This window comes from Lepisosteus oculatus, chromosome 1 (genome assembly GCF_040954835.1).
Source record: "Lepisosteus oculatus isolate fLepOcu1 chromosome 1, fLepOcu1.hap2, whole genome shotgun sequence".
In the NCBI taxonomy this organism is placed as follows: Eukaryota; Metazoa; Chordata; class Actinopteri; order Semionotiformes; family Lepisosteidae; genus Lepisosteus; species Lepisosteus oculatus.
In genome coordinates, this window is record NC_090696.1 from 24,257,989 (window position 1) to 24,402,167 (window position 144,179).

The 144,179-nt window shown below is 36.0% G+C and overlaps 4 protein-coding genes across 5 annotated transcripts; 1 reads left to right on the forward strand and 3 right to left on the reverse strand.

The window, feature by feature from the left end:
- The first annotated feature begins 22,728 nt into the window (after positions 1-22,728).
- ctso (cathepsin O) lies at positions 22,729-33,906 on the forward strand. The gene is made up of 8 exons (XM_006629480.3): positions 22,729-23,076; positions 23,560-23,668; positions 23,818-23,954; positions 26,235-26,402; positions 26,864-26,985; positions 29,123-29,286; positions 31,361-31,453; positions 32,183-33,906. Exons 1-8 carry the CDS (start codon positions 22,837-22,839, stop codon positions 32,215-32,217), a joined length of 1,068 nt encoding a protein of 355 aa, XP_006629543.3. The 5' UTR covers positions 22,729-22,836; the 3' UTR covers positions 32,218-33,906.
- Positions 33,907-35,564: 1,658 nt separating this feature from the next.
- Positions 35,565-43,004, reverse strand: tdo2a (tryptophan 2,3-dioxygenase a). The gene is made up of 12 exons (XM_006629481.3): positions 42,885-43,004; positions 42,471-42,573; positions 42,028-42,118; positions 41,726-41,796; positions 40,165-40,292; positions 39,762-39,948; positions 38,275-38,382; positions 38,062-38,173; positions 37,230-37,287; positions 36,758-36,837; positions 36,561-36,651; positions 35,565-36,274 (listed from the first exon to the last, which is right to left on the reverse strand). The coding sequence occupies exons 1-12, from the start codon at positions 42,917-42,919 to the stop codon at positions 36,121-36,123; spliced, it is 1,218 nt and encodes a 405-aa protein (XP_006629544.1). The 5' UTR covers positions 42,920-43,004; the 3' UTR covers positions 35,565-36,120.
- A 9,969-nt stretch (positions 43,005-52,973) lies between these two features.
- gucy1b1 (guanylate cyclase 1 soluble subunit beta 1) lies at positions 52,974-86,927 on the reverse strand. Its single transcript, XM_015344742.2, has 13 exons — positions 86,790-86,927; positions 86,336-86,409; positions 84,871-84,971; positions 82,568-82,686; positions 77,533-77,730; positions 69,961-70,191; positions 67,697-67,813; positions 66,277-66,410; positions 64,621-64,818; positions 61,671-61,908; positions 59,534-59,674; positions 55,134-55,288; positions 52,974-54,137 (listed from the first exon to the last, which is right to left on the reverse strand). The coding sequence occupies exons 1-13, from the start codon at positions 86,790-86,792 to the stop codon at positions 54,008-54,010; spliced, it is 1,839 nt and encodes a 612-aa protein (XP_015200228.1). The 5' UTR covers positions 86,793-86,927; the 3' UTR covers positions 52,974-54,007.
- Positions 86,928-97,758: 10,831 nt separating this feature from the next.
- Positions 97,759-110,799, reverse strand: gucy1a1 (guanylate cyclase 1 soluble subunit alpha 1). 2 transcript variants are annotated; one of them, XM_015344525.2, is made up of 8 exons: positions 110,352-110,799; positions 109,789-109,850; positions 108,652-108,752; positions 107,843-108,540; positions 104,839-105,330; positions 102,434-102,577; positions 100,439-100,593; positions 97,759-99,669 (listed from the first exon to the last, which is right to left on the reverse strand). In XM_015344525.2, exons 1-8 carry the CDS (start codon positions 110,595-110,597, stop codon positions 99,477-99,479), a joined length of 2,091 nt encoding a protein of 696 aa, XP_015200011.1. In that variant the 5' UTR covers positions 110,598-110,799; the 3' UTR covers positions 97,759-99,476. The 2 variants fall into 2 exon arrangements, with proteins under 2 accessions (XP_015200011.1, XP_015200012.1); XM_015344526.2 differs by having other exon boundaries at positions 110,384-110,469.
- Positions 110,800-144,179: the final 33,380 nt, after the last annotated feature.

The following is a 144,179-nucleotide window of genomic DNA, read 5'->3' on the forward strand; positions in this document are numbered from 1 at the left end:
AAAACATTTAAAGTACTTTTTTTAATTATTGGTCTTGGACTTGGTCTATATAATTTGGTCTAATCTACAATTAAAAATTGAATTGCACAATTCACATGTATTAAATTATACATCCAAAGAATACCTCACAAGAAACTCAATTGGCAAGAGAAAAGAATCTGAAAATAGGGTCTACTACAGTATGTACTTTTAATAGCATTTCCTATCATTTCTAACATTTTCAAGATAGATTTTGAAAAACCTTGTTTCACTGATGCAACAATAATTTTAATAATCAAGTGTTCTTTAACTAGTGACCAATAGAAAGTGCTAACAACTTGCCACCACATTTCAATCTAAGGACCAAAGCGAATCCAGCACACTAAGGCAAGTGTTTGAACAGCATTTCATACAGACTTCAGGTTCACAGCTTGTTTCTGGAGACTGTCAACTGATTAACTTCCATGTGGTACATCATGAAGATTTGTTTGGTTATGTCACACAGTGACAGAAGTGGGAGTAGGGCAATGACTTGCAGACTATGTTTACTTGAGTTGTGCACATAATGGCCTGTGCATTTGCTGGGAATGGTATGTTTTTTTTTTCTTATCTCATTATGAAGTCTACCTGCTGCCATAACATAATCAGCTCAGCAGACTGCAATCATCACAGATTGAATGATACAGTTTGCCTGGACACCCATCAATTTCTACACCGTAAATCATAGGTGGCACATAGGAGGTGCTGGGTTGGTAGGGGACCACACCTTGGATGGAAGCAAGTCAAAGCAGAAAGGAAGGCACAGCAATACCTGGGAATCTGCATACAATCACAGTCCACAAATTGCCCCTCATTCAAGTCCTGTAATTCCAACCTCGATAGCGGATTAGCTGGCCAACAAGACAGTATAAGATCCCCAAAGAGTTAAACAAGATTAATTTGATTGATTTAATCAAATACTGAGTGCAGTATGCTATATTTTATACAGAATGAGAATGACCCACAACTTGTCACAAATCCAGGTCTTTGTATCCATACTTAAAAATATATATGGTCTATAATAATAATTAATGATTCCTTACACTTACATAGTGTCACGCCCACTGCAGCCAGAGGGCACTCCTTCTCTGTTCTGTTTCTTGTTTCCAGTGCTTTGCTGTCCTTTCCGGTGTTTCTCTCTCTCTGGGGCTATATATTTCTGGGTCTTTCATTTGCCTTCGCTCAGCATTGAGGTTCGGATGTTCTGAGACCCGCCTGGCACCAGGTCGCCCCACGTCTGCTACCTGAGGGCATAAGTTTCTATACGGCATTTACTTAACAGCTGAGTAAGTAAACTTAACATTTACTAACGGCTAACCCCTGTCTTGCCACTACACATAAGGTCTTTTACGCTCTCCTGCCATTCCATGGTTCGTCCTTTCCGACACCCGTGACATATACTGTAGAGCTTTTCTGGACACTCAAATCAAAGCTTCACAGGTAATGGGGACTCCCCTCCATCACCACCAATGTGCAGCCCCACCTGGATGATGTGATGGCAGACGTAGTGCGCCAGTATCCTCACCACACGTCAGCTATCAGTGGGGAGAAAAACAAAGTGATGAAGCAAATTCATAGATGGGGATTATTAGGCAGCCATGATTAGTAAAGGCCAATGGAAAATGTGGCCAGGACTCCAGGGTAACACCCCTACTCTTTTAGAGAAACACCCTGGGACTTTTAATGACCACAGACAGTCCAGAGCTTGGTTTTATGTCTCATTTGAAGTACGGCACCTATTTACAGTATAGTGTCCCCGTCACTATGCTGGGGTGTTAGGACCCACACAGATGCAGGATAAGCATCCCCTACTGTCCTAGGAGGTCTTCCATCCAGGTACTGACCAGGCTCATACTTGCTTAGATTCAGTGTGTTGTGAGTTGTGAGTTGAAGGGTGAACTGGGCGCTGGCATTATACTGACATTCTTATTTACAAAGAGCTTTCTGTGACGCATTACCTTGTCCTATGACCACTACAAGTAATTTAAATTGTCCCTGTCACACCAGTGACCTATAATTCTAGTTTGCCCCAGTCAGCTAGAAGGAGCAGCTATAGGCAATGACTAGCTGTAAGGCATATCTACTGCACTGCAAGAAATACTCCAGGATAAGATATTCTTCCCTAAATTATGGAATCTAATGGATCTAATTCCTGAATTCTCACACCTACCAGAATCATAGTTTTATGTATTATTGGGTTAGGGGGAGGAAACTCAATAGAGCTATTAGCTCAGTATATGGTTTTCTGTCAAAGCCTCAGGAACAGAAAGTTAATAATAATAATAATATGTTTTCTTGTTGTAAATGTTTTTCTAATTGTTACAGATTTGGCAAAACTGTAATTCATTCATTCAAGGCTTGTTGAATCTGAATTTGAAAATGTTCCATACTTCAGCCTAATGTTTCATCAGATTAGATCTGAGTTTCTCTGGGGAGAGGTGGAGTATGAGAAAAAGCTCAAATGAAATGGAGGGCCTACTGTGTTTGCAAAAATGCAAAAAACATTTTATGGAAAGTGAAGATAAGCTACTACATTTCCATTAAGATAAGATAAGATCACTTTATTGGCCATATACAATTTCTTGCATTAAGAATTTGTCATTTTTGCATACATCAGCTTGCTCTCCATGAGACACAGACAGGGAGAGAAGCTTGGAGTCAGAGCACAGGGTCAGACATTGTACAGCACCCCTGGAGCAGCTGGGTTTAAGGGCCTTGCACAGGGGCCCAACAGAGATTCTTCCGTTAGCCACAGAATTGGAACTGGCAACCTTCCAGCCACAGGCTCAGATCCTTAGCCACAGAGCCACCACCCCGCCCAACAAAGTCATTTATTAATTACACCTGGACAAGACAACAGTCCATTATAGAGCATACACAGAAGCCTACAGGGACAGTTAAGAGAAATCAATTAACCTAGCCAGACTGTCTTTGGACAGTAGGAAGAAACTGGAGCAACTACAGAAATTGCATGTTAATATAGGGATAACAAATAAAATCCACACAGAGGGAAACTGAGTTCAAAATTTAACCCAGGAACCAAGAGCTCAGAGCAATCAGTACTCTGATCACTCTAAACCCTTGTATTGCAAATAATAGAGACATGATGGATTAACAGGCTAGAGGCAAGGATCTAATCAGGAACACATTTAAACTAAAATGGAAAGGAAGATATTTGAAAGTAAAGACAGAGAGTACAGTCAAAAAGAGAACTCAGGGAAAAATGAAACTTCAAAAGACCAGCAAATTAAGTATTTACTGTATACCTACTGTAAATGTCAGGAGTATTAGAATACATTGCATTAGCAGGCAATTATCATGTAACTGAAATAACTGAAAGGCTAACAGAGAGTTTTGACGACTAATTCAACATTAGCGGATATGCTGCATTCTGAAAAGACAGGAAAGGTGGAAAAAGTGAATATATAGCACTATACTTTAAAAATGACTATAATGATCTTGGGTTTTTACAAAAATGAAATCAGCAAAACAGAACTGAACCATTATAGAACACTGATCTTAATATGATACTGTAGGTTTGGAAGTTGCATTTTTTTTTTCCACAACTGGAGTCCCAAATAAAACTTTATGAAAAGTAGAATATAAAAGAATGAGACAGAAGGATAGAATGGATATGAAGTCAGTAGAAAATAGATGGTAACATCTTAAAGATATTCTGCTTGAAATACAGAACTGTCACAAAGCGTTTTTCAGGACCCTATGTAGACAGCAGAATCCGGAAGGGAGTGAAACAAACATGGGGAGAGAAGACTAGGAACGGCGCTGGTAGATGAACAGGGGGGCATGTCAACAGTGCGCTGGTGCTTTTTGGGGGGTGCCCAAGGCAAACAAGTCCAAAGGGAGTCCATAGGGGAAGCCAAGAAATGCAAATGTCCAGAGCCAGGTGGTCCATCCATGACAGAGACATGACAAAGTTAAAAGCCGGAGCGGGATCCGGCGAAGGGTCGGGGGAATAAAAAAGGGTAGCAGGGCCAGGCGTTCCCAGCCTCGGACCCAGATGGTCAGGACACAGTGGTGAAGCCTATGCCGTCGAGCCTGTCCTGGACCCGCTGGTAGGTGGGCTTCCGGGCGTCCATCTTCCAAAGCTGAGCCTGGAATGGTGGGAGCGTCTGGCTTTTAAAGGGAACAGGATCAGGTGCAGGAAAATCAATACAAACAAGAATGGGCTTGTTTGTAAGAAAATTATCCCAAGTGTAAGAAAATCCAAGGCTACCCATGACCATCAAAAAATGTAAAGAGAAAGAATGAAGGCCATTTCTCAAATGTTTAAAAAAACCACATGTTCCAACTAAAAAAGGAGTTCAAGTAAAATGTGATTATAAGAATAATGTGAGAGATAGAAAAGGATATTATAATGGAGAACAAAATTAATCATGAGGTTTTATTTCAGACAATAACACAAAAAGGGCAGTAAAGGACAGAGTAAAGTGTCTTAGAGATAACACTTGAATTGAATATTTCACTTATAACATGCCTCATGATCAGGCAAACAAATAATATAACTATAGAAGAGGTAGAAGTGTTCTAGGTACTTGAAGCACCTAAAATAAGCACATCTCCAGAGCCTGTTAGTATCCTTACAATACTTTATACTTAAAGAAAGAAGAAATGTTATTAAAAGGTCATTAAACAAAACTATTCCAGTCACTCAAGATAGAGGTAATGTCCGCTAATTGCAAAATTGCTAATGTAGCTCCAATCCGTAAAAGTGTGACAAAACCGAACCAAGTAATTATAGACCAATTAAGTCTTATCTCCATTACATGGAAGATTATGGAAACTATAATTGAATCTACACTAGAAGATCATCTACAGTATATGGAAATAGGAATTTAGGGGATAGCCATCATGTATTTAGAAGAGGCGGATTTTGCTTAACTAGCTTGTTAATGTTCTTTGAACAAGCATCTGCAGTAATGGATGCAGACTGAGTGTATTATACTGTATAATCAGATTTTCAGAGGGCTTTTATAAAGTTTCTTGTAAAAAGATTCATAATCAAAATGCATGTAGTAGATATTCTGCTATACTTAGTAAACCAGTGCAATCTGCAGATGATATCAAAGTAGGAGAAATAGAAAACACTATTGAATTAAAGGAAACAGTATAAGGAAATTCTAAAAGATTTAGATAGAATCCTTGGGATCCGTCTTCAGCACTAAGCTAAGCAATGCTCTGTTTTTCCTACAGCAAAGGGTACAACTTGTCATCAAGTCAACTGAAGGAGATTGGACAGAGCTGCAACTAAAACTTAGCCCAGCTCTGTCTCTCAGCTGAATTTTCACGTGCATGGAACTGCTTGGCCAGTGTGTTGCCTTTGGATGAACATCAATGTCCATATTAGAAATCTTGAGAATTTTACTCTTAATCCAAACATGTTTCATAAAGTTTAGTTCATGACAGTAACTCAGTGTTTACATGTATATGAGAATATGAATGTGATTGATGGTTTGAGATTGATTTAACATATACAATAGCAAATGTAATAGAGTATGTTAACCCTGGTGTTATTAATATCTTTGTAATCCATTACTGGATGTTCAGCCATTTGTATCAACGTGGATTGATTTGCATATATACTATTGATATGTTAGTTTGCTATACATACCATGCATGTTTTGTTGTTATATTAAAAAAAAAAATATTGTATATTTTGAATCTGTGTGAATGGACGAGTAGTTATAATATGTTACGGTTCCACCGTTTTGCCACCAGAGGGCACCCCAAGCTCTAGTGGTGACTCCAACTGCGCAGCAGAGGCACAGACCAAGCAGACACCAGTAGCCAATCCCTGCTTGCCTAGTGTCCCTAGCTAGCCACACCTCCCCTCCTCCAGCTGTGCTTAGTATTGTTATATACTACTCTGGGCTCTAGTTCTTGCCTTTTGTGAAGTTTTCCTTTGTTCCTGTATTTTTCTCCTGCTATTGATCACTTCCCTGTGTATCTTTTTTCTTGTCTTTGTTCCTGGGTTTTATTGCTTGGTGTATCCTGGTTTGGTTTCCTCGGTTTGTTGTTCTCAGCTCCTGGTCTTTTGTTTTCTTACCTGAATTCTTTACCTGGTTCTTTACCTTTGGTCTGTTTTTTATCTTTGACTTCAGGATTCTTGGTTTGTTTTTTCTGGAATTATCGATCTGGTTCTGCACTTTTCCTCGCCTCAAGACTCTGGCTTTTGATATCTCTCAATTATTCTCTTTTGGATTTTTTTGTACCCTTGGAACCTGCATAGTGTCCATTTCTTGACTACTCAGCTGTGGATCAGCCTTACATAATAATTGTTGATCTATAACGTCTGACACCGGTTTTCATTTTCTATCTTGCTCAAGTGACAAAACTGATAAATCTAATTTTGGTGATCAAAATCATCATCTACTGTAACATGTCTTCTGTCTTTATATTGACCCTGCTATACTGTACCTTCCTTTTAGAGTCAGTGCTGCCACCTCAGTTGCTCAGCATCACATTTCCACTGTCACCATCAAAGTCCAAAGACACTGGAATTCTTCAGCTAACAAGCTCTAGTTTGAAACAATATCAATGTTCAAAAACATGGTATGGTACCATGAAATGGTAGATTCCTTGACTAAATATTTATTTTCACTCCTGTCTAGACGGGAGGTGTAGACATATAGCAAGACACTTAAACATTTTTTCTCACTTAGTCATTTACTTTTTTTTATATTTCTCTCCACTATAACTCTTGGTTATTTTAAAAACAAAAGTGTCTGAAATTCTTCTGTTATCTAATCCAGTTTCAATGTCAGCACTTAATATGTGACAAGCTGGGACCACAGGTATTTTTAGTATTGGAAGAATTATATTTTCACATTCTTCATTGCCATTCTTAAGTTACCTCTCCATATTCCTTAAGGATTCAATTGAGTTGTTGCCATCCTCCACTTTAAGCAGTTTTTGTTTTGATGGTACAGTAGGTAGCAGTCTTGCTTTGGTGGATACCAAGAATAAAATAAGTTTTATAAAAGGAATAGTATTTGTGAGAAAAAAGCTGGACACTTTAATAGATTTCCTAGCATCCAGGGAAATGGAGATCTCTTGTTGGCTGAAGGGCCAATCTACTCACAAAATGTTCTCACATTTTTATGTTCTTGTTAATGTTTGATCCTATCTGAAAGACTGAACTGCTGGAAATAAAAAAATGACACATGGAAATTCAATTCTTAGAATATTTCATTATAATATGAAATTGAGAGCTATAAGTAGTTTTAAAATCATTCTTTTGAACTATGAATAAGCCTAATGAATAGACCCTGGTCACATACCCACACATCGTCTAGTACAGAGTTCTAAACATTGATTTAATAAACATTGATTCATATTTTTTTTTAATTAAACAATTGATTTTCTAAAGCAATGCAACTGTAGCACAATAAACAATGATTTATTTTTATTTTTATTTGACAAAAATGTGCTGTACCTTCACAAGTCTTATGCCATGGGGTAATTTTCAGAGCATCAGTATAGTTCATGTTTTTACAAAGTTGATTCTTTCTGCTTCACTTGATGTCTTTTATAAGAGGCCTACTGGGTTTCTTTGTTAGATACTTGGAATCCTCCCAGATGTGACTATGGCCTTAGGAATTTCATTTTCATATGGCACAAATGTCCAAGAGCTTACTTATAAAGCAAAGACATTTATAAACAAGCTATGTAAGTTTAAAACAAAAACTCTGTTGGGTGGCTTGATTTCCCACTGAGTTTGTGATTTGTTGAAGAAAACCAGTAGAACATTGGGTAATATTATTCAATCTTGTCAGTAAACAAAAGTGCCAGAAGAGACAATACATTTAGAACAGGAGAATTTGTAGTTTTCCATCAAAACATAATTTTCTTATTTGAAATCTTGATGAATTATAGTGTTATTTAAACATTGGTTCCAATGTGTTCCATTGTGCAGTAAGAGAAATCACAAAAATAGTTCAGCATTATTGATGTCTCAGTGTCCCAACATTTTTTATGTTTAATAAGGAAATTATTTTCTTTGTGCTTGCTTTTGCAGTTAATCATTTCTGAAAGCAAAATAATGAATACATTGGTTTATATTTTACACAACAGCTTTTCATGGTGAGTGGCATCTCAACGCATTTTACCATGTCATGTTACAACAGGAATAGTAGATATCATGGCAAACTGATATGTATGGCTCAATGAAGTAACTCCATTCATCCATTTTCTTTACCTGCTTTATCCAGGACAGGGTCGCACAGAGGGAAGGGATGGGGGTGCATTGGTCAGTGGAGCCAAACCTGGCAGACAACAGGCTCAAGGCAGGATACTCCCTGGACTGAAATGCAATTCCATCACAGGGCATACACAGGCACAGACACACACAATCGCACCAGGGCCAGTTTCACAGAAGCCAATTAATCTACCAGCATGTCTTCAGACTGTGGGATGGAACTGTAGCACCTGCACCAGGGAGAACATACAAACTTCAAGCAGACAGCTCCCTCCCCAAGAATTACGTCCAGGGTCCCAGCTCTGCGAGGCAGCAATGCTAACTACTACACCACCCTGCAGCCCATGAAGTAATTAAATATCTAAAAATCAAATTTGAATGAGAAAGACAGCACAACAAATTGAGATGAATTTACAACTTCCACAGGAAGAAAATAGAAAGATCAAAATGAAGGAACAACAGATGCTGTCATCACCCGCAGAACATTATTTAGTTGTTCTGAACTTACCAAGTTTGCTGATTTAATAAATCTGTTTTAGCCTACAGAAATGTCATGTAAAAATACAGAAATGTACAAACAATACCTAGAAGGAGATCATTCACTTTGCCTGTAATTTCCTGACAGTCCAGATTTCTTCATGTACTGTATAATGCCATATTTATACACTCTGATCACCAACTTTACACCAACTTGTAATATAAAAATATATAATATATACTGTAACTACTCAAAAGTAGTAAAAAATGCCTTCAATCAATTATGTAACAGATATTTAATAACTGGTCTAAGAAATTGGGACTGCAATTCCCCTTTAATACTTTTGAGGATTTTGACTTGAACTGGAATCCTCTGTTTAGATATGACATACATGATATTGTATGATTTTACAATAAACTGTAACAGGAGGCAGGAAAGGGAGTATGGATCCTGTGCAGGACTCAGGAGAGAGAGAATTCCAACCCAAATCACTAGGCTAAAACGTAATCCAGGAAACTAGCAAGTAGTTCTGATGACGGTTGAGACAGCAGGAGAGTAACAATCCCAATCACAAGACTAAATCATAAACGAGGGAGCAAGCAAGAAGGTCTGATAACGATTAGACAGCAAGGGAAAATAACGTGCACTAGTGAGCAGGGAAGTGAGGATAAAGAGAAACTGAAATAGTGATAGGAGTGAACGGTGATTGGTACTGTACATTACTGGCAGCGCGAGCATTTGTTAAATGGAATGTGAGATGGGTCAGAGATGCGTGCGGAATGTGTGACATAAACAGGGTCTAACTCAAGTGTATGTATAATTAAGTTACTTTTTAATTCTGTAATAATACTTGTACTTGATGAACTGCTAGGAACAAACAGTTCTAATAGTTCTAATCTGAGATGAGAAAGAATCTATCATTCTACTGAATGAGAAAAAATATATTATAAATAAATAACTTTTGTGAATATGAAAACTCAAATGAGATGTCTAAAGTTAGCACATTGCTTACGATATTAATGAAACCTTGTGTGGAATCAGTATATACTTAAACGAAATTAAAAGACACCCAGGGGTTCATTTTCCCAAGTCAATAAGCTCATGATGCTCCTAATTAAGGCAAAACCTTATTTTAATACACTTGCTGCTGCAATTAACAATTAACCACTGATAAACTAAAAACATTTCACTATCTAAAAACTTCCAATGAGTAGGAACAAATGTAGTTCTACTTTAAGTATACCAGGCTGAAACTCATTCAGATTATAATATTTTATTGCTGAGCACACGTTTTTATGAGGAAAGATAATATTCCAGTCTGTTACAGAATATTTATCTAAAGATGCAGACTCTTCAGAAAGGCAAAGCTGCAGAGCAAACAAATTGCAGCAATTAAGCAAGACCATATAGAAAACCTTTGGAAATGAATGTACTGTAGTGCATTGGAATTTTCAAGCCATAACACTTTCTGATTTAGAGTTTTTACAGGAGTAGATATTCAAACAGAAGGAGAACTATTATAATTTACAAAATCTTATGTAAAAAGAAGAAAGATTTCTTTTAATAAAGGCTTAATCTTACAAAAAGATAGAATCTAAATCTAATACAAAAAGAACATAGCATATAACATGCTAAGGAGTAACACAAATACCAAAAACACACAAATATAGACTTGATCGACTTTAATTGCCCAAATCTTTATTCCCACTCCTGTGAAACACACATATGTACACCAAATTCCTGTCTGCTGACCCTTCAATTTCTCTTTTTGTTCTTTCCCTATGAACACGGGATCTCTATTGATACCTCAATATCAAAGCGTCATTGTAACAGGAGCCGGTCCAGGCTCCTGCGAAGCGTAGTTCAGGACCCTATATGCAGACTGTACAGTATAACCCGGAACTAGTGATCTGGTGCTCCAAGCCCCGGAACCAGCAGGTCTGGACACCGTGATGAAGCCTATGCTGTCAGGTTTCTCTTGGACCCGCTGTTAGGCGGGCTTCCAGGTGTCCATCTCCCATTGCAGAGCCCAGAATAGCGAGAGCACCAGGCTTAAGTAAGGAGGAGCAGAACAGGGGGCAGGTGCATGTAATGAGCTAAAATACAGCCGGAGTGCTCTTAAGAAGAGGGATTATGATTGTGACAGTCGTGCTACTTGGCAGGTAAAGTAATAGGACAACTGGGCCATTTTTACCACCTTCCCCATAGTAAGCACATAGAACATCATGTGTCTAGTATCTATACACAGGAGCAGCACAGCTCTTCAAGGGTGCATAGGTCCCAACCCATCTCCTTTAGCATTAGACATTAGCATTCTCCCTAAATGAGAGATACTGGCTTAATCTCCAACCAGTCTTTGCATGGACTTGGGTCTACTTCTGCTACTAATTCTCGTTGTTTACACTCCTGCTTCCTGAAGAAATTAGTTATTTCCACAACTGGGCAAAGATATAGCAACCTGTCTTTGAAGAAAGGAAGGACTTGACCCCAAATGTGAAAGTCTCCTGAGGGACTCTCCTGGTTCACTGTACAGGAACCAGAAACTATTTTTTTCATTGTTTGCCAACAATATGTTCCATTTCCACATGTCTAGAAAACACCAAAGTGTCATCTTAAGGAACAGTAGATTGGATAGCAACAGGATCTGAGCACCAAGGCCATATCCAGTGTCCCTAAGATGAGTGCATTAAAACCTTAATTTTTAATATTAGCACCAATGGTCCCTAGATACAATTATTTAGCCATCATTCATACATATCTAATTATAGATGTTTAAACATGAATTTAGCACTTGGATCTAAGAATAATCCATGATGTGAAGGTCTATCACCCAGGAATTACAATATTGAGTCACAAGCAAGAAATAACTCATTTTGGACATAAAGTTCATTCTAATTACTACAATATGAAACAGAGAACTACTATTATGGGGTGTTATTATGCCAAATTGCAGAAAGATATGAGGCATACTATCAAGCAGAAGACGGGAATGCTGACCAAACATTTTCCTGCAGGCTCACAATAATACATCTGTTCACAGCTTCAATGCTGCTCATAGTGTAATTTGTGATGCCACCCTAACTTGACTCTTTCACAAAGAGCTTAATGAGCTCAATGGGTCACAGACTTCACATTGTTATTGCCTGGAAGTGATAAACAACCGAATGCTAATTTGTAAACTCTAAAAAGGACTTCACTTGTATGTGTCGTATTTATGGTAATTGAAATCATTGGGATTAACACAAAATACCTTTTTGTGTAATATGATAACTTACATGCATAAAACTAGGCAACAAAAACTTATACTATACTATATTTATTATTCATACAAATCTCTTGATCACAAAGTTTAAATTGTTTTCGTTTTGGTAGGCACTATATTCTCTATCTTAATGAAGTTGGAAAGCTAAAACAATCAATATACAGTACCTACTGTGTATTAACAAAATAATAATATTATAATAATAATAATAAACTTTATTTTATATAGCGCCTTTAAAGGTGGCTTCTCAAAGCGCTTTACAGGATGACAATAACAATAAATAAGAAGACTACAACAATAATTAAGAAGATTTCACAAGACAAAATACAGGTGAAATGCAGAAATATGCCTTTATTGCATATTGTTGACAACATAAAAAAACTCTGTTTTTATACCTTTTATGTATTATCATTTACAAAATATTATACTGTATATTATACATTATGGAATATTTCTGTGAAGTCTAAGTAATTTAGTGAACATGCTAGAAAATCAACTCTGTTTAGCACCTCAAGGTTTTACTTTGATTCTGGAGTTAATGGAACATTTACTAACATTTGGAACATGTTAATAGACCAGATTTCACAGCATGGTGGAAGAAGCCCCAGCAGGGACAGAAAAGGGAAGAATTTTCTCCTTGAAAGGAAAATGTATGATGGACTAAATGTTTGCATGCAAAATGTAAGTTAACCATTTATCTACTTCTCTTCTTAAAAAGGCAGAAATATCATTATCTCAAGCCTCATATGCAGTCAGTGCAACTAATAACTGAAATACAGAACTTAAATACAAAGAATGTGGATGACATTTGTATCACTAAAAAACTTAAAATGCTAACTCAAAAAGTTCCAAAGTCACTGGAGCCTTCAGCAATATGAATTTGCAATCGTTCTTATTATGAACATTTACCACATGCATAACGCATCCATTTTTGGGGGGTCATCTCATCAGTTTTATTTTCTTAAAAACATTGATCAAAGGGCCTGATTAATGTTGGGTCAACTCTAGTGCAATTTACCCTTGACTGATGATACATTTTTTAGATATCATGTTTGGACATTTCAATGCTAATAAAACTATTTTTCTTTAATGCTTTCATTTTCAGATATCCCAGAGACAAACAAAAAATCTTAATTGACCAGAACAGACTACATAATAGCATTTTTATATTTGTAGCTCATCCTGTAAATCTGAATAACTAGATTTTGCTCAACATAAGTATGCATAATTTCCAGCTCTCACTTTCATACTTTCTTTCTTACTGTAATTGCATTTTACAACATTATAATCTATGCTAAACAAAAAATTATATATTTCTTCCATAACATGCTGATCTGAAATAATTCTCAGTTCTGCATGTTTTGAGGCAAAACTTTTATTCTAACGGACTCTGAAGAATGCAGCCTTTTTGAAAATCTGGCAGTGTATGAGTCTCAGAAACACTGTACAAGTCTTTTAAAAAGAGACAATGAATGCTTATTAAAGGGTATCCACAACTTTATGAAAATGTATACTCTTGAGAAATAATTATTCTCTAAATATACTACAGGAACATGATGACTCATAGTCTTTCAAATTACATAAAACTGTAATAGTTGCCATCTGTACTGAAGGTCTGGAAAAACAAAATGTACCACCTCATAAACAGATGCATTATTGACTTCAAGTCCTCTATTACAAACATCGGTTACTGCTATTAGCTTTGTTCTATACACTCAGTGACATTTAACAACTCTTCGGTTTGTTAAAAATGTTTCTTTTCTCCAAAAACCTTAGCATGGAATCATGACACACTCAGATTTGAGTTTCCATAGAATCAAATGATTGCGTGCTCATTCATACTTCATATTCACTTCTTATTTACTCTGCCCAAATCTTAGTTAAAAATAAAAACATTTGGAAACCTACGGTGATTTGTTCATTCCAATAAATGGAAGCTAACCTTTCAGTAAATGTAGTGCTCTTTTTTGTCACCAAATTGTGACTCCAGACAAGACACTAAATTCTGGATTGTGCATGCTGATTAATGAAGTAGTTTTCATTAAGAATGCTTCACTATCTATAGCAATATCAAACTGTACATGAATGTATATCATGACCATGGGGTGTATCTTTTCAGTTGTCTTTAGAGAAATGGTTCAGTTTTAGACAATTGTTGTCCTGTTAGATAGATCTTCTGTCAACCTTACAGCTGCTTAAGCACATTTATGTGTCAGATATTAATTTCCGAAGTATTATGATCGTTCTCAGATGTCTAAAATTGAAGCAGATATGTTTTACAATGTAGAAGGTGTTGGTTCAAACAAACACAGAAGAGATGAGATAACAAGATTTGTTTTATGTACTGTAGGATAGAAGACAATATTCAAGACTCAAAATGGCCTTGTCTTGTTTGTTCTAATGTTCATAAGATCCCAGAAAGGCATCAAGATTAATGGCCTCATTATTACAGAATTGTATTTCTCTCAAGGAAATCTAGGTAACATGACACAACTTGGCCACTTTACTGATACTGTCTACATTCAAGCCAAGATCAAGCTGTCATGAAAAATAAATTGACAAAGATACAGTAAGTAAAACATGACACAAGCAGACATTCAGTATAAAACAAACACAATAACAGAGTTCCTGGCATTTCTGCAAATGGGGAACATTTTAAAACATTTAAAAAATTGTTTATTTGGTTAGCAGAAACTCTTTACCACGGAGACTTACAATACACGTGAAGTTTACATTAGAGTAATTGGGAAGTAATCATGCAAGTACAATAAACAAAATTAAATCAATAAAATAGTAAAACGTACTACAATGCAATGCAAGTATAGTGCCAAATGAAATGCAATAGTGAAAACTAAAATTATATGACTAGTATAAGAATTAAAAACTAAAGTATTACTGAAAGCTGTACAACTGTTGAGAAATGAGTGTCTAAACAGATGAGTCTTGAAACAGGGCACAGACAAGTGACCACCTTGAGTAGTCCTGATCTTTGTGGATCATTCATTCCACAAACAAGGAGCAAAGGTCAAGTATGAATGTAAAGTCTGGAAGTAAGAGAATCGAGGAGGTCCAGAAAATCTGACAGAAGTGGAGGAGTGGAGAGCAGATAAGAGTAAGAAGAGGTGTAGGAAGAAATAGGACAAGAAGCCAAGTGGAGCAGTGTGAGATAGTGCCAGAACTACTGTAAGATTTTGAATCACAGGCAGCCGGTTGAGGGACTGGAGTAATTAAGTGGCATGAGAAACACAAGGATGGAAAATGACAAGCCATCACTGAATAACTACATTCTTTGTAATGACAATAAATGCATAGATTGTCATCCCAGAAGATGCCAGCTACTATAGGCATAATGTTTTATTATTTCAAGGCTTTTAGTGATTGACTTATCATCTGAACTCTGTTTATTACAGACATGTGTTCTGAACCTTCAAATGTTATCAGATATGTGGTCGGGCAAATTGTACATTGTAGTACTTATTTCCATGTCTTCAATTCATAATACAATTTTCACAGCATTTTTCCAAGAGAAAAGATAAATTCCCAAGTTAATTAATACGTTCTTAATCATTAAAGTCTTATCTGCATTACAGTGTACAACACTACTTGTAATGTTTAACACTAATAAAAAGAGAGGATCTGCTGACCTCCAGTGGATACATGTACAAAATTATTCAGTTAAAACTAAAATTCAACTAAAACCGTAACGTTAAAACCGAGTATGATGAGATTAGTCATGAAAAAATTAGTTAAAAAATTAGAACAGTTTTTTTCAACTGTTTTATGAAAAACAAATGAACATCTTTTCAAACAACTTATTTCCCATAGGTTTGTTCATATATACATTAAAAAAACAACTGCAAATTTTCATTTTCATTGTGTTTTTTATTGCACATATTTCTTGGTCAAAGAAATATTGCCACCCATTATAAATATCACTGTTTTCATAGTACAGGAAATAGTGGAAAACATTCATTTCACTTTTTAATTTAGAATTTAGCTGAAACTGCATAGTGTGACATACAGTATTGTAGCAGAAGCCTCAGAAAGAATGTTGACATGAAACCTTGATATTTCTTTCTTATTCAAATGTATTCAAATGGAGGTATTCATGTGACATTTCAGGTTTGTCTTAAAACATATCAAGTCATTATTTACTATAGTAGTTCAGATGGGTAGCTGCGTCAGCATGCGTAGGCTGCAAAGGAACAAGTAATAGGTTTATTCCATACTGAAAAAAAGAAGAAAGAGAACACAACGTTTCGGCCGTGGAGCCTTCTTCAGCTGTGAAGAAGAAGGCTCCACAGCCGAAACGTTGTGTTCTCATTTTTTTTCAGTATGGAATAAACCTATTACTTGTTCCATTATTTACTATAGGCTAAATACATGTGGATTGGAGCCTGCAAGATTTTTTTGACACATCCAAATAAGAAAATACTCTAACCTAAATAAATGTAGATTACATATTGCCAAACCTCAAGAGTCTTGGCAAAACTATTCCCTTACTGCATTTTTAGCAAGCTTTTTATTTGTTTTAGATGTGAAGCAGAAGATGCTGTATATCCTCTTCAGCCAAGTTGATGGAGACGTTGAATTATTCTCAGGCTTCTCTGTGTTTATTTTAGTAATGCAGCAAATAAGGACATGTTTTTGCCTTGCTATCTCTATTGATGGTCTTCCAGGTCACTTTGCCATGAGTTTCTCTTCAGTGAAGTTCAAGATGATGTTGGCCACAAATATTGTATACAGTACAAGCCAAAATATTTTCTTGACTTCTCTTACATACAGGACAGTGTAGCCAATATATCCCATGGCCAGGTTTATGAGGAACAATTTCTGAATATCCCTGGGTGCACATCTATCTAACATTTATGTACATGTGGTAGTTTATTACAAATAAAAATATAATAGTTTTAATTGCCAATTTTAATTTGAAGTAATATAATATTTGTCATTGGTTCTTCATGGATAGTTTTTGCTTTGCATTCATTGTATAAAAAAAACACCTCACATTTGCTAAATTATTTCATTTTTAGCAAAAAAACAAGACATCAATCCATATAAATAAATATACAAATAAATAACATTCAAATAAATAAAAGCCCCGTTAGCTTTGAGTTCAGACTGATTTCTGTAAGGCCACCTTCAAGTGCTGCTATAGAAACAGAATTCATTGCTTAGCAACTGATGAGCAAAAACAGTTCTTGTTCATTCACTGCTGCACGTGACCGTGATGTCTCTTAAGCCATCAGGGCACAGATTCTTATTTTAACATGACTTATTCAAAAAATGAGCAGTTAAAAAATAACATATTCTAGTCAACCAGAATATTGCCCAAACATTTAAATGTTTAGCTGATAAATGTCTCTATAATTGCCATGTCAAATGTAAAATACATAAAGGAGAAATGTGTACGTTTGTGCTTTTTGAGAACAAAACAATAAAAGGTTCATCTTTTTTAACTCAACCAATTAAAAATGTCACCAAATTATGTTGCAAATGTGTTTATTATACTACTTAAATTGTATTATACTCAAATTTAAAGACGTAAACTGAACAGAAAGTTCAAAAGAAATACAGAGAGTATACAGTATATCTGGAAATATTGTAGCTCTGGGAATTTGCAATATCCATAATTGAATTTTATCCATTCTAATTTCAATTATAATTGGATAAGTACAGTACTTTCTTTCTAATTCAACAGTAAATTTTTAGTACCCTTGGCAGATGGATGAGCAGATGTTGTTAAGGACGGCTGCAATTAATCATGAAAAAGAAGCAGGAGATGAGTGGCAGGGTAACTTCATTTCACATAAATCTTACTGTATATTTGTATTAAGGCAGGGTTTCCATTTTTTTTCCCCAGACATGTTCTTTTTGGTCCTTAAACCTTCACCCAGGAGAAATTTTCAAATATCTTAAAATAGAACTTTTACTTTATTATTTTGCCTAAAAGGTTTTAAATGCAAAATGGTTACTGGGGTTAAGGGAGTCCTGATCAGTTGAAAGAGAGATTGTGTGTTGATTACAATGTAGACTTGTGTAGTCTGCTGCCCCAGTCCTCCTTCTGAACAGGTACGATTGTTCTGCAGCCTCCATCCCTGACTCAGCCACAGAGCTAATTTCAGTAATTTATATGATCCTGTACTGTGCACAGTAGGGTTTTTTCCAAGACATTTCGTTTGATATTTTATTTTGCTATCCCTAGACACAATGCCGACACAAAAGTGCAATTTTACCTCATAACTAAAGGGAAAATGTCCTTGTTTTTAAAATGGTAGAGAAGAATTATAAGCCGAGTGCTTTCTATGCAGACCTGGGACTTATATCTGTGTGTCAAACAAGATATCTTGTTTTATATACAGTGTCTTCAGAAAGTATTCAGACCGCTCCACTTTTTCCAAACTTTGTTGTGTTTTAAACGTATTTCAAAATCAGATGAATTGATTCTTTTTTACTATCAAATCGACACACAATTCCCCATAATGACAATGTGAAAATAGGAATTTTTGCAAATTTATTAAAAATTAAAAACTTAAATCTCCCATTTACAGAAGTATTCAGACCCTTTATTCAGTACTTTGTAGGACCACCTTTAGCAGTGATTACAGCTGCGAACCTTCTTGGGTATGCTTCTACCAGCTTTGCACATCTGGATTTGGGCAGTTTCTCTCATTCTTCCCTGCAGATTCTCTCAAACTCTGTCAGATTGGATGTGGAGCGTTGGTGAACTGCAATCTTCAGGTTCCTCCACAGATTTTGTATGGGGTTCAAGTCTGGGCTTTGGCTGGGTCACTCAAGGTTATTCAGAGACTTGTTCTAAAGCCACTCCAGTGTTGTCTTGGCTGTGTGCTTCAGATCATTGTCATGCTGAAAGGTGAATCTTCGCCCCAGTCCGAGGTTGTATGCGCTCTGGAGGTTTTATTTAAGGACCTCTCTGTATTTGGCTCCATTCATTTTTTCCTCAATCCTGGCTAGTTTCCCAGTCCCTGCCACTGAGAAGTATCCCCACATCATGATGCTGCCACCACCATGCTTCACCGTAGGGATGGTATTAGCCAGGTGATGAGCGGTACCTGGTTTTTGCCAGACATGGAGTTCAATTCTTGTCTCATCAGACTAGTTTCCTCATCAGACCAGTTTCCTCATGCTCTCAGAGTCCTTCAGGTGCCATTTGGCAAACTCCAGGTGGGCTGTCATATGCATTTTACTCAGCAGAGGCTTCCGTCTAGCCAGTCTACCTTAGAGACCTGATTGATGGAGTGCTGCAGAGTTGGTTGCCCTTCCGGCAGGTTCTCCCATCTTTACACTGGAACTCTGACGCTCTGTCAGTGTGGCCATTGGGTTCTTGGTCACTTCCCTGACCAAGGCCCTTCTTGCCCAAATACCCAATTTAGGAGGATGGTCAGCTCTAGGAAGAGTCTTGGCGGTTCCAAACTACTTCCATTTGACAATGATGGAGGCCACTGTGCTCCTGGGAACCTTCAATGCATTGCCAATTTTTTTATACCCTTTTTTCAGATCTATGGATTAACACCATCCTATGTTGGAGGTCTACAGAGAATTTCTTGGCTTGGTTTTTACTCTGCCATGCAATGTGAACTGTGTGATCTTATAAAGACAGGTGCGTGCCTTTCTAAATCATGTCCAATCAAGTGAATTTGCCACAGGTGGACTACAATCAAGTTCTAGAGACATCTCAAAGATGATCAAATGAAATACTGCAGGATGCATCTGAGCTCAATTTGTCATAATAAAGGGTCTGAATACTTTTGTAAATGGGAGATTTCAGTTTTTTATTTTTATTTAAAGGTCATATTTTGTTTACTTCAGAAGGTGGATTAAGCTTCTTGTTGGCCTGTGTAGGTGTTATGTAAGAGTTAAATAATTGGTAGCAGTCTAGGGTTGTCTAGGTAGCAGTCTAGGATATTTTCTGGTTGGTCTGAATATACTGTAGGCCTCTGGGATGCTGCATTTGCAAGTTTGTATGCTGTGTGTTGTTTAATGTGTGTTGTCATTACTAATTAATATTTGTTTAACCCAGTGTGTTTGACATATTACTCCAATTATACCAGCCACTCAGGTATATTCTTGGCATATCTTTACAATTTGGGGGATAGGACTATATAATTATTTATTACCCCGCTCTGTCATTTTCTGATATTCTCTATTTTCGTAACCTCTATTTGTAACAATACAATAAACATGAAATAAATAAAACAAGAACACACAGGATAAACTGTAAGGCAATCAGACACAGGCCTTAGTAAAAAGGTGAGTTTTAAGTATAGATTTGAAAAGAGTCAAAGTATTTGCCTCTCAAAGTATTCAAGTAAGGGCATTCCATAACAATAAAGCAGTGACAGAGAAAACACACTCACCAAAAGTCCAAAATGTAGTCATGGGTACATTAAATAAAGGACAGGACTCAACTAAACAGAGCCTATGGGAGTGAGCGGACACATGAAGAAGTTCGGAGATGTGTGAGGAAGCCAGATTATTTACAACCACAAAGTCAGTAACAAGATCTTATGTTGAATACGTAACTTTATAGGCAACCAATTTAGAGATTTAATTGCAGGAGTGATGCAAGTTAGAAGTCTAGCTGAAGAGGTTTGTGCATTTTACATATTGCAGATATTACTGAGGAGTGTGCTAGGCAAGTGTTGCAGAAATCAAGCTTTGATGTTATTAATGGACGAATCAAGCACTCGGAATTGGACACTGATAGACCACCTAATGCGTGCAATATTTCTAAGGCGAAAAAAATAGGTCTGAATCAAATTTTTCATGTGGGGCTCAAAAGACAGGAGAGCATCAAGGATCACTCCAAGCTTCCTGAATATGGCTAACACCTGAATGGGGAAGCCATACACCATTGCAGTTAAGCCCTCCAGATTTTCCATCTACATTTGCTACCCATCAATGACATTTCTGTTTTTTTTTTAGCTTCAGGGAATTTGATGTCAACCAGAACTTGATGTTATGCAGACAAGAGATAAATGACAGAGGCGGGAGATCAGTAGAGAAGAGATTTTAATGTAAATCTGTGTATCATCTGCATAATAATGAAAAATGTTCAAGCATTTTAGGAAGTGATTACAACTTAAAACCTAGAAAAAAGGGTTGGATAAGTTGTATACACCCCTTAGTAATAGCTATTGTAAATTAGCTCTGGTGTAACCAGTTGCCTTCCAAATCACACAACGAGCTGATTAGCCTCCACCTGTGTCTAATTGCAGTAATACTGATGATTTCAGAATAAAATGTTCCTGTCGCTCAGCTCTGTTAGTTAATGCATCTCAAACTATGATCAACTATGGGTAACAAGAAGCTATGAAATACTCTCCTAGATAAAGTTATATAAAAGTACAGAGTGGGAGCTGAAAAAGAACATATTTCAAAGGCATTAAAATATCCCTTGATCATGATCTAGTTGATTATTAAGAATTGGAAAGCATATGGCACCTCTAAAACCCTGCCTAGATTAAGGCCGTCCATGCAAACTGGATGACCGTGCAAGATGGAGACCAATCAAAGAGGCTACTAAGAGGTCAATGGCAACTTTGAAAGAGCTACAGGCTTTTATTGTTGGTCAAAGTGTGCTTGTGGCAACAATATCCTAAGCACTCCCCAGATCTGGCCTGAATGGCAGGAGGGCATGAAGGAAGCCATTACAAAAAAACATCAACAAAGCATTAAAGTGATATTGCAAACCTGAGGCAAACTGTTTTGTGCCCTGACAAAACTAAAATGGAACTTTTGGGCTTAAAAGCAAAGTATTACGTCTGGTGCAAAAGCCAACACAGCACACCAACCACAGAGCACATTCCTACAATGATAAATGGTAGTGACAGTATTATGTTACTGGGACTGGGGAACTTCTCAGCACAGAAAGGAAAAATGCATAGAGTAAATTACAGAAAAGTCCTTGAGGAAAACCTGTTTTCCTGTGCAAGATGAAACTGGGATGCAAGTTTTCCTTTCAGCGTGACAACGACCCAATTAATTGGTCTGCTAAAAAAACATCCTTAAGTGTAATCACGTTGCGCAGATAAAAGTATTTTTTTCAAACTCAGTGTCGAAATAATTTTTCCTTTTAAATGAAACGACTGAATAAAATAAACTTACATGCAGCAGATACTGTATACAGTCGTGCACACGTATACGTATACGTATACTTGTCGTTTTCGATACATGTCAAGGCAGAGCTCCCCTAAATTAACTGATTGGGCTAAAGAATTGATTCATATATTTCTGTAAAAACAAGCCCAGAAATTGTCATTTTAAAAATATATACTAAAACATAAATACATTTTATTACAAAACGACACAAATCTAATGATATCCGTACTGTTTCAACAGGGAGAAAGATGAAAATTTCAAATTAAAGTCGGCCCGAATACACCATCACTAGACAAAACGCAATGCTGATGAAAACCTTGAAACCCCAAAACATGTCCGCTACTACTGTGTATTACTATAATCATACGGTTCTGCTCCGGAATAAACGGGAATAAACTTCAACTAGTCTCTAGATTTAACGACACGCCCATCTCTACGTAACCATTCAAATGAATTTATCCGTGTAAGAGATTTTTTTTAAAAAATCTGACTCACTACACATATATCATAAGTAACGATAAAAAATAACTTAAAACATGTCTCGAAAATATTATAATATATATTACATAATATAATTTATATAACTAAAGAGATGTTTACTTCCGTACTTCTACAAAGAGCTGAAGCACCGGAAGTTTTATGCAATTGTTTAGCTGTTCAAGCAAACACACAAGTCATGTGATTGGAAGGAAGAGAATTCAGCATGTGAAAGTTGTGTAACTTTTAAACTACATTGGTCAAATGAGGGGTTATATACTGTTGGTTTTGGTCGCTGCAAATGGACTTTGTGCCTTATCGGGAAAAATAATTTCTGATTTTCACAGTGATTCTTACCGTACGGTACACAATGTACTTTCTGTGTCTGGTCATGGTGGCCTTGTTAAATCAGAAACAAGTGAATTTCGTTTGTTTAGGGAAAAGTTTAACAGACGTTTTGTAGCTGACAGCAAAGATTTTTTACTGAAGCTTGATAATTTTAAGGTACGTCTCCTTCTCACACGGTACGGAACGGGACGTTTTATTAGCGCACACCCTGTCACAATGATGAAAAAGCTCTGTTCATTATAAACATTTATACTGAATTTTCTTTTTTGTACTTGACCTCGTTGCACTTCACATGCTGTGACAAAACAACGACTTTTTTCTTACCAAAACTGAGGATTAATTTAATAACATTTTTAAAAAACACTAGTCTTTCACAACATTTTGAGATCTCTATTTCTAAAGTTCTGCAATAGATTTATAAATACGGTTTGATAGAGTGGTCAACTGATCAAGGCGGTTTTTTTCATTCATACTAATCCTGGTGGACTTTTTATACTATACTGTTTTATTTTTTGTAATTAATAGCATCAAATAACATAACGTTTTGAAACAATGGAACAATGTTATTCCAGAATGTTTTAAAAAGTTTTAAACTACATTGATAATGAAAATGGATTGTATTTTAAAATTGTGTTTCAGGCCAGCATTAGAAGACACTCATTCCTGAATTTGTCATTTGATTCCTCTAACAATTCTGCTCAGTATGGCATAAACCAGTTTTCTGACTTTTCAACCACAGAATTCAGAGGTAATCTTAGACTACAATTTTAATGCAAGCCTGCTTAATACAATATGTTTTTTTAAACAGAAAATATATTTTTAATTATAGTTTTCTGTAGCTTTTCAGTTTTAAATTATTTTATAGTGTTTAGAATCATCCTTATTTTCCCACTTCAGAACAGTATTTGAAGGCCCGGCCTGAAAAAGTTCCACTGTTTACAAACCTGAAGGAAGAAAGATTCCATGGACCCTTACCTCTGAGGTTTGACTGGAGAGATAAGAAAGTTGTTACCCCTGTTCAGAACCAACAGTCAGTAAGTGTGAATATTTTTTTCTATTTAATAATAATAATAATAATAATAATAATTCCTTACACTTAAATAGCGCTATTCTGGACACTCCACTCAAAGCGCTTTATAGGTAATGGGGACTCCCCTCCACCACCACCAATGTGTAGCATCCACCTGGATGATGCGACCACAGCCATAGTGTGCCAGAACACTCACCACACATCAGCTATTAGTGGGGCGGAGAACAGAGTAATGAAGCCAATTCATAGATGGGATTATTAGGAGGCCAGGATTGGTAAGGGACAATGGGGAAATTTGGAAAGGATGTCGGGGTTACACCCCTACTCTTTTCGAGAAACACCCTGGGATTTTTAACAACCACAGAGAGTCAGGACCACGGTTTTACGTCTCATCCGAAGGACGGCGCCTGTTTACAGTATAGTGTCTCCATCACTATATTGGGGCATTAGGACCCACACAGACCGCAGGGTGACCTTGCTGGTCCCCCTAACACCACTACCAGCAGCAACCTTCGTTTTTTCCCAGGAGGTCTCCCATCCAGGTACTGACCAGGCTCACACCTGCTGAGCTCCAGTGGGCTGCCAGTTGTGAGTAGCAGGGTGATATGGCTGCTAGCATTTCATGTGTATTACAGGCTGGCATGGTGGTGCAGTGGTTAGCATTGGTGCCCTGGGTTCAATTTCTGGGGTGCTATTTATGTGGAGATTGTATGTTCTCTCCATGTTGACGTGGGTTTCCTCCCACAGTCCAAAAGCATAGTGGTAGGTTTTTTGGCTTCTGGGAAAATTGGTGATGTGTGTGTGTCTGTGTCCATGTGTGTCCTCCGATGGATTAGGATCCTGTCCAGGGTGTATTTTGCCTTTTGCCTATTGCTTGCTGTGAATAATTAGATAAAGCAGTTAGAAAATGGTTGGATGTATACTACAACTTGTCATTTTCACCTTATTATGCATCTAATGAGAAAATTCCCATTATACATTAGTTTGTATAAGGAAAATCAGTAGTTGCTGGAACTTTTGAATTGGTCATAAAAAAAAAAAAGCTGAGGAAAAGCTTATTCGCTTTTTCTGTTAGGTTTTTGCTTTGGCTTCTGTCCGCACTGGGACTTGACAGGCACCAGTGAGGGACGTGTCATTTGTCCAGTCAAGTGCTGTGGCACTAGCAGCCTATTTCCCCATGTCATACTGGGGCTGTAGGACTAAACCAAGGAGATCAATAATTGGTGATGGTAACATTGTACGGGTATAACATTGATGATTATCGAATCCAGTAGCTCAAAATATTAATATTATAGTGAAACATTTGAAATTTATGTTGCATTGCAACCGTTTTGAATGTACGTCTGCTCAATTTTTTAGTGTCTGTACTTTTGGAAAAGTGATCGCACACCTTTTGATGTATAAAAGCTGCCAAATATGGACACAAACTATAGAAGAAACTATACTAGAAAGAATATGCTATACATTAGAGTGAGAAGTTGCACATGTGAAAATTGAAAGACAGTCATATTACACGATTATAAAAAAAGTTTGGGGCCGTAGTGTGGCATATTAGCTAGGGCTTGTTTTCTCGACCAGCAGCCTCTTCAATCCGTTCCAATTGCACAGTTTTGTTGCAACCAGATTTTTAGTTATTTAATTAATAATTAGAAGGACCTTTACTAATAAATGTATATCAAATAATTGGATTTCAGGGGTCTCAAGGTCAAGGTCTAATAGACTAGAGACTAAGGTTGTGGGCTCAAGTCCTGAGTGAAGCACTCCTGTTGTTGTTGTCTGTCATCAAGGTACTTCACTCATATTGCTGCCATTATGCCTTGAGGTAAAAAAGCTATTGCCCTAGTCATCATTGTAAATACTTTTTAAATATTTTAAATAAAGCATTGAACACAAAGTATGTGCTGACAGAACTTTTTATAAATGTCTATTTATGTTTGTTTCTTTCAATTTTCTCGTCCTTTTTAGGAGTATAGTAGACATGTCAGATATAACCTTTAGTGTCACTTAGAGTTTACATCAAATTGTGATGCCCTTGTGTAACAATTGACTGTGAAGAGAGAAAACTAAATACATTTTCTTCAGGAGATTACCCTTTTTAGTCCTGTTTAATAGGATTAGAATCAAGCTAAATAAATCAATCTTTTTAGTAGCAAGAGCAGGGTTATGCATTTTAAAATATATTATAGTATATGGGATTTATTTTATGTTCATATGCAAATAGATGTTAATCCTGTTCCAATTTGTATTGATGTACTGGTTTGTTTATTTTCTTATGTCTTCACAGTGTGGGGGCTGCTGGGCATTCAGTGTAGTTGGAGGAATAGAATCTGTTTATGGAATACAAGGTCATTCCCTGGAGGAGCTTAGCGTTCAGCAAGTGATTGATTGCTCTTATAAGAACAAGGGTTGCAATGGTGGCTCTACTGTGGTTGCTTTAAACTGGCTAAATCAGGTCAGTTTTAATTTTTGTTTTCAAGCTGTCAGGTGTGTAAAATGATATACCATATCTGGCATCTAACAATTCATGTCATATCCATATCTTCCAAACACTGGCTCAAATATGCATAGTCCCATGCAAATACTACTACTTTTAATACTTCTCTGCACACACACAGAGTACTTCCAGACTTGGACTTTTTCAGACCTTCACTTCTTGAAGATCTTTTAACACATTGTGTATATAGGTTAAAAGCCTTGGTTTTATCTCTGTATATGTTTATGGACAGGGATATAAACTCAACAGCAGTCTTTTCCAGTATTCCAGGTCAATCCAAAAGCTGTTTCAAATACTTTTTTCAGGAACTCTTTTTTAATTCTGTCTGTTTTTTGTTTGTAAAACTTTTCTTTTCTAATGATAATATTTACACTGGATATCTATGCTTTTATCTGACTTGTTTGTTTTTTTTCTTACAGACAAAAGAAAAACTAGTGAAAGAGTTGGATTATCCTTTTAAAGCATTAACAGGAATTTGTCATTATTTTGCAAAATCACATTTTGGAGTATCAATAAAGGATTTTGTGGCTTATGACTTCAGGTATGTCATATAATGTATAAGCTGGAAAATTAAAAATTATGCTTTGTTTTAGGATCTCCAAATAGCAAATACCTAAATAGTGAAAAACAGGTTGTCAAGCAAAAGCAATTTACCAGTTTATTTACAACTAACTTAAAGGTAATATTTGCTTCACTGATATTCATAAACTATTTCAAAATTGTAAATACAGTCCTGAATAATACTTCTTACTTGTGCATGTGCATCATTGTTTTAATTTATTCATTTGTATATTGTTTAGTTTCAGATCTACAAATGTACATGTTGTTGATATGCACCTTAGCAATTTTTAATTTAAAGGCCCAGTTCTATCAGTATTAATTTCTAGATTGTTTATCATAGCACTCATTTTGTAACGTTAACACCTTGTGTAGGTTTTGTGTTAAATAAGAGATTAAATATAACAAAATAAAGTTTATCTAGTATGTCATTCAACCTAATCTTGCCCTTTGTTAGTTTGTAGAGCCAAGAATCTCATCCATCCAGTTCTTAAAGGGTCCAAGGGCTACTTCTTCAGCTGCATTGCTTGATAGTTTGTCCGAGGCACCCATAGTTAGGTTTTGTGAACAGATTTTTTTTTAACCTGAGTAAATACTGAATTTGAACTGTCAGTTCAATAACATATAGGTCATGTACATGGTAATGATTTTTAGAAGTTAATTTTTAATTTTTGTATGCATTTAGAAATTTACCATAAATTTATTACATAATATTTTAATTTGTGGTGATATTTTTTATTTAATGCAAATGTCAATAGCTCTTCTTCTTTAGGACAATGTGGCCAAAGATGCATTTGTCTGTTTTGTCTTTTGTTTCACTTTTAACTATACTGCAACATTTATGCTCTATGGTCAAATAAAAATATCACCACAGTTTAGCAAAAAAAGCAAGTCTTTACCCAAGTTGAATCTTATACAAGTCGGAAGGGATCCTTTCTTAGGGGTTTGCTTGAGTACATAAAGAGAATCACCGTTTATGATATTGCAGTGATCCTCCTTATTTGTGCTAGCTGTGTGCAAGTGAGGAAGGAGGGACAGGAGAGCAGAACTGCAGGCTCACTTGGGTTTATTGTAGCAGCATCTAGCAGTCCATGAGACGAGAGAAAGAAAACTTTCCCTGTTGATATAGAGGGAAGAAATGAACTAACCAATAATGAATGAAAACGACATGGTTTTAAAGTCTTTAATTAGTACATTTAAACACTAGATATAGAATACTCTTAAAGATATACATTACAGCAACAAATTAGAATTACATTTTAAAGAATGTATTATTAATTGCCCTACACTATACTATGCCATAAACACAAAATACACTTGGGTGCTTCCCTGACATGATTGTGATGTGGGTTACTTGCAATTTCCAATGAAAAGCACAAGATAATATGCAGATGTTCCCAAACGTGTGAAGGCAAAGCGAGACTGAAGTGTAAAACAGAGCCCTGGCAGTGACCTCTTTGTTTACTCCATGTTATTCATCTGCTGAAGGAACGTGCCATACTACTTATTTTTACAAGTGTAACAAACTCTCTTTACCTAGATAATTGCACCCACAGAAGTTTTTACATAAAGTAGAATCTGTGTAAGTGAAGTCTCACATAGCCTGGGGAGAGGGTACAGTTTCTTGATCTACATTTCATAGATCAACGGCCATGTCCCCCTTTCCTAAATTGTTGAACTGCAGAGTCAAATGATATATAGTTTTTTATATCTACATTTATGTGCAGTAGTTTGGCTAATGATTTTTGGCTGCTTAAGTGTTCTCTTTTTTTCCTATGTTATTCATAGGCTTGACAGTTCTTGCTCCATTATAATGTATTTGCTTAGCACATACCCTAGGCCTTTAGCAAGTAGAATTAAGGACAATGTTGGTGACACATTTCCATTCCACACACATCACATTTTGAATTTATAGTCTGGTAACAGTTTGCTTCACAATTGTTTTTTTTACTGTAATTGTACTTACTTTTTTGTCTTTGCTGTAATAGCCTGGTTTTTGTCTAGTCCTTGTTTTCTTTTCTTTTCAAACAACTGTTTTTGGTCTATCACGTTTCATCATAATTATTTTTGCTGCTATTAAAGATACTGGTTCATATTTCCATACAATCAATCTTTTCCAGTGGACAAGAGGAGGTAATGATGGAGAAGCTTGTGAACTGGGGTCCACTTGCAGTAACAGTTGATGCAGTTAGTTGGCAGGACTATCTTGGAGGTGTTATACAGCATCACTGCTCTAGTCAGGAGGCAAATCACGCTGTCCTCATCACAGGGTATGACAGAACAGGTAAGAAAACTCAAATAGCTCAAACAAAACAGTACTTTTTTTGTACACAAAATAAACACAGTATTATCGGCATGCTTGCAATTTCAGTTTTACATTTGTTGGATTGTATTGCATTTGTTTTAACTGAATAGTCCATTTGACATATGAATTTGGATGCCAGTGGCGTGACCTGATGGTATTATTGTAAAGAACGGGGGTCGGCAGTGTACAGAAACGCAACATGTTTGTGACTGTCATTTCCAATGAAAGTCTAATCAATGGCAAAAAGTCTTGTTAATAAAAGATGATAAAACTAGCCTTTACTGCTTTAAGTCATGTTTACAGTAGATATCTCTGAGTTGTGCCACTCAATGAAAGAAAAACAATTCAGTTTATTTACAACTTTACTTTTAGCGGGGACAGCCTACCTTCGATCTTGGGAGCACTAAGCACTGGTCATGTTTTTTACACTTTAAGTGTTGGGTCTAACCTTTTGGACAGTAATGGTAATTCTTAAGAAAACAATGTTAGATTTTTTTTTCCAGCCCTCTTTGAGAAATGAATTTGGATTTGTTCAACCTGCTACTGTATGGTTGGAAAATAGAAATAATTTATAAAGATCAAATTAGTCACCCAAGGGTAAAATTTCATTGTATTATTCTTCAAAAAGATCTTTTTTGCCAAGATATTTAATTCTGATCTTAATAAAGAGATGCCTACAGAAGACAGAGAATTTTGTGGTCGCTTGATTTTCCTTGATACACTGGCAGTTTCAAGGTCTGCTTGGAGAGAGCATACAAGGACATTCTGTTTTACAATAGGCTAAGTTATGGAAAGGTTTTTGAATGCTTTGTGAACTGTCTTGATAAGTTTAAGGTTTTTTTTCTGAAAAGTCAAAACTACTGGGAACTGGATGGTGTCAAATACTTTGTGCAACTAATGTTTCTGACCGTCATTATTGTGCATTATTTGATTATTTCTCAACCTCCAACAGCTGTGTGCAGACTAGATGAAACTTGCCATTTTTTTCTCAGTACTACTGACACCTTGATTTTCCTCTGTTTCCATCACCTTAAAGAACTATGAAAACGTCATACCTTCGGTGTTGTTGAGATTGAAATGTACAGGCAAGAACTACAGGCAGATTTCCAGATTTGGCCTGATGTTTACATTCTAATAAAACCAGACAACTTTGATCCTAGCAACATGGGTATGACAGTGTTTCAGTGAATGGATATTGAGCATTTCAAAGTGCTTAGACTTACATTTTCTTCAGTCAAATTTGACAGGCAGAGTTTTCTGACAGGGCATGACATCTCTGTGCACTTACATTTAGGAGATTAAGTGTAAGTGCACAAAGATGTCATGTCCTGTTAGAAAACTCTGCCTGTCAAATTTGACTGAAGAAAATGGCATTATCACTGCTGTCATTTGTTCTGTTCACATATGAAGTCAGTTCTGTGTTGATCCCATAGCCAGCTACAAACTGAATACTGAGAGACTTGTGTGCTGTGTAGGAGGAGCTATACATATTAACCAGTTGAACTATGGGGAATCATGGAACAGGGGATGAGGCTTTGCCAACCCTGGTGAAATACAATTACCATCTCTCACTAATATGGTCAGTAGTAGCCTACTGGCCTATCCGGGTTCCCCTTCTGTCTCAACCTTAATGAGTATCTTTCAGTCTATACTGGGGGCTGAAGTGACTCCATCCAACTTAGGGTTCCCAGTTTCTTTTCTGTTGCAGCATTGGCTCTGCCAAGAGTTTGACAGTGTTAGCTAAGCCTTTAACCTATGTCTATCCCTATGCTTTATCAGTGATGACTCCAAAACTAACCAAACCAAATGACTGGTCTTACCACAAGACCATACAGTATGTATTCATATGTATTTATAGAGAAAATGGAAAAACAGCTGCATAGAGTCCTCTCTTACAGCCTTGTACAAATGTCTACCTTATTGTTCTCTGTAGCATCCCTAAGCTGCCTTCCCATGGCTTAAAATAACATGAACGACAGTGAGAAACACCTTCTCCATTACAGTACCTAATAGATTATTTTTAATATTTTTATTTTTTTTTATGTTATCCTAGGTGATGTTCCTTACTGGATAGTGCGCAACTCATGGGGAGCCTCATGGGGCAATGAAGGCTATGTCTACATTAAAATGGGAAGCAATGTTTGTGGTAAGTAAGAGGGTGACGATTCGGTTGTAATTGTCTTGGAAACCGTGGTAAGGTTTTTTATTATTATAATGGATAAAGTAGCATTTATGAATTTAATGGGACCATTTGGCAATTTTCTTTATTTTTTTTACTTTCCATATTGTATTTATAATGCATTTTACACAAATAGTAGTGCGGCTCTGCTTAAAAAAACAGGCCCTGAAACACCCGGATGTAAAAATATTCTTCTTCCTGTTTTCTGACAAAGAAAACCACTTTCTCTCAGTAAATTATTTGTTGTAGCATCTTAACCTTGTGTTTTTAAAGTACAAGTGATGACTTTTAACAGCAACCAAATCTGTATTTTTTGTTACCTTAGAGATTTAATTAATCCCATTAAATACACCCTAATCCTTAGTTCTGTTTTTAAAAATTTCCTTGTTTACTGAGTTATAAGGAATTCAGTCCCAAATATGTTTTTCCTATATTATACGAATTACCTGGGGACAGCTAGAAAACATGCTTAACAGCTAAATTAAATTTAATTTGAAATGTAATTTGACCATATAGGAAAATGGCTGTCCTTGCTAAGATATCTCTTCTCCATTTGTCCTTGTTACTCTTCATCCTCACTTGTTTTTCACTGTTGTAGCAAGATGTATTCATTAAAGAAAATTCAAAAACTCTAAATTTCTGTAGGAAACATTCAAAGATCTTTGATGTTTTTGTTTTGTACCTTTTCTTTGCCAGGCATTGCTGATACTGTAACTGCTGCCTTTTTGTGACCAGATGTAAAGTCCTTGAAGGCCTTGAAGTCAATATACCAGGAATTAATTAATGTTAATTAGATGACTGGCAGGACCGTCATTGCTGTAAAACTATACCGTGAGTCCAAGGGGAAGAGATGACGATTTTACTCAAGTCAAATTCTAAATATCTCAATGAATCTGTTATTTATTGAGATATCAATAAAAAAACTTAGTAAGTACGTTTAGATTAAATTTTTCTTTGCAACAACTCCTCTGAGAGTAACCATTTTAGCAGTTCTTGCAAAGGTTGAACAGCTATAGCCCTGCCTGGGATTTGAACCCACAGTCTACCATTATTGCACTTAAGGTTTATTTCACAGGTTTGCATTAGTGCTCATCTAGTTTACTTTACCCAAAGTAACACTGGGTTGTTCAGAAACAGAACTAAATAGACTTTGGAGCTTGACCTTAGGAAAGGAGCTAAGATTTCAATTAATAAAACCTGTCCTTTCATTTACTCCAGTAAGTTTACCAAAAGTACCACACTGAGAGAAGACAACATTTTATATTTAATTCCATTTTAAATTGTTTATGGACTATTTTTTCACCTTTTTAAGAAGATCTGAAAATGAGATATTTTGAAGGGTTTATACTTGGTAATGTTTTTAAAGAACATCTGAACTTAAAACTTGAAATTAGAATTGAGTTTTTAATAAGTTTCATATACATGTAAGTTTATTTCCAGTTGCTAATAAATACATAAAACTTCTGTTTTTCAGAATATGTAAATGAGCAATGTATTGTGATATTTTATTTTTTGTACAAGCTGTTTCTGATTTTAAAATAAAATTTAAAAAATCACAGGAATATTTTTTTCTGTATTGTTTCCAACCCTTTCCACATTTTGTACAATATATATCTGTAAAGGTTTAGAAATTAGAATAGTTACTTATGTTAAAAGTAACTGCATATACTTTTGAAACAGTGTTGCTAGTAGATGAGGTTTTCTTCTCAAAAACAGCATGCAGAATACCTAATTTCATTCTCTGTAAAAATTAGTGACCCCATTTTTTTCCATGAACACTTTTAATATATCCCATATTCGGGATGCCGAGTCAATCTCAGTATTCAAATCCAGACTGAAGACCTATTACTTCAGCCTAGCCTACTCACACCTTACATTATAGCCTGCTGCAACCATGGCTGCTGGTGCCGCTGTACATGCCATTGTGTGTCTCTATGTTGCCCCGTGAGGTAGATACATCTGTTCTGACGAAATCATCCTATTCTCCTCCTCACATGTTCAGATGGTGCCCGGGCTGGGTACCATCTGAGTTGGATGCTGCGTCACTGCCGTGGATCCAAGAGGGACATCGTGGATATACTGTAGCTATAGGAGGAATTTACTGGTCTAAAGAGATCTGCATGGAGTACTAACACACAGAAGACATGATGGATGAATGGATGGATTAATACCCTCGTCGTTTCCTTTTTTAAATGATATAATGTTAGCATACCCAAAGGGGTTGGGCAACCAGTTGACCTTGGACCCCTAGAGGGTTTTTCTCTCCTTACTAAGGAGTTTTTGGTTCCTCTCCTCTGTTGTCTTCTGGTCTCCTATTCTGTATTGACAAACTGTATTCTCAATTGTATTGTTAAGCGCCTTGTGAAACCTTCAACCTTCAACCTTGTGAAAGGCACTATATAAAAATGATTTGAATTGAATATATTGTAAAATGATGTGCAGTTTTTCAGGATCCTTCACTATAACATGAAGCACAATTGCATGGAAGGCCTATAGATTCTACTGCAATCCTGCATGCAAAGGAAAAACAATCTTTAAAATTTGAAATTTCATAATTTAACAAAAAATAGGCATTTCAGCCCAGTAATTCAAATTTAACTATTTACTGTGAGAAAACAGCAATATAACCGAAAAATCAAATGTTCTATTTTTATCAGAGGCAACTATTATAGTTTCTAAAATGTATGGTTTTATTTTTCCACAGGAGTTTTTAGAAATAGTTGTCTACATCCTTACATTTCTAGAATGGAATAAATGAACTTGCTTAACTTTTTTCTCATCATATCAGTAACATTGAACACTTAAAAGTTAATTTCCACCAAAAACGTGTTTTATAACAACGTTTTAAAACGTTCTTGGATGTTTGACAATAATCCCAATTTAGAAGAGAAACAAAAAAGAAACAGCAATGCATCATAAAGAAGAATAGGAATATTTTTTGGAATAATATCGAAAAGGTATATCTATCCTAAAAAGCATCAGGATCATGCTCAGAAAGATCAACACTATATCCAAGGTCATAAAAATGATATTTTTGGAACCATGGTTCTCTGTCATTGAACTTTACTAAATCCTTTAATCAAGATTGTTTTGGTCCTTAGAAACCAAAACAAAAAATCAAGTAGCTCTTTAAAGTGCTTTCATTAAGAGGGCATACTGCATATATATACTGTATATATATGAAAAATGTTAGTTTTACGAAAGTTACATTGTCAACAGCTGGAGACAACATCTGCTAGCTACTAACCGCCTTCTAGGGGTAAAGCCACACTTGGACTATTTTGGTCATTTTTTTACATTAATCTTTTCTAAAACCATTCTACATTCTGTTTTTTTGCACATTTAGTTTTTTTATAGTTCATTGATTGTTAGTCAGCGTGTTCATAATGCTTATTCAGAGACGTTGCTACGGTTGGGACTATGGTTCGAAAGCCTTTGTTCAAACCAGAAATCCATCGAAATGAGTGTGAAAGCAAAATGCAATTTTTGGAGAGGTATAATAATGCCTATGAAGAAAAAAATATATTTTCTGAAAATTCTTAGGACCAAATGGGGAAAATAGGTCTCAAGCGCAGTTGTATATTAGAATTACTAGAGCATTTACAGCTGTGGTTACAATTTTACTGTGGTTGCCTTGGATGGTGACCCCCTAAATGCAGAATACTATTGACTTTGTATCTGTATCTTCCACCTAGCAATTTCAAGGGTTCTAGGTCCCTCTTTGCCTCACAACAGGTTGTTTATATCCTCTGGAACCACCAGTGTATCCACAGACCTTTAACCACAGGCAGATATCCTGCGTAATTGCAATGTTTATTTCTCTAATAATTACAGCATTTTCAGTCTACCCAGAAACATAGAACACTCAATGTGCCAAAGGAGCAATCCATCATTGTCATGCGCATAAACAGCTCTGATGATCTGGTGTGCCTCCTTCCAGCACAATGAAGAAACCTGATGTATTCCTCTGTTGGTCTTAGTCATTCTCTTCACCCACATCCACTCAATACAATACAAAAGCAAAGACATGACATTTACTATTGTAAATGGGAAAGCCAAAAATAAAATGTCTTGAAATTAATACATAAGACAAAAATACAGTACACTTAAAATGGTTTATTTATAATACAAACACTAACATTTACTTTAGTACATGGACAGGTTAAAATATTTATTTTAAAGTGGAAAGTTAATAGTAACATGTCCTGAAATTAAAGCATGAGCCAGAATTACACTTGATTTATGTTATGATACAAACATTACACTCAATTATACTGTATACATTATACTTGATAAATCTGATTTACAGTAAATTTAGGTGTACAGCCAGATTCAACAAGATTGACGAGCCTATAAAATGCTGCTTTTGTATGTAACTCTCAATCATTATTTATTCTGGGTCATTTAATGGGAAATGTCTATCCAATTGTATCTATACATTAAAATAAATCCCTAAATTACTTTTTATTCCCTATTTGTAAAATAAATAGTTAATCCATAAATAGTTCGGAATCTATTTCTCATTTATTGACTCGATGATGATATCAGTCAGTTTTAATGAAAGTACTGTAGGTACTGTATGTGAAACTCAGAAAGAAAGAGTCCAAAGGTAACACGTTCTTCCTGAACACTTTCTAGTCAGAATCTTCACTGCTGAAGTAGGAGCTATCACAGCATTCTGCCATGTAGAGGAACTTGTGGACAACGGGATTCAGTTTGGGCACCCAACTGCGTGGAACCAAGAACGTGGCAAGGTTGAATAAATCCACAAAAACTTTGTAACGATCGCTGCAAAATAAGAATCAAGATTTTCTATGAGTATGGAAGTAAACTGCACCATTGTGTTTCAAATTCAGTAGAGTGCTGCTGCTCAGAGTGCGGAGAATAGAAAGGACCCTGGATTCCATAATACCCTGAAGATTCAGGAACCTGATGTTTAAGGAAAGAGAAGAAATTTTGCATTACTTTCACCAGACCAATTTTGCTATAATCTAAACCAGTAAACAGCAGGATTGCCATGACATGATCTATAGTATAAAAGGAAAGACAAGTTAAGAAAGTCAAAGGAGTTTACCTCACTGTGGAACGCAAATAGTGGTAGCCTGATGACCCTCCTGTTCCAGCCTTGCTACCAATCATTCTGTGTACCATGCAGACATGGTTATCTAGTGGAAATATAAGAAAATGTATTATAAACAGGAGGGAAGGAGTGTTGCTTTCTATCTGATATTCAGTTTTATTAAAAAACACAATGGAAGAAAATGAGCTTACATCTCCATTTTGTCATAAGACCATCAATGTCCATCAAAGAATTAAGCAGCTGAAAGGGGACCTGGAAACGAGGCTCCTCCCTGGGAGAAAGATAAATCTGTCATGAATGAACAATCATCCACCCACCCATTTTCTAACCTCTTCCTCCATTGCAGAGTTGCAGGGAGCCGGAGCATATCCTGGCAAGAAACAGGCACAAGGCAGGATACACCCTCAGATGGACACCAGTCCATTACAGGGCAGGCACACATAAACATAAACACTGACACACACAAACACAGACCAGTTTTTCCAGAATGCAGTTAAGCTACCAATTTGTCTTTGGGCTTCGGGAGGAAACTGGAGCAACCAGCAAAAACCCAGGGCCCCCCTGCTCTGAGGTAGTACTGCTAACCACCACGCCACTGTGCTGATAATCAAAAATCATGTAGAACAAAATTATACACAAAGCTGCACAAAAATAAAATTGTACCTGTAGAAGTAAATCATTAGTGCTCCCTGGAGAGCCTTATAAGAAAGTCTTCTTTCACCTGTGATGAAAGAATATTATGTTAATATACTTATTCCCTATCACATTTAATATCACATTTTTTATCATGCACATAGACAAATACAGACTGGCATCATGCCTACGTAATATAGATTGCATATAATGCCCATGTGTCCTGTTAAGAAGTTATGTTAGGAAGAATCTTAATGTGTTCTATTTCCAGCCTTAAATTCATGAGGGAAAATGACAGAAGAATTAGAAGCTTTGTGAATGTTTGGATTATTTGTTAAAATAGGTTTAGCTTAATCTGATTGGTTCATTGCCATCCTCCTGGTCATAGGGTCAGGAGGCTTGAACCCCTTTCAGAGAGGAGGGATGTTTGAAATGAATTAGAAGGGAGGTGTTTGTTTGATACTGCATGTACAGTATAGTTAGTTTACATAAAGATTGTGAGTGATCAGGGATAGCTGTGTGAGATTAATTTGTTGTTGTTATTTCTCCACTGAACTTCAGTTAATAACTCTTATTTACAGTCATATACTTGTAACTTTTATTTCACTATTAAATGAACAGTTTCATAAAAAAGTGAGTAGACCTGAGCAAGCAATTGTGACTACACTATGGATTCTTTTTAGCAAGATGTAGATCTTATGTCACCATTTATGGTGGTTCGTTAATTCTTAAATGAGAAAATCATCATTTTAATTTAACTAGTTACTTTTTCAAAGGTAGATTATGACTTTATTGTGACTAGATTATAAAGTTTAGGTTATTAACTTTTTATCTGAAAACAAGTATAGAAGAAAAATGTCACCTTTACTCAAAAGATGCTCGTGTCTCTTCTCATCAAATAAAGGGTTGAAAACTTCTTTCTGTTTCATGAGTTCGGCAAGCATTTCCTCCTTCATCTCTGATTCTTCTAGTTTCTGTCAAAAGTTGTTTAACAAATTTATTTTACATTTTAATTTTATTTGGGGGTAAAAGGATGTTAACATTTATTTAGGATAATGTTATGGTAAACATTTACTTCAACTCTCTCAGTTTCCTGCATCAGTCCTTCTTCAATATTTCTTTGCAGTTTTCCCCAAAAGTTAAAGCCTTTTTCTTCAAGACCAGGAGTTCTCTCCAACCATTTCTGAAAGATGAAAATCTTAATTAATTAATAATGAAATCTATGTTTCAGAGTTCATTCCAAACTATATTTGAGATGACATGGCTTGATGTTTTACACTCTGATTCTCAGAAGGACCTTTAATTACCTCATCTACCTACTCCATTGTGACAAAGCTAAAAGAATAAGCAATCAACACATCACCCTGCAATTTCCCTCACGGGATCAATAAAGTATCTATCTATCTAATTATAGCAGTTATGCTCTTGATACATTGAAACAATAAATTTGCAAAAATTAAAAGGATTCTCAATTTCATTCTTATTTTATTTGTTCAGCATAAGCACAATGAGAATGAATAACAACGCCTTAATTATTATAGCCATCTGAGCCAAAATCTCACACACTTCCTTCCACAGGGTAGGTCCTTTGAACAACTACTACATAGGAGCACTCTAATACAAATACAGCACAGGGTGAAGTTTACACTGCTGCAGCATTAAGCATAGTATGTCCAGATGATGGATGGATTCTGTCCTTGAAACACACTGTACAATGAATGACAACACCCTGGATGCCACTGTTACAAGGTGCTAACACATGCCACAGTTTAGAAACACTAAATCTTAAGCTAAACAATTTGTCTTTGAGGGATGGGAAGTAACTGGAGGACTTGGAGAAAACAAACAACACTCAACTCCATACAGAAGATACTCCAAACTGGAATCAAAGACTTAGATTCACAAAGAACTGTGCTTTTTGTACAAACAGCACTCATCTCACTGTTCTCCAACTCATGTAGGCTGGTCAGGTCAATATAATTCACCTTGTGAGGTTTAAGATGCCCTACTTACTGTACATGTTAAACAAGTTTTCAAGGACTAAATGTGCCATATTTATTGTATTGTCATGCTTCATGTTTATCGGCATTTCATAAATGGAAAACCTCCCCATACAAATACCTTCAACAGCAATGCAAAAATACTAATAACTATATATCATATAACTATATACAATAAAATGATATATATATATATATTATATAACTATATTGTAAGTATTCTCATATCCATTCTATGTTTTTTGCAGTTCATAGTCATTATGGTTCTTTTACAAATATGTTGCAGCACTACTTTGCCATAAACATCAAAGAGCAGTATTTGTTTGTTTGGGTATTCACTAAAATACCCAGCTATATAAATGGCTACACATTATAATTTCAATTATTTTGGTAAAAGTGTCAAGTAAATTAATAATAGCTTATTATAAAAATTGCCCTTGCATGAATATAGCACTTTTCATCCTGAAGGATTCCAAATTGTATTGTCATATTTTGAATAATGGCAATAACTTAAATAAGTGCATGAGAAGAAAAGTGCAAAGAGATGTCTGTAGCAGTGTACCTCCACCAGCTGAAGCAATGTAGGCTCCTGTTCGGATTTCAGCAAGATTTCGCTTTCCTGTCCTTTGAAATTATCTCTGTAATGACGGCGATTATATGGAACCCTCAGGCTGTCTGGAACTCCAATTTTGTTCTCCAACATGCGAAACTGCAGACTCTGGAATCCAGAAGCTGGGGACAGGTAATCCCTTCAAATAGCAAAAGAAGTGAAGTTTGCATGAATATATTAAATTAATTTGATAGAGCCTTAGTGAAATTCAGCATACACCATATATTTTATTTCTATGTATATTAGAGAAATCTGAAGTACAGTATGTACGTAAACCTACAGTATATAAGCATATAAAGTGTTTAAAATGTTACTATATTCCGGATGTTTATATATACTTATATTTGTATTTTACCTAAAATCAAAAAAGTCCAGGGGTGTCATGGTCTCCAGAACAGAAAACTGATCCACCAGTAGTTTAAAAATCATTGCAATTCTCTGGATTCTGGTCACAACCTTAAGCATATTCCGCTCATCACGAACCTGTTAAAACAATGGGTTCTTAGTTGTTTTTTAAAGACATGTACAGCACTAGAAGTAGAGAAAATACAAGTTACAATTTGCAGCAGAAAGTTTGTGACACATTTATAAAATGCAATGGTACCCAAGAATGTCATCTGAGAAAATGCCAGAAATTCAGTTATTTCCTTAATTACAGGTTTGAAACAAATACTTCCCAGTGAGTAAAGTCCCAGATGAGCATTTTTCTGTTTGAAGTAAATTAATTAGTAACTTATTCACTAGGTTCTGAGCCCACTTAGGTGTCATGACCGGGATCCCTCCTCTTAAGTCTGCTCCGACCCTTTCATATTTTAGTTGATTATGTGCACCGGCCCCCTGTTTGTCTCCTTATTTAAGTCTGGCGCTCTTGCTGTTCCTAACTCAGTATTAGGAGATGGAGGCCCAGAAGCCCGCCTACCAGCAGGTCCAGGAGATACCCCAAGGCATAGGCTTTATCACGGCTTCCTGACCACCTGAGCCCGGGACTCGGAGCGCCTGGCCTTGTTACCTTGGTTTTATTCCTTGTCCCTGTTCCGGATCCCCTTCCGGATTTTAACTTTGTTTGTTTAGTCTTGGATGGATCACCCAGTTTTGGACTTTAGACTGCTCCCCAGATTTTCCCCTTGGACTGTCTGAATTTGTTTGCCAGCACTACACCCCCCGAGCCCCGGATTACCATTGTCATGCCCTCCTGTCTGTCAACCCGTCCTAATCCTGCTGTACCTTCTCCCTGGATGTCCTTCTAGCGAGAGCGCCAGGCTTAAATAGCGGTTAACTAAACAGGGGGCAGGTGCACATAATCAACTAAATACAAAAGGGTCGGAGCGCCCTGAAGAGGAGGGATCCCGATCGTGGCATTAGGTTCCTAAATGGTATAACACAAACACCTGGTAAAGAACATTTTCACTGTTAATCTTAAATCTTAATCTGACCCAGATATACTAGGTCTGCAACTAGTAAAATAAGGGAATACATATCTCATCAGCTCTTGTGTTTATGAAACAGATCAACTAGAAAATCCAATGGTGACAATATGGCTGATATGTACAATACTGTTTCCAATATAGTTTAATTTTTTTAATATAGTTAATTTTTTCTGAGCACTGAGTAACATTTCTCCTCATCTTTACTGTATGTAATTAATATAATTATTAATTAATACATATTAAATATTTCATAAGCATAGTCTAAAGAACAAGTCTAAACAGTGAATAACTGTAAAATGTTATTTTAGTTATTTTTACCAAGGCCCAAATGGAACTAATCCATATACATCATGTTCCTTAAGAGTGACAAATAAAAAGGACAGCTGACTCTAAGTGGTGGCCACATGGCAATCAAGAATTATATGTGTCAGCCTCAAGCTGTTGGTTGGTAAACATTCTGCTATTGTATTCTGCAGGAAGATTACTTACGTGGTCATTAATGAAAATTTCCCGAACTGAATCAAGCTCCCACAGGATTTGCTTGAACCATAATTCGTAAGCTGAAAATAGTCAAAGATAACAGATCTCACTAATTATAAAAAAAGCTACTGATCATAATAATATAAAAATATTTAAAGAAATTTTTAAAGAAAAATTACAATATAGAACAACATACTATACATACTTAGCTGCTTTAGACAATTCAAATAACATTAAATTTCACATACAGCTTCAGCAATCTCATTTTAATTCAGATTTTGCTAAGCACAACTATTTTATGAATTCATTACCTTGGTGAGTAACAATGAAGAGATGTTCATCATGTATCTTGTTTCCCTTCAGTTCACTTTGTAGAATTTGGGCATTTACAACTTTTTCCAGCTAAAAATCAAAGAGCAATTTCTTAACGCTTTACAAAGTATTCTCATTAACTTAAGTGGTTTTTAATATCTTGTGTACTAATTACCTACTAAATATTTTAAATTACAGTAACAAAAGCAGATGAAAATTATTTTTTTTCCTTTTGTGTGTTTGATAAGAAAACCTTTCTATTCAAGCATTTTTATATGAAAGAATCATTACATCTTTGTACTGTTGTAAAGTAAAAGCATTTTGAAATGTGATATTAACATTCAATGCATATTCTTTAAACATGTATTGTCTTGTAGTCACAATTTAAAGTTAGGAAAGTCGCACTATTTTATAACTTTGTTTGGAATTAAAAATGATTTACTTGTAAATAATCCCCGTAGATAAGACCTCCTTTGCTGGCTTTGTTAACTCCTTCCTGAGCTTTGTCTTCAGTTTCATTTAGATCAAATTTCTTGTGCAAAGATCTGCAAATTAAAGAAAATACAAATAAAAACAAACTGAAACAATAAACATCAATACATAACCTCAGAAAACACTGTAAGCTCTAGTATGTGGCCCCTGAAAATAAAATCTATTAAATGACAGCTGCTAGCCAAGCATTTTCAACCTCTTTTTCCTGGTAAGGGTTGCAGGAAACTCAACCACAGCAATATAAGTATTGTCTGTCAAGTAAATGTATCCTGTGAAACACGGTTTTGCAAGACAAGTTTCTGAACTAATCAAAATACTCAGTAAAATAACTATTTGATGAAACTCCTATGTAGAAAATACATACAGATACTTTTTTCCAAAATATGGGCATCCGCTCATGTTTCCTCAAAAGACGTTCTGCAATAATGACTTGCTTTTTCTATCGCTTATGTGTATTCGTTTTTCTTAGATAACTTGTGCATTTGCTGGGAACAGATTATATAAAGGTTCACCACATCCAATCAAAGACGCATTCTACCGCACTGCCCACCATGGTGTGCTAAAAAGAGATGTGTACAAATGTGGCGAGTACACAGGAGTTTCACCATTGGTGGAACGTACTATGAACTCTTGCCTCCAAAAGAGTTTAAATAAATCTTAGATTTAATGTGAACATTCTAATTATTTTTTTTTTCAGATCAGACCTGGTTGATTACACTTCCTGCAGGGATTAATTCCATCTACTGTAGGCTATTAAACCTTGAACGCACCTAATTTTGTCTTAACGTGACATATATAACACTGTTTCCACTGTTTATTAGGGGCTGGAGATCTAAAGAAACCCAAGAGACTTGCTAGATTGCATTCCAAGACTCATATTATACACATCTCATATAGAGTATCAGCAGTCAGACAGTTATAGTTGCACCTCAATGTTACAAAACAAACTGAAACATTTTAGAAATACAACACATATTTTCAGCCTCTTTAATTTGAATTAGCAACACTGATAATGGTTCTTACATGCCTTGTAAACATACTGAAGTTCATCTTCCCTTTTTTCACTTACCTTTTGCTTACGAATTGAACAAAGATGTGACAGCACATGCATGGTAAGTAATGTGCACTTATGAAATTCTTGTCAATTTTTAATATACTGCCACAAGACTACTGGTCAGTAAAAAAATCAATTGTGCACTGGGAATGTTGCCAGCAGGAATATTGCAACATGAAGCCCCTGTAGCACAGGGGCTCCCAACTGTGTGTTTGAAATCCAGCAGGCTTTCAATGTCATTTTATGTCATCAACACAAAAAGCAATTTAGAAGAGATAATTTGATTTAAACTTTAATTAAATTCATTTATGATTCACACAAGTGAACAGTTAAGATGACAAACAAAACCTGTTGCATTCCGGACACCAAGGACCAAAGTTCTAAGCTTTTGTGCTCTGGCAATAATGGTGATTTAGTACACCATCATTGGATTTCAGCAACAAAACCAGCAGTCAAATTGCAAAATGTAGGAGCTATAGCTGCAGTAAGAGAAGAAACAGCCCACAGGGGTTCCTGTCTGAATAAAAGATACGAGAAATCACCTGCATTTTGCACATCTAAAAAAAATAATGATACCTGTACACAGCCTAACACTGTTAGACTGCTTTCGGTAGCTCAGTGACCATATATGCCCTCTAAGGTGTCAAAATTAATACTATGTTTTCGAGAACTGGTATAAACTATCAAGATCTACTAGATCTAGAAAAAGGGTGTGATGTACAGTACTATGGGAATCCTCCTTCAATATTTCCAGGCTTCCCATTTGTTTTTTAAATACTTATTATCAAGATATTAACAGTTTTCTAGTCATCAATGTTTGTTAGTTTATCATAGGTTCCAAAGTTGACTTTTTAAAAGGACGTATTTTAATTAGAAGAGGCAGAACTTAGTTAGGTCAGGAAGATCTGTAAGGCAAGTAATGTATTTTTGTGCATGCATTATAATGAGTCACAATATTTCTTATAGCTAAGGAATTGAAATCTGTTAGAGCTAATATTTAGCAACTCAGTTGACAAATACTACGTGTCTCGTTGGCTACGCTACAGTGATGCTTGCCGACAAACATGTTTCGAACTTATTCAGCTTTTTAAGTTAGTGACTAAAACCATACTGGGTAACAGGCTACATGGCTTTCAATATTTGAAATTTTGTTAATAAGTTACAAAACAAAACTGCAAATGAACTGAAACAGTAGATGGACTAGAGTAAACTGAAGCACATGACGATTTGTTTTCTCAGAAAAGTTTAGAAAAAGTTAAAAACATATTCAGCCTTGACCTTTCTATGGAAGTCTAGAAAAGAAGTCATGAGTGTACACACAGAACACATATAGTCTGAGTGAGAGAAACTACCAGAAGGAAATTGAATTACTCCTACAATTAACCTTTAATCATTGTTTTTCCAAAAAGAGACTAAAATTTGTATTTTTTTGTGACTGGCAAATATCAACTGCTAAAATGTGTATCACAAGTATGCTCCAGGAGGCACCCATATTTCTAACCTCAAGATTCATGGCAATTCTAAATTTTGAAACAGTTCATTTTCAAATGGGGTTAATTGTTGGTTTCTTCACTTTATAAAAGGATGTGGGAAAGACTTTTAAGGTCCAAGTTTCATGGAGCAGTCTTAGTGATCTGTGATATGATTAAGTGTTACACTACTAATTAGTATGAAGAGTATTTTCTTTCAGAAGTATTTTCTTTCTTTATTTTATAATATAATAATAAGATATGATTATATATTATTATGGAAAAGTGTTTTATAAAGCACATTTTCAAACCCAAGAATGCTGTACATAGCGATAAAGAAGAAAAATAGAAAATATACAATAAAAAGTAAAAAAAAAAACTCAGGATGAACTGTATACATAGGCTGTAGCAAAAAGTGAATTTTAAGTTGAGAGTTAAATAATATATCTCTCGAAGAATCAGACAACGGACATTCCAAAACAAAGAATCAGCAATAGAAACAAAGTAAGGTTCACCAATAGTCCAAGATTATTTTCCTGGGTACAATGAGCACTATTATAAAAATAATACTTATCTAGCACTTTTCTGGACTTTTCTGGATAGGATTTTTTCCAGTTGTTTCTTGAATGAGGCAAAATTACTGGTTGTTCCATATTCCTACAACTCCTATGAATATCTTGGTATGGCAAAATGTCCTACCTGTACCAGGTGGGTGGCCTACTGTATAATCTCAGTTGGTAAGATTACCTACAGAGAATGAAGTCCAATAAAAAGCTGTAGGAAGTCTTTAAGAGCAATCCAGTTGTGTCTACATCTCATATCTGCTTAGTGGCGATGATTCACTGCTGGGATCTCAACACAGGTCATATGCCACAGAAAACTACAGTTAAAGGGGCTCACAAGTGGCTCAACTGGAATAGGTGCTTGGCTGAGGACAAGATGAGCGCTATGATCCAGATATCATAGATTCCAGCCTGGTTCGCGTCACCAGCCAACTGTGACCTCAGATGCTTGCAAACAATTGGTTAGCCAAGTGTGGGGTGGGTTCAATCGACCAGGGCTCTTTTGTTCTAGTAACAGTGCCTGCAGCTTCCAGACACTTACAGGTGTGTGGTGCTGTTAGTGAGGAATGTGCTTCTCCTCCAATTGCTACTGAACCTCCAGTATGTGGCTGCAGTGCTCTGTGATGTGTTAAAGCAAAAGGGTCTTGAAGGCAAACAAGACAGGTGAGTCTGCCTGCTCTCTTTTTCTGTTCTTTGCCCTACAGTATTGTGCCATTTAACAAGGGCAGTGCAACACCATTCACAATTCACCAGTGTATATGATATTGAATTATTCATACACTCCACAACCCTAACACAGGCCATAGTGTCTAGTATTGGCTTCACATCTCATGTCTGTGTCGTTAGAAAAAGTAAAAAACAAATAGTGTGATCATAAGGGAATTAGTAGTTTAATTTACAAAAGGGCAAATTGTGACTAGATGATGGGCTATTATATGGGAAATGGAGTCCAGTGATAAAACTATTATTATTATACTATACTACTATACTATTATAGTTCATTAAGGATTTAAACATTATAAAACAATTACTTTTTATTTTTTTTAAAAACATCATCTTTCAAGAAGAAAATGTAGAAATATGTTAGAAACATAAAAGCATGAGGAGAAGATCTAATCCACCTCTTTCTTTAAAACAGCTATGGTACCAGCTTCAGTGACATGACTTGTTCTACTATCCTCAAGGTCTTTGGACTGAGGATTTTGAATACTTAGATCGGATCTCCCCATAATCTTCTCTACACACAACTAAAAAGATTTAGTTTTTTTAGCCTCTCACTGTGGGCCATTTCTATCACCTTCGGATTGTAAGGAACGCCTGGGTTGTCTTCTCTGGACTTATTTCAAAATGCCTTTTTTTAAGTGATGACTAAACTATTCTAAATAGGTTGTATTTAGAAGTGCATTGTACAATTTTAACATTACATCCTTTAGATTTAAATTCTACACTTTTATGTGTAGGATATGCCCTAATATTTATTTACTGTACAGTATTGTTGCCCCACAATTCCTGAAAGATGTACTGTAAATACTGGGTCAAAGCTCAGCGTTTCCTATTGTTTAATTATAGTTTATGTTTTTGTTACCTGCATCGACATTAAATGTGATGTGATGTCAGGTTTTGTTCAAGTCTTGAGTTCTTTATTAATTTTCTTTACAGCGACTGAAGTGTTTTCTACTCTCCCCTTTTTTGGTATCATCTGCAAAAATGACTTGTTTACCGACTATTCCATTAGTTAGTATGCAACTATACTATTAATATTAGAAACAAGATCATTGATATAAATTAAGAAAAGCAGCTGTTCTAATATACTTATACAGATCCCCTTGGTAGTCCACCAATACATCACATCAGTAAGAGTTTCAGATCAGGTAGTAGGCTATTTGAGTAAGAAAGGAGTTATTAGCCACATCCATCATTCAGTTTTGGTCACCAATGTCCCTAATTGTTTTTCCAAATCTATTTTATTGGTATCTGAATTGTCTTAGAATAGAACTTCGTAGATGTTTGTCACATACATTTGATCGATTCCGAGACATATAATTTATCTACATCCCTGAAAGTTTTTAATATGTAAGGTAGGGTTACATCTCCCCTTTTCTATTCTTTTTACTCTGGAATGCTGTGTATGTAGAAATGTTGCATTCACCCTGATCACATTAATCTCTGTTATCCATGTTTCTGGGATTTCAATTATATCATAATTACATGCCAGTCTAGCAGTTTGTATTTTTTGTATTGTGTTCCCAATACTCATAGCTTTTAGATATAAACACATAATTCATTAGTCATGTAATGAATTATGTGTTTATTTTTTCCTTTGGCATTCTCTTTTTGACTCCAATTCTTATGTATTCCCCTTGCAGATTTTATTTGAATTATTTCCCCTTCGATATCTCATTTAAATTCACTCAACAAGCATTTGTATGACAAAATGGCTTTCAAATGCTAAATTGATATTCCTCGAATTTCATATATAATTAGGTGTGGGATGTAAGGTGATTTTTCAAGGATGTATTGAAAAATATATTAAGTGTATTAAAAGTGATCATATACAGTAATTACATAATCAAACACAGCATTGTACAGAACACTTCAATGCTCAAAGTACTGCTGTACCATTGAGTGAGCTTCATAAAGTACATTCAGTGGTACATTGATTTTAAAGAAACAAAATGTCATGTTAATTCCAAGCCATTTTTACACATTAAGTCCTGATGTATGTTTCTTCACATAACACCAAACTAAAAGCATGGAAATCAAATTAAATGGCACAGTTCCTTCAGAAACATAGAAGAAATTATACAATTACACATTTAGAACTGACAATGTGTGCTTTTTTTGAGCCAATGGTGTAGGTAGGAGAACTGAACTTCTAACTGAAACTGATGTTGCACTTGTTGGTACTGTAATTCAAGAACACCCATCTTCCATTAACTGATGCAATGCTAAATATTGAACATTAGATGGGGCTGCAACATCAAACATTTCATTAAATGTTTCTATATTTACATTAACTTTAACGTAGCTTTATATGTTACTTTCCTTGTCCAAAAGGAGCAGTGTAAATATCTTTATATTTACTGTAGATGATTATTTACTTGTTCTGCATAACACAGAGGTTAGAATTGCTGCCTTGCAATGGGTTCGATTCCTGTGGTGCATGGCTTTATTATATTCTTCCTCCGTTCGCATGGGTCTCCTACGGATTTTCTGGTTTCCTCCCAAAGTCCATAGACTTAATAGCAACTTAATTGGCTCCTGGGAAAATTGGCTGTGTTTGCACTGTGATGAACTGGTGTCCCATCTAGGGTATAACCTGCCTTGTGCCCTTAGCTTTCTGGAATAGGCTCCTCCCCCCCCCCCCCCCCCAAACTCTGGATAGATAGATGGATTGATTATTCATATTTAATAATCATAATATTTCTACTGCTTGATTCCTGACATTAAAAAAAACACAAGCAGCAAATCTTCAATAAAATGTGTAACACACAAGAGGGAAAACTTGTCTGAATGTCTGGTCATACCTCTTTATATCCAGTGGGCATTGTTCCTTTTGGATATTCTCTGATAATGTTAAAGGTCTAACAATTCCTCTGGTACCAACACTTCATTCTTAATTCATTCCTGAAAAAAAATGTTATGGTACACTGAATAAATTGGTGCTCTGAAGTGCACTGTGTCTTAAATCACTTTGTAACAAAATGCTCTAATGTATGTGAGAAATGTTCATCATATTTTTGGTCCTAGTCAATTGAAATTATATTTTGAACTATATTTTGAGCAATGTAACAATGAAAAGAATAAGACCAATATAGGCGATTGATGCATAATTGAGAATATAAAAATATAAACATTGTATTATTTTTCTAAATGGTACTTTTCAACATTGTGCTTCAATAATAATAGAAGTTAAAAATCCTCCCTTGTAATAATTTACAGTAATTTACAAAGTAAAAAATTAGGAAAATAGCTCTTGATAGCTTGTGAGTCATCCTCTGAAATGGATTTGTGTGAATAACAAAGAGATAAAATGCTAGACTCAGAATCACTTCACTCAAAGCTACTGTACCATTTTTTTAGATGAGAAATTCAAATGATATATTCCAAGTCACCCTTATCATTCCTCTCAACTAGGCCAGGCCCCAAGCACTTGCTAAAATTCCATTATATGTATTTCATTAACATTTTCAAGCTGTCAACCATTAAGACCTTATGTAATACACTTAATGTACAAATTTACATGAATTCACAGCCCATATTGTTAATGTGTAGCAGTGGTGGAGGTGTGAGCTAAGGTTTCTTTACATTTATTTGTGTGTTTGTTCAGCAGGATTCATGTGGAGAAAAGGTATCTAAGGTTCTTTGGATTTTTTCAAAAGAATACAAGTATTAATAAAGGAGTACATCAAATTTAACTGAATTTAACTGAAACTTAAGATACAATCGGGACTAAAATGCTTTGTATAAGCAAAACATTACTGTAACTTTGTAACAATCTGTGGCTGGCAACAATTACATTTGAGTTGGTATAACAGGACAAATTTGCAACACCTAAATCTGCATTTGATTCACTGTATTAACTTCTGCTTTTGTAGTCTGTTCATGTAGACATAAAGGTTCCCTAAATTAGCAACTATTCAGGGAGTGTGAGATTTAGTTATTGAATATGATTTCAGTTCATCACATGATGTCTTCTGCACCTTAAGACAAAAAGACTCTTCTGATTCTGTTTAAAACTGCATACCTATGCAGAGCTACGCAGTATTTACTTTTAGATACCAGAATTAAATTCATACTAGCTGATATATAAAAATGCTGTATCATATAGTACATGACTTTCATGTTCATATCCACTTTTTTGCTGCATAATTGTCATGGTTACAGGTTGTTCTTCAGCGTGCATTTTAATTCATGTTTGCACATGTCACAAATATCTGCAATTATAATACTAAATTGATAGTACATTATATTCTATAATATTAAACACACAATCACTGAATGGATGTTCACATGCAATCAGTCAGGAAGAAATGAAAACATATCTATGTGTGCATAGGGGATCTATTAAAAGGTAACAGTGAGTGTGTGCCCTTAATGTAATGTGTGCTGCTGCACTAGAAGATAGTGTGAAAAGTAAAGTAAATAACTGGAATATTAACAAGAAGGATGCAAAACTGCCACAGGCAAAGACTGTGCTGAATAGAAGGCTCAAGAATCTGTAAAATTAGAATGATAACATAACTTGACAGAAAAGAAAGCTATTGTACAGAGGTATCCACATATTCCAAGGGAGTTAAATTAACCATTATTTAAATGTCCATCCATGTACAGTATTATCTGAAATTTGTGATTAATGGTAATATTTGTGGGAATGAGGGTTTTGCTGGAACCATAGGGTGCAAGGCAGGACAAAACCAAGCGTAAGACAGCAGTCCATTAAAGGACAGACACAGGGATAAGGTAGAAGTCAGATTCGATACTAGCCACCATATGTGTGGAATGTGGGAGGAAACCAGAGCATCAGGAGAAAACCTATGAAAACGTGGGGAGAACATGCTGCTTCCAAGCCAAAATCAAACCCAGAGCACAAAATGACCTCTCCAAGCTCTCTGAGCTGAATACTCCTTTCCTTCCTTCTTATCTTCACACAGCGTTCACCCAGTGACTGATGCTTCATGGAAGCATTTCTTCATAGACATTCCAAATACTTTAAGTGACTCATCTAACCATTTAGGGACTATAGGACTCACTTCTGTCAACTTCACACAATTGTATTGGTGGTATGACGCTTTACTTTTTCCTCCAACTGTAACATGGAATACTTTGTTTATTTTATTAATTTTCCCTAGTTTATGCAAGGTCACCTTGGACATTTTATAGTTATACCTGTATATAGTTTTCTCACGTGGCGGTCTTAATGGAGTTAGATGACCATTGTCTTCAGATCATAACATACTGTAGTTCCCATGTTTCATTAAAACAACTTTTTTTTATAAAAACAAGTTATTTGCCTTAATTTCTTTTTTTTACAGAAACCCTTTGCATCTCATTGAGATTCTTCATATTAATGGTATCAGCTACCAATTCTATGCTGATGACACTAAAATGTATTTCCACACGAAGCCTTAATCTTTTCACTCTGCTTCAGATTGTTAAAAATAGATACAACAAACATTTTAGATCTGAACTCTTGGCAATGCTATCTTTTTTATCTATTTAACTGTCCTTATTAACTACTCTAATATGTCTGCTTTAGTTTGACTATTGAAAAACAGCCTAAGTACTTCGGTCAGGAACCTGTCATTGTTTGATTCAGACTGTATTTGAAACTCCTGTTGTGCAGGTGTCATCATTCTGTTCTTTTTTAATATTTCTAACAGGGTTTGTATCCATTCACTTGTTTACCTATCTGATGCAAAAAAGCTAATGCATGCTTTAGTGTTTTCATGGCTTATTGTAATGCATTACTTTATTTTGTAACTAAACATGTTTTTAAGGAGCAGAATGCTCTTCAGAGCATTGAGGTGCTCAAATCATAACCAAACTTAAAATGCATGAACATGAATGTATGCTAATTTCCTTGTACCAGATTCCTGTAGATCTGAGAATATAATTCAAAGTGTTACTTCACATTGTTAGAATCTTGAGGGAATGACAATGCCTTTGAGAACTTTGAATACTTGGATCAGGTCTTTTTTTGTTTGGGACTTCAGTTCTTTATGTCTGCAATGTGTCTGGTTGCCCTACTCTAGAACAGTACAGCAGCAGCAATATATTTTCATGTGGTGACTAAAACTCTACACTGTATTCCAAATGAGATCTTACTAGTGCACTGCATAATTCAAACAATTTAAATTCTATTCTTTTTACTATGTATTCTAATTTTCATTGCTTCCCCACATTGCCTAAAAGATGTTTAAAGATGAGTAAATACCTAAGAATTTTAGTAGTTTTTACCTTTACCTCTAATCTAATCTTTAACAAAATACAATAAGAAGAATATTTTCAATTATTTTCCACATCACGTTTTTTGTTCCCACTGATGTACTTTTCCTTCTACCTCAATAATAGGATAACTTCAATAGGAATCACACTGAGGAACTGAATCTCCACATAAAGACCACATTAATGATGCATAATTTTCTTTAAAAGCTGAATAGCAGTAACGTTTATGACATCCAATGTGATTTAATTATAAGCAGATGCTTCTTTTAAAAAGCAGTCTGAAATACATTTCACTTCTAAGAATGAGGATTCTGGACAATGTTGCAGTACAGAATCTATTTTGCTTGCTTAAAAACATTTCATATTTAAAAATTAGGTAAAGGATGGCTATCTATTTTTCTGACAAGAATAATCACATATTCTGCTTTATACTTAGTTTTAATAAGCACAAACATTCTTTATTTTTTAGATCATTTGTCTTCTTTTAAATGTACAAAAGTATTAGTGAAATTAATTTTAAATAACATCTTTGTAGGATTAATACTGCAAACAGTCAGTCATGTTAAATTTACAGTCATGACATATACTATTACACAGATTAAATGTAAGGAGCATTTTAGCAGCACACAATGAACAACAGGCCGACAGTTAAAGACCAAATGAATAACAGCAATCACTTGCAGAAGAAATATATCCATCATTTTCCACAGTGAGGCATTTGGCACACATACATTTGACTTTCTGGGGTATACATCACTGTCTAAAATGGAACATCACATACACAACTGCACTTTACAGTTGGCTGCATTAAGAACATTCTTAAAATGTGCATGTACAGTATATTGAAATCCATAAATACAGTACCTTGAAACTAATTTCTGGTACAATATCTTCCTGTGTGAATTTCAATTTGTAAGTGTACTTTTCAGTGAACAAAAAACTTACAGGTTATACATATACTAACAATGAAATGTGAAAATATAAAATCTATAACTTTGTTTTAATAGTTATCAAAGTCACTGACTTGCGGAACGGATTAGTAGTACAGTGAGGAGGTATAAATGGCTGTGCATTATTATATAAAACATGCATGTTTTCCTTATCAAAAGGTCAAACCTTAAAAGCACAGCTGAATACATCTCATATATAAATAGAAATTAAAAAAAAACTTCAAAAGGAAGATCAAACACTTGCTTCAAAACTACACAGGAGAAACAAAAATGTGCAAATAATGTAATAACATAATGGTGCAAAAGAGAAATGCTTAGGTGGTTTTCAATCCCTTTGATTTGGCAAAATGTGATTTGAATCTTAAATAATTTACCTTCTCTACTCAAAATACTGGCTAAAGCCAAAAACATGTATTGGTTATGTTAACAATGTAATGGAAATTGCATTATAAAAGGAGATGCTGTTGTCCCAGCATTCAGTATGAATGACAGTTTCCTCTTGATTAGTCAGTTTCTGCACATTTTCTGGATAAAAACCACACTTTCATTGGTTCCTTCTTGCCCTTCATAGCTACAGGTCCACGGTATTCCAACTGAAACTGGGGGTCTGCATTTTCAGCTGACAAGAGACACCTGGAATAAAATGGTTGGTTAGATTTTATTAAAACCTAGAGGACACAGCTTATTTTATTATATTTATTATTAGATTATTTTGGAATGCAAGCAGACTCATGCTAGACTGTAGTGTTTTTTATAGGACATTTTCCTACTGGCCTATTATTTTGATTTGAGAGGTGATTTAAAAAGCTTACATTGATTATTCATATCTATGACATTTAACCAAAAATTATTATGGAATTTTTTAAAACTTTTATTTTCCTTCAAGATTTGTTGATGTCTCACCATCTACATTTGTAATAGTCTACAACTGTGACCTGCACTAAAAGTTTCAGTTATGGTAACAACATAACATACATTCAGAGTTTCCATATCATTGTATGTATATCTGAAAAGAATATAGAGTATATTAATCTTTCCATATGAATTTCAATGATCACTGTGTTAGATAAGTGGTATAATTTAGATGCACAATATACAGTAGAAGTAATAATGTGTCATGCACGGTATCTCTGTCCATCAATTATCAGAAAGCTGCTTACACTGATAAGGGAAATGGCAACCAGACCCTAACCCAGAAGAACCTGGCACACACATGCTCAAATTAGAGACACATACTACCCAAGAGACCTTTTATTTAAGAGCCTGGAAAAACCAGGGTTCATAAAGAAAATTAATGCAACTCAAGAGCATGCAAACACCACACAGACTGCACCCTAATCCAGAACTAACCTAGCACCCAAGATCTTTGACAGCAGTGATTTATTGGATGTTTCTTTTTTATAAACAAGCTTTCATTTATTTTATGATATAGAGATAAGTAATGATAAAGTAATATAAAAAAAATCCCATGATCTGCTATCACATCCCTGAAACCTGAAATCCTATTAAACTGAACTATGTAGTGGAGCTAGCGAGGCTTTGATAGCATTATATGTCAGATCCCAACCTTAACCAGTCCTTTCAACTGATTATTTCACATGATTCAAATAAGATGGTACTTTTCCTTACCTGTAAGTATATTCTGAAACATTTATCTTCCCCTTTTCTCCAGTGGTTTCTGTTCGGCTTGTGAGATTTACTGTATTTCCAAAAAGACAGTAACGGGGCATTCTCTGCCCTATTACACCAGTAACAACCTCTCCAGTGTGTATGCCAATAGTTATCTGGAACAATAATAGTATATATGAGGCATCTTCCAACAAAAACAAATGTGAGAAAAACAGTCACAGACGTAGGCTTCAATTTTACTTAAGTCTTTTCAAATTCATTTTGATCTCCATCATGTTATTCTTACATAAACTATTTTACTGTTTATGTAGGACAGTCACAAAACTGTCATTCACAACAGCATTAGTTTCTTGATACACCAACAGAATAAACACCTTTATGCAAGTTTTAACAGTTCTGTCAGAGACCTATCATTGCAAAGAAAATTAAGAATCTGAACACTATTGTTAAATTATTTGTATAGAATATTATATTTATTCTACACAACTAAAATCACATTCATTTTATTGCATATTAACCTCCCATGGAAGTAAGCCAGGGACATTAATCACTGAATAGATTTTAACATACCTTGCAAATAATTGATAAAACAATAAAACAAGAGGTTAGCCATTTTAGAAAAATGTTTTTTTTTTATTATTCAGACTGAAATGTAATCAATGTTAAAAAGTAATCAGTTCAAAAGCAGAAGTGACTCTCATTATTTCAAGACACAAGTATGAATAAATCAACTAAAAATAAACACTGACAATCTATTATTTTGGACAAATCCCCTGTCATGTATTTAGCAGGGTCCATTGCTCATCTGAGGCTTATATGAACTCTGCACTGATTTCCAGAGTACTCTGTTTTGCTAATGTATTTATATTTCCTGGACTTGTTTAGTGTTCTGCAGGAAGCAACACAGTGTCTGCTCCCTCTGGGGAACTCCTAATAATTCTTCAAGACTCCCATATTCTGTTCTCCAGGACTAAAGAGATTAATTTATTTTGATAGGTGTAGGGTATTCTGTACATTACAAAGAAGAGCACAAGTACACATGCATTAACAAAAGCAACAAATACAAAGTCATTTAAATAGTAGGTCATTTGGCACTAGGAATGTTTTACTTTATATCAAAGTTAAAGTAAAACAGATAATCTGTATTTGCCACTGCTTTAAAGAAACCATTAAGGCATGTAACAGTTGAAAGCTCATTAAGCCCAGCAGTTTACATCTGTTCCACAGCATTAAACTAACACTTTTACCTTTTTAAGTCAAATTGTAAACTGCCACTGAGTTTTGAGAATGTGTTGTTAGAATGTTTATCTACTTTTGTTAGAATGTTTATCTGCGAGACCCGCCCGCCATCCTTCGGCGTTGGAGCGACTACTTCTCGAGGATCTGAAATGATGAATTTCCCCACCCACCAATTCAAAGTGCTGACCCCATCCTTGGACCTGTCCTGCTTATCACTACAGTGGAAATTGAAGCTGCCATCAAGAAGATGAGGAATGGCAAGGCGACTGGACCCGACGATATCCCAGCCGAAATGTGGAAGATCCTTGGTTGTCGAGGAGCCAACATTCTCGTGAGCCTCTTCAAGCGAAGGCGCAGTCCTACCGATTTGGGCAACCAGCACCACGGTGCCCACCTGGAAGGGCAAAGGTGACATCACGGAGTGCTCAAATTACCGACCAATTCGCCTTCTGTGCCATGCGATGAAGATCTTTGAGCTGGCCCTCGACGCCAGACTCCGCAAGACGGTCAGTGTCACATTGAACCAATGTGGCTTTGTCAATGGGTGTGGGACGACAGACGCCATCTACGCTGCCCGGTTGCTCTTGGAGAAGCACCGGGAGTAGAACAAGTCCATCCAAATGGCGTTCCTGGATTTGGAGAAAGCATTCGATTGGATCCCACATGAGCTCATTTGGCACACCTTGCGATTACACAACGTCCCCGATGCCTACGTCCAATGGGTCCAGCTGCTTTATCGTAACGTCTCCAGTGTCATCCGAGGCCCGGTGGGCACTTCACCGCCTTTCGCCATCAACATCGGCGTTCACCAAGGATCAGCCCTTTCGCCCCTGCTCTTTGTGCTCTGCATGGACACGGCAACGACTGACCTCCAGGCACCTCACCCGTGGTTGTTGCTCTAAGCCGACAAGGTCTTCTTGGCGGATGAAGAACACCAAGAGCTCCAACACCAAATGCAGAGATGGAAGATCCGACTGGATGAGCATGGAATGCGGCTGAACACAAAGAAGACCGAGTACATGGAATGTGGCCCTTAAACAGACGGAACTATCAGCATCAGCGGTGAAGATGTCAAGAAAGTGGCGCAGTTTAAATACCTCAGCTCCATCATCAGCAGTGACAGCGACACCCTCCCAGACACCAGGGCCCGAGTGAACACGGCGTGGATGAAGTGGCACCAGGTAACCGCCGTTCTATGCGATCACTGGATGCCAATCCGACTCAAGGCTAAAGTTTACAAGACCGTTGTCCGTCCTGTCGCCCTGTATGGATCGGAATGCTGGCCAGCAACTTCCAGGCATGAGCAGGCCCTCCATGTCATGGAAATGAGGATGATCCGGTAGTGTCTCTGCCTAACAAGATTTGACCATGTCCTCAATGACGATGTCCGTCGACGCATGGGAGTGGCACCAATAATGGGGAAGACGCGAGAAGGAAGACTGTTATGGTATGGACACGTGATGAGAAGTAGCGAGGACACGGTGTCACGGACAGCGATGCGACTGAGCCCGCGAGGTTGGCCCAAGAAGCGGTGGATGGATCGGATCACTGAAGACATGCCGAAAGTGAACGTCGCCCCAGAAGACATTTATGACCACGCCAAATGGAGACAGGTGTGCCAACAAGCGGACCCTGCCGATGCGGGATTAACACTAGGATGAACAGAATGTTTATCCACAAAATGTTTTCTAAAATGTTGATTGCAATCAGAGGGCTTATTAAAATGTCTTAGGTCACTGACATAATAATGCACAAATATTCACCCTCTTTGCTATGGCAAACCAATTAGTTCAGGTCCACAAAATTACTTTAACAATAATTAAAGAACTCAATAACAGTACAATAACAGTGGATCACATGAATTCACATGAGAATGAACACATCTTTCTTTCTATGGTGTACTTCTCAGTTGTAGAATAGCATATTTCAGGAGAAGGGTATAACAAATTCAAAGTCACTTAACATTTCTTTGAGCATGGTGAAATTGATAATCAAGAAGTTAAACATGTCACCCAGAAGCTGTCTAGATCAGACTGAGCAACAGTAAGAAGGAAACTTGTCAGGGCTGCTATCATGAGGCCAACAGTGACTTTGAAAGAGTTACACAGAGAGCCTTAGATGGGAGAAAAAGTTTGTCAATAACCTGGTTGCTTCACAAAGCTGGCAGAACAGCACACCCATCTCAAATCCCACATGCAGTTTGTAACACAGCACCTAAGTAATACTGTCAACATGCAGTCATATGGGACAAAATTTGAACTTTCTGGTCTAAATACAAAGCATTACATCTGAAGCAAACCCAACATAATGCAGAATACAATCAGTATCATCCCTACTGTGAAACATGGTGGTAGCAACTGTGAAGCATGGCTGAGCTTCTCATCAGCAGGAACTGGGAAGGTTGTAAATAATGAGAATGGGGATGAAAAAGTAAGACATTTCTTTGAGGAAAACCTGTTAAAGACTTAAAACTGGGATGAAAATTCATATTTCACATTTCAACAGGACAAAGACCCAATGCACAAGTCCAAAGCTACACTGTAGCTTAACATGAAGAAGATGAACTGGGCCGCTCAAGGACATTAATGCCCTCACTTAAAAAGAAAATCGAAAATCTGTAGGAATCATCCATCCATCCATTTTCTAAATGCTTTATCCAATACAGAGTTGCAGAGGAGCCAGACCCTATCTCGACAAGCTACAAGAGAAAAGTATGTGTGAAAACATACCAGGAGGGAGACCAGGTACTTTGGATTCTCTATAATAAAAAATAATCTGTTCCATGTTCTCCATCAAATGGAAAATACCATGCAAAGAACTGTGCCACAATGGAAGTCTTGCTAACACTCTCAAAGAATCTTTTATGTTTACTTTCCACATCATTCTTCCAAATATAGTATAAAATTACTTTCACCATTTTTCTGAAACTGAAAAAAAATATTTGTGTCAAGACTGTTTGGAGGATGATGGATAGCCATGTAGAGTACCTGAATAGGCTGTTTGGAAGTTCTTCCTGGAAGGGAAAGCTTCAGGAATAGTAATAATTACACTGCTCAAGAGTGACTATGTTCAACAATAATTTGATCATAATTGGTTTAAGTACTTTTTGGCACAGAACTTTCTGAATTATGCTAGTATCTACAAGGGACTCATTTGTATACCTGTACTGGTTCTCCATCAACTTTGACTTGTCCAGCAATTTCCATCATATCCAAAGACAAGTGGCAGATAGATTGAGCATGGTGAGTGCAGGGCTCTGGGAGACCACTAACAGTCATGTATTTGTCCCCAACAGTTTCCACCTGTCAATGGAATACAATTTTTTTATTTAGCTTGCAACTTTAAAATTCTGGTAATAAACAAAACTACTGCAAAGAAATTCAATTTATTCAATTACTATGAGTATTCTTTTGGAAGCAATATATTTATACAGTGCCCTTCAATAGGAATTTGCTTTACAACAAAGACATTTGCTTATTCATCATTAGTAATATACATAACTACAATACATTAATTTATGGGTATTTTCATTCATGCTGCACCATAATTCTTTTTTTCCCCCAACTTTTCCCAAGAGGGAAAAGCAGAAAACATTTCATTGTTTTAAATATTGTCAGCACCCAAATTAGAATTAAACTGATATTCTTAAAGTTCGGCATTAAGGTGTTTTAGGAATTCTGCATTCCTGAGTAAAGTGGTATTAAACTGCCATCTAGCGGAGTGCTAAAAGCTATTAAGGTTTATAGATCAATTTTACAAGATGGGGATTGATTAAGAAATCCCCCCCCAAAAAATGTCTGTATATCTATATATCTGTATATCTTTCTCCTTTTGTTTATTTTAAGGTTAGAAACAAATTTCTGTAGCCCTTTTAACCAATACTGCTGACACACTCAGAATGCTGAGTTTGAACACATCCTGATTTCCAAGGCTGTCAGACAAAAGAACCTGCCTTTGTATGAGTTAAAAACATTCATCTGGGGTGTTCAGCCTTGGGGCATTTAAAATCCTGCTGGAAAACATTATACCTTTTTCATTTAGACATAAAATGTATTCAGACAGTACATAAACTGTCTCAACCCATCCTATAAGTATATTTGTCAAGTATAATTACACATTTTTCAAATATAAAGGATTGGGCTTTAACTTGGTATAATCTAGTAATTAGTCTTCCATGTAGTAGAAGTCTAGAGTTATTGGAAGGATTTTGGTTTTCAAGGTGTGGAAGCCTATTATACTGGAACTGTAAGGATCATTTTCCTTACTAGTTCTGTAACAAAAAGACTGGTAATTTCAAAGACTAGGTAGTCTCATACTAATCACATATATTGAGAGCAGATTCAATTTGTTTTAAAAATGACGGTGTGACATGCATATTCTAAAACCTTTGAAAAAATCTTCTTTTTGAAGAACTGCTGTACCGACTGAAATAAAACTAAATTCTAATCATTTTGAAGATGGCTCCTGAAAAGTTGCTTTGATAATTTTTACACTCACAATGTCTCATGAACCATTTTGCGAAAACCTGGCCCATTGCAAAAACTTCTCCCGATGAAAAAACGTTTGGCTAGTCAACTTACAAATACAAAATTCTAGTACCAGCAGGATGAAAAGATGTAAAAATTGGGTTCCAGCATAAACTAAGATGGTTGCTTGACTTCCAAGATGAAATACTTACTGGACTTGTTTGATTAATTGATCCAGTTAGAACCTTTACTGTTCCTTATCCTGTAAACCCACAGTTATCCAGCTGTGAGAATAAATTAATGGAATAAATTCAGGCAGCAATGAGCCAGCTGGAAGGATTTGATTGCATTGCAAATTCTGATGCTTGACTAATTTTATCATCACATAACCCCAGCTGCCTTTTAAAGTATCATATGGTAGTCTTCTGATGATAATTGCTCATGAACAAACGTTTAGGAGTTAACAAACAGGAATGGATTATTCATTGTGAAATGTGAATGCTTGATTTGCTAGAATTTTTTTAAAGAGTTTTAGTCAGGTTTAAAAGGTGTAAAAGCACATAATCAATGCTTTTCAACCTTGGTGTTATCTCCAGTATTTATTTCTTCATAATTTTAACCTAATGTTCATTTTAGGGTTCATAAAAACAGAACATTTTTTGACAATTCTACACTATAAATAGCTTATTGAACATGCAAAAATGAAAAGAAAGTTAAATTAATTACATACAGTATTTTTTAATTCTACTGCTTCTTCTCAGAAAGTTAATTTCCCATTTAACTGTCTAGGATAAATTAAGTTAAGCGTGTGATAAAAGTGGCTTTTTCTTACCTTGTAAACATATGGGTTCTTTCGTGAATCTGTCAGAATGTCAAACCTTGTGTACAGGTCATTTAGCAGGTTGACTATCTTAATAGCTCCCTCAGCTGAAGCATGTTTGCTGCAAAAGGTATTAAACCCAACAATGCCACTGAAGAGTATGGTCACATTGTCATAGCGCTTTGCTGGAACTGGACGTTTGTGCCTCAACTCATTGGCTACAGATGGTGGAAGAACAGAATACAGCAATCTAGAACAAAGAAATCAAAGAGAATGCAATGGTAAGAACTTTTCATTTTTAAGCAGTCTGAAAGGCATACATATTTGAGTAATACCACATAGTTGCTACATATTCATTTCCTATTAGATGTTTTCAAAGATTACCATTTTAAATGTCATAGTATGCCTTAATCTGCCTTAAACATTTATCTTGACATTTTCTAAAAAACATGCAATAAACAGGTCACCATCAACTGTGGTTTACATTAAAATTAACATTCATATGCAAACCGAATATGAATGCTTAAAAACTGTTGCTTATAATGCTATAATGAGCTGACATAAATATGAAAACTAAATGATATGAATGAAAAACCACTAAATCAAAGATATTAGTGTTACATGCTTACTATGATTTCACAATAGTCCAGGACGTAAAAGTTGCACTGCAAGATAAAGACCTTCATGAGCTAGGATTTGCTTAGTATACTGCTTTCCTGATCAGCACACTACATAAAATGTCATGTTTTTTATTCTCGAGAGTCCACTGTACATTCTAATCCACACACGTAATGCACTACTTTGAAAAATAACCATTTAAAGAAAATGTTATCAGATAAAATATGCTAACTTCAAAGCCTGTGGAGAAACACTTAGTGTCTTAGGGTTGTCTGATTTTTATTTGCTGAAAATGTACCACCTTCTTCCATGTCTATTCAGCACAGACTTAAAAACCCTTATAAAACCTGAATAAACCTAGAACCTGGCAAGCATTGTCATAGCCAGTGTCACTAGAGATGACTTCAAAGTGTGAGTGAAAGGTTAAGGATATCTATTAAATTTCAGCCACTGCTACAGATTCTTAGAATCTTCTCAGTAAATGTTGGACATTGACTTTTTTTACATAGATATCATTTCCTTGGCTACTGTGTATTAATAAGTCCTGTATGTCATTGATTCCTAAACGATACAACATTTGAGCATGTTTTTGCTTGCTATTAGGTTTCTTTAAAAACAATTTTAACTGACTGAATTTCAATGTAAACATTTAAAATACATGAAGTCATAGAAAAAGATATTTATTTTAACTTCATAATATTTAATACATTCCTGCTGTAGACTCTAAGAGTGTAGATTAAGTTTAATGCTGTAAATAAGACAATATTGAAAGCAAACACACAAAAACAAACTTTTGTCTTGGTTGCTTCATACACTATATGTACTGTAATACTTTTAGGCATCATGCTCTTAATAATATATACTGTGATTTACAATGTCATATTCCCTAGTGTATTATCATGTAACAAGTTTTGTAAGCAGAAACATGGATTCATATTGAACAGGGACACATGTTTAATCAGCCCACAGTATGTTAATCTGCCCTGGAGGACTTCATGCATCACATATATCAAAATGCACTTTGCACTAAATGACTAAACCTATCTTATAGAAGACTGCAATATTTGCCAGGGAGCAAAAAGCATCTGGAGATTACGTTTGGTTGCTAACACCAGCAAACTGACTTTCTCGGTGCTCTGAAGCAGAGTCAAGAGTTAGCTATATTAAATCACCTTGAAGGTGAGCATTAAATATTCATGGAATTTTTACATCCAATATAATCTGTCAGATCAAGTTTAAAAATGTGGCTCACTGAAGGTCTAAATCAAAGAACCAAATGTTGTGTCATACAAATGACAACGTTCAGGTGTCTGTGAAGCAGAAGTCTCTTTATTTCATATGCATATGGAAGTCCGGCTTGCAACCACCAGACTTAAACAATAAGTAGCTGAAGATGGTCCTTTATACCTTACTATGACACATTCTAAACAAATGATAAGACAGCAACACATGCCAATTAATTATATCTAAGATGCAAACTAGACAACAGTTAGTTCTTTTCATGTTCTGGGCATACAGCCAGCTTACCAAATACATGCCCTTTATCTTACTGACCAAGGACAGGCAGCATCTTATTATATTTGGGTGCAAAGCTAACTTCAAGCTACTAGACTGTATAGTTTGCAAAAATAGAACAATAAATTATATTATCTCACTTCCCAGATATCTCTCTTATCTCTTCACTATTTGGATTTCACTTAATGGATGTTTTGAGCCATTAAATTATTTAACACAGAACACATTCTCCATGAAGACAGTGAAAGTGCAAACCGAGGACAAAACAGTTTATCATTTGTTAATGTTTTATGGATTAAATTACCAAAATCTTTTTAATAAATCATTATTTTGATCATTCACTTAATTAAATATACTATAGCTTTAAAACAACAGTGTACAACAAATGTACAACTTATGTTCAAGCTTATGAATGTATGTTGATTTTTGAATGCATTTTCTTACGACTAGATCTATATTTTGAGAAGGATTTCTATATGGATGTGTAAATGCACTGAAAGCTTTCAGACAGGACTGATAACCAAAAGTTATAACCACAGCTTATCCAATTTAGAAACATGGAAAACTAAAACAACTTTTAATTTGATCTCTTGATGATTACTATGCTCTGTGCACCATTCAACCACTAGACAGTTTCAACTTTAGTAATTTAATTTCTTTCAGTTATTTTAAATCAGAATATGTTACAGTACAAAGTACGATGTGAATTGGCTTTAATAGTACTCTTGACTACCTCTTCTGGTGCAAACCAGAAAAAAGGAACTCACAAGTTGTTAAATAAATTCATTATGGAGAGTAAGAAAAACTGAAATTCAGATGTGATTACAACCTGTCAGTCTTCTTCTTCTCGTCCTCCAGGGCCCGGAGGGTGTGCTGCAGTCGGTCTGTCAGGATCTCCAGCTCCTGCGTCAGTTTGTATTCCTCCCTGAACTGCTCCCCCAACAGCACTAGATCCCTCGTGGCGTCGTGAAGGGGGATGTCACTCAGATACAATCCCCTTCTGGTCAGATCATCAAGGTTCATCACGCTGAGACACATCACACAATTCAAGTCAATCTTTTTTATCCATTCATCCATTGTCTAACCTATTTTTCCAGTTCAGGATAGTTGGGGAGCCAGAGCCTATCCTGGCATGCAGTGTGCCACCCCAATCTTTTTTATCTCCATGTAAAAAAAAAACACAGATACAGATGCAGGTCATAGGTTGTAGTATCAGAATCCCAAAGCTTTTTATTGGTAGTAAACTTTAATTATTGTTAGTAATCTGATTAAAAACTAATGTACAGTATATTTTTAAAAGCAAGAAGCCACGTTACAATATAAAACTTGTTTTTCCACTGCATTTTAAACCGAATAATTTGTTTCATTCTGCTGGTACTCATCCTTAGCCCATCAAAACACACATTCTCTAGAAAAGTGAAAGGTAAATATTTGTTTGTGATTGATTGGTAGAAGAAAACTGGGCACAAACAGACTGTTGTTCTAGCAGGCAACACCAAATATACTGTATATATACAGTATATAAAAGGTACTGTAACATTAATATATATTGGTATAGCAATTAATAACAGTGTTGCATTTCTAATGCATCTAAGTATACAGTATCACAGGATAAAATAAAAGTCAGTGGAATATACTGTACAATGGGATGGCACAGTTCAAGTTTAAAAGAAAACTAACCAAACCAATTTAGCACATTACTACAATGCATCAATATATCAGTGCTGGAAGTTCTAACTTGGGTTGGGTTTTTTTAGATACAAGTTAAATGTTGAAGTAGGTTCTGTTAGAATTCCATTAGCTTTACTAAAAGAATTAGTACCTGCTGTAAGGCACTTGAGTTACCATTCACATGAGATGTAGCGTACAATATAAAAATTGACAGGAATACAATGAAATCCATTTTGCTAAAGTTGACTCAGGCTGTAAGAAACAAAGAAAATACTTTTCTTCCACATAGACACTGTAGGGCCTCAAATAAAATGGGATATCCTGCAGTTTTACAGTTCTTCATGCAAGAAATAAGAAAAGTAACAAGGTCACATGATATATCAGAAAAGGAAATGGCGATAAGTGTTGTCTAACTTAGTGTTTAGAGCAGGGGTGTGAAACTAATTTGCGATGACTTATTTGATTTAAATGTAAAATGTCATTTTTTCTTATTAATGACTGTACTTAGTTAAACATGCCCGTTATTAAAAATGCACAATAGTGTTATTATTTTGAAAATTCAGCATACTTAAGGCAGTAACTGAGTAATACTTTATTGTTTTTTAGACCTCAGGAATGGGCCATACTTTTACATGTAAAACAATGGGAATTTCATTTTAATTATTTGAAGTTGTGTATTGCAAACATTTTTTGTGGAACAAATCGGAAATGGGTTTGGAGGCCAGTTCTGGCCCACGGGCCAATGTTTGACACTCCTGGTTTAGTTGTACTGTACAACCAAGTAAGATACTTTTTAACGCAGAATACTGCATACCTTGGGGAACAAAGAAAGAGGATGTTGTCAGCCTCCGGCAAATAAATCATTTGGCCCTTGAGCCTCAAACAGCTGGTCTCAGCACCAGTCAGTTCATCTTCACACTCGGACTTCTCAACATTCAGCAAACCCTCCTTAGAAATAAAACACAGTGAAAACTCAAGTTTCATATAAGTAAGAATTAATTAATGCAGCCAGTCCAAATATGAAGTATTCAGCCTCCATTATAACTGATATATTTTTTCATAATTTGCACATTCAATGGCAGTACTACTGTGTTTCTCTTTGGCTTATCTAACAACATTTAAGATATCTAACACATAAATGAAAACACATACAGTAAATGTGTTTTTTTATCTGTGCATTGGGCTCTTCACATATTTCATTTAAGACATATTATAAGTCTTGTGATATTTTTCTATGTAGGTACCTCAACAGTATGTGTAATCAGATTGATGGGTTTCTTAGCCGCAATAATTGAACTTCCTTCAGATTACGCAAATCAATTCAATAGGATTTACTGTAGGTTAGGTAATTCTACCAACTTTTATATTTATAATCACTGGGTATGATTTAGTCAGCATTTTGTTGAAGCAATCTGCTGCTTTTTAGCTTCCTTAAATAACAAAGATTTCTCATTCCTTAAGAGCTAAACAGACCTCCACCAAATTTTCATTAAATATCCTTAATATTATTACAATGATATAACAATTCATAGAAGAGTAAGCCTGTATCAATGACTACTCATCAATTATAAAATTAATGTTTGCAGAAATAAATAAGCATGAATGTTTGTCTCATTCTAATTAAAGTGTCAGTCATATGGCCTTGCTAAGATTATATTACTATTCATAATGAACCCAAATCCTGTGCTGCACTGAAAAAATAATCTATTACAAAGTGAATATCACAACTTCGCAGATGCATAGAACCTTCAATTCAGAAACACACAAGGTTAAAGTCACAATATATACACAAATTGCAAACTTTAAGACTTTAGAAACTCAAGATGGCAAGTGACAGTGCACTCAGCCCAGCCTCCAATATACTGATGGGACAAAGACATTACTCTTGTGATAAGTAATCTGTCTTTTCTCTTATATTTAAGCAGGTTTGACATTAAAAAGGATAAATTAACCCACAACTGTTCTCCATCAACTCTTGCAATACTGAGGTGATTAAGTGCTTATGCAACAGTCAAAATCACTCAAGTGTAGCAGGCTCAGTAAAGTGTGTAACACAAAATGATTAAAAAATCATTTCATCAATAGGTAAAATATTTATATTTTTTCTAAAATCACACATGCATTAACAGAGCAATACATTTCTTCTGAAGCTCAGTGCATATGATAAAATTATATAATTCTTAAAATTTAAAACAAAAGTTTTGCTATTCTGTTTGAAAGCTGTTACTTATTACCTTGCTTCTCAACACAAAAACAGTGTTGATGTGAGAGAGGATTCCATGGAAACTGAAGTCAATGTGGGGGCGAACCAGAGAAAAAACTGATGGCAGGTTACAGCTTCCAGGCTGGAGCTATAGTATAAAACAACAAGAATTAAAAAGCACAAATGAATTCATGCAAATGTGACTTTCACTTTCACAATATCAATAGGACAGACTCTTTTTCTTATGAGTCTCACAGAATATTGCTTGATGTACTTCATCTCTGACCACACAATATGTGACAATATGTTAATATTGTGAGATAGCACAATTAAATTGCATGTTTCAATAAGTGGATAGTACGGTTTGTATATTGTCAATATGCTGAAAAACTGCATCTCTTACAAGCTGCCTTCTGAAAGAATGAATGTTTCCTGATCTTTCTGGCTTTAGTGAAGATCAGTGGAGGAGGTAACGTAAAGTGTAGAGGTCATCAATTAACTGCTTTAAAATGAAATAAATATCTGTCCTAGTAAAATTTTATTTTGACAATTGTTTTATCAAAAACTTTACTGTGCCAGCACAAAGCACATTTCAATTATGTACTTAGCATTCAAAATATGAATCATTTACTGTATATGTATTTAACTTGATTTTTACTGCTTTATTTTAACATCAACTGAAAACTAAAAATGCATTAGCTTTTGTGAAAAAACAAAATGTTACATTACAGATTAAACACATAACTCATGCTCTGTTAAACTGTTCTACCGAGTACTTCAACACTACTACATGATTTCATTTTGGGTAGAATTCTTCTTCCTATTTAAGATAAGAAAAGATCACTTTATTAGCCATATTCAATTTCTTGCACTAGGAATTAGTCTTTTCGCATACCCCAGCTTGCTCTCCATGAGACACACAGACAGGAAGAGAAGCTGGGGGTCAGAGCGCAGGGTCAGCCATTGTACAGCGCCCCTGGGGGAGTTGGGATTATGGGCCTTGCTCAGGGGCCCAACGGAGTAGGATTCCTCTGCTGGCCATGTTATGAACCGGCAACCTTCCAGCCACAGGCGCAGATCCTTAGCCACAGAGCCACCACTCCGCCCATAATTTAGTTCTAAATGAATATGTAAGTGAATAATCTAATGAAAATAAATCCAATACGAAGATATTGTTTAGAGCTTATAAAGAGCTCTTTTCGATTATAGATCATATACATATCAAAAACAACTTTGTCAAGGCTAGATGAAAGGAATACATATAATAAGACTACCATTATCAAATCCATTTTTGTTGGAAGATGAAAATGGAAAAGTACACTGCACTAATGTAAACCTATGTATAAAACAAATTTAAGTTTGCCTAATTTCCACATCAAATCCCTAGAAGATGGAATTAGCAACATCCTGGAGGTCAGTCACTCCTGCCACAACTCAAGTCATCAGGACCCACAACTCTCTGCCCAACAAAAAACACAGAAGCTTAAAATCTTTGACTAGATTACTTCAAATTCAGGCAGTATGCATCAGTATTATCCAGAAAACTATGGAAAACTAAGCAGAAGCAAGTTTAGGCTTTTGGGGATTATTTTTTTAATCAATGACAGCAAGGGTTTACTAATAAGATATATAACAAAAGTGAATGGGAAGATGACTGAAAATGTTTCTTCCTTATACAGTAGCTGTTACCAGTCCAAATGGAGATTTGGTATATTCAATCTCCCATTAGATTGTTGTTTCAATTAGAATGCAGCCTCTAGTCATTAAACAGTTCAATATATAACCTTGACACAGCAGAAAATATTTACTTTCTATTTAGAAATCTGAAAATATATGAGGTCACATATTTTGAATACTGAAGTCCAATTGGTTGTGTCTTACTGGGCTGAAAGCTAAGATGAAGATGTGTTTTTCTTCTGAGATATGTTTACTAAATTCAAAATGCAGAGAAGGTAATAGCCTTGTTAATTATGTAATCATAGCATTGCTGCCTTTAGGCGCAACATCCCCAATTACAAACAGCACCGAGAGATCCATAATTTAAAACAAAACTGTAATTTCAGGGCCAAAACCAGACCTGGCACCCAAATACATAACAGGCATAAAGCAGAGGTAACACAAACACTATCCTCAAATTCACACTGTGCCTGATGCAGACACTGAAGGAATTGCAGCGTTGACAATTCCACTACAATTGGGATGCCTATAACAACAATGCAATGTATCAATAAGATATTTTACAATTTTGTAACATTTTGTACTACAGCACACAAGCACATGGAGAAGGTGTTTTACCTGTGGAAGTACTCGAAAGATAGCATTTCCACACTGTGTGAGCACTAAGTCTCTGTCAAACATAATGTGAAAAGGGAAGGCCTTGCAGAAAGTGTATGGACTGATTCTGGTTTCCTGGGTACCATTCTCTTCAAAGCCATCCAAATCCTCATAAAAGGCCTCCTCTTCCGAGTCTTTCTCTTCAATAAGAAATTTGATGTGATCGCACTCCTCACTTTTTTGCTGGATGACCTAAAGCATGAAAATGCAAATAAAGAATAGGTGAACCTCTAATTAATAAATACAGTCATTTTTATTAACCAGTAACCCTCAAAACACAAGAGGTGACATTCTGTATGTTTGCCTCATATTTATCTTTGGATGTGAAATACAAATTTCAATAATACACAGCAAAAATGACTGATTTCACTGCATTGTCCCAATACTGATCTTTTCACTTTACATTCTTAATTCCATTTCCACTGCTTTTGACCTGCCTAATTGCTCCATTAATGTGGTTTGAGAAACATTTTTAACATTTTACTCTATGTTTTGCAGTTATATGTACATTTTATTTGACATTTTTGTTGTACTTTAAACATTTTTAAAATTAGTAACTAAATAATATTTGAAAAACATCTCTTCAGATTGCAAAATCAGAAAACAGAAATTTGGAAAAATCATTCAAAAAAGCAAATAATTTGTTGGGAAAAATCACATAGTGTACTGCACAGGAATAAGGGATAAGAACTGTGATAAATACACTAGATATAAAACAGTGCAGTGTTTTACAGAATAACTATTATTTTGGTTTACTGTTCCTAGAAGACATAATTGAAATATAGAATATAAAAACAATATAAGCAAGAACTGTTAAATGCCAAATGTCAAGGTCAGAGAAAAAATAATACTGTCAGTGACAAATGTGGCTAATCAGGCCTAATGTCCACTGGGTAACTGTGCTGAGGCCTTTTACTAGTGACGTCAGCCTACTGTGTCTGAAAACACAGTTTCCATAGCAACCTCAGTTAACATCTAGATAAATGTCTAGTCGGATTTAGACTGGATGTCAAACCTACTCTTCCACTCTATGCTCAGAGAAAAAATACACTGCAATTTAAGGACAAGATAAAGCTTAACAGTGTTGAATTAAACATTCCAAAATGCAACCTTGCTGTTTAAATGTTTAAGTCTAGAAATTTCCAAAAGAACAGTTTACATAATGCCTGACCTTTGTCATTTACAGTTGAATAATGTAATAAAATATAAATAGTAGTTACAAATGCATATTCAATTAAAGCACAAAAGAATATTTTTGTGAGAAAGTACTGCACATTATTTAATTTTCCAATTTACAATGACATTCTCAGCATAGAGCACAGTACTGTCAAAATTAAATACGACATGCAGATTATTTAAAACTGAGAAAAGTATCTATAATTGATCATCTTTGGGATTTGTGGAGACTTATAACCCCATAGAAATGCAGCCATTTGAAACACGGAAGGCAACTCTTCAGTTAACTAAAACTAAATTGTTAACAGTAATCCTTCATGAGAAGAACTCTGACATGAATATTAAACTGCTTCATTTGGAAGCTTTGGTATACAAGCAGGGAAATGTTACTGGATTCCCTTAGTGTCTAATCTGTAGGAACTAAATAGCCTCAACACATCTCTCATGGAAATAATGTGCTTTGAGCTGATGTCTTAAAGGTCAAATATGCTGGTATAACATACAGTATAATGTGTTAAAAATAGTTCTACCTAATTCACACTAGAATCATATTTGTATCTTAAGTAAATGGGTAATTTTTCATTAACGTTTCAGCAATACAGATATTGAAAATATATTTCAAGTCAACTGTGGAGCCTTCCTCAGGTGTGCCCAAATGACATCCGAAGAACGCAAACACTTCAGATGACACCCGAAGAAGGCTCCACTGCCGAAACGTTGATTTTTTCTATGCTTTCCAGTATGGAATAAATATTTACTTGTTCTTTTGCAGCCTACGCATGCTGACGCAGCTACCTACTTGAAATATTTATAATACACTTACACATTGACAAGGGTGTGTGGTGAACCCATATTTTTAGTGTTTAGGTCTCAGAGTTATTTTGTAAAATATAGTTCCTGTTAGTTTTGTTTTTCCTCTGCATTATTTTTTCTTATAATCTGTATATTCTAAAACTATTAGAAAATGACACATACAGTATATAAAATAGTTATTTCTACATTAAGGTTTTTCTTCTGTAAATCTTTAATTCACACCTACTAAATTTGGAAAAGGGAACTATGTTATTAAACATACATATATTATACATATATACATATTAAACAAACTGTGGAGCAAAAAAGCTTTGAAGCTTATCTGTGTTAAAAATTTCAAAACACATTAATAGCAGAAAATAATTACAGACATCTTTAAACATACAATACAGTATACCATTACATCAAAGCCAGGTTAACCTCTTCTTCATTGTCATAAGCAAAAATAAAACTTATACACCCGATTTGTAGACAGCTTTCTGGAAGTGCTTATGATCACAAAAGAATCCCTATGCTTAAGAATATACTATTTGAAGAATAGAATTATGTTCAAATATTTAATTGCAATGAAAGCATTAATATTATGAACTATGATCACTATTTTCAGTAAATATTCATTTGTTTTTAATATTTGTAGAAAAAAGCATTGTGAATAACTAGGTAATTAAGCCGGAATGTGGTCTTATATTTGAAACATTAAACCCAGAAAACAGACAATTATTTTAATTTTTGAATGCCAGAAACTAAAAGGAAATTTTAAGAATTCCTGAAAATAGTTATTTTCAGATTTACATTGCATAAATTTAAAACAATAGATACAATGTACAGTGCCTTGTAACGTATTCAGGCCAGTCATGACCAAATATATTTGTTTTATATATACAACCTTCACCACATATGGAAAGGAAAAAAACAAAGTAGTAAATAGATATGAAAGAAAAAACAAGAATTTATGATTTCATATTAGGTTTACTTTAGCAAACCTTAATTTACTGAAGTACACAAACTTAATGAGTCATACAATCAGTTGAGTGTGCTCTGTGTGCAATAAATGTGATTCACATGATTTCAGAATAAATATACAGAACTGTCTCTGTAAGGTCCCTCAGCCAGATAGTGAATTTCAAGCAAAGGTTAAACCATGAAGACAAAAGAGGTTAAAAAAGAAGCTTAGAGATAAAGTTGTACAAAGGCACAGATCAGAAAAAGGGTATACAAACATGTCAAAGCCCCTTGATATCTCTTCGGGCACAGTGAAGTTGGATCATTAAGAAGTGGAAGACACCCAGACAATCTACATCTGACTGTGTCTCTCAAATGAGCAGCCAGACAAGAAAGAAATTGGTTAGGAATTCCACTGTGAGGCCAACACCAACTTTGAAACAGATACTGAGGCATAGTGGCTGAGATGGGAGAAAATGTCCATGGGTCAGCTACAGTATATCCCAGTCACTCCATAAAGGGGACTTGTATGGAACTAAAAAAAACATCTCAAGTCCCACATGGAGTTTGCATTATCAATTAGATGCTCCATTGAAAACTTGTGGCAAATGATAATGTGGTCAGACATGACAAAACGGGAAAGTTTTGGTCTAAATGCAAAGCATGACATCTGACTCAAATGTAGTACAAAACATCAGTCAGCACCATCCCTACTATCAAGCATGGTGGAGGCAGCATTATGTTGTAGTTCTGTTTCTCATTTCTAGGAAAAATTGTAAAAACTGATGAGATCAAATATTGAGCAAAGTACTGGCAAATCTGAAAAGAAAACCTGCTTTAGATCTCAAACTGAGACAAAAGATCACTTTTCAATTTACAGTAGCATAATAATCCAAAGCACAAGGTCAAAGCTTTACTGGAGTGGTTTAAGAATAAGAAAGAGAATGTCCTTGAGTGGCCCAGTCAAAGTCCTGACTTGAATCCTAGTGAAAAGACTTGGAAAGTGCTGTCCATATGCAACCCTCAAGCAACCTCAGAGAGCTTGAGCACATCAGCCAAGAAGATCGGCCAGAAATCGCATCAAGCGGGTATGTTCTCACCGAGACTTACCCAGAAAGCATTTCAGCTCTAAACAAAGGTCCTTCCACCAAATACTGACTTCTCGCATCTGAATATTTATTCAATCAACATATTTCAATTTTTTAACTTTAGGTTTTGCTAATTTTTGTGTGATTTACCTTACCCTTAAAAGTCAATAGTTTGAACATTCAACAATATATTACAGTATATATAAAGATATGCATGCAACATATTCAATATGGGACATTAAGGAAGGCAAAGGAAGGCTTTTGCAAGACACAGTATATAGACCACAATTGTATTGGTATTACTTCCAAATTTTAAAGCAAGGGATTTATCTTCAGCTAAATAAACAGATGCTATGTTTGTCATGTCCTTAGACAAATCCTTTTAGTTCAACAAGGAGGCATCACAAGTTCAGACACCTGATCAAGAGAAGGAATAAGTAAATGAAGACAGATTTAGGGGAAAGTTTGGGAACCCCTGGCCAAATGACAGGTTTTGTTGATTTTCTAAGTGAAAAGAAGTAATTACAACCTCTGTAGCGAACAAACTTAAACTTGACATATTTCTGCAAATTGTAATGCACAATTACTATTTATTTGCTGAATTGAACAGATTGAAAAAAAAATAAAAAGTGTGACATGTGCAAAGGTTTTGGCACCCTATCAGTCATAAATCACAGCCTCCAAACATTTCTTGTAGCCATCTAACAGTCTTTCTATTCTTCCTTTAGCAATTGTTTCCCCACTCTTCCTTGCAGAATGCTTCTAGTTCAGAAATATTCTTAGGTCTTCTTGCATGCACTGCATGTTTGAGATCTACCCACACATTTTCAATAATATTCATGTCTGGGAACTGTGAAGGCCATTGCAAAACATTTTTCATTTTTTGAAGTAGTTCATGGTTGTTTTTGAAGTATGTTTGGGATCACTGTCTTGTTGTAATATCGAACCTCTTTTCAGCCTCAGTTTCTTCACTGACTGTAGGACATTAGCTTCCAGGATTTGTTGATACTTAGTAGAATCCATTCTTTGCTCTACCCACACAGTATTTCCTGTGCCACTGGCTGCCACACAACCCCAAAGCATAACAGATCCACCCCCATGCTTAACAGTTGGCAAGGTGTTCTTTTTTTCAAATGCTTATCCTATTTTTCTCTAAACTTACCTTTGGAGATTATAGCCAAAGAGTTCAATTTTTACTTCATCAGACCAGACTGACTTCATTGCCTCTGGCTTATCTAAGTGTTGTGTTGCATACTTCAGACGTTGACTTTGAGATGAGACCGCAGGTAAGGTTTCCTTTTGATGACTCTTCAATGCAGATCATGTTTGTGCAAACAACGCTGCACAGTGGACCAGTACACTAGTACTAGTCCTGTGCCAGCTAAAATTTTCTGCAAGTCCTTTACAGTGATATGGGCGTTTTGCTTTGCATTCCTGACCAGTCTACAAGCAGTTCTATCTGAGATTTTTTTTGGTTTTCCAGATCTGGTCTTTACTTCAACAGTTCCCCTTAACTTCCATTCTTAATGACATTTCAGACAGTGGAAATTGCAAGCAGGAAGCATTAAGATATCTTTTTATAGCCTTTCCCTGCTTTGTAAGAGTCAATCATCTTTATTTTCTGATCCTCAGTCAGCTGCTTATAGGAGCCCATGGTTGTTGAGTACACAACACCCTGAGAGGTTCGAAGAGTCAGAGAATTTATTAAGATCTGGAATTGTCATCACCTGACTTATATTAAGGCCTAAAGAGTCAATTAAGTTCTGAGAGCTTACAAAAAAATAACACTAGTGGATCAACTGGAAGGTTACACAAACTTTTGCACATGCCACATTTACAGTTTCTTTTTTTTAATCTGTTAAATTTAGCAAATAGTAACTGTTGATTAATATTTGCAAAAATATGTAAAGTTTAAGTTTGTTCGTTCTGGAGGTTGTCTTAACTTCTTTTCATTTCCAAAATCAACAAAACATGTAATTTGGCCAGGGGTGCCCAAACCTTTGCATAAAACTGCAAATAGCGTTTCTGCATTGTGCAACACAGTCCTCCAATTCAGTTTTGAGACCATTTGCTGAGCAGATGACATCAGAACATTTAAGACTGTGTCTGCTCTTACTTTGGCTCCTCCAGAAGAGCGAACACCTTTAGCAAGGAAACAATGAGTGACAACATCTTTTCAACAAAGGAACAAGTAAATGTTTATTCCGTGCTGAAAAGAGAAGAAAAGAAACACATCTCAGCTGTGGAGCCTTTCTTTGGGTGTGGGTGTTACTCGGGGTGGTGTCAGAGTCAATGGAAAAATTGTTAACTTTCAGGCGAAATCATTTAGGAATGATATTAAAACAATGGCATCTATAAAGGAATAGGACGTGGCTAGAAAGCCTGGTCTTGAAAAAGATCGTTGTGAAGAGACGGAATGCTGGTGAGAGCTAGTAAGAGAAGAGCCCACCCGAAAAAGGCTCCACAGCCAAAACATTGTTTCTTTTCTTCTCTTTTCAGCATGAAATAATCCTTTACTTGTTCCTTTGCATTCTATGCATGCTGACACAGCTACCTACTTGAAAATCTTTTCAACAAGTCCTTATTATCTCAATAATAGTGTTCATACGCAATTAGAAAGATGAGAAAGGTAACACAAAAATTAAAAAGCCTGGCAAGCAGTAGGACTTTTACATTTGGATCATTACTTCATCAATGCATTTCTAAGCATGATTTTCTTGAATACATGTTTTCTGTGCATGGAAACCATATTTTTCCAACTCCCAGTGAAAATGTTTTCGTGGCTAATTTGCTTGTTAGCCCATGCATCCGCCTTTCATCTGTATGATATTGGTCAAAAAGTAAGTCTTCACAATTAAAACTGATAAAATGAGACCTCAACAGCCACTAGAGCGAGTATGTCCAATCCTGGTCCTGAAGGGCCAGTGAGTCTGCGGTGTTTTTTTATCCTAACATTCAGATCCTAAAATAATCCAGCAGATATCGGATTAATTCTACTAATTTCAGTTCTCCAGGTGCAGCTGCTTTACTGCACCTGGAGAACTGAAATTAGTAGAATTAATCCGATACCGGCTGGATTAGTTTAGAAACCTACCCCTCTAACTGCAGGACTGGACAGCGATGTGATAAAATCAATTTCCATTTAGTTCCAGCAACATGTCTGGAGTAAAATCAAAACACATATGGAAACCTCACCAGATTTTATTCATCTTGTGAGTTTACTTTATGAGTGGCTCTGCAAAACCACCCACGTTATTCCTCTGCTAGATACAGAGCTCATGCTAGATACAGTAGGTCATATTTCTTGCCCATGCCAAATTCAAATTACCTTAAATTATTAAACTGGACTTGTGATTTAGTCCACGTGGTGACAGTGAAAGAACATCTTAATAAGCACATCCTAATTAAGAGTGTAGTTAGATCTTATTGTACCATGAAGCTGAACCCACTGGAATCACTGAAACTAGAAGACATAAACACATTAAAAATAAACCAAAATCATTTGAAAACTCACCTTCATTTCTATTTCAGTTCCATGAATCTGTTGTGCCACCGTTTTAATGATCCCGATAACTATATCTTGCAATCCTTCCCTTTCTGAGTAGTAGTGCAAGATAAGATTGTTTCCTTTTTCTGCATCAGTGCATCTGAAGGATGGAGCCCTCATCCCTGGATAGATAGTACCCAGGTGGTCATGCAGGGCATCAAGGTTCTAAGAGCATAAAGAGAAAAATGACCTTTAAGATAATTTTTTTAATCAAGTGTATTTTATTACAGCCCTTATCTTCACCTTTTCAAAGCAAAAAAGGTCTCTTTTGTTTTATTTATTCATATAGGCCTAGCGCTAGTGTCTTGAAATAGGTTGACTCCGTACACTTATTGCATAGAGCTTTATAATTTAGCTTTCCATTAATTTCAAATTTCATTAAAAGACTGAGCTGCTTAAATTCACATTGGTTCACACTGATGAAAATGCTCAGAATATTCAGTAATAATCAGAAGCGCAAAACACCTTACAGTACTTGCTGGCTTTTTGTGAATACTGTGCACAAATGAAATTACGCCTTTGCTCAGAGCTCATTTTAATTATAATACCCTAATGAGACTCTTTTCACAAAATCTTTTTTTATGGCAAATTAACTTAAAAGAATATTACATTTCAGTGCTAGAAATATTTATGATCAAATGAAAAAATTATTAAGTCATTAATCAATAATCAAATAACAGCTTTCAAGAACACTTATCAATGGCATTAGAAATTAGCTGTCAATGAACTGGATCAACAGCTGGAGCAAATAATTTGTAAGCAAAGTTCTTATCAAAATCTATTTTCATTTTATCAGTTTCTTACTAAACCATTTGTTAGTCATATGCTTACTGAAATTTGATAAAATTTCAGTTTACATGCAATACTGGCAGTAAAAACAGACTTTTTGAGGTAAACAATAATGGCACTACATAATAATAATAATAATAATAATAATAATAATAATAATTGCTTACACTTATATAGCACTTTTCTGGACACTCCACTCAAAGTGCTTTACAGGTAATGGGGACTCCCCTCCACCACCACCAATGTGCAGCATCCACCTGGATGATGCAACGGCAGCCATAGTGCGCCAGAACGTTCACCACACAGCAGCTCTCAGTGGGGAGGAGAGCAGAGTAATGAAGCCAATTCATAGATGGGGATTATTAAGAGGCCATGATTGGTAAGGGCCAATGGACGCCGGGGTTACACCCCTACTCTTTTCGAGAAACGCCCTGGGTCAGGGACTACCTGACCACAGAGAGTCAGGACCTTGGTTTTACATCTCATCCGAAGGACGGTGCCTGTTTACAGTATAGTGTCCCCGTCACTATACTTGGGCATTAGGACCCACATGGACCACAGGGTGAGCACCCCCTGCTGGCCCCACTAACACCTCTTCCAGCAGCAACCTTAGTTTTCCCCAGGAGGTCTCTCATTCAGGTACTGACCAGGCTCACACCTGCTTAGCTTCAGTGGGTTGCCAGTTGTGAGTTGCAGGGTGATATGGCTGCTGGCTAACCGCAAGAGCCTGTAAAATTACACCCTGCCATGTTTAATACTGTAATAAAAATTATATAACAGTATTTTACCCCTTCATGTACTACATTGCCATTCAAATATATTCAGCATCTAGTGTTTCCTTATACAAGCACTGGCAGTCCCCCCAGCTAACACTGAAATGGATCAAACTGCTATGAATTAATATGATTCTTATGTACTTCCCTGGTATGAACTCAAATGATCTTAAATAAGTTACTGCAAATTAAAGAACAGATTATAAAACTGAGTTAATCCTTTAAGTTATTGAAAGTATCAAGATGGAAATTAATTAAAGATCCAGCTCTACATATGATCAGTTATCTTAAAAATCACTTATTTCCACGGTGCGGTGGCTCTGTGGCTAAGGATCTGCGCCTGTGGCTGGAAGGTTGCCGGTTTGTATCCCGTGGCCGGCAGAGGAATCCTACTCTATTGGGCCCCTGAGCAAGGCCCTTAACCCCAACTGCTCCAGGGGCACTGTATTAATGGCTGACCCTGCGCTCTGACCCCAAACGCCTCTCCCTGTCTGTGCGTCTCATGGAGAGCAAGTTGGGGTATGCGGAAAGACAAATTTCTACTACAAAAAAATGGTATATGGCCAATAAAGTGATCTTATCTTGTAATCAACTTCTGTCAATTCCAAATACATTTCTTCAGGCACAGCAAGCAGTACTACTTGTATTAAACGTTACTAGAGCCTGTACCACATGATAAAGCACAGATTAATTAGTTCTATATAGCTTTACTGATTTAAAGTAAATCCTTGGCTTTATTCATCAAAGATTCTTAAAAATCAATATAAGACATGTAGACACAACCCTTCAAGAAAAGTCCAATTATAAGCAAGTTTGCATTTGCACAAAGATGACTGCCCCTTATTAAGGCAGGTGCTATGCAAATATTTAGCATTCCATTAGTGCAACTATAGATGTCTTATCTAAAAACTGTGTCAAAAAGAAGTGCAGCTGTCATGATAAGGAGTACCTGAGCACAAGGTGTACCTGTAGATAAGGTGCGTCTTAGGGAAATTAGATACATAGGGACCACTGACTGTAGAGGAAGAAGCAGAGATTAAGGAAATATGGGTACAGTACACGTACAGGAGACAGAGGTTAGAGGTTATTGTTTTGGAGAATACAGAAAGCTGAAAAAAGATTTATTTACCATAAGCAAGAATTTTTTGTCGAGCTTTTTAAAAACGTGTCAAAATTAAGGTGTCCTGAAACTGAGGTGCTGTACATTAAAGAATAAAGGAAAAACCTTTGATGCTGCAAAAATTGATCTTGCAGGATTAACAAAATTAAGTTGTCTCAGAAAAGCAAATCCTGTTTTACAGTACTCTGAAAAGTCAGAATATGGTGATCCTTCACATGCTAAAAGTTGGGAGAAATGCCAAAGCTATTAAAGATTCAGAAGACACAACTAGAACTGAATTTTTGGTTAATCTTCATCTGGTGAGAATTCTGTCATCTAACAAAATTAGTAAAATTTGCCTTGCTCTATAATATAAGGGTACAAATATCCTTTACTTTCTGAAAGTTTCTTCTACGGTGCTTTTATTAGTGCTTTTCCCTTTTAGAATGAAGTGCCTCCACGATGAGAAAACACTCCTTTTGCACGCAGCTTTTTCCAACATGGATCTCAGTTCTTCGCCCCTACGGTGTAAACTTTTGCATTTATGCTGTACACAATGGTTAGGAAGTTTGTGCAAATACCATTCTAGAAAGGCTGTAGCAAAGGCAAGACAGAGGTCCATGCCTCACCTACATTCACCATATGGCTGTGGGGAATGATTTACCACCTGTCATCACCTGATCAGTTGGTTGAACACACTTGGTCTGTTGACAATTTAAGAAGAACAAAGTGGAGCTTGCAGAAGTTACTGGCAACTGCTTTCTTAAACAGAAAGTATCTTCATATACTGGCTTTGTCCTCGACATCTATAAGCGATACACTGATGACTGCGTTGGGTCGGTGCTGCCATAAGCTCTAATGACCAACTAGAGCATCACTTCACAAACTTTCACCCATACCTTCCATTTACAGTTAACATACTGTATCTTCCACTACTTGCCTCTCCATTTACCATCCACAACTCTCAGCTTCTATCACAAACCCAGTGACTCACTCTGCTATCTTCTGTACAGCTGCTTCCACCCCATACATACTAAAAACTCTCTCCTTTTCTCACAGTTACACAGACTCCGATGACTAGGTAGTGACAACATAGCCTTCTACAACCAAGCCCTAAAAATGCACTCTTTTTTGATGGACGATACCCTGTACATGTCATTTAAAGGGCCAAAAACAGTCACCGGCTCATCAACACTAACAGGAATTCCCTGACTCACAACTACATTCCAACGGTGCTTCTCTACCACCCTTAACATCCTTTTTATTCCTGAGACCATCAATGATAACTTCCCTATCTTACAAGATGACACTTCTACCTTTCTGTAATTTAATGTATTTTTTATAAAGTTGTTTTACTTATTATATGTTGTATGTTCCATCACTCCCTGGTTAAACTGCCCTCCCTCAGGGATGAATATTGATTTACTCTCTTCCACTCACCTGGAGATGGCTCCACATCTGAAACATTGTGGTTTACAATACAGAAGAGGACACACTGGTGTGCATTTGTATTTCAAACTGACAAAACTGAACAACAGATAATTTACCGTGATAATAAAGGGGCATCAAAACTGAGCTCACGGGTGAGGTAGTATTAGTAATGGTATATAGCCTGTTTTCATGATTATGATCTACATGTGATGATAAAAAGATTCTGTTTAACAGTAGCTGGTTTCACACTCAAGAACACAGAATACTTGCCAAGTTTGGCCTAAGCACAGTAACAAAAAATGAAAGCGAGTATGTGATTATGTGCATACTAATGTTAATATATTAAAATTCAATATTTGGATAATTTTAGTGTTATCATTAACATGCTGCCTACAAAATGTAAAGGAAATCATTTTCCTTAAGGGAGATCTATATATCCATTATCAGAAAGGTATTTAATCCATTTAAGGGTATCAGCAAACTGTATCCCAGAAACACAGGTCACAAAACAGGATCAAACCCTGGAAAGGATGTCAGTCCATCACATGACTTACAGTCTGGGGACAGCTTTGAACCTCATCAGTGTGAATTTATTAAGGTTAGCGGAAACCACTGAGAAACTTCACACACAAACAGGGACACCTTGCAAACTCCACACAGAAGGCACCCCAGTTTAGAACTAATTTTTCATTATTGAGACTAGTTTTTATCTGACTTTTCTATTTATCTGGACTTGCATATAAATAGACATTATATTGAAAGAATTCTACACTGTTACACTGACAAAGTGACTTGTTTTTATTAAATGTATCAATCTACAATATAACCATCATATCAGTCACTAAGCTTGCCATGAGTAAATCACATTCTACTCCTTTCTTATGGTTTACGAAAGTAAGCACAGTCTTACCTGTAAAAATTCTCGAACGTTGGATCCCAATACCCGCAGAATTGTATCATAACCTGATTCTTGACAGAATTCAAAAAACATCTTTCCAAACATCTGCAGAATCTCCCCAGCATCAATTCCTAATAGATACAGACAGACAACACAAGCAAATAGAAGAACTGAAAGACTCTCTTTTCATTTATATATTTTAAAAGGCATGTTTTAAATTCAAAACCATGTTAGTTTTATTTAAAAAAAAACATTTTCAATATTATTTGTACAATTATTATTTATATCATAAAGGATGTCAAAACTGTTTGGCATTACTATACCATACACTGAAATTATCATCTTTCAGGGAACAAATGAGCAGAGGGAACGACAATCAATCAAATCCACCATTTGTTAAAAAAAATGTAAATCCCACATAACATTTGCATTTCGCACTCTGCTGTTCACATCTTTTTATGATCGCAAGTCACCCTGTTCACTTCATCATTAAAATTGCTTGTACATTATACATTTTGCACTAATCAATTCATATCAGTCAGGTGTGCCCTCTTCATGCAACAGTCCTGGATGTGTACAGGACTAAAACATGCACTCTCCAATTTGTATTTGGGGTGGTCCTGTCATCTTGAAGCTAGTATATACACAGCACCTTTACTTTGTTTCCCAAAAAGATCTCTTTAAATGGGTATCACAATGAAGTTACTCCATAAAACATGATTAAATAAATTCTACCAAGTAGAACTTATGTAAGGTTTTGATATAACTTCTTACATAAAAAAGAAAGTAAAGGTACCCTGCAAAAGTAATCCAACACAGGAAAAACTGAGCTGATATATTTTTGGTCCACTATCACATGAGGAGTTTCCTAGTATGACCAGATAAATCAAAATATAAAACAGAGGTGACTTCAAATGCAACCCATATTTAATACAGAGCATGAGACAGAGAGGCAGCAGAGCCATTGTCAGGGTAGAGATGCTCAGATCTCCTCCTCATGGGGACATAAACACTAATTGTCTTGCACAAGTCAAATTTTATCCACAGGTCTTGGAATACTGAGGCAGGAGAAAACTAGACTACCCCTCCAAAAATAAGATAAAATAGAGATAAAGAAACTCCACAAAGATGGCACCCAGGGTAGAAATCAAACTCAGAACCCTAGAGCTGAGAGGCATCAGCAATAACTGCTCTATTGGTAATGCAAGTCCCTGTTAAACTAGCACTAACAGTTTTAGGGAAAAACATATTTTCACATTCTAAAATGTACAGTAGCCACCAAATGTATTCATATTCTTGATGAGCTGTAACTAAAGGTTGATTTAACAAAAGAAACAGAAGTGTACATCAAGATTTTTCAATACTAAAATAAGATGGAATTGTATGAAAAGGTGGACTCAATGATATAGCAGTAAAACCTAATTACATACATTTATAAATACACAATGTTCAGATTTATTTATCCCCTTCTTAATACAGTATGTTAAAAATGCTTGTATGTCTTTTAGCTATCTGGTTACTATACACAACCACAGAGAATTAAGTGATCTTGATGGCCTATTGAGACTTCAGAGTTTTGCTGGTAAAACAATTCTATAAACTTTAAGGCTGAACCTTTGGCCTCGCGATACTGCATTGCAATACCAAAAGACATTGGATTGCAGAATAGAGGTGGACATTGGCCAGGGTTTTTCTCCCAAAGAGCCAGATGTGAATTATGTGCTTCCAGAAAATTGAATGTCAGCCTCTTTTAAGATGCAAACTCTGCAAAGTTTTCCCTTGTGTGAATGAAAAACATGAACTGCTTTTTGAAGATCACTACATGTGAAATGTTTTTTCACTGAACTCTGAAAAATGTCAAACTGATACATTTATGTACCTAATAAAAGGAGGTATACACACCTCATATAAAACAATCATTAGGCAACCTAATAACATTATAATATTCAGCATGGGTACTGTACATTTAACATAGGTGCAAAGATAATTTTTGGGACAAGTAAGTCCCGCTGCCTGTAAATACTGTTGTACAACAATGAAAACCTCTTGTTAAATTTAGCATTCCTACAATAGATGGGCACTTCTTACTTTTTTTACACTAAAAATAAAAATTTAGGCCATAAACAGTAAAGGCAGGTTAAAGAGGAAGCAAAACACTGAGTAGCAGCCACATCATAGTGAAAGTCAGAGTGATTTCAGTTAAAACAGTTCTTGGGGCAAGCAACATACTACCATGATTAAGAATTAAGAGATTGACATGATTTTTGACATAAGGAATTCATTATATTTCAATGTTTCTGGCGTTACACACTTACTCAGAACTTTGCTTGCAGCAGCAACGAGATCATAGGTTTTGGCATCTTCATAAATTAATCTGACCAGAAACTGGCCTTCGACATCAAGTTGAGCTTCTTTCCTGAGAAAATATTCACACAGACATTACATTCTTGTTTCCAGCAAAATCCAGAAGTTCTCTTTTACAAAAAGTCAGTAACTGCTTTCTGAAGTCCTTTATGAAACATCAACAGCATTTAACTAAATAATGATTGGATAAGAAAGTTGCCAAAAAATGCTTATCTAAAACTCAAACTTCTCCAGCATAATTTGAGAAATGGCCCAAAAACGGCAAACTTCTGAGTTTCTAAAATTAAAATTCTTATAAACTCATAATTTTAACTTCCAGAAATAAGAAAACACGTGAAATTTCTGCCAGATTGAAACATGAAGTACAGAGTGGACAACATCTGCACTCTAAAAAGCAAGAATTGTTGTCATAGCAAATGCTTGGATATTCCCTTATGAGATGAACAGGGCCTCTTCAATTTACAGAGTTCTCTTCTATTAGTTACTATATTGGGAAATTGGCTATGCTAGAGCTGGGAATAAGAGAGTTGAGGGAATTAAACAGGATACCACATCAGGCTGTTCCAATTTGACGTTAAATTAATGAGCATCCTATTTATCACTTAAGATAAAAACAATTCAGGCACAAAACTGTATTTTACATTAATCTGTGACTTCCTATGTGCAAGTCTCCTCCTTAGGTGATGTATATAACTTGTACAATTTTTGTTTGTTGTATCTGATAACTGGAACTAATTTGGGACAAATGGTTTGAGACAGCAGCTACTTCAACTCCCAAAGTTTCACTGCCAACTGAAAGAACTGCAGAAATTGCATTATCATGTGGGTTTACTTTATTACCTCAATTCTTTGAATTTCAACAGTTGACAACTGCCTATATTATTTTTCATATGGAAGGGCTAAATTAGGAATTCTAAATGCTTGAACAGCTGTGTTTAAGCTCTTAAACTCAAGAGTATAATTCTTTGCATTAAAAAGGCAAATAATGTAAAATAAACAGAATTAAATGGTTGCCCGTGCTCTTGAAGAGTTATTGTTTATAAACTCAGCTAAAGGCCCTTTTTGTGATGCAGTGTGGAAAGACTGTTCTATATTCAAGTTTCTCCTAATTCCAATAATTATCAAGATTCTTATTGTTAGAAGCAGTAGTGTCAATACTTTAAAGCTGTTGTAAAAATGGGAAAGCATTGTAGCAGATGTAGTTAAACCTGTAGAAGGAGCGTTAGTAGTACAATTTTAGTAGTTACACCACTTAACATATTAAGACGGGATACATTAAAATGAAATATAGTTAATGCATATTAAAGTGGTTTTAAGTATTTCTAAAAAAAACTGACACTCCAAAATAACTATACGAACGTCTAATTTGCTTTCTGCACTCAGTGGATTTTGAATTTAATTAAATTCGTAACTCACTTGATGTCTTCCCACACTTCAGGGCCGTAATTTCTTAAAACCAGGAGTTCCAGGGCGTGATTGACAAAGCCATACTGAAATGTTCAGAAAAGCGAAAAAAAAAGAGTCATCTGTACCTGGGGGAATATTTTACGAACCACTGTTTTTCCTTGGATGTCATACCAAGTCGCGTTGCTGTAAATGTTATTATTATAAAACAGGCATAGATAAGCCTTTCGCACTTCGGTGAAACCATGACTTGGATACACTGCTAACTGTTAATACAACAATGTATTTTCGCATTCATTGAAAATGAAATAAAAATGTACAAGTGAATATTTTTGTAAAGAAATATAGGCAACGTCCATATTCAACTACTGTATATAAATGTACGTTTCTCAAACAGAAACACCGTTCTGCTCAGGATGCACTTGCAAACTGCGTTGCATATTTTATAAGCAAATATTTTACATACCATTTTGAAACAAATTACAGTTCTTGATCCCTTCTTCAAAAAGGTGATGAGTTAATGTTACAATTTCAGCGTCTACCTTCTACACGAAGAAACATTCCCAACTGCAAATTCTTTCCCTCCGATTGGCATCAGCCAGCTCCAATTATTGTTCGAGGATAGTTCAACGCACCAGACTGTCACAGCCCACTGAGAGAAACGGGGAGGGACAAAGTTGTACAGGACAACGTTTGAGATTAATTGGTGGTTTGTAAAATGATTTTATGTTGAATATTCCTACTCTTTTATGGTTAGTGAGTTTAGAAATGCTGGACAAAATTGTAGTAATTGATTTTTATGTAACATAACGTCACATATTCTATTTGTTTCTTTCTATGTTTGTTATCGGAGCGTCTATCAACATGAGGTTCATATTATGAAGGCAGAACAGGTTCCTGTACTGTTGTTTGTGTAAGGCAAAAAATGAACACTAGTTAGAAAGCTTTTCATTGCCAACCCTTTTTGTATTTCTTTATCTTTATTATATTTTCGGATTTTTACGAAAGAGGATGCGCATGATGCGCAGCTTTGTTTGGAAATTGCCTCATTAACTGTTTTTTTTTTTCAGATATAGCTCAACTTTAATTCAATGTCAGTGCTCATTGAACATCTCTTAATCCTACAAAATTAACCATAAAAATCTGAAAAGGAGCAAATTTAATTTTTACAATATGACACTTTCGATTACCTTACTTTTTCCACCATAAAAGATGTCTTTCACACTGTCACGTTCACTGAGTCAAAATAATGGGAGTGAGAAGAAAGGTGACTGGGGATGTTGGATCTTAAGTGGGCATTGAATATATAGCAAAGGAACAAGTAATAGGTTTATTCCATGCTGACGCATGGTCAGCATGTAGCATGCTGACGCAGCTACCCACATTGAATATATAGCTATCTCTGTAAGGGTTGTGCATCTGTATTTCATTGCCTCAGGTTCTTAAGCTTTCCTTTGTCAGTGAAGGGGGATCTGGGACAGTGTGTGAATACACACTGCATCGATACATCTGACCATCTACATGAAGTTGATCACCTCAGACCACATGCAAGACTACATTGCGACATGCCCACCCCACACCTGGGGTGTGAGTCATGAGCCTGTTTAGGGGTGCTTCAGATAGCCCAGTGAGGAGAGAGCTCAGGACTTTTGGAGAAGGAAGAATTGCGAGAGTTTGCTGCAGTTCGGCCCAGGGACTCAGAGCACCTGAGAGACCAGGGACGGGGAGCAGTGGAGGAAAACCCCAGCATCATCTTTCTCCCCCTTTACCCAAAACTGGACTTAGAGATTATGATTATTATTATGAATAATATTATGATTATTATTTAATTCATAAATAATTCCTTACACTTACATAGGGTGGACACTCCACCCAAAGCACTTCACAGGTAATGGGGACCCATCTGGATGATGTGATGGCAGCCATTGTGCGCCAGTATGCTCACCGCACACCAGCTATCAGTGGGAAGGAGAACAGAGTGAGGAAGCCAATTTATGGATGGGGATTATTAGGAGGCCATGACTGGTAAAGGCAAGGACGCCAGGGTAACACCCCTACTCTTTTCGAGAAACGCCCTGAGATTTTTAATGACCACAGAGTCTCTTTCGAAGGATGGTGTATTTTACTGTATAGTGTCCCTAACACTATACTGACACGTTAGGACCCACACAGACTATAGGGTGAGTGCCCCCTACTGGTTCCACTAACACTACAGTACTTCCAGCAGCAACCTTAGTTTTTCCCAGGAGGTCTTCATCCATGTACTGACCAGCCTCACATCTGCTGAGCTCCAGTGGGTTGTGAGTCGTGACTAACAGGGTAGTGGGGGAACAGCAAGGGCACATTGTTTAGGACACCCAGGACTGAGGAGGATGCCTGGAACTTCACTGATTCTTCACTATGGTGTAGGAAGGGACACCAGGTTATTGACCGGAGTTGATTCTGCAGAAGGGCAATACATGACTGTTCTTTTGGGTCATTTGGTACTGGTAACCGGAGATCGAGGACTAGGGTTCTTATGAGTAAGTCGTGTCCTGTGTTCTCTGCATGTGGTGAGCAGTCATGGCTGTGTTATCTGGTTATTTTTATGTTATAAGAACATCGGAATAAAATGGGTTATTATATATGATAACTGTCTTGTCTGGATGTACTGGTGGTTCGGGGGGACAAAAAGAACTTGTGACGGTCCTAGTACACATTACAATTGCTAAATGGCATAGTCAGTGACAAAGGAAAATCAGTTCCTGCATTTAGGGGTCACCCCAAACCACAACATCATCATCATTATTTAATATGCTTTCAATTGTCCATCTCCTAAGATGACTAGAATTTATTACTGGTGATCAAAGTGGGAGTGTTTCTCATACTTCATTAAATATAGTATATGATTTTAGTATTTAACCTGAGATACCCCTGATTGCCTTCCAATGCAGTCTATTATTATTGTTATTGTTATTATTATTATTATTATTATTATTGTTATTATTGTTATTATTATTATTATTATTACTTGTTTTCAGTTTTTATGTTCATATAATATCTAACTCATTAGGGGAATTTATTTATCACAGTGGGTCAGTTGCGACAAATAGATTTTGACAAAAAGTGAACAAAAGCTGAGATTTGCAGCAAGCTAAACATTTCCACAATTGCAACAAACTCCAAATATCTGCTGCTGTTCTTTGGAGAATATTAAAACTCGTAACTAATGATTATTCAAGGACATGGTAAATGCAAGACTAATAAAAAAATCTGTAAGGTTTCATGTAAGTCAATCATTTGCATTATTCTAGAGCAGTATACTGTATCTGCTTTAAGGGACAGGGCAGTCATGTTCAGTGAGAATTAAAATTTGCACAAGTGGGCTTTCTACATGATGAGCACCTACTAATGCTGTGTCATTGCGAGTTTTATTACAGACCCCGAAAAAGAGACACAATCATTCATGTATAATGAGTAAAGGAGTGGTGACAGTAGAGTTCACAGCATTGGGAAGCAGCAGTATTTAGAGTCATAGACTTAGGAAGTATGTAACCCATCTTCACCACCTGCTTCAGATAGAAAATCTAGGATTTTCCTGGTGCCCAAATTTCTGAAGTTTATTAAACAGGTTTAGAGGCACAATTGTATTAAATGTTGAGCTGTAGTCATTAAACAGGACCCATGCATAGGAAGCAGGAGCCTCAAGGTGCTACAGGATGGAATGAAGGCAAAGAGAAACAGCATCACCTATGGACCTATTAGTCCTGTAGCAAACTGGTAAGGGTCTAACTCAACACTGGAAAGATGGTTACAAACCAGTCTCTCAAAAACATTCATAATAACTGAGGTCAGAGCCATGAGCTATAATCATTCAGCCAACTGACATTAGGTTTTTTGGAACTGGAGTCATCACTGCAGATTTAAAACATGCATGTCACGATCAGAAGTCCCTCCTCTTAAGGGTGCTTTCCCATTTTAGTTTGGATTTTGTGAGGAGGGGCTGCCTCCTATCCAGTCCCTACCTATTTAAACCAGATGCTCCTACCATTCTGGGCTCAACTTTGGAAGATGGACGCCCAGAAGCCCGCCTACCAGCTGGTCCAGGAGAGACCCGACGGCATAGGCTTCACCACAGCATCCTGACCATCTGGGTTTATTCCCCATTCCTGCACCTGATCCTACTCCGGTTTTTAAACCTTGTCTACCTGCCCAGTTCCTCGTCGTCTCCTCCTTCTGTCCGTAATATTTCTGGATTATACCATCTGCATAGGGTCCTGACCAATGCATCATAACAATGCAAGAACTTTACACAGGTCATGACATATTAAAAATGGCAGTAAGAGCAGGAACGAGTGATAGGCACAGCACTTAAGAGTTGCTTTGGGCACTAGATCAGGTCACGCTGCCTTCCTGCTGTGTTCTTTGTGTAGCAGATTTGTGTAGGAGACACTTCATGCTCCTGACTCTCAAAAGGTGGCTTCAGGGGCTCCACAACTGTAGGTAGACTCGGTTGATTAGTTGTCAGTCCGTCAAATCTACAAAAAAAAATTCCTGAGGTAATCAGGAATTAGGATTGTTGTTATAGGCTGTGTGTTTGATCCTAAAGACAGTGATTAGCTGGAGACCCTGCCACACCCCTCATCTATCCCTGGCATGGAACCTGTTCTCCAGCTTATACTTGTAATTAGCCTTACCTCTCCTCACAACCTGCTCAAAATCATATTTGGCCATTTTCTATCGTTTTCAAATTTGAACAAAATTTTCATATTTTGTTTGCAGAGTCCTTGTCAAGTTGGTTTACTGGTTTACTGGTCAAGGTGGAAGGTGGGAAATATCCATCAATAGGATAATTGTTCCAGCTGAATATTTCACTTTGCTATATCCTCTTGAGCAAGAAGGAGCAGGGCACTGTGAGTGTTCCACCTTTCTCCGGATCCAAGGCTCTATAATATCCAAAACATTCTGGCCCACTCTTTGCAGATAGGCACACATTGTAAGTATCTCTGATCACAGAAGAGTTAAACAAAATTTAGAGGCAAAATCCTGAGTTTTTTTATTTCAAGCATGTTTTATTTCTTTTAGTACCCATGAGGCAGATTATCTCTGCATTATCTGGCTTAGAAAAAAGGTTCCCATTATTTTAAGGAGCAAACTGTTCTGTGAGAAGATCTTTTGTTATTTAGAAACCAGTAGGTGCTAATTAAAATGTGGCAACAGAAACTCGGTACTCAAGGACCAGGGTTACTATTTTATTAACCTACCTAGCATGTTTCTGGAAGGAAAACAGAAACAATCCACACGAACGCAGGGAGAACAAATAACCTACATACAGAAAGCACATTGTGAATTGAATTCAGGGCCCTGGAGCTCTGTGACAACAGCACTAACCAGCACATCATCAAACCTGCCCTGCAAAAGGAACATGCAGAGCTTAGTTTCAACATGAAAAGAAAATAGGAGAGACTGAAATACACAACATTCTGAGAAAATGTCTTGTTTGTTCTTCTCAGCAAGAACATTATACAATCGATTATATTTGAATTATTTTTCATTCCAGAATCTAAATTTGCTATTTAATAAAATAAAAGGAAATACTAAGCAAAAGGAAATATTAAGCAAACTACTGTATGCAAATACTATGATTGAATAACCCTTCTCTGTATTTTGTTTTCCCCCTACAGTAACATTAGAAACAATTGTATCACAGTTTACTGAATCTAAAAACTGTACCGGTAAGTGGCAAGTTAAAAAAACATTTTTTAAAACAATTTTGGATATCCAGTGTTTATTCAGGACACAATGCCTAATATTTTAAGTTGGTCCGTTTGTAGTGAGGGATCTCATTTTCCCTACGACAATTGAGAAAGTTTGGAATCAGGAAGCAATGACTGAGAGTGATTGAGAGTGTGGTTGCCTTCTCAATAACGGCATTAGAACTGCCCAAGAGAGGAAACAGCCGGAAAGAGTCGAATGCACAACATTCAAGATTGCTGGATGTAATCCTCCCTCTCTTGCCTTTAATTTACGACAGCCGCATCGGACAAAAAGCTAAGAAGGTGACCACAGTCCCCTTCCATCCTACTAGCCCCTTTTTTTAAATTTCTCCCTTTGGGGAGGAGGTTTCAAGGCATCAAATGCAGTACTACTCGGTTCCGAAATAGCAGCTATCTAGTGGAAACTAGGCACCTCAATATGTAAGATCTTGGATGTTTAAAATGTGTTTTGTTGTTTTTGCCATTTTTTTATTCGGGTTGCACTGGAGCAAATTCCAATCAACGTTGTTGTCAGGACAATAAAGTATTGAACTGAAATTTAAATTGATCTGAATTTTGAGTACTGAGCTTACAGTACAGTAATAGATAGTATTGTCTTATTGATTTGAACAGTCTGATTTCTTTTATTGCGGAACGCACAGGCTTAAAATGTCTCTCCTGTTTTAATTATGCCTTTGTTAGAAGAGGGAAATTGGTTTCCATCTACTATACAGTATATGTGAGCGTCTGGTTAGAATAAGATATTAGAAGAGATTGTTTTGTTTATTGGGATGCAGGTTTTTTCTCTTTGTTCTATTAAAGTTTTGCTGTCTTCAGATTCTAAGAATATAATTCTGCACTTTCAAGTCTACAGAAGATAGGGCTCTCAAACTAACTGAATTGTACATATCCATTCATACTGTAACCATTGTATGTTGTGCAATACTGCATATAGGATAGTGACATTTGTTAGCTTAATAAACATTTGTTTAAATTTAGGTCTTTACTTTATTATTAAGCTGTGCTAGAGAATAAGAGAACACAAATGCCATGTAAGGGAGTGAAATAATTCCATCCATATATCTATTTTTTAACCACCTCATTCAATTTAGGGTCACATGGGAGCCAGAGCCTATTCCGGCCAGCAAGAAGCAAAAGGAGGGATATTCCCTTGTCAGGAAGCCAGTCCATGGCAGGGTACACACATACACACTCTCAAACCTGGACCGATTTTCTCAGAAGTCTATAAACATACCAGTAGGTCTTTGGATTGCTGGGGGAAACTGGAGTACCTGGAATGAAACCAGAGTTACAGGGACTGAACATTGTAACTACACACCGATAGCACCCCAGGTATTAAACTAGTTTTTAATTTTCAAAACCTACTTGGATTATTATTGCTATGCAGAATCATTTGAAGAATGCTATAATGCATTTTATTATTGATTTGTTTGGAAATTATAAAGCACCAGAACCCTTAAAAATGCATGCCCATAACAATAAGATGAGGAATTTTAGAATTATTAGCATGAGATGTACTTGTGTCTAAATAAAGATAGTTGAAAGCCTCTGTCTGCAAACTTTTGGATTCCTTTATGTTGAAAGAAACCACAAAATCGTTTTCACCCAGCAGTTTTCTTTGAAAAGTAGAACATGTGTTGATATTTCAGAATGTGTTTGCAGATTAATTGGTTGCCTTATTGACCTAATACCCATAATTATAGCTACATTGTATCTTAATGACATTGCAATAAATTAGGAGAGATGTCTCTTTTTATAAACTAGCTAAGCTGGTGCATATGATAGGTGTTTTATTAATGTAAAAGTAAAATGGTAAAGATGTGACACCAGTTTAAAATAGGGGATTAAACACCCCATCATCTGCTAGGAATTAAAATTAATTGCAGATGATGTGTTGTTTCTGCTTCCATGACACAGGAAGGCTACTTAGATATAACCTAATGACCTTTAACCAGGTGGATGCTGCACATTGGTGGTGGTGGAGGGGAGTCCCCATTACCTGTAAAGCGCTTTGAGTATAGTGTCATGAAAAGCACTATAGAAGTGTAAGCAATTATTAATTATAAGTATTATTATTAACCTTAAAGGCAGATGAATATTTACTTTAAACAACACAAAAATGCATCTATTTATCCACACTTTTAGTTCCAAGCCTTCCATAGTCCAAAGCAGCCTTGGTGCAAAATAGCAGAGATACAACATTTTAGGTAGAATATCCTGGTTTCTGCATAACAAAACTCTCTTTTTGTCGTTCCTAAAGATAAGACAGGCTAAACTGCTGCCAAGTTGTGAGAATTGTATTTCTAAACTAGTCTATTGCAGACATACAAGTTCACCCATTGTGGGTACTAAAAGGAAGTCACTTTTCCCTCATATATAGAAAACTATCCCTAAAATCACTTCTGTTCTCTTCATTTCTCAGAAATGCATTTTAAGGTTCAGTCGTTCAGTCCTCAGGAAGTCGTTCAGGAAGGCTCACACCTGAAGAAGGCTCCACGGCCAAAACATTGTGTTTTCTTTTTTTCTTTTTTTCACCGTGGAATAAACCGATTACTTGTTCCTTCACAGCATCTAGCTTCTTCTTCGGGGGATAAGAGAGTTACGGACAACACTACTTCTGATATGCAGGACTGTGCTGGACTTGCTTCCTAGTTTATTGCCTTTTATGTTTTTGAGGCATTTTAAAGTTTCCTATCTGCCACTTTAAAGAAAAAACTTCAGCATACATGGTTTGGAATGATCAGCACAAATATTCTGTTCCTAGCCCATTACAAATGACCCCTTAGTCCACCCCTGCTCCAGATACAGCATGGCTTAGCTAACTTTTGATTTATCACATTAAACAACTGCTATCCCTGCTCTGGGACTCTCCAACCTGCTTAACTGTCTAGTACTGGATCCACTTAGCTAGTGACCTATGCATGTTATCTGTGTTTAACACTGGCTTGTATTGGTTAAGTTGTACAGAATGTTTCATTATCCATATTGGTATAATGAGGATACAGCATACTTTATAACTACAAAATTAATTAACAGATAAAAAAGATTTCTCTGCGTTAAGATTGGGTTTTAATACACTGTTATACAGTACATAGCACAGGTGGGAAGCTGCATCAGCATGCGTAGTCTACAAAGGAACAAATAATAGGTTTATTCCATGCTGAAAAGAAAACCCTGAAGAAGGCTTCACAGCCGAAATATTGTGTTTTCTCTCTTCTCTTTTCAGCATGGAATAAACCTATTACTTGTTTCATTGCAGTACATAGCACAATGAACATTACTATATAGTCATACTGCTATATGATTACGGGTAGTTCAAACCTTATACAGTATACAGAGTATGAAATTATAGAATTAGATGTTGCTGATGTCTTTATGACTATCTGCTGTATCTATTGAATTAGAAACCCCAATTCAAAAATCTTTTCAAATGGTTCAAGTATCAGTTCTCTAGGCATAAATACCCTGCATCTACCACAGAATTGGATCCTGTGCTTTGAAATACACAAACAAATCAAAGTCATGATAGATGATATGAGATAATTGCTGGTGAAGCACAATGTTTTCCGTTCCAAACAAAGGTTTTGAGAAGTATATCACCTTGTCACAGTAAATCACATTAATAGATTAGACATTGATTTTGTTTCATTCAAACACACATTAACATTTAAATACAATTTGTATTAGATATTCATTCTTTTCTTTGAGTAAAGAAATTATTCCAATATTGTATCTACTGTACTGTATATCCAGCCCCAAAGTTGTGTTTATCTTTAGTTTGTTGCACGTGTAATAACTGTTGAACAGTTCAACATGAGAACAACTTGTCAAAATATATGACTCATAAGAAGCTGATTACAGCAGTACTCATAACTCTTTTAGTTCAGGATATAAATTTGAATTCAATGCAATGTCCATATACACTAACTGCAGCTATTACTTTTATAGGTTTATTTTGTGTATTTTAAAATGATTCCCTTTATGATTCATATTTCACTTCTAGCAGTTAGTTTCTTAACCAATTTTCCTTTCTTCTTCAAATAATTATAAATACCAGGAATTTTAAACATGAAGAGTAAAAGGTGAGTCATTACATACGGTATGAGTACGATAAGTTCATTTGAAGCAAATGTAAACATGAAAAAAGTGACATCAGTTTGTTTGTTGATGTTTTTTTGCAATATCCATCTACATTGCATTTAGCTGTGTTCAATACACAAATCTACTGAAAATCTTTGAAATATTATTTGTTTCATTTTCTTTTTTGTCTTTCCCATAAGAATTGATTGCGAGCATTATGATAACTGTATGTTAAGATGTCTTATCTTTCACTGTCTCAAGGTGGTACCAAGGGCTACTGAGGCACTTTTTGTTATAATAATAATAATAATAATAATAATAATTGCTTACACTTATATAGTGCTTTTCTGGACACTCCACTCAAAGGGGACTCCCCTCCACCACCACCAATGTGTAGCATCCACCTGGATGAAGCAGCAGCAGCCATAGTGTGCCAGAAAAGCTCACCACACATCAGCTATCAGTGGGGAGGAGAGCAGAGAAGTGGTATGTTTGATATAATGATAATATAATGTCATATAATATATATAATATAACGATATTATAGAATTATAGCTCAGTTTTCAGTTCTGTCAGTTCATGTTACTGTATATCATGTTTTAATCTTTGCTGTTATAACTGTAGTATAATAAGTGGAGTAATAAGAGAGTAGTGGTAATAATTCTGATGATGCACCCCATTACTTCATCCTTTATACATGCAACCTCTGTACCTCTAGACAGATCAGCCTTTCTGCTCTCACAAAACATATTCAAGTTTTAAAAGCTTTTCTCAAACGGATATATCTGAAAACTACTAAAAAGATTAATAAATGTAACATGGAAAGAAACAATTACTTTATCAAGGGATATTTACTTATATGTGCAGTACTTTCAGTCCCAGTAAAAAAAGCAAACTAATTGTGGTTTTGAGAATACATTTAAAAATAAATATATTGATTGCATAAGTATTCATCCTCCTCCCCCCCTCCCCCCCAAGTCAAAATATGGTGAAAGCATCTTGTCAACAATAACAGCTAAAACTGGTCAAAAGTAAGAAAAATTGGTTGGGGATCATTGATAGACAGCAATTTTCCAGAGTTACCATGTGTTTTCAAACAGAATAGAGTCAGGTCTTTGACTGGGGCACTCAAGAACATTCATTTGTTAAGCCAGAGGGTAGCTTGGACTTTATACTCTGGGTCATTGTCACGATTGTAGTCCCTCCTCCTTAAGGGCGCTCCGGCTCTTTTCATTTTGGACCTAATTTTGTGCACCTGCCCCTTGTTCTAGCCTCCTTCCCATCCCCCTTAAAAGACAGACACTCAGTCAGTCTCTGCATCTGATTTCCATATCATGCGAGCCCGGGTCCTGATGCATCTGGCTCCGTCATGTCTTTAAGTCTCTGTTCCTGTTCCCCCTGCCGGTTCCGACCCGGTTCCTGGTTCCTGATGGACTGCCTGGCTTTGGACATTGCCTGTTTTTTGGATTCCCCATCTGGATTACTTTTGGATTGTTTGCCTCGGCCACACCTCCACCGTGCACCAGCGCACCATGGACACCACCCCCTGTCCTCATTCCCGTCTCCTGCATGACTTTTTCCCCAGTGTTTCCTCACTTTTCCCCGGATTGTGTTGTCCGCATAGGGTCCGGAAAGAATTGTTTCGTTATGGTCATTGGCCTGCTGAAAGATAAGTTTTTGTCCCAGCTTTAGCTTTTAAGCAGACTGTAGCAGGTTTGCCTTTGCTTTGCTTTTTTACATCTGAATACTTTTACAATGTAAGTTAACACATAACAACATCTTACAAGTACACATGTTTTATTAACAGAGACCCTTCCCAAAATTGAGACGTTTCACAACAATGATGCTTAAATTACAATGCACAAGGCTACAGTCCTCACCAAAATAGAGAACACTGAACATACTATACAGTAATGGATGAAACCACAATACTGACAACGACATGTCATACTGTTCACAATGTCAGAATGGTCTTGGATTCCTGCTTTCTGTATTTCTAAAACATGAGTAGAAACATTAGTAGCTCATCAAAAGTCACATATTGTTTCATGTTATGTGTCTTCCAATCTAATTTCATAGGTGCTTGCCTAGGTTAGTTTCTAGAGATTGCTGCTGTGTCAAGCCAAGGTACTCTAACACTCTGGGGCCCATCTTAGATGATGTTCACCCCATTTGTTTTGTGCTGTGATCTATAAAGAAGAAATACAGACAGCAATATATGTAAAATTAGAATATGACAGAGCTGATCATGTTGCTGAGCTCCCTTGACTCATTATTAAAAGGCTGAATACATTCTGTTTCAATACTATGGGAGATTCCTAATAGTAGGACTACATTGTTTTCATCATGCTGTGTCTGTCTCTTTCTGGGACATTGGAGGAACTATGGAGCTTCTATACCTGTGTTTGGCGATCCTGAAGTTTCATCAGTGAATAAAACTTTTTCTCACTGACACTGACAAATTGCCAGATGTATCTGACACCCACGGCACTCTGTCTCAGCTTTCATCTTCAAGCCTGTACCTGTCTTCTGACTCTGAGATCAAATGCCCTGAGAAATCTAGCTACTAAAAAGACATAATAGTAAATGTATTTTGGCCATCTTTTCGCATTTTCTTATCATCATATTTATCAAAATATGTCTCTAATACATATATCATAGAAAATAATGTAGTATAATTAAGTTAAAACATAACTTTACATTTAATTTAGAAATCAATGAACCAACATAATAATATATACATATGTCACTGTAAACATACTGTAATGTATAATACCATTTTATTGTAGGTTTGTGTAAACTTGATATTAATACTGTATGTGATTGTATCCTTATTATTCTGTATTCTCCATATTTTGCATAATTAATGGTGACTGAAAAATATTTTTCCCTCAGCCATAAACATGTAGAAGAACATAGTTTAATAATTACAAATATTTTTTTCACAAGCTTAAGTCAGTTTATTTTCTTTTAAGAAGCAAAAAATAAAAAAATACTGAAATAATATAATTCATTGTGATCTATCTTTAGAGACAATTTGAAGATGATATATGCATCTGAAAAATATAATGTGCAATATTACTCAAAACATTCTCTTGAAATTAAGTGATATATATTGAAAGAATAAAAATATTTTGTTCAACTTTTCTGATAATTTTACAAATGTATCACTTACAACTTGGGTACGAGAATAATGCTGCCAGTGCTCACATAATAAAAGTTACATTTAATTCCCATCTATTCATCATTTATATACTCTAAGTTCTGACACCCAGATGATCATACATTTATTTTGTGTTAAATTGATGGATACATGTTTACATTTTTTCACCCATGAAGTTTGAATTGTTGTAAGCATGTCCTTCACTTTCAGAGTGAAAAGCCCTTCTGTTAGATTCTTTAAATGCCTCTAAGAAGTAACAAATACCAGGAACATCAGAAGGAAAGTTTGGTGGCAGATCCTGCCTTGTCCTGGGTATGAAGATGAAACTGGGGTGGTCTTTTAACAGCCTGAAAGAAAAATTTAAAATGTTAGTAATAAGATATTCAGCAAAGCAGCAAAGGATACTTAATTCATGCTTCCTAAGACAAAGGCTGTGCGAAGATTCATGTTTTTTTCTGGTCAGATGACTAGTACTGAATGTATCACTTCTATTTTCCAGCCTACAAATTAGCAATTAAAATGTCAATGTAATGAACCACATCTGACATTTTAACTATGAATTAAGTGATAATGAACTATGAGTGGATCTGGTACTTGCTTTATCCGAGTCTAGTGCTGCAAGGTGTGACAGATTCTTTATTAATGAGCTGGATCATCACAACTTAATTCAGTTCTGAACACCTGGGATACAGACTCTGACTTTCTATTACAAAACTTTAGAACTGTGCAGACACATTTTGTCATTTTGTAATGTGGCCCCTATAATCTTTCCAGGAAAATACTTGCACCATTTTAATATGGCCTAAGTCAAAATGGAACAGATGTTGAATAATTGAAGAAATCCAGAGGCTGGTGGATTTATTTTCAGCACCACCTAACCAGACATTGTTTCACTGTTATGAAGTTTTAAAGGCTTACTGTAAATGAGAAGAGGCCTTTGTATTGTGGACAGATTCCATAAGAGCACATTTTGTGTGCAAACATAAGCATACAATAGCTGGGATTTATCATTACTTGTGCACCAAGATCATCAAAACTTGATATAAACTGTTAAGAGTGCAGAATCACATTTGTATCTGTTTGTGGACTGCAGATACAATATTTAAAATTCTATACCTGTATGTTGTTGGGCTAACATTAATTCGTCTGGGAAGACTGCAGGATTCAAATTTATTTGCCAATGTGACATTGTTACCAAATAGACAGTAACGAGGCATCTTGACTCCAACCACTCCAGCAAGAACAGAGCCAGAATGTAGTCCTATTCGCATCTGAAAACACAAACACATGTACTTTGGCTGGGGAATGAAAACAATTCAATCTGATGGATGCTTGAGTTTATCTTTTCTAGAATGAAATTTAAGTGGTTTACCTGGACAGTCATGAAGAAATGCAACAAAGACAGGAATAAATATAATAAACTACTGATACTTTATTTATTAAAATGTTTTTGCAAAAATTTACTGAAAGCTTTCACATCACTCCTTCTCATACTCTGGCCATTATGTCACACAACAATTGCACCACTACCTATTATTGCCTGCTCAGTTATTGTCATCTACTACAGTATATTTTGTGCTGCATGTACAGTACAGAATTCTTCTTTTTCCCTCTGCTGCTAATATAGTGGAAGACTATAAAGATTTCAAAGATAGTTTTACCACTTTTGAATATGGTAATAAACTCAAATAAATATAATTATAATTGGTATAATTGTAATATAAAAACTATGAATACATGTAAAAGCAGGAGTCTCGCATGAACCAAGATGTCTCTAACACCCATTTAAAACTTCTGACCAACAAACTCCAAACCTGGCAAACATTATAGTTATCATATAAGTATCAGCTGATGCACAATTGTTGTTATGCAAACCAATGGATGCAAATTATGTTCTGACATCTGCCTCTGTCTTAGAAACACTACTCATTGACTTGAAACTTGGCAAAGTTCATCACTAACAACAACAGCTTTTTGATTTGCACCTCACAAGTTGCTGTAACAATTTTCTTGCTAACACTGGGTCATCAGCATCTTTGCATTACATGTGAATTGTGGCTTATAATGCAAACTCTTCCAATTAAAGATGGTTTAACTAGTTATCTCCAAACATAGAAGATATCACTCTAGTAGAAATAGAATGGAAACTGCTTGTTATAGTCTAATTTCAGTTTAGTTTACTACTACAGTATTTTAGTTTAGTTTTGGGGTTTCCAATACTCTTGTAGGTTACAAAGTGACCTTCTAGTGAAACACTTCCCACATGTGTAGTATGTTAAAGAGATTGAAGAAATATTCTTCTTCACCAACAACTTCAGATGCAGTTTTCTTTCTTATGAGAGTGTTTATTAGTTTGTGTTATCAAGCAACAAATCTATAGTACATTCTATTCAGATTTTGTATGATTTTTGTATGTTAAAAAACAAGCCTATGATGAAGAACTAATTTTTGTATTCCATTCTAATGAAATACAAAAAATATAGCTTCATAATGCTCTAACCTTTACCGGACTGCATTAATGCATTAATTATATTACTTTCATAAGTTTATTGATATATATTTATTGTTTTTTATGTTTATGAAACAATAAAATAAATGCTTGATTTGTTTTAATATTTTAAATCAGTGATCAAGAGATCCCGGATGTAATATGCTTATTCAGCTTTTAAATTGTAAGGTAAATTATTTTTCCATCAGTTGAAGAAATTGTTATAGTCCACAAAATAGTGAGCTACTGGTTTAATACATCTATCAGCTGTTTTATGTACATACTTCACACAATACTGCGGCATGTACTAAGGCACAAAAGCTGAGTGTGCTACTTGTCACAAAAAAACAAAATGCCTCTAGGTGATTATCTTAACTATATATATTTTTTTTTCAGGGAAAGAATACTGTACATGTACCATACATATCAAAAATGGCAATCGCGATCTGGACACAAAAAATGACTTCCAAAATTATTAAATCACTGATAAGCATGATTATAGCGTCTACCCTTCCAAATGCACAACAACTGCAAATTAATGTTTTTGACAAAATATTATATTAGGAGAAACACACCATACAGCAGTTGTTGTGCATTTTAAAGAAATTATTTCTTACACTGACCTTGATGGGCTCCCCAACGGGAGTCAGTACCTCATCTGATAGCTCCATCATCTTCAGTGCCATCAGTGCAATCTGAACAGCATGAGTCTGGCTTTCTTTATGCAGTCCGCCAGCCACACAGTAGGCATCCCCAATAGTCTCTACCTAAAATTAATGGAAAACACAGTTTTTGAAGTGTGAAAACTTTATTATTATCAAATGGCAAACACTTCAGTGGAATCCTTTAACTTCTTTTCACAAATAGAAGCTTAGAATGCTATAAAATAAAAATGCTGTAAATCTTATTCTGAGAGCAACTGTATTAGACAGTTCTAGATTATTTTATTACTTCTTTTAAATCATGAAGAATATCCCTGTTCTGATCCAAGCCATAAGGACATTCATTCTCCTGAGATGACCTCCCATACTGTACTTTGGTTCTTTAAGTAATCCAGATAATTCATTCAACCCTCCCTCCTTCTTACCCCTTAACTTTTTTACAGTAGTTCAAACACAATTTAAAGTGGAGAAGAGGCATGATTCACATATTGTAGTGAGCTTTACTGGGATAAATTGGTTTAAGAAAACTATAATATGACTGTAAAGACGTACAGTAGTTGACTTAACCACCTCCATCCCCCCTTTTTAAAGAAAGTGTAAGAGCAAAGAGGCGATGGAGGCAGGGATGTGATATTAATTATGATATTTATTAATAAGGAAGGAAGAAAGGGGTGAGACTAAGGTTTGACCTCCTCCTGATTATTTGTTTAAAATTCCATTTACCGTGTTAATAGAAAACCCCAAATCACCACATAATGAATTGTCCATGCTACGCTGTTATCTGCGGCCTTTTTTGTTTTAACATTGTTTTGACTACAGTACATGAAGCTAAAAGGTGTAACATTATGATTTTTTTTCAGACACACAGTAATGGTTGAAAAGTCACAAGCACAGAAACAGATGCAGTCCACATAAACCAATACAACTGAATAAATATTAAAATAATATTAGATAATAGAGTTGTTGCCCAACAAACTACGAGAAATCAACTTCTATTTAGAGTAACTCAACATTAAGTAAATAATATTATTTACATTTAAAAGCATTGCTTATGTGTAATTTTCCTCTTCCTTCTCTTATTATATCAGAAAAAAATAATTCAAACCTCTTCATACAAGAATTTAAATACAGTTGTTGCCCTAGATGATTCAACATTACACATGCCTGGAGAACGCTCCACAGCTGAAATTATTTCTACTTTTCATCATAGAATTAACCTTTGCTTGTTCCATTAAACTCAATGAACTGATAACATTGAGACTAGACACGCACGGTTGTAAATTTCAGCATTTTTGTTAAGATTACTTCTGTGACCTCTGTATTCTATCTTCTAACAATCAATGATTGAAAAATCTGTTGTTTTGACTCATGATTTTAATTTTGTGTTATGCAACATTTATGATTTTGCCTAACCTACTACATTATACATGCAGTACATTTTCAGTTCAGCTAGAAATGCACACTTGCAGTCACTTCTATTGTGAAAAATTAGGCTTTTTTCCAATAACATTTTGCAGATCTTTAGTGGAAAGTGGATCGAGTTTATTTTTATGCTTCATGGCCTTTTGCACAAGGAACTACACAGAACACACCAGGATTAGCAAGGAAAAAACTAAAATCTGTCTGAAGAGGGTGATCTTGCTCAGTTAATTCCTTTGGAATTATTATGTTTATATTAATAATATAAACATAATAATAATTGTTAATATTTTTAGTAATTATCAAGAACATTAAAGTGCTGATTTAAAAGTATATTGTTCTGTTAACTCACATATTTTACCACATATGTTTACCACATATACAGGTACATGGTATTGTATAAGAGTGCAGCATTAATCAGTCAATTGTTTTGTTTAAATTTATGACAGTTCAGTATGAGTATCATTTTTCTGTTCATTTCCACTTTTCAATTTCTTGCCACCATGAACTTTTATCAAACATTGTGTACCACAGGACATTCTTAAAATTATGTCAGTACAGAAGGCCTCTATATTGAAAATAAATATATTTGGAATTTTTTTTTAGTCCAAATAAAGAACCAAACAAAATAATGTGCAACATTCCTACTCTTACTTTGTTTACACTTTGCATCATTTTTAAAGATTCACTTGAAGAACATTACCATCATATTCTAATTTATTTAGCATAATAATTCTCTTTTTCAAAGTTTGTGTTTTCATTGGTACACTTTACTCAGCTAAGAAAGCATAACATTTCAGTAATTGAAGAAAGCTTTTAAAACACTACCATTCCTTTCCTAACATTTGGTAACTCTTTTACTTCTAACTAAAATTCTGTATAGTACGGTGTAGCACTTTCCCTCAGAGAAGAAACTGTACAACAATACGGGACCAAAGTTACCACACCTTGTAGATATCCAGCTCTCCACAGTAGAAATCAAATCTGGTATAAAGTTCATTCAGCATCGTCACAACCTGCATAGGTGTGCATTTGGAGCAGGTTGCTGTGAAACCCACAATGTCTGAGAAAAGGATGGTGACATTGTCAAATTTCTTGGCTTGGACTTGCTGCCCTTGCCAAAGCTGCTGGGCAACTGCTCCTGGAAATATTGTAAACAGCAGATCGACCGTCTTCTTCTTCTCTTCCTCTAATGCCCGGTGAGCCTGCTCAAGGGCTGCCTTCGCCTTTCCCAGTCTTTTCTTCAAGCCATCCTGGGCTTTTGCTTGTTCACCCACCAGAACCACATCCCTCAGTGCATTATGGATCGGAATGTCAGACAGGTATAATCCACGGCCAGTGAGCTCTTCTAGTTTGTCCACACAGGGGGAACCCAAAAACAAAATGATATTTGACTCAGTAATGTAGATCATCTGACCTTTAAGATCCATTGCCATAAGCTTCAAAGAGGTAAACAGAAAACAAATGATAATTATTAGTTGCTATTACCATTTATAAAACACTAAAACATGAGATCTATGTCTATGACTGATAGTAAAATCTAAAAATTACAGATAATACAAACAAAAATTATCTAATTATAAAATACATTATATATAATACATGTTATATAAGCAAAGGAGTTCATGTTTATATGTAATTTATTGTTAAGCTGTAAGATAAGCTTTCAATGCCTTCAATATCATACTTAGGGTTTAATAGTATTTTTAAATTGGAACTATTAAAATACTTTTTGCTAAACAGCGATTATCATGCCACTATGAATTCAAAATTACAAAATGCCAGTTTTATAGACAATATATAAAGTAGATATATAATAGAGGAATATATTATTTTTTTAATGGAATTTGCTTTTATAGATGGCAGTTTAGAAAGAAACTTAGAAACCTAACATTTGGAACCTTGTATCAAAGCAAACAAGATAAGTCTTATCTGTTCCAGATAAGAATATTCACTTACTAGATTATTTTGCTAACATGAATGAACAATGCACATTGTATCGCTGAATATAATACTGTATTTTAATACAATGTGTGGTGCAGAACCATTAAATCATTTTGATCATCTTTAGATTAAGTTCAAGGTTTAAAACAGAAGACAGAAGAAAAGTAACCATTTCTTGCTTATTGTTCAATGGTCATCCTGGCAATCTGACAATCATTTCTAGAGCCAAATGTGTTTGACAGCACTGTCTTTATCAAAAATAAGGAATGTAAGTTATGTATAGAATTGTGTGAACTAATACATATGAATAAATATGTTCTGGGTCTTATATTCCTCTCTGAAGTGTAGGTAAATGTTTCTTTATTATATTTGTTAATAAATTAAATGTAATTTTATGTTGTGTTACATAGGAATGTTTGCATTTCATAGTGTAACAGGACAAGGGCCCCATCTGTTCACTACATTGCCAGCAGTATCCCACATTAAAACTCTGTTATGGGGGCCACCATTTGTAATGGTTTTGACATATTGTGCTGTATTTTACAGTACATTTTTTAAAAAAACAAGCAGTTGCTTTTTATGTTAACTTTTACTGAAGAGTGATGCTCTCATCTCTGCAAAAGGAGATTTTTTTCCTAATGATTCAACATTACACATGCCTGGAGAACGCTCCACAGCTGAAATTCTTTCTACTTTTCATCATAGAATTAACCTTTGCTTGTTCCATTAAACTCAATGAACTGATAACATTGAGACTAGACACGCACGGTTGTAAAGTTCAGCATTTTTGTTAAGATTACTTCTGTGACCTCTGTATTCTATCTTCTAACAATCAATGATTGAAAAATCTGTTGTTTTGACTCATGATTTTAATTTTGTGTTATGCAACATTTATGATTTTGCCTAACCTACTACATTATACATGCAGTACATTTTCAGTTCAGCTAGAAATGCACACTTGCAGTCACGTCTATTGTGAAAAATTAGGCTTTTTTCCAATAACATTTTGCAGATCTTTAGTGGAAAGTGGATCGAGTTTATTTTTATGCTTCATGGCCTTTTGCACAAGGAACTACACAGAACACACCAGGATTAGCAAGGAAAAAACTAAAATCTGTCTGAAGAGGGTGAGGAGATTTTTTTCCTTGTATTTTTACTGAAGTGTGGTACCTAACTCTGTTTCAGCTCTATACAATGCCTCTTTTTATGGGGAAGTTTACAGTGACAAATGAGATCCTGAAATGTACAGTACATCAATAACTGAAACACACAGAAATACTCAGAACCCATCTGGGATTGAACTAACTCCAAACACTACATACAGAGCCTGTGTAGTATTAGCTATAAAAAAATGTTAAAATAGTTTGCATATGCTACTTTGTGTCTTCCATACTCCCCAGGATGAGAAACACTAAGGTATGCACTGCCTGCATACACCACTATATTATGTACACTATTATAAACACCCTGATGCCAAGTTTTCCAATTTTATGTTCAAAGGCTTCTTGATGTTCCATAATCAAAATGTGTTAAAAATGAAGTAATTAGCTAAAATATAGTGTTGATAGAAGGAGCGTGTTAAACTCTTGTTGCATTCATAAGACATTGTTATCATTATGAAGTTTTCAAGAAGTATTTTCCTTAATCAAAAGCTCATGAGTCTGGGAAGGAGAGGACAGCTTCTGACAGGTGCCACAGATCCTATCTGAGTCTGAGATATTGCCTTTGACCAACCAAACTTGTTGGTTACTACTGAATGTATACAATGGTTTTTATGGAAAATTCCACATGTCCAAAACATAATCTAAAATGCAATTCACAGAGGTAACAGCAATGGTTTCTAATTTGCCTTTTTATCTGAGCTGTACACATTTAAGTTGTGACTTACATATGAATACCGCAGCCATCTTGTGCTAACTGTCTATTTTAAATGGGGTTTACAAATGCAAAGCCGAACACACAAAGATTTGAATTAGAACACTTCATAAAGTAAAATAAATGCATTACCTTGGGTGTGCTGTCAGCACTCGTGGTTCCTTGTTTTATTCTTACAATGAATTGGGTGTTTAACATGGTTAAAATTCCCTGGAAAGTGCAACTTATAAGCGGAGACGCAATGATGAAATACTCATCAAATTTTGCTTTCTTTTGGACATCTTTTTTGTTTAAACATCTCCTCAGGCCATCTCCAATTTGTAATAAAATCATGTCTTGATCAAACAAAACATGAAATGGAAATGTCTGACAGAACAGTGACATAGGTACATCAACTGAGGATGTCTTCATTGGACTAGGAGTTAAACTCTTTGTGTTTTTGACAGCAACAGTATAAAGTAAATAGGGCTGATGGTGAACCTCAAGAGCACTCTCTCTGCTGCAGTGCTGATCCATGACAATTTCCACATCCATTTTATACAGCAAACTGGCAGCTGCTTTAATTATTCCTGGGAAGAATAATTCAGTTGCTTTGTTAGGATGAAAATAGTACACAGTCAAAAGTCCTGGGTCTTTGTCCAAGCACAGTATTGAGGCATTTGCAGCAGTTTCTGCATTTTGAAATGTACTTTGCTTCAGCAGGACATTAAAACTGTTCAGAAAGTCATGAAGAGCTCCCCCAACAACACCTAAAATATGCTCATCTTCCTCGTAGCATGTTTTAAACACCTCTACGCCGAATGAAACTTTTATTGTATCCATGGGTATACCTGAAAAGATTTATATGAGAGTTAAATTGTAAAAGAAAAATAATATAAGGAAATATAATAACAATAATAACATCCTTCAATAGTAAGTTTAAAAAAGATAGTATAATATACCTGATTTCATTGAGTAGCTCTTAATTGTCTCTATGAAGACCTCTGTATTTCCAAAGTTCCTGATAGCTCCTTGGCACATATCTGAATAAACAGTAGTTGGGCTACAGAAACAAAGGTAACAATTTAAAGCAGCTAATAATGAACAAAGCACACTACTAATGTCTATCCTTTAAGAAAAAAAACAATTATTGTTCATCTTACAAAACAGAAGTTCTGAAAATCTTATGATTATAGTCTGCTTCGCTAAAGACTCTTTTGACCCACAACCCAGCAGCAAATTTGGCTGCAAAATTATGAGATTCATCAGTGCTACAGTATTAATTAGAACAAAAAACCTTTCTAAAAGAAATAGTTTTTTAATTTGTGATGGGTCTGTAATTCAATTTTTACATTTAAGTTGGGCCTACATCAGTTTTGGTACACAGATACACTTTTTTCTATTAAACATATGTACAGTATATTATGCAACAGTGCACAGAAATTAAAATCCATAAGCTACAAATTAGCATTTACATGTGCAAATCAAACCTACTGTCATTGTATCTTGTTAAATGAATGTTATGTCAAGGATGACAAAATATTTTATTTTTAGATAAAAAATGTCAGATACTTTTCTAATTGATATCTAATATTAACATCAGTGTAGGAGTTACTGGACTGGAACACATTTTGCTCAAAATGACTTTACACTTTCTCTTTACAATTCGCTGGGCCACTATAATTTTATAGTGAACAATGTGGGAAATTTGCACATAATACAAAAATAACCCTGTAAAGAAAATGCATAAAAATATTGAATAAAATAACGTTTTTTAAAAAATAATTTACTCTCATTCAGTAAAATGTTCATTTTGCAATTCAGAACTTACATACTGTATAAAATGTCTTTGTAATGAAAGGGGTTAGATCAATTTAGATTTTTCTGTTGCGACTGTACATTGATTAACATTACTGTTCTTAATTCTGGTTAACAGTAGTACTAAAACCATATTCTAGATTATTATCAGGTTCTTTGTTCTAATGCTGTGTTGATTTTGTTTTAGGATAAAAAAACTGTTAAAAAGCATAGATACAAATATTCTATTAAACCCAATCAGACTAAATGTTATGTTATTTATATTATTTTTGTTTTCTTACCACATTAAGTCTAATGTATGCCGTTTAATCATCCTCAGAAAGGCAGTTTGCAGTCTCTGGTTCTATAAAATGGTAAGAAATTGAAGAAGGTTAATCAAAATTCTGCTCCATCACTGTGCATGAGACAAATATTTACAGCTGTTTAAGTGAAATAAATGGAAATCACAAACCTCATATACACTAAAATCAAATAATGAATAAGTTAAAAAACAAACTGATCAATTACAAATTTCCATACTAATGCAAGTTTAGAACACCCCTGCAATAATTAGATCAACTACTGCATCAATGAAAAAAAAAAACACTTGTCAGCAGGTCATCAGTACACTCTAAGAATTTGTAATAACATTAATCTGTTTATATAATGAGATCATTTTAAAATAAAATTAAGGAAAAACAATCATATGCATTTTACTGAAAGCGGTTATCTGGAAAGAAAATCATATTTTTTTTAAATATAAAGACCATTTATATTAATACTTAAGAAATGGTAGCTCACTACACGTAAGGTTGACAAATATGAGCACGATAATAAGATTACATTGTGCATTGTACTTATTTACCTCTGGACACACTAATTTGCGAATGCTTTCACCTAGTGTATGCAGATTAACTTTGCTCTTGCTCGTCTTGCGCTGGGGTTGTATCCTGGGCACAGTCCCACACATCTCTTTTGATATTGGTAATGCAACATCTGCCTGGTTAGCACCAGTGCATTCTTCAAAATCACCAGGTCCTTCGTTTTTCACCAACATGGAGAATGGACACTCTCCAGAAATTTTTAGGTCTTTTAATTTTGCACAGAACATCCTGATAACACTGTGAGATTCCTTTCCCACTTTCTAAAATACAAATGTCTTTATTGTCCAAGAAACATTCTGCTCCCATGTGCAGCAAAGCGAATTCTTTAATGAAATCATGTCCAATGAAACACAGTTACGGGAACGGAATGAAAAGTAAAAGGTTGCTGTAAAGCCTTCCTTTCCTCTATTTCATGTGAAGAACATCAGCGCCAACATCCAAATATAATATTCATAGAAAGTTACAAGGGCAAGCGATAGGTATATAAAAAGCTATCAGCATTAGCCAATGAAATGCGACAGGAGATACTCGTTTGGGCCAATCAATGAACGGGTGGGCTTGGCCTTTTCTGAAATAAAACAAGCAGTAGAAAGAAAGCGATGAACCGAAAGAAGTATTGGGACTGTTGAGCACTGTGTAATTGCTGAAAACCTGCAATTAGTAGTCGGCTACCAGATGAAGCCTAGCCTTTTTTCTGGTGTATATATATATGAAAATCCATATACCAAATGGTGTACTTACAAACAGCAGTCTCAGGTATGGCAATGGTAATGACAGGTTCACTCCACCTCATCAACGCGGTTAACAGCTCATTCAATATACCTTCGTCTCTAGTGTGTTCTACTAAGGCTGACCATTTATTTTCTACGTGTATTGTATACTTCCGAAGTTAACATATAAATACATGCTTGCATTAAAAAGTAATTGAGAACATTGAAATATTCTCAGGTATTTATCATGGTGGTGTGCATTTTCGTGATATCCAAGACCCGGGTTTGAAGGATTTATTTTTCAAGTATACATGAAAATAAAGCCACGTGCCCTTTGGAAGCTATATCTCGCAGAATTCAGTTACAGTACTGTGTACTGTGTTACAGTACATTCTCCTAGCGCTTATACAGTATATATATATCTGAATTCACTTGCATTTTACTCTGGAAGCAGGATTTTTAGAAAACAACCTTTTCTGTTAATAAGACTTAATATTTTTTTCTCATCTAGGGAAATGTGTAAGAAATTGCAAAAAAAAATGTTTTTCATAAATTTAGGCTTCAGATTGTTCCAGCCTGCTATTTACAGTACATTACAGTTTTCCTACAGTTACTCTTCTTGCTACTTTCTTCAGGAAAGCTGAGAGAAATAGAAGATTTGGGACAATTTCATTTGGCCCTTTAAAATTTAAGCTCATGATTTTATATTGAGTGTGTGTTTTTCCTTTTCACAAGAATAAAAGAGACTAACTATACATTGTTACGGAATTGCTGATCTTCATAGAAACTGATATCCTCCATAAAGATGAATAGCTAGGAAAAATAAAACAGCATTAAATAAACCAAATTGTGCCTTTGCCCTGGACGTGCATGGACAGACAGTCTTGCTAATAAAATATCAATAATCACTTGTTCTTTTCTTCTTAGTGGTGTTTGTATATACTTTTTCTCATAAAAAAATTCAACATTCAAGTCTAAAACATAAAAGCATATGAAAGGTAACAAACAAAAAAGGTTTGGGCCTAACTAGCCTATTTGATAGTTTGTAGCTAATTAATCCAAGGATCTCATTTAGGTGTTTCTGGAAAGAAGCCAGGGTGTCGGATTTAACAACATGGCTGGCTACCTCGTGCCATTCTCCAACAACCCTTTGGTTCACTGTTAAAGGAATCTGCTGGGTTCTCTTTGTCGTAGCTCTTCTCTGAAATGATTTTAGAGTAGCAATGTCTTTTGTAAAGAGCGGTGACTTAATTCCAAATGATGCCTTGCTAATATATTATTAACATTTAAATTTGACACCTTTAACTACATATCCTACTATTTAATTTGTCTTGAACTCCTTCCCACATTGTCTAGAAGACGTAATAATTACCTAAGTCTTTTCCATACGCAGCCTCTTTCAGCTAAGTGTTTCCCATTTTGTATTTATAGTTTGTTTTTACTACGTGCATGCAAAACCCTGTACTTTTCTACATTAAATGTTGTCTGTCAAGTGTTTGCCCTTTTGAGTTTTCTTCTAAAGTGTTTGAGAATCATTGATTAGTCATTTATTTCATTGATTAGATCATTGATATAAACTAATAGAAATCAACAAATATTTATTAAATTAATATTTAATTACTCAGTGGTACTCCAGTATTTACATCACCCCAGTTTGAGTACTCATCCTTATCTATATCCTCTATTTGCTATTTAATAAACAATTCTCAATACAAACACTCACATTTCTTGACTGCCTGCAATTTGAGAAATAATTGTTTTTGAGGAACTTTATCAAAAGACTACTGAAAACCTATACAAAACATATGATGCCCTTTATCACTTTTATCCAGTATATCCATTGCTGTTGATGCTTGTTAAAAGAACTAGAACAAATTGATTAGGAAAGACCTTCCTTTTCTAAATCCTTATTGACTTATTTATATATACTGTAGGAGATCCTCTAGTTTACTGCATATTTTCATTTTCATTACCTTGCATGTAATAGAATGCTAGTTATTTTTAGGCATTGTGACACTAGATGGACAGCATGTTTCAGTCTGATTAAAAAATGACACAATGCATTTTAAATATATACATTTTACATCTTAATGGATGCAGATTCAATTCAACTTTATTGTCTTTAAACTTACACAGGTGCATAGTATAATGAAAAATGACTCATTAGTCACTCAGGTGCATTATATAAATAGGACAGAAGATAAGACAATAGACAGTAACAGAATAGCAAAAACAGTAACATGTAATAACATAAATAACATGTAATCAAGTAATCAAAACTGTGCAAAATTACTCAAACAGAGAAAATATAACAGGACAAAAACAGTGCAAGGTAATTCTTGGAACAGTGCAAAAATAGTATGGTTAAAAATAGTATGGTTAATTTATAAATATTAAATATTACGACTGGTACAGTTTTACTGGGCTATCGAGGGGACAGTACAATTTCAGCTTACATGTGTGTAGTGGTGTGGGAGTACAGTCATTGTGGGTACAGGAAGACATTAGGAGAGATCATAATATGGTGGGAGGGGGTGGGGGCGTCACCAACTTGACAACTCTGGGGAAGAAACTATTTTGGAGTCTAGTTGTGTGCGACTGGAGTGACCGGAACCTTCTGCCAGATGGTAGGGGAACAAACAAGTTATGATTGGGGTGAGTGGGGTCAGACATAATTTTGGTGGCTTTTTTCAGATTCCTGGTGTTGTATATGTCCTGGATGGATGGTAAGGCACTGCTGATGATGTGTTGGGCAGTTTTGACCACTCGCTGTAGTGCCTTACGGTCGGACGCGGTGCAGTTGCCGTACCAGACTGTGATGCAGCTGGTCAGTATACTCTCCACCATACATCTGTAGAAGATGGTGAGGATCTGTGGATGTAGGTGTATTTTCTTCAGCCTTCTCAGGAAGTACAGTCTCTGTTGTGCCTTCTTGATGAGACTGGAGGTGTTCAGTGTCCATGTAAGGTCCTTAGAGATGTGAAAACCTAGGAATTTGAACTTATTCACCATCTCCACCGCAGACCCTCCTATGTAGATGGGGGAGTGAACTTTTCCTTGTCTTCTGAAGTTAACAATCAGCTCTTTGGTTTTGCTGATGTTAAGACATAGGTTGTTGGTTCGGCACCAGTCTGCAAGTTGTTTTATCTCCTCCCCGTAGGCAGTCTCATCATTGTCAGTGATCAGGCCCACGACTGTGGTATCGTCAGCATACTTGATGATGGTGTTTGTGCTGAACTTGGCAGTACAGTCGTGGGTGAACAGGGAGTAAAGCAGTGGGCTGAGCACACAGCCTTGAGGGGCACCGGTGTTAAGGGTGAGTGTGTTGGAGGTGAGGTTGCCAATCCTGACGGTCTGGGGTCTGCTGGTAAGGAAGTCTAGGATCCAGCTGCAGAGGGTTGTATCTAAACCTTGAGCCCTGAGTTTGGTAGAAGGTTTTATGGGTATGATGGTGTTAAATGCTGAGCTAAAGTCAATGAACAACATTCTTGTATAGGTGTTCCTTTTATCCAGGTGGGTTAGTGTGGTGTGTAAAGCTATTGAGATTGCATCCTCTGTGGAGTGGTTTGTGCGATAGGCAAACTGGAGAGGATCTAGTTTTTTTGGAATGCTGGCTTTAATGTGTGTAATAAGTAGTTTTTCAAAGCATTTCATTATGATGGGGGTGAGTGCAATAGGGTGGTAGTCGTTGAGGCATGTGTGGGCTGATTTTTTCGGTACTGGCACGATGGTGGTTATCTTGAAGCAGCTAGGTACAGTGGCCTGGGCCAAGGACAGGTTGAAGATGTCAGTACAGACATCAGCTATCTGCCAGGCACATGTTCTAAGTACCAGTCCAGGGATACCATCAGGTCCAGCAGCTTTATGTGTGTTCACTCTACTTAGTGATTTCCACACATCTAGCTTGGATAGTGTGGGAGGTGGGGTGGCAGGGGAGTCAGTGGTCCAGGTGGTTGGTTCAGGGTTTTGAGCTTCGAAGCGTATGTAGAAGGTGTTAAGCTTGTTTGGAAGAGAGGGGTCAGTAGCGCTTACAGGGCTTGTTTTGCTCTTGTAGCTTGAGATTGTATTTATGTCTTGCCACATGTGTCGTGGGATAGCATTGGTGTTGTAGTGGTGTTCTATCTGGGATTTGTACTGTTTCTTGGCTGATTTTATGCCAGCTCTTAATTTTTTCCTAGCCCCTCTCAGTTCTTCCTCATTACCAGATTTGAAGGCTGCATCACGGGCTTTGAGCAGGGAGCGGATCTCAGTGTTCATCCAAGGTTTTTGATTCGGAAGTTTGCGTATCTTTTTAACGCTCACCACATCATCAGCACATTTGCTGATGTAGCTAGTGACTGCTGATGCATACATGTCAATATCAGATAAACTGGTTTCATTTTTTCTCATACTAATCTTGGTTCTTCAGTAAAAATGAACACTGCCATTTTCTCAGGCAAGTGAAGTGAAAGGAAGGAGTTGAAATTTTAAATCTCTGATGCACAGTGCTAAGTTAAAGCAGTTGTGCTGTTTTAAAAGTAAAGTACCTGAAAGTGTGATTTTCATGTATAGAAAACAATTATACTGTATAAGAGAAACCCTCCATTTCTACACGAAAGTGATGTGAGAACACTTTTCATCTAGACAGTGATATGACACAGGGGGTAATTTCATCCTTTGCAAGAGAATCAATAAACTATCTGTCCAAGAAAAAGAAAGAGGCCATACCGTAATCATTCCTGTCAGTTCTATCAGAATTGATGTTAAACACTCCTATCCAATTACCATATAAATATGATATTTAAAATCTCAGGGATGATGTGGTGTTGCAGTGGTTGGCATTGCTGCATCACAGAGCCAGGCCCTGGGTTTAATTGCGAACCAGTTGCCATCTGTGTGGAGTTTGTATGTTCTTCCACTGCTCATGTGGGTTTCCTCCAGGTGCTCCAGTTTCCTCTCACAGTCCAACGACATGCTGGCAGGTTAATTGGCTTCTGGGAAAACTGGCCCTGGGACTGTGTGCATGTCTGTGTTTCTGTCTGCGTGTACCAAGTGATGGACTGGCATCCCAACTAGGGTGTATCTTGCCTTGAGTTCTTTCCTTGCCTGGAAAGCCTCTGACCCCAAGTCCTGTACTGGATAAAGTGGAGGGAGAGCAGTTATGCCTGGGGAGTGGCTGACAGCTCTCAATTGCCCTGGGAAACCATAACACTCCCACGAGGGATCGCTGGTCTTCCATGGAGATGAGGATGCCAACTGGACACCTCTCAGTTCAGCCTACCTCCTATGAGTCAGATATTCAATCATCTCACTGACAAGGTCCCTCTTTATTCCCAAATCTCCACTATGGAAGCACTCTGACATGGAGCTCTTTTGCGTGTTCATCTGACCACAGAACGGAGAGTTTTTGTCTCTGTTCTTGGAGGGCCTGGATCCCCTCCAAGTCCTGACAAAGACTTCTCTTCCAGCATCTCGGAGCGCTTCCAGACACCTAGTGTTTTTTTCACCACCAGCTTTTAAGTAAACACAATATCCTAACTGAGGTAATACTCACCCATTATAAAGTATGGCTTTATTTAATTTAAATTCCACACTTTCTTTTATATAGTAGAAGTATAGTACTGTATGTCTTGGTGTCTTGGTGAGGACATAGAGGAATCTATTTCAATACTGATCCCTTTCCATGCATTTTCGTGTACTTCCATAGTATAATATTCCTACCACCTGTAAACAGCTCTTTACAGTTATCTTTACACTTACAGGAATCAACAATAACTGTACTTGCCAAGACCCTTCCATATATATGGTTTTATGTAATTATCTTTGGAATTACTTTTCTGCTGGTTCTATGTTTGCCGCTCATCCTATTTTTATGTCATGACATTTACCAAACAGCTTTACACCATATGGGTTCACAGGAACCCGGATCCTACCCAGCAAGCAATGAGCACAAGGCAGAGTACACACTGGACGGGACTCCAATCATGCCAATCATGGAGGCCACGGTAAAGGCTGAGGGGGGAAATTTGGCCCAGACACCAGGATAACTCCCTACTGTTATTCAGAAATGTCCGGGAATCTTTAATGACCACTGAGAGTCAGGACCTCGGTTTAAGGTCTCATCCTAAAGATGGTCCCCACCACTATACCGGGGCATTAGGACCCACACAGATCGCAGAGTGGGCGCCCTCCGCTGGTCCCACTAACACCACTTCCAGTAGCAACCATAGCCTCCCAGGAGGTCTGCCATACAAGTACTGACCACGCTCAACCCTACTTAGCTTCAGTGGGTAGCCAGTTGAGAGCTGCAGGGTGATATGGCTGCTGGCTCCTATTTTTATATTTTTTATATAAATTTCACTAGTGTACTAGCTATACCAGAATCTAAAACATTGACATATCTCAGGAACAACAGGCAAAAAATGGATTATTGTGGTTTACCACTATGCACTGTACATCTGCTCAATTAAAGGTTATGTCCCTTAAGGTGGCACGCAGCTCTTGTTCATGTATCAGATCTTCATGCATGTGTATGTTGAACGTTACATTCCTATACCTTTAAATTTGGGAAGTAGCCATCAATAAGAGATGTTATCAAAAGCTTTTCCAAAAAATAAATCAGTCATGTCATGCATTTTAGTGTTATCTTTTTTATCATAGAATTCTATTAAGGTTTCTTTTTCTTCATGTTCTATATTTATGTTGATTATCCCATAAAACAACATTGTAACCATTCTGCTAGTTAAGCTCTCAATGTTTTTTTTCCATAACTTTACCTGGGTCAGAAGTTAGACAATTTATCTGTGGTTTCCTGTCCAGATGATTTGCTTAAAATGCTTTCCAATTTTGTCCAAATAATGGGCTTAAACTGGTTCCATTAGAGGTACACTCTTTATATAGGAAACCTTATAATATCAAGAAAAACAAAGTTCAATGTTTTATAAGTACTTCATCTTGGGAAAGAAGTGTATTTAGAGTTTGTTGCTAAGATGAGTAACAATCTCATGATTAGTATAGAATTAATAAGAAATTCCAAAAAGAGTATGTTTACAGTAGTTGTTGAATCACACAGAGATACAGACCATTTTACTGTTGTTCATTATTCAACAGTCTTTTCAAAGAATGTTACAAAATAGATTCATTTTTTTAATTTGTATTTGACACATTAAACCAGAACAGCTCTGATTAGTGGTATTGTATGTGAGTGGTATGTGAACAAAGAGAGGACAAGACTGAAAGCCAAACCTTAAGGATAAGGATAAACAATAAGGATTTGGAGCCTGTCTGTTTAATAAACCTTCTAGCCACAGCAATGTACTTACAAAATGGACCCCAGGCTGTGAATTTGGTCAGTGAAGAAAATTAAACAACTCTCTCACAGTTTTGACCACCTAGTCAAACATTTGACTTGAAATATACAACACAAGAAGATAAAAAATAGCTTACTCAGGATCATATACAGTATCTTACACATCAGAACATAAAACAAAATACAAAAATATTATGAACACCAATTTTAATTGCATTTTAATTTGCAATGACACCATTTATTTTGTTTATTTAACAGTTATTATGCTTTGGCAATACTATAATGGACATGAAATTAAATTAAATAAATTAAAAGTTAAAATGCTTTAACCCATTGTACAGAAAGTATTGTGGAAAGGTATATTTGATACTCAGAATGTTTTGCATTAGACTCCAGTAAATAAGGTACCATGTCAAATGACCACAAATTTTCACCCTTTTAACTTTTCCAGGAAAATAACCCCAGAATGTGCCTTTCTTGGTTAAATAAACCATTTGGAAATTACTGTCATAGACTAATGATGACCTTAGGCTGGTGGGAAATACTGTACCATGTTTACTTTAGTTCTCTTAACAAATGGTGTGTTATCTTAATGTTTATCACAACATTTAATGATGTATAACTGTAGACATTAAACCACACAGAAACTCATAAGGATAATATTTACCCTATTTTCACAGGTTATGTAAAAGAGAGAGGTTACATAGTTTGGTTATTCTAACATTAACCTTCAAATTAAAAAAAAGTATACTGCTTGTTCTTCAAAGTAAGTTTGTCATCCCCAGAACACATTTCAACATCAAATCAAATAAGTTTGCCTACATATTTCATTGATTCCTGCCCTTTCTGCTTACTAGTATTTTTCCAAATGTTTGAACCTTTCATTTTCTTTCTGATTATTGGATGTTGTTGCCTAGAGAAAAATTCATTTTAGGTTGAATGAAGAAAATTATTGTGATGATCAATATGATTTCCTGTATTGTACATAATGAGAGAGATAAAATGGTTCAGGCTACTTATTTTCTAAGATCCCTTCTAGTCCCTCTTGAGCTATTTAGTAATTGTGGAGGAAAAAAATAATTACAATACATGTCAAAAATCCATTAAATGTTGTTTTTTTTCATCTTCTAGGTCACGATAGATATACAAAAGGAAAGACAACATTATCTTTAAACATCTAATAATAATTCAAAAGCATCTGTTACGTGTGTTATCTAGGTTGTGAACATTTAATGTAGTAAATTCAGGTCAGAGATGTTGTTAAAAAGACTGACTCAGCCAGTGTCTGTCATAACAAGTATTTAATATTTAATTACTAATATTGTGTAAGTCTAATCTTCAATCATAAACATTTATAAAGCCAAGGCTGAAATCAGTTTCTCCTGGAGAGTTGTAACTACCTATGCAAATATAGGTCATCTTTTAATAAATATATTGCTTTGAGCTTCTTTGTTCTGGATCAATGGATAAATGTCTGCAAATTATCACAATGGGAGTTCAGACAAAACCTAACAGCGTTCTTATTGTTATTGATGCACTGAAATATTAAAGCTATTACATACATCTCAGAATAATGAGCAGAAACAGTTATTTACTCTGAACCATTTCTAATTTAAATTAAAAAGAAAAATGTTTGAATAATGGAGCTATTATCTTTTAACATTACAAAGAAAAAATATTTATCCATTGCGGATACCAGCACAACGATATAAGAATTTATCAAGAGCATATCCATTTATTGTTGTTTCCGATGAGTGATTATTTTTTTATTTGAACATAAGAAATTAACACTTCTTTACCCCAATTCCTACCCTGTCAGTGTTACCCTTTCCAGGGTTCCTGCCAATGGAATAGATGTTCAGGCAGAAAAAAAAACGTTCAGACCAAACACGACGAGACAAAACTCAAGATGAAGCCATGGAAGGGTATGTAGGAGTTCTGTGAATTTACTGGGACAATTTTTTCATTGTAGCGGTAAACCATGAGGTGATTACCTTTTATGGCTATTAGACAATCAATCGTCAGGAACATTCAGTGACGCACACACACGGATTAAATACTCAAGATACATTTATTAATACATACATTTTGCATATATAATACATACTGTAACAGTCTGTTTGGATACAGATGGCAGATCTTACTATGAGGGTTATCAAAATGCAAGGTATATAATCACGAAGAGATGCAAAACACAAAGGGATACAAAATAAAGAATATACTTCCGATTTCCATTTGGCTATACTATAAAGTTAAATATTATTTTTTGTTGAGGTAACAATTGAACTCTTGAGATGCATGCAGAATATTGGGTTACTTATCTAGATATGGATTCATATTTCCCGGGGCACAGACACAAAAGACCAGCTGGCAGGCTCTGTTACAGGCTCTGTCTAAGCGGAACCAAGACAGGTGATGATTGGTCAAATGTTTAGCAGGTGTTTGAAACCCACAAGGGGTAACCACGCCCTGCAGGTTCCTGATTGGTTGATCCAGGTGAGAGATGAGTAACAATGGCCTCTGACCCCTAGAACTGCAAGACAGATGTTCCCAAGAATCTCATAGATACTGTAGGTGCCAGGAATGACCATTGATTGTGATAGCCAGGCATGGCTGGGCACATCCCCATTTGGGAGTTGTTCCTTATCGGAGAGAAAATGCTTTAAATCAGAAAATACATGAATGAGGAAGAGAGATGGGGCCTCATTTAGGAAGGCACAGCAATGCCTAATTCCGTCTTATTAATAAGCATTGCCGCTACAGGTACTGTACATGGGGTTTCATATAAAGTTTCAATGTTTTTTTTTCAGTCTCACTGTGGCCAGCCAACCAGATCCATTGTGCTGCCATAAGAAACCAAGAGTGTATTAATCAAGGAGCAGGAACAGCAAGGGTGATTCTTGTTTAGAATAGTGGACACGGAAGAAGAAACTGGTTTCAAGATACCTATTTTCACGGACGTCCAAAGGGACTAACCGTGGGGAGCAGGAGAGCGGAAAAAGACCCATATGCGTAGCGGCGAGACGGGAAAAAAGGCCTGGGCTCATTAGTGCAAAGAGTTCAGGAATGCCGTATAGAAACCTATGCCCTCAGGGAGCGGACGTGGGGCGCCCTGGTGCTAGGCGGGTCTCAGGACATCCAAACGTCAATGCTGAGCCCGGACAGAGTGCAAGACCCGGAAATATATAGCCCAAGGGAAAGAGAGGGACAGGAAGGACAGCAGACCGGAAACCAGGGACAGGACAGAGAAGGAGCGCCCTCTGGCTACAGAGGGCGTGACACCTATGTTAAAATATGTTTTATAAAAAGGTACATTATGGACAAAGTATGCAAAGGGTACAAGCGTCAGGTTTGACAGATTACATCCATAAAAAGTCAAGTAGCATAAACTACTTTTTTATTGAATTTACTGAATTATGGGACATTTTCTTATATTGGGGAATTTATAATACACAGATCCCTGCTTGCAAACATCAGCAAATGCTGGGGTTTGTATAAGTCCTGAAAGAAAAACAAAACATAAATAGAGGAAGCAAATCCTTTTTTCCCCCTGAAATATTGCAGATGGTTCACTGTGTGTGCAGACAGCTTCTCCCCCACCAGAGCACTTATTGCTGAATGGAGATGCATTGAAAAAAGGTAGCTGATACTGACATTCAAGTCTTAGAATCAGCAAATTCAATCCTCATCTAAGAATATATGCTCATATAAGTAGATACTAAATGATACAGAATAAGACAGAGTAACAAAGAAAGGAATCATACTCTTAACAGAGTTCCTCCATTCCCCCAATCCTAAATATCAATACAGGAATCACCCTTCCCAAAGGTGAGGTTCCAAGGGAACCCCCTTATCAAATTTTCTCCCCTTACTGAATCCATGACACTTACATAAACCACCACTATAACAGATATAAACTAAATTAATAACTAAAAAATAAGAACTAAAGTTACAAGAAATAAGGACAATAAGAACTCTTTTCCAAAATTATTACTGGAAAAACTGTAATTTGACATCACCCGATGCAACTAGAAGTCAAGCATAATAAGAAAAGGCAGTAAAAAAACTTGCTACAGCCTGTTATAAAATACTGAGCTATAATCTAGGTAATGTTGCGGAACAAAATCTTTTCACTTAGTAAATTGGTCCAAAAAGCTTTTCCTTCAGAGCAGATGTCTGCTGGTGTATGAAGAAGTTGAAAAGACAGCACTTGAGGTTGTCACAGCCTGCAGAAAAGTAGATGCCATAAATGCTGTGTGCCCATTCCACTGCCAAGTCTGTCAGTATCAGATCTGGAAAGCACACAGGAGTTATTTTTTCTACCAGAATTCAACCAAATTGTCTGGCGCACTTCCTTCTAGACATAGTAGAAACTTAGTGTGTGGAAGTTGTTAGGATGGAAAAGGGTGAAAACTTTACATTCCAAACGGACCATTTTCACTTTGTGAATATGAAAAAGTGTCACCTCTTTCTGTTTTCCTTATTCTTCCGAAACTAACTTTAGAATTGCATCTCCATTATTTTTAAGGAAAAAAAATGAAAATATAAAAATAGTGTAGCGCTTTCAGGTTCATGCGGGTATGCACCCTCGCCGCTCCCGCTTTAAGATGGTCCTCCATCACTGGGGCCTGTGGCATCACTCTACAGGGAACCTGGCAGCTGAGCTAAGGGCAGATCTCACTCACCCTGGTGGCTGAGGTCCCTGCTATTCACAGTGAAGGGCGGTGACGGCACCGCGCTGGCAAGCCGGCCCGCACAACCTGTAATGTTGGCTGTGTGCGTTACACTATATAAAGCATAACACATTGTTCAATTTCAGTTTTCATCTTCCCTTAGGCTTTCTGTATACTTTTTGATGTGTAAGTCTTCAATGATAATAATATCTGCCCTATTACACACATTCCTGATTTAATTGCATAATTTAATGTTCTGGAATTTTTCTTTTGTGGTCTATAGTATATTCCTGCTACTAGACCTTTTAAGTTCTTCTTTATGAATGTGACACATACAGTTTCAGTTCTGAGACATTTGATGCTTCTAGTATACATTCCTGTGCCAGAAGATAATTTTTTATTACACAGAGCTACAGTAACACATCTTCTGTTGAACCTGTTTTTCCAGAACCTGCTGTAAATGATATTGCTTCATTCATTTCCATCAGTTTCAGTTTGCTAGTTTTGAGCCAGTCATTCACTTTGTAGCTCAGTTCTTATTCAGGGATGCAGGGGAGTAGGAGTCTGGTATGCAATGGGCTCCTGATGAACTCCTTGCTTGGACAGCTTGTATGTTGTGGGTTCTTGTCCTGCTGTGTGTTGATGTGGTGCCCAATGTGTACGGAAGCAGTTTTTTTCTACATAAGTAGATAAGAAAGTTGTAATCCTGATAATTAATTATGTTGCCAGTTACATATTAAATCAATGCAAATGAGACACTTCTGGTCTTAACTCATAGGTAATAATTCGTACACCTGGCTACTGTCTTGTTTCTTTTTATACTCCAAACTGTCAGTTTTGATATTCCAAATGTCGGTACCATTCTTCCGGTTGCATTTCTGTCAGTTTCAAAATTGGCTGGCTTTCCTTAACATGAAATGTATGTGTATTTTGTTTGACTTTCATCTTTGGACTCCAAACACTAAGTCAGACAAAAACATAGGATGGTTTGATAGGATGTTCAGCTCTTTTATGAGTGCCTAATTGCCTGATAACCTTGTCACTTGTCAGTTAAATTGACACAATAATTTTCAATTTCAATGATCAATTTGTTATAACAGACCCAAGACAACAGAAGAAGTGAATTGACTTGAAAAACAAAACAGTTCTGAATTGCACTGTTATGTTATGTATTTTAAGAGAAATGGTTATTTTAGGGTTCATGGTGGAAATCTCAGTTTTTGCAGTTCTTCACTAATTTGCAGTTTTTCAATAATGTAGTACTTTTGGAGGGCATCGTGTATTTAATTTTGCTCTGTTTGTTTTGACTTGATGTCTGTTATCTTATTCTTCTCTCTTCAGCTCTGCCTCTGAAATTCAGGAACCTAAAGACGAAAGAAAAATTAATTGCCCATTGCATGAAAAATATGATATACTGTCATATTTCATAAAGAAAATTATACATAAAACACAGCCAACTCAACAAACAAATTTCTAAAGAAGAGAAAAAACAAGTGTTTCTTTTACCAATTGCACTTACTTAGCAGGTCTTAACATTCATTGAACGAGGTTACAGTAGGTCTGAAATAAGTCATGCCTGCCAGAACCCTCTAGTATGAGTGCAATCAAAGGAAGTAACATCAAAGAATAGAGAAAAAATCAGATGCTGGCAACTCTTTTTTAAATAAAATTTTTAGCATTTGTTATTGGAGTCAATGGACGATAAACCTTTTATTAAAGCATGCATGCATGTATGCCCTATTGACCACTTTGTTTAGGTATCAAATATTGTTTTATCTTCATTAGTAAGGAATGGTGTTAAGATCCTGAAAGGAGCATACACAAACACTTTTCAACTCAGAACAAAGAGAAATGGAACTTGAGTCCTCAGTGAAGATCCTGGCATGACATTTCAGGAGTGTCTTGAAGGCACCTTTGAGGTTATGCACACACGAAGAACCTTCAAAGACAAGCATGATGAATAATTAATCAGATCCATTTCATCCACCAATCAAGGTGCACTTTCATGGTTTGCAGATAAAGTACTTGAAATCATTCCTACACGCAAGAAAACAAGAAGGCAAACCATAATAGAAGTGCATGATTTGGAAACATATCCATGCAGATTACTTGTGCCTGCTAGTCAAATAATCCAAAACAGAAATACTTTTTGATACCAGCCAGGCATCATAAGAAATAACACAGAGCTTGGTGCAATTTCCTGTTACGGCACTGTTTTAACAATGTGTGTTGCCTTAAAATATGGGTGGAAAAATGACCTAAAAACATGGGGAGACCTATACTCAGAATAACATGAATATACAGAGTACAGATGGTTTTGTCTGATGGTGTTTAGACTCTATGCGAGGCGGCGAATCCGGAAAAAGGACCATAGACAGGGTTCAGGGGAGACACACAGGATTTATTGGTGCTCACAGTGAAGTAGGGACGTTCGTGCAGAAGTGCAGGGAATATACGAAGGCAAACATATCCAAGCAGGTTCAAAGTCAGGAAGCAGTCCATAAGTCCATTGCTGGGAGGTCCATCAGGAGACGCAGACAACCAGGAACACATGACGAGACAAGAATCGAGGAAATACAGGTGTCTCTTCTAAGCCCCGGCTCAGTGGGTCAGGGAGTGTAAACAGGCCTGTGTCCTTAGGTTTCCTCCCGAAGCCTGGTGGTAGGCGGGCCATCGTGCTACTGTGTTTCCAAAGCTGAGCATCGATGGCAGGAAGAAGTAAACTTAAAAAGGGAAGCTAAAACAAGTCACACCAAAACAAAATGCAGGTAATAACTAAAAAGACTAACATGAGAAGGTTGAGCGCCCTCTGTAGGAGAGGATGGTGACTGTAACAGGTTTTTAATAAGCTACAGTATATCTTGAAAACTCTGATTGCTTCCAGATGGCTCCCAGGTCCACTCAGCCTGCTTTCCACATGAGTACTGGGGATTAATCCTTCCAGGGGTAATAGGCCGGCCGGAGTGTGATGCTGACGAGATGTTGGATGGTCAAGAAAAATGATGGCCCTTGCTCCCCATTCTCCATGGGCCTTTATGGCCTGAAAGGGGACCTACCTACCTATATCATGAAAACTGCACTGTGAACTGTGAACAAGTAGATTAACAAGGAACATGTTCCCAAGGGTGGTAGCAGTATGCATCAGAATAACAAGATCAAAATTGCAGCTGTATTTCTTTCTGTTTGACATGTGATGTGTACTGGTGAAGACAAAACAGCAGTGCTACCTGTGAATATTGGCACTGAAGTCAGACATGCTAAAGTGGCACTTGTACTGAAATGCAAGAAGTATGAATCAAAGAGAACACCCACGATCCATAGTGCTGCAGGTTATTAAAAATATTTTGCTCCTGGAACTGCACCTCTACCTGAAGGTAGCTGCAGTACTGACTGTCACATTAATACTCGACATTACAGCTGAAGTAACATTTAAAACAGGAGGGTGAAGGTTTATGACACTTTGTTGTACAAAATTTTGTGAGTGAATAAAGTCCACCTCATGTCCACGTCAGCAATCACAAGTGTGTTACCCAAATCCATCTGGTTGGGTTGAACAACCACTGAATGATGCAACAAAAACATTGTGGTGTGCATTATGAAAGGGCTGTTGAATAGCACACATTTTTTGGAGTCTATGGTTACTGATATTCTCTAACAGCAAACAGGGACAGCTGTTGGTGCATGTTGGAAACTGGTCATTACGACATTTCAACAGCCCAGAGGATTACAGCATGCAACTTTGTGAAGGATGGCTAAGATTACACATGATGCACTTGAAAAAAATCTGCCGTCTCATGCATTTTATTGTGCATCATTTTCTGACAGTAAATCTATGCCAGACCATCACAATTTCCAGATAACATACCATCAACAAATACCTTCTAAGCTGATTGGTCTAAAAACTGCTTTATGTCAGCATATTGCCTGCTTGAAAACTAAACATTTATATTTGTTCACCATGTCCTTTGGATGCAAGCCAGCACATATGCTAATCACATGTAGCTATACTGTCACGGTTCATAGGAACATGATTCTATTTGTATTTGTGTCATGTTTCTTTGTGTTTGAATGCATCTGTGTAATATTTCACTTTCTACAATGGGTGGTTGTCTCATCACTGAATACAGCAATTAGTAATATACAGTATTGTAGCGCCCACATGGGGAGCTTAACGGCTGCTCCATCCCCTTTGGCCATGCGCATGCAAGGCAGTCTGGGAACAGCACCTGAGGGGCGGGACTTGGGGGAACCGGAATGTATATAAGGGGGCGGGGACTGTGAGGCGGCCTCTTCCCTTCCGTGACTGTATTAGTCTAGGTGCAGCGCTGTAACCCCTGTCCCTGTGTGTACCTTTCCCTGGTTCTGGCTAATAAATGTGTTGTTCAACTCCTTTTGCTGAGTCATACACCTTCTTCATTCACATATCGGTATTCAGTACCGAACCCCGCAGTTGTTACAATATACTATAAACACCCTGTATACAGAGTTTAGTTAGTTTGGTAGCATTAATGTTAACAAAATTAAGTTAACATACAGCTTTTGAGTTATCCAAGCAATCTTAATACTTTAATAAGTGCTTTAATAAACAAAGTTTGCATAATCATCAAATGCACAAGTATTAATCAAAGCAAAGTTGAACTGAAAAGACACAATCTAAAGTGATTTAAATAATGTGGAAAAGCTCTTTAAAAGTAATAAAAAGTAAAAAGTTTATTATCAAACCTTACCCATGTACTGTAAATCATGTATGGTGCTCATTAAACACATTAATCAGCATTATAATTATTTTATGAAAATGAAACATATAACAAAAAGGATACAATCTGTGATTTTGTATTCATATGATACTTAACCTTGACAAAAATGGGAAAATACTGAAATTCACCTAAAAAATAGCTGTGCTTGTTTAAAGGAGCTTAAAATCCCCATTGAATGCAGACAGGAAAGAAGTGGATTAGTTACAAGAAAAAGGCTCAACAGGATTATAAGAAAGGTTACAAATGAGAGGAGAATATTCAGCTCATCTGTTTTGTATGATCTCTGTGCTTTTTTCGCCATTTCTAAATTTTTATGGCTTTGTGTAGGAGTTTTACTGTTACCATTATTGCTGCAAACCTATCTTAGTCATTTTAACATAGGAAAAATCTAATTCTCCTAGTGATATTTAAAAATAAATCTGCTATTATTTGCATACCACCTAGGTAGTACATATCCTATTTTTCTCCAGTTCTCTTGTGTTGAAAACTGCTTGCATTTGTGAGAATGTCATGTCTCAACAAGCCAAATTATTTTAAGTTATTAAACCCAGAATTTTAATATTCAACTACAGTGGATAGAAGGATTTTATTTTAAAGAAAGTTTGTCAATATGCATGATTGTCAGTAAAGATTTAAGTAAGGAATGAAACTAATATCTAATGTGACTTGCTTCAATTAACAGCAGCCATATAATCCTGCAACTCACAACTGGCAACCACTGAAGCTAAATAGATGTGAACCCGGTCATTACCTGGATGGGAGATCTCTTGGGAAAATCTAAGGTTGCTGCTGGAAGAGATGTTGATGGGGCCAGCAGGGGGCGCTCACCATGCTGTCCACGTGGGTCCTAATGCCCCAGTATAGTGATGGGGACACTATACTGTAAAAAGGCATTGTCCTTCGGATGAAACACAAAACAGAGGCCCTGACTATCTGTGGTAATTAAATACCCCAGGGTTACCCCAGTGTTCCAGCCAAATTTCCCATTGACCGTTACCAATCATGGCCTCATAATAATCCATTACTTCATTACTCTGTTCTCCTCCCCACTAATAGCTGATGTGTGGTGAGCATTCTGGTGCACTATGGCTGCCGTCGCATCATCCAGGTGGATATTGCACATTGGTGGTGGTGGAGGGGAGTCCCCATTACCTGTGGAGTGTCCAGAAAAGTGCTATATACTGTAAGTAATTATTAATATTGGTGAAAAAAATTGATACACATTTTAGTCAGTTTTAACATCTGTATCCAAAAACAACCATAAATGAGTGGCAAGCCTTGATATTTATAATGTTCTTATATACAGTATAATATCAATATGTAGAATATTAAATTTTAAATGAAATTAAGACAGCCATAAGGCATATTTTCCTTGGAGCTTTTGTGCCACAATTTATGATTTGGACTGTGTTTGGCTAGACATTGTTTTTAAATTTAATTTTAGCACAGGGAGTGGGGGAGTGTATTACACATCCGGTCCTCTTCCTAATTTCACAGAATGAAAATATATCTGTTGAAAGAAAATGTTAATTTTGATTGGGAGAGTGCAAGTCGCAAAACTGTTAATCCATCTTGGGTGAAGTCCTCCACAAAAGTGTTTATAAAAGAATAGCTTTTCTAAATGTATGTTAATTTTACTGCTTAACCCAGTATTAGTATTGTATGAAGAGATTCCAGATTTCATGCCTTACAAAGAATTGAGAACACTTCTCAGTCAATGAATTATTCCTTACCAAATTACATTTTTATACAAGCATTACAAGCATGAACATTTCTCTACACATTTGAAATCATGTACAAAGTACAGTAAGAAAACTAGGCAGGAAAGTAGTGTTCATCTTGTCATCCATATGAATAAATATTCACTGCAATGTACTGTACTGCTGATTTTGTGGCACAAATATCTAAAGTGAAACACAAGAAAATGCAAATACAGAATGTTCAAAGTATGGTAAGCCAGACAGTGTGTTAGTTCCTGATGTTAGTTAGATGTATTCTAAAACATTATTGAAACTACTTTAACAACAGAACAAGATATTGGTTTACATCTGCAGTGCAAGTTAGCAAAATGCTTTTTGAGACAACACATTTCTGTATATTTTTCTCATTAGTACTGAGATCACAGCTATATACTATAACCTAAAGTAAAACTGTAAATTAACTGACTTTCTGGATGGTAGTTTTCTGGATCTACCTATTCCAGAAATAAATAAGTTAAATTACAATGTTTGTAGGGATATGGAACAAACTGCTGAGCCTTGTTGTTAAAGCAGACTGACTGGAATCATTTAAAAACAATTGGACATGCTCCTCGTATCTCAGAGCTTGAGGTCAACACTTTGGAGTCCTTTGTGCTACTTCTCTTCTCCATAGGATTGAGACCCTGGTCACGCTCTCTGCAATGTCATGGGAAGTAGAGAATATTCACTTGCTGCCAACGGAATTGCATAGTCCACAACACCATATCTCCTGAGTCAAAAAACAATAATAGAAAAATGCTAGAAAGATAAAGGCAGTTTGATTTGAAACAGTCCTTTAAAAATACCACTGATTTAAAAATATAATCTAGATTTGCCCAATCTGAACATTCTTAGCACTTATGCACCAATTAGCAGGATTGAAATATGATTGGAGTTTGTGCAGATCATCAATATGCTTATCAATCAAATCCAGGAGCTCACAATTGTCAGGATATGGGATGTTCAACAACACATTTCCTTAGAAATGAGGAGAAAATTGTTTGAAAAGACAGAATAGCATGTTCCAAAAACTGGCTAATGCTAGATGAGGCTACTGGTTTAAACAAAAATAAAGATTGCATTACACAATGACTTACTGTTTATGCTTGATTTAATAAATGTGTTTAAATTGTGGTATAATAAAGAAGAAATGTAAAATAAATTTAGCCTTAAAATGTCATATTTGTTCGAAATTGGGGGGGTGTGGGGGGGTGGGTTTTCAGGAAAATAGAGAGCTAGAAATGAAATAATTAAACTTTAACTGCTTCATCCAGTTCAAGGTCACAGGGGAGCCCTAGACAAGATGCCAGTCGATGTGGGGCACACACAGACACAAACACACACGCTCACACATTGACAATTTTTCCCAGCACCAATTAACCTATCAGCATGTCTTTGAACTGTTGGAGGAAACCAGAGCACCCAGAGGAAACCCACACGAACATGGGGAGAACATGCAAACATGCAGACACAATCCGAGGAATTGAATCAAAAGACCCTGTGCCATGAGGCAGCAATGATAACCACTATGCCACCCTAAATCAAACATGTTGCGTCAAATAATGGAGCACTTTTGTCAAATACAGCTGTAAAATAAATATATTGACAGATTTGACTTTGATAAGAGAACTCTTAAATGTCCAGTTACAGAAATGTATTCCATATTCAACAGTCAAAATGATAAACTTAATAGTTATTAAGACACAAAAGTCACTAATAACCTATTATATATCATTCATGTTTTAATTGTTTTAGATGGTATAAGGATACATATTTTTTTTTCATTATTTAAGAAATCTTTTATTTCAGTGAATTCTGAGCTAACAGATGACATTCAAACTTAGTTTAACAGCAATGAATGAGGGGTATTTATATGTTCTGACAACTTTCTCTATCATTTCAGTTGAAATTGAAAACATGTTTCCGAATCATGATATTCCAAAAACAATTGCTGCAAAAGACTGGACATCACTCAGCTAATTCCCAGCCATATTTATAGTACAAAACATCATGATGGATTTTGTCCAGCTAGTCCGGGGTATATCAGCAGATGCTGGTTAAGCAACAGCATGAAAATAATAATGATAATAATAGCCGTGCATATAGGATAATAGACAACATTTGTTTACGCATGTGGTGAAGAAAAACTTTGCGGAGTCTCCAAAATCATAACTTTTTGCTGTGAACTGATGTGACTAGACCTGCCTCTGATACAGTATTAATCGTTGATCGAGCTTTTAATTGATGTAGCCATTTCCCCTCTGGAACTACAATACACAACACAAAACACTACTAGGAAAAACATTTAGCTTAATATTTAGTTCTATCTTTCTCTTCCAGTATTACCAAAAGGCACACTGAAATTGTACCTAAATCAGAATTGTTTTAAATCTTGAGGCTAAGGGGTTCAGATGTTTTCCTAGAAAATCTAGCTATAGAACACCAGGAAGGTAACACACAAATGAAGGCCATCTGGTCCATCTAACTGGCTTGTGATGTACTGTGTATCTCTAGTTCAAGTGTAAGTTTCCTGTGACATTCTATCCATCCATGCATTATGAGAAAGCTGCTTGATTGTGGTCAAGGTTGTAGCAACTTGGAACACATATAGTACCAGAAGTACAGGGGCAAGGTGGGGCTACAACCTGGATAAGGTCATCGCAGGGCACATACACTTACATGGGATCGTACTGTAGATACACCAGTTAGCCTAGCCAGCTAAGTGTACACAAGGATTTAGAATACTAACTTAAATGATACTTACAGTAAATACTTATACTTAAAAAAACTATAAGAATTGGGTAGTTTGTTCTATGCCTTCTATCACTTTTAAAACAGTACCAGAAAATCGACATTTGTGAGAATAACTGTATTTGGTACCGATATAGATAGAGCAATGGCTGACTTTCTGAAGAATAAAAAAGGCAGGGACAAACACTGGCAAAATGTCAGAAAACTGATTAAATCTATAATTAATGTTGACTACAGAAGTGAGCCTTTAGCATGCCAGAATATCCATTATAAAATTGCACTTTACATAAACAGTGCATAATTTAAATGATTTGGAATTGAATTTTAATTTGTCTGTTCCAGATATCCTCCTTTCCTGAAAGATTGTGTGAAGTTAGGCAGTGTGGAATGTGGGTCTGACCTGGATACATAATATGTAGATGATGACTCAATGGGTTAAGCTGGCAGAATAACAGCAGTGAGTGTTACTGTAGCAGTATATAAATTAAAAACTTTTTTTTCAAACAAGGTGCATGTTTTAGATCTTTATTATTTGTTTGTAATACATGTTTTCTTTTTGACAGATGGTAAACTTCATACAAAGAATGACAAATTATTGGTCTGACTGATCTGAAGGCCTATTAAGTGAAAAAAATCAATTTCAGATAAGGAAGTTTAGACATAGACTTCGTAATGTGGTGGGAAATCCAATGGCCACGTGTTTTTTATTTCCTTATTTGAAGATTCCCTGAAGGGTGCTAGAGTTTTAGTCTATACATACTGTAAGCATTCTACCATAACAAACAAATTACAGTATATAATAATCAGCCATCTACATATTTTACAAGAAAGCTATACCGGGACACTACTGTAAATTATCATTCATTCCTCCATTCATTAAATAGACAGCCCACAAATTGAGGTGTGCTCACTGAGCTTCACTTACAAGATTATTACTGACTTCTCTCCAATGGGTTTGACAAAAATGCTTTACACTTTTTTTCAACATTTAGAATCTAAGAGAAAGAAAGTGCACTTTAGGCACAGAAAAATGTTTTCTTCAGTTAGATCGTTTTCTATAATCTACAGTATATACATTTAAAAATGAGAAAAAATCATCAATAGTCAAAGCCATTCTTGCTAATCCTTTTTGAGCTGGGAGAGCATTTAAACATCATGATACTTTAATGGCACAGATCAAGCATTAGGAGGATCACAGACTCACAATATAGAAGATACTGCTTTTGGCTTTACCTTTAATATTCTTAGTGATTAGAAACGTTGTCATTTGTCTCACAAAACATAGGAAATTTTATATATGATTATATAAATATTTTTATTCAGAACAATTCATGGAGTAAACACCTACGTCCCTTAGTCGTTTTATTTACATGTTATTTGGTGACATATGAATGAGTTAAATCAGAGACATCGAAACCTGATCCTGAACAGCCAGTGTGTCTGCAGGATTGCAAGGTCTCTTAAAAGTAACAATCCCTACAGAACTGTGAGAGGATGTTAAATTTGTCCAATTAAGCCAAAAAATAGCTTGTTTTGCTCATTGACAGATAAATTGAAATGATTATCCATAGACACAGTGGCCCTCTAGGGCCAGGAGTGGACACCAGCCGATTAAATAATCCATCCATTTTCTAAACTCTTCTTCCAATGCAGGGTAGCGGGGGGTGCCGGAGCCTATCCCAGCAAGCAAGGAGCACAATGCAGGATACACCCTTGACAAGACACCAGTCTATCACAGGGAAAACACACAGACACAAACACACACAATCTCACAAAAGGGACCAATTTTCCCATAAACCAATTAATCTACCACTGGTAGTACCAGTATGTCTTTGGACTGTGGGAGGAAACCTGGGAACATGGAGGAAATCCATGGGAATATGTGAAGAACATACATGGTCCTCACAGAGAGCACCTCAGTAATTGAACCCAGGGCCCTAGCGCCATGAGGCAGCAATACTAACTACTGTGTCCCTGTGCCTCTTTCAGATAGATAATAGCTAAACAACAATCAAGTTAAACATCTCTTTCTTTAAATATGTTTTGATATATTTACAGTGATATTTAAATTTGTGATATAAAATATTTTAAATACGAAATTGAAGGAATAAGATATTAGAATAAGAATTCTGTAAAAATAAGATTATTTATTGTTTATTATTAAAGGAAGACATAAAATGAGGTTAATGCATTGCATAAGTAAACTAATGAGCATATGTACATTAAATTAGACACAGATTTACCATTTCATATGCAAGGCACTTTATTAATATAGCAATGCTTCAGACATCCAGTGATGTACTCCTGTGAGTATGTGATTGTATGAACACCATAGCAACACAATTGAAAAAAGATAGTCCCTAGGGGAAGGTGTTTCCATATCCACTTTCCTCCAGACTCAGCTCTTGTTGACAAAATAATGAAATGTTGATAATAACTGCTTATATTACCATCATCCCCATTTATTTTTATACCCCAGCCATTTCTCTGAAAATGCATCTCCACTTTCAATTAACAGAAATTTTAGAGTTGAAATCTTAAGAATTTATCCCATCCAGCTAATGCTAAAATTAAAAAACAAATGTTACAAGATAAAAAAAAACATCATTTCAGAGAACAACAGAAGAGGCATAGATAACTCAGATACAAAGTCTATGCTTGATATCATGCTGTGGAGAGTACTTGACAATGATTGTTATAGTGGAACTGGTTGTGAGTGTTACACTGGTGCGTATTCGGTGGAAATTTTAGTTTAATGGACTCTGTGCAGAGTTTAAGGAGGTAATGAAGATTTGCAAACAAAACCACAAAGGGGTATCCAAAAAAAACGTAAAGCCAGTGTATATTACCCAAAACAGCAATTATGAGTCAGGAGGCATTGTCCAGAAATCCAAGTCAGGAAGTCAGAGACGGAAAAACTGGAGCTTTCATTACAATATAAAATCAAGACCACATTGAGATGAGGATGCTGGGTAGTGGGTACTTGTGCAGGCCGCAGGGAGAGGCTCACTCATGAGCTAGATTCATCTCACGATCCTAGTCTATTGTGCCTCTAATTTGAAAGCTGTTGCTAACAACCTTCAGCTGAGTTCTATCCTACTATGCTCTTCTAGCCAAGACTCAGTGAATTAATGAAAGTTAATTGAAAGACTGTATTAAGAAAAAAAGCTCCACAAAGTATAGATGGTTAGTTTCGGGGTTTTTTTTCTCATTCTGCCAATCGCATAATGTGAGAGGGTGGTAGGAAAAGAAAAGTTGGAGGTTCTTGTCTGAAAAACATTCCCCAGAATACAATGGGGGATGACTTGCTTCCCACAATCGACTGACAAAAAGGAGGAAGACAATTGGTCAGGTGACATTTAAAACCAGAAAGCTGAGGCTTCTAGGTGGGAATCTACTTCTGTTAGTTGACACTGAGTTACTAGCTTGTCTTCATGAAGTGTCTCTCTCCATAAACAACTAGATGGCTCTCCGAAACTCTTCTCTCAAAAGTGCTTTTCTAAAAATTGAAGTCTCTCTTTAAGTCTCTTTCAAAAGAACTCACACTTGATGGCAACATAATCTCTGTTACATTGTGGAGCAGGGAAAAAGGCAGCAATGAATTCACTGACCAATGAGCCATGGGCAGTTTTAGAAGAGTCTCATAGAGCGATTGTTTATAAAACTAGTGATAAGCTCAGCCGCCCATTTGTTTATAGAGAAGGGCACTTCAAGAAGCCAAGTTAGTAACTCAGTGTCAAGCTTAGGGTTTTGGTTTGTATATTATTTTTTTTTTCCTCCACTGTAAAATAAAGAGCACTTTAGTGCACAATGCACTGTAGTTAAAACAGGCAATAAAACAGTCAGAGAGACTATAAAGTCATCTCCAGCCTGTCCCTCCCAACGCTACCAACGCAAAACCTGGAACTTTCATTAGAATATAAAATCAAGACCATGTTGAGATGTGGATGATGGGTTCTGTTTCTGTCTCTTTCTGCAATTTGTCTATTCAAAGATCACTGCTCGGGCACACCACTCCTGGGGGTCATGATATTAGCTGTGTGTGATTAAACACTAACTCCATAGTCAAAAAACTAATAAGTGCATTAATAAGAGAATAGATGAAAATTGTGTTATTTTTTGTTGAGTTGGTAAGTTGAATACTTTGTAAACAGAGATAATAATGAAATATGTTCAGATCTCGGTACAGATCCAACTTTGTAAACAATAAATTCTTTACTGCAGCACTCTACTAAGCTTTATTTATTTAAACCCTCTTCACCATGATACCCTGGTGAGATGGAAACTTTAATTTCATCACGGATTCTAGGGCAGCAGAAGCTCCAGTGGTCAAATACCCATAATACATCAAATGAAATGTTAAATTATGAAACGCTAATCTGTAATTTTCCATAACAAATATTCAAACACAAAAACATTGTGTTTAATTCATTAAGTAAAGCATGTCCTGAATATTCTCAAGGATGACAAATGTTGAATGCAGGTGAGGGGATGCAAATGCTTTTCTGCTTTTACTCTGTTGATTGGATTAAGTAAACAAGGTAGATTGAAAAATTAAATGAGTGAAATAATGACAGCTTTTAAGTAAAGACACAAATACTTGTGTGTTGTCTGCATTTACAGTAAGCATAATTTTGTAATGTTCTGGAAGGATAAGTCAGTCTTAGTCATAAATATTTGAGGATGTAATACCTAAGCAAAAACAACAGATTTTTCTCTGGGTCCTTAAATAATAGACATGTTGGGACTAAGCCTTTTCAATCTTAAATATCCCTTGACATTTAGGTCTCAAGGAATATTCAATGAATATAGTGTATGCAGACATAAGTCTAGGCAAAATCTAAAATCTTCCTTTAAAGGGATTAACAAATCAAGACAGACCTCAATTAAAAAGAGCCTTTAAAATCTAAGTGACTAGACTTCATCTTTAAAAAATATTCTTTATGTAGATTGGTAAAACTAAATAAAAATTGTAGTAGTACCTTGCAGCTGTGGTTGTGCTTACTAACATATCTATTCTAGTCAGAGCAAAGTTTTGAAAATGTTGTGAAAGTTTGAAATTGTTGTCAGTTCTTTAGACCCACATTTTCTTGTTTTGAAAGTAATGTGACAACCGCTAACATATTACACGTTTTTTAAAATGTGTTTTACAAGTTTCTTGTCATCTGTAACTCCATATCATCAGCTACTGTACCTCTGAGTCTAAAATTTGAAAGCTCTTCTATTCTGTACAGAATTTTCAATTTCATCTGCATTTTTAGAATGGTCATTTATCTGTCTTATTTAAAAGCCCATTAGTTTAAAAGCCTATACCTGCCAGTCTGACAGTTTACATTCATTCCCATGTGAGATTGACTGATTCATATTTGCTTACACTTAACATGTGACTGTACAAAAGTAACTGCATTTAAGACTCCCATTGATCAGTGTGCATTCTCTCAGACCTTTTGCCTTTCTTGGTGGACTTAAAATATATAATCTACCATATCAATGAAATATCTGCATATTTTTACATATGGATGTTGTTTATGAAGAGAAAGTAAGATTATGGTAGCTCTTTAAATCTGAAAAAACAGTAGCATTACACACTTGTAGGAATGTCATTTTTAACTGTGATCTACAATCATTTTTCTCTTTTTTCAGCTCAAAACCTGCTATGTGCATACAATTGTGAGCAAAATAATTGGAACTTTTTAGGATTTGTCATTCATCATCCACCATTTTACTTACCCTAATCATGACTACACTGCACTGGTTTCGTCCTTACACAGAGATTCAAAGACATCAGGATTCTAAGCAAAGACACCAAAGTCTAAAATCAATATTTTACCTGACACTGTAATCATGACTACAATTGTTCAATTGTAATTACGAATTCTTGCTTTAAGTTAGCCTCCGGCCATTCACACTATTTGGGTTTTGTTGCTTTTCATGTCCCACCAATTTCCCTCTTGTGTTTTCCATCTCTACTTCTCACTGCCAAAGAAGGTTGTGCAACCAAAAGTCTTTTCTTTTCATCATGGTTGCAGTTTCCCCCTCTTCATTTCACAATGCAAACTATTGCTCTTTCCTTCTTTGCTTGTTATCTGTGCGTGCATGTAGAATTTTGAAAATACGTATTTTATTAGTATTTTCTTTTATTTCCAGTTTTAAAGATTTTCTGTGATAATGCCGGGACAAATCAATGGCAGTGGAGAAGGTAACCACTGAGATACCGAATCTGCATAGGGAATTGAAAGCAAACGTTCTCACCCATTTCAGCCTAAATGTGCATAAATGTCACACTTTTTTTCTTTTCTCTCTTATGTTACATTTTCACATTTGGGATTTGCTTTCTCCAGCGATAGACTGTACTGTTCTACTCACCATGGCTCCATGGTCATGGTGAGTAGGAAACCAAACAACTCTTGCATTTGCATCAACTCAGTAAGCAATGGATCACCCATTGATTTCAAAGTAAGACCAAACCCAACCTGAAACTTTCGTGCAGGTCACTCAGCCATTGTGTCACCACACTAGGCTCTTGCTAGCCCTATCCAGCCCTAACAATTTGTTCTCAGCATTTCCAGAAACTGAATCAGCCTTCAGTCTTGCATCTTTTACATGCATCTTTACTTCTTTTACATGTCCTTTGGAGTGCTGCTTCTCTGACGTTACAAAGTTTATATAATATCAGACCCAGTCTATATTAAGCATGTTCACAATGTTCCACGATAAAGGAACCTGCTTCAGTGTTATAGGATTCTCATTTGTTCATATTCTTCATTCTTGTTCAAACACTGTTCTCCGGAGCAAGGTGTCCTGAACATCAACTCTCTCTGGTCAATTTAAAAATGCTGTTTTAGTGGTTAGATCATAATGAATGTGAGAGAAAGAATATGTATATAATATTTTGCTAGGTTATCGTAGCTAAGGGAGTACCAGCATATCCGAGACTGGATTGTTCAATTGCAGAAAAGAATTGTCTTTTTTAAAAAACAGATATTGTCTCTTCCTCATTGGTATCTGTTTTGCAATACTTAAATAATAATCCAATAAGTTCCCATGCTATTGAACTTAGTAAAGTACTTAATCTACCACTTTGCTTCCTTGCTTATCTTTGAAATGTCATTGTTAAGCAGGTAAGTAGAAAGGATTAAATAAATACAGAAATTCCCACAGTGGGTTTCTTTCAGCAAAACTGCTTCAGTCCAAGTGTGATATGATTTATTTACACAGACGTTTACAGCAGAATGTGGAAACATTGAAGACCAAGTACCTACCATAAATGGCAGTAGGAACTTAATGCCTGCAAACATAAAAAGGCTGTGGTAAGTTTAAGTTCCTTTAGTTGCACAGCTGTCTTTCGAGTTGTAGAAAGATGGCAGATTTGTTGGTTGATTTGAAAAGAAGTACAATTGACTATACCAGAGTAAAGAGAATTAAGTGCTTCTTGAATGGAGCATCATCCAAAGCCAACAGAGAGGAACCATGCTTTCTCCCAGTTTTGTCCTGTATTGCAGTTTTAAATCAGCTTGTGTAAAACATACATACTGTAAGAATGAATGTTCTCTATGAAATACACTAAATATAGCATTAGTATTGTAAAAGGTCAAATAATACAGTATATTAACAAACACTGCAACACCTTAGGTTCTATATTTTATGAGAAACCACAAATCTATTTTTAAAGTCTGATAGAGTTCTTTGGAGCAGCATTAAGAGTTTTTAAGTTCTGTTTCTTGCATAAACTATCCAGTCATACTGTGAATATCAGAAACAGATGCTGTAAATAACAGTAAATGATTTTTTAAAAATACAAAAATAAAAATACAATTGTTTTTTAAATAACTGTATTTCAATATAATTTAAATGAGTATTTTTGCAAATTATTTCAGGCACATTTCAAAGAGGAAGATATATACAACTTTGCAAATTGAATGATTAAGTATATATTATTTGAAAAGACACTAATGTCAAGACATTTATAACCTCTTGTGATTCAGATGTACTCAGAACAGTGCTGCAGTAAATGCACAGACTGTATATGAACACAGAAAGAATTACAGATGACAGAAGGCCATTAAACCCATCTGGTATGTTTGGATTCAAGTGGTTAGTTGATTCAAGCATTTCATCTGGTCTCTTCTTGCAGAATCCCAAATAATTCACTTAAACAATGTTTCTGGGTGGCTTGCTCCAGATTACCACTGTCCTTTGTGTGTTTTTAGATGCCAACCACTTAATTTCCCATTGCTCCTTACAGTGAATGTTTCATTATCGTTACAATCAAAGTATATTGATTGACCATGTCATTTCAGGACAAGGAACCAGATTTATACTCAGTACTGAAAAGTACTGTATTAACGCTTTCTTCTGTAAATTAAAAGGAACATGTTCATAGATTAATAAAGTTTAAATAATTCATATGTTAAAGCTCAATATGGAAGCTCATTTCATTGGTCTGTCATGGAAACAAAGTTTGCAAGGTTGTTGAATCACTGCATGTGTTGATTAAGAACTGTTTTGCTGGTTTCTTGCTGTTGTGTCTCATCAAGATGTTGGCTTACCATATGGGATGTAGGAGGCTGCTTTAGTTTTTGCTATTGAAACCATCCAAATGAGGAAGTAGCACATTTGAGAGAATTAATCATTCAGTGGCATATAGCAGTATTTTTGGATGCAAAGTTATTACTTCTTAGTTTGGTGTTGAAGTCTATATTTTCCACTCTTCCAGTAAAAATCCATATAAACAAAAGTAGAGTCAAACTTCACTATCCCTCCACATTGTTTACTGGACAGTATGTATGGTGTGCATATAAAAACTTGAACTGTCACAGTCTTTGTACAAAGAGGTAACAGAACCAGTCAGAGAACTGGCATTATTTAGACAGTTTAATAGATTGATGATTTCCTGTACCCTGGGCTGCTGATGACAATGTTTGGGAAGTATGCTATTCATAAACAGAAACCTTTCCAAGAATCCGGCACCCAGAGTTTTTTTTCTCATTAATATGTTCTCAAAGAAAAAGGAAATAAAAAGGTCAGCATTTTCTGAAGTTGCTCTGTCTATATTGAAAGAGATGTACAAAATCTGTAATAACAGATCTTCCAGGAATTAATCAGCTCTGAACTAAAATAAATTCTTCATTTCATGCCCATGTATCTTCTGTATCTTAAAGCAGAAAGCTTTTGTAATGACTAGGTACAGTACCAAGAGCTTTGTCATCTCCAGTCCTTCTGAAGCAATCCTGATAATAATAATAATAGTAATAATAATAATAATAATAATAATAATAATAATAATAATAATAATAACAATAATAATAATAATAATAATAATTGCTTACACTTATATAGCGCTTTTCTGGACACTCCACTCAAAGCGCTTTACAGGTAATGGGGACTCCCCTCCACCACCACCAATGTGCAGCATCCTCCTGGATGATGCGACGGCAGCCATAGTGCACCAGAACGCTCACCACACATCAGCTATCAGTGGGGAGGAGAGCAGAGTAATGAAGCCACTTCATAGAGGGGGATTATTAGGCGGCCATGATTGGTAAGGGACAATGGGAAATTTAGATGATATAATCCAATTACGTGGTTCATAATTTGAGCTGCACTTTAGATATAGTCTAATTGAGAGTTACAAATACTTAAAATCTTTTGACTCAGTCAAACTCTGCCCCGAAATATGGCAGTCAAAAATATGTAACTTTTTCATCTTTCTGCTGACAAGGTCTAATCTGTCCAGATCTGTCCCACTCATACCTTTTTGCAGGGCTGCTGGACTAACTCTCCGTGCCAGGGTGAGGAGCTTGGCAATCTGGGAGAGCCTTGGAGAAGAGTCGCTGCTTCTCTGTTTCTAGAGGAGCCACCTGCGTGCCGCCTACTGGCTGTGTACTAGGGACACCAGGGCAAACTCAGGACAAGCTGCAGGGGTTATATCTCAGTTGGCCGAGGAGGACCTGGGAATCCCCAGGAGGAGCTGCAGACTGTAGCTGGGGAATGGAAGTCTGGTCTACCCTGCTCAGCCTGTTACCACCATCACCCTAAATCAGGAGTGATCGGCTGGAAAATGAATAAATGACTAACATTTTCAAGGTAACCTTTTAATTATAAGACATGTTGCATGCTTTTATTTATTTAGTAAAACATAGAAAATATTATGTTAAAAGTAGACTACCTTAAGTGTTTCCCCATGGTAGTCTAAGCATGACAAAGTACTGTTAAAAAATTAAGGCTGCCAAAGAAAAGAGGACATTACCATCTGAAAATAAGAATTTTCTTCCAGTACATTTACAGAGCAAGTGTTGCACTTTTTAAGGGATTTGAAAAGGCATGTAAATAAACTGATCTTCAGTTTCCATTTTATACATGCCTTGAATAGGCCATGAAAATTATTTGTTTTTTTAATGAAGACTAACTGCAGTTCAGCCTAGGAATTATGTTCAGTAGCCTTATCATACTGTGGATGCCAGTAATGTGGCAATCAACTAGGACCATTTGGGAAATGAAGTTATTAATACAGACATCTGGGATACTGAGAGGGAAATTTGTATTCTAGTCCACCTTCTCCTCTCTACCTCCATCTGCTTCTCACAGGAAGGCACATTGGATAACTCTACAGCTTTATTTGAAGGGTATTATCATGTGCAAATATCAAGGGCCTCATAAAATATAATCTTTTATACATAAGCATTCCTGTTGAAACTCTACAGTAAGAAGTGTACTTTGCTACTATAGTTTGCGATGGTTTTATGAATAGCTGATTTTCGTGTTAATCTAACAGTATGAAACATCAGCATAGTGCACATTGTGCAGTTATTATGTTATTTGTGCTTAATTTAATTGTTCAATTCTTTAAATTATTGTGTGCATCATGCATCATAATATTATAATTCAAATGAATTTTGCTATCATAACTGATAGGCAATGACACTCTCTGTACAAGCCAGTTAAGAATGATCTTGAAAAAAATCTTTATATATTTTTTAGCACAATCTATCAATCAGCCAGTGGAAGAGCACTTAACACTTCAAATCTACCAACAAAATAAATACAGAGTGCTTTCAAAATACATGGAACTGAGACTGCAATTTAAATATAATTATTACATTACTTGTAGAAAGTCTACTGCTATGTGCCTCAGTGCACTTTTCTATATTCTGTGTACCTTCCATATTCTCTGTGCACTTAATTGTCTTTGTATAACTTCCTTATATACTTGGACCACCAGGCTCCTCACATCTAATTACTTTGTGCTCCCTTATTGTAGCACAGGAGTGTAAAACTCAATTGCTGTGGTGGGCCAGGTTTATTTTAGAATGACATAACTCCCTTTTTAAATTAGCAGTCATTACCATTATTGTCACCTTCACTAGATGCCAATTTAAGAACACCTACTCAGTCCCATCTTATTATTAGATATTTTTAAAAGTAATTTTTCAAAATATCATAGCTGTGTTTATTGTATTCAACATAAATCTGTGTTCTGTAGAAAAGTAAATTGTTTAGAAAGCCTCTTACATCAACTGTCTGTTCTGCTCACCTGTCTTCTTGTTGTTCATCTTCTTAGATAGCCGTCTTTCTGGACTGCTGACACTTAATCATTTACAAGAACTTAATTATCTAGGTAAACTTTACAATTCCTTTGATCACTGAATCTTTTCCCCACATCTCAGCAAGCATCCACTTTGCTTTGAAGCCGGAAATGTTTACACTGCCAGATGTTACACACTTTATCTGGATTCTTAGAGGCACCTCTGTAGTCATGCATAGCTGTAAAGATATTTCTGCTTCATTTATACACTTTCTTGCTGCAATTATGTATTTTAATTAATATCTTTTTACCATTAAACCTTTAAGTGATCCTTGAAGTCCCTAAAGTGGAACATGAATATGACCAG

Coding starts and splice junctions, on each gene's coding strand:
- gucy1a1 (XM_015344525.2), bottom strand. CDS start 110,597: ATGTTCTGTGCAAAATTAAAAGACCTAAAAATTTCTGGAGAGTGTCCA. Junction 109,851..110,351: donor GCAAATTAGTGTGTCCAGAG/GTAAATAAGTAC, acceptor ACCATTTTATAG/AACCAGAGACTGCAAACTGC. Junction 102,578..104,838: donor GAGAGCTGGATATCTACAAG/GTGTGGTAACTT, acceptor CATTAATTTTAG/GTAGAGACTATTGGGGATGC.
- tdo2a (XM_006629481.3), bottom strand. CDS start 42,919: ATGAGCGGATGCCCATATTTTGGAAAAAAGTATCT. Junction 42,574..42,884: donor TATTTTGGAAAAAAGTATCT/GTATGTATTTTC, acceptor TTTAATTTGCAG/ATCTTTGCACAAGAAATTTG. Junction 39,949..40,164: donor CTGGACTTTTTTGATTTTAG/GTAAAATACAAA, acceptor TGCTATTTGAAG/GGATTACCTGTCCCCAGCTT.
- gucy1b1 (XM_015344742.2), bottom strand. Junction 84,972..86,335: donor GAAGTGTGGGAAGACATCAA/GTGAGTTACGAA, acceptor ATATTTTCTCAG/GAAAGAAGCTCAACTTGATG. Junction 82,687..84,870: donor TGCTGCAAGCAAAGTTCTGA/GTAAGTGTGTAA, acceptor TGTATCTATTAG/GAATTGATGCTGGGGAGATT.
- ctso (XM_006629480.3), top strand. CDS start 22,837: ATGAGGGGTTATATACTGTTGGTTTTGGTCGCTGCAAATGGACTTTGT. Junction 23,955..26,234: donor CTGTTCAGAACCAACAGTCA/GTAAGTGTGAAT, acceptor ATGTCTTCACAG/TGTGGGGGCTGCTGGGCATT. Junction 31,454..32,182: donor AATGGGAAGCAATGTTTGTG/GTAAGTAAGAGG, acceptor TTTCTTTGCCAG/GCATTGCTGATACTGTAACT.